The sequence below is a fragment of the Aythya marila genome (assembly GCF_965140915.1).
Source record: "Aythya marila genome assembly, chromosome: 3".
In the NCBI taxonomy this organism is placed as follows: domain Eukaryota; kingdom Metazoa; phylum Chordata; class Aves; order Anseriformes; family Anatidae; genus Aythya; species Aythya marila.
The window spans coordinates 42,921,154-43,025,802 of record NC_139044.1 but is presented as its reverse complement, the minus strand read 5'-3'; the positions used below and the strand labels follow the sequence as shown (position 1 = coordinate 43,025,802).

The 104,649-nt window shown below is 39.2% G+C and overlaps 1 protein-coding gene across 1 annotated transcript; it reads right to left on the bottom strand.

The window, feature by feature from the left end:
* Positions 1–11,536: 11,536 nt before the first annotated feature.
* GALNT2 (polypeptide N-acetylgalactosaminyltransferase 2) lies at positions 11,537–101,594 on the bottom strand. The gene is made up of 16 exons (XM_082757865.1): positions 101,400–101,594; positions 51,467–51,557; positions 46,246–46,399; positions 44,121–44,219; positions 43,498–43,565; positions 42,509–42,574; positions 39,268–39,389; positions 33,297–33,384; positions 29,469–29,556; positions 28,228–28,331; positions 23,987–24,113; positions 20,234–20,326; positions 19,952–20,035; positions 18,055–18,181; positions 14,164–14,283; positions 11,537–12,035 (listed from the first exon to the last, which is right to left on the bottom strand). Exons 1-16 carry the CDS (start codon positions 101,508–101,510, stop codon positions 11,880–11,882), a joined length of 1,698 nt encoding a protein of 565 aa, XP_082613991.1. The 5' UTR covers positions 101,511–101,594; the 3' UTR covers positions 11,537–11,879.
* Between the last annotated feature and the right edge of the window lie 3,055 nt (positions 101,595–104,649).

Genomic DNA, 104,649 nt, shown 5'->3' with positions numbered 1-104,649 from the left:
GCTTTAGCACACTAATTGAATAAAACGAGGAATTTAATTTGTGAAATTATGAAATCCAGGATCTGATTAACACCAAGATGTGTACACATGCATACCCTCAGCATTGTCATTTAAAACAATGGCATCTTTTCAGACTAGGCCAAGGCACGCAGTAAGTCAATCTCCTATCAAATTATTCTCGATAGAATTTGCAATTAATAATTCCAGCACTGTAGTCTTTCTTCATTAAGCCAAACTTAACATTCCATTTTGCTGTGCTTCTAATATCCTAACTTGCCTCTCCATCCCCAGAGAGGAGCAGAGAGAAAAAGGTACCAAGTCACAGATGCTGCAGAGATACCCCCAACCACCACTAAGCCACAGCACAGGCACTTTTAAATCACCTTCATCCAGGGCTCAGGAAAATACTTCATGCACATTTAATGAATTGCAGCTCATCAGACCCCTGCAAAGCAAAATCATCTCAACTCTTCTCACAGACCATCTCCAGTTTCCTTTCAGTTACTGAGCCCGTCAGATCCGCAGCCAGCAACAGGTTTGCTTTTGGCAATGAGGGTTTAATATAGGAAAAAGGTGATGAGAATCGAGGAGCTCAGCACATGGGACCCAGGCTAGAGTCAGCATCAAAAAAAAATAAATCTCTCCAACACACAGGGCCCTTCTGCCAATACCTTAAACAAAAGTTTAGGTATTCCTTCTGCCGGATTTGGACTCCCCAAAAAGAAAAAGGCAAATTTAAGTTCACTGCATTGTCTTATACACTTTGGGGAAACAGCAAAGGAAAATACTAATCTCTTTTGGACAGACACACAAAATTAAAACAAAAAATCTTGACAAGCTTCCAGCAGCCAGACACAATGATGCCAAATAATACTTGATCAAAAAGGAAAGTTGTGAGGGGGAGGAGGGAGACATTTCTTTAATTTGCTGTTAGATTAGGATCTGCAGCCAGCTATGGCAGAATAAATTGCAAATCACTCTTCGAAATTGTAAAGGTGAGTTGCCAACTAGTTCTTCTGTACCTCAAAGCCTTTTAACACTGAGCCTCCAGTCGCACTTTGGCACTTAGAGCCAGGGGTGTCCTTGTGCAAAGAGGGAGGAGCAGCATCCTGTGAGCAAGAGAGATGAGGTGCCTGATGAAACCAGGCTGCAAGGGGTCTTCTGCACTACTGCCCATACCTCTGGGCACTGGAGGTCTTGTCCTGCAAGTTGGGACCCAACCTCATGCCTGGGCATAAGGTTTAACTACCAGGCAAGCCAGACAAACCTCCTCCATGTGCTCACCCTAACTGTTGTCCCCTTCTTTTGCTGCTGTTGTGTTCTGATGTTGCCCAAAAGGGAGAAAACTGGAACAGAAAAAGAAAAAAAAAATTGTTTTTTCTCTTACCATTTCCTAGTAATGAGGGAGTTATTTATAATGTTATTAGGTTCATTGTTGCGAGACAGCAGTGCCCTTTCCCAGCTGAGAGTCTCTCCAGCAATGACAGCCTCGCAGCAGCCTGCAGGATTTTATCACCTGAGGTAGCTTAACCCAGTTTCTCATTTGGATAATGAAAATCAGCAGTGGGTGAGATTTGCTGCCGTCGGTGTTCTTCGGGACCCTACACAAGGGCTGAAGCACCCCAGCACACGCGAGGCTCTTCACTTAAACGGATTCGCTTAAAAATGGTTGCAAAGCCACCATCCCCCACTGAAAACAAAGAACAACATCTTAGCTGAAGCCTAGGGGGTTTACAATCCAGCCAAATGCCCTCCTGGCAGCCCTCTGGGGCTCAAAGGCTTTGTGGCTGAGGCAGAGCACTGCCTAGGACGGCAGCCTGAGCCCTGCCTCGCCCACCATGCTGCAGGGCACCGCGTGGTTCGTGCCGCCTTCTTTCCCCTGGGCCTCATGGCCACGTAATGCCCTCGGCAGGGCCTGCCACGAGGTAGTTTGGGGGCATCACTCCCCGTGGAGCAACACAGAAGCTCTGCAGTCCCAAGTGCTGAGGAAGACCCAGCCCCTCCTCAGAGCACAGCCTTCAGGGGCACTGTCTCACACACGCCAGGCCCTTGTTGGCCCTTTTTATCCCCACACCATGGCTGACAGGCCTGGATCAGCCCTTCTCAGCTCCCCAAGAAGCATTCAGCGAGCGTTTGCTCCTGCGTGCCTTTATACAGGCCTTGAGTTACGTGAGAGGCTCCCAAGATGGAGCTGAGCCACCCGAGCCAGGATCTGGCCAAAGATCTTCACTCTGACTTCTCAGCAGCTGGAGAGGGACGCAGGACGAGTGCTTGGCGTGGCTGCCAAAAGTTAATTAAAACAACAAACACAAACTGAAGAGAGAACTCTGCATGCGACATGGTTCACCAGTCGGGTCAGGTAGGACTTGTCGGATGCGTCAAACCAAGCTCCCCACAGCGAGCTCTCTCTACCTTTCCACCTCCTCAGGGCTAATTTAGGAGCTGCTCTTCGCAGCCCATAATAATCGCGAGAAAAATCAAATTCTTTTCTGCCAAAAGGAGGAAACTGGAGCACGGGAGCCAGCAGGGAACTTGTCCTGCTGCCATCTCCGACTTTCCTGAGAAAACTTGTGCTCCAGGGCACTGAGTCACAGAAAGTGGAGCTGCCGCCACACAGCGCGCCTCGGTCTCTGCCCGTGAGGGAAGCCAGGCCAGCAGAAAGCCGTCTGCTCGGAAGGGAAAGGCCACCTCCAGCAGAGAGCAGCAGTGCATCGGTACCTGTAGATTAGATTTCTGGATGTAGAAATAAGCGTACAGTGTAGAGAACCAGGTGGACAAAGCACTTTCTCCATGTATGCCTCATGCTCAGAAAACCTCTTTTGTATGTACAGTCCCCTCAAACCCATCCTCAGGGGCAAGAAGTGTTTAAGAGGATAAGGAATATCTTTTTTTATCATCATTTATCTTTCCCAGGGTACCCCCATCTTGAACCAAGACCCACTTTGTGCTGGATAAGGATATTCAGAAACTCATATAAGCCTTTCTCTGAGCACTGCAAATAAAGGTCTCAACATAGACGCATAGATTCAGGCTAACAGAGAATTCCATGGTGTGTTTTCAGAAGTGCATAAAAACTTATTTTCTTTAGAAGTCTGTGTGAGCTTTCAAAGACTGTCCTTTGTGACTGTGCAATGAAGAGACACCAGAATGTCAAGGATGCTGTCTTCTATCCAAGATGCTATTGAAAATGCTGGCTTTTATATCTGTAGTCATTTTGGATAGGAAGAATATTCTTGATGTTGCATGAGGCATTGATCCCCAAAGGCATTAAACTTCTATTAACAATTATATATATATAAAAAAATACTTTCCTGACTATTCTATGCACTTTTTTTGTTTCATTTTTCATCTTTCCAGATGAAAGTCTGAAATTTAAATAACTTTCTGCAGCTACACACCACTATAATACCAAAATCCACCAACCCCTTTATCCCCTTATTTTTCAAGATGTTAAACAGATGACTTTGTAGGTAAGTTGTAGCAAAAGAAAGCTAATTTGAAACAACAGCTGGAGACAGGATTCTCTATGGAAGATGTTAAATTATCAGTTTCTCCATACTTGTGGGTGTACCACATTAGCACTGCCACCTTGCACACGCCAGGAGATGCACTGTTGTTTACCTGCCCTCCTGTTCTCCAAGATGCTCTGTGCATCCACATAATTGTCCAGCCTCAGGTATGAGCCACCCAGGGTATTTCAGTTGGAAACCATTTGCCCACATGGACCAAAGGATGATATAATCCAGCATCCAGACTTTGACAACAGCATGTGCTTAAAAAAAAAGAGATCAACATTCATGAGATTAATAAGTTTGATATTAAATAGTATTTCCTCCACTTGCCCTCCAAGCTCTCGACATCTCACTTAGAAACTCAGTTTCCATAGTTTTTGGCATCACATGTGCTACTGGATTTCACAACCATGGGGTAATTTCCAACAACATGAAGTACCTTTGTTTTAAACTCGGTACCTGATATCACCCTGTTTTGCTTTTACATTCAACTGAGAAGAACAACAAAGAGTTACTCCCTATGCACATTCTCCTTTACTGTTCAGGATATAACCTTGTCTTGTACGAGCACCATGCTTTTCCATCTCACATCAGACAGAGCAGGACGATTTCTGCTCCTTGCTGATAAAGGACTTCAAAGTAGCAGGAAAAGAAAGCGGGCCACGGCACCCGCTCTGCGCCAGGCAGCCTGCAGTTCAGCTGTCTGCCTCCCTCATTCTATTTTCCACACACCTTCAAAGGTTTACCAGAATGCTGTGTGAATATATATTTTTTAATCTATTCCAGAACATAATCCTGTTCTGAAAAATAGGAACCGTGGTAGGTCAGGGGTGGACAAACACAACGTGGGGCTGTTCCCTAAGCAAACTGACAGACCCTCAAAAGTATTCAGTGCAGATCAGTGCCTGCAAGCACTGCTCCTGGACATCTGACAGCATTTTATTTATTACATGCACATACACCACAAACCTGCCTTATCACCTACAGGTGGAACGTTGATTTTATCTTGCTGTGCTGGATTTGCTGGAAGTCAGGGAAGATCTACCATCCCTCGGGATCATTGATTCAGAGACTCTCAGAGTGCTGTCTAAAAACTGTCTGTCTTTATTACCAAGCCCAAAGCACACCACAAGTGGTAAGCATCAATGGACATCTTACTCAAGCAATAGCTGTAAGGGCCTAGTTCTATTTTTTCTGGAGTCAGGAGGAGGACCTTGGATCCTCACCATCCCTCCATCTGCCCTGGGAACAGATGGAGCATCTGATGGTCTGGGAAAGCTGCTTCTCAGCTAGACTCATCCTGTAGGGGGAAGAGTTAAGAAATAACAGGATCAGACTCCAGAAGCTCTGACATAATACAGAATATTTCGAGGAATCAAAGTTAATTAGCAGAAAAAATGGCTGGGAGTAGAAGCTAGGCATTCAGCCTGGAGACAATTACTCATTAAAACTACCTTCTGTTGGAGTAGCTGACAAGAAAAGGATTAGATCAGCTGAAGAATAAGACTTCCCAATTCTCAAAATTCATTGATTCCCCATGATATTTATCTGCCTAAAATTTATTTATAAAAAAGCGACTGTCCTCGACAATTCTGAAAATTGTATCCTGTCTTTTATATCTGAGAGCATCCAAACTGTAAGTCACATCCAAACAGAAACTGACGACTCAGCACCGATATCCCTGTTGAAGATGTCAGAGCTTATGCTGTAGCACAGAGGTCAGTTAAAGCTCATTTTACCTTCAACTGCAAACTTACTGACTTTGAAATACATTCTAACAATGCTGTAAATGATGCTAGTCTGGAATAAGGAAATTAAGATTTCTCTCATTTTTTTCTTCATCCCTGATGAAACTTTCCATGTGTTCCCACCTGCAGAGCCTGGATCAGCTTGACCAGGTAACCATTTAGCAAGAATTTTAAGTCCAGACAGAAGGAATTAGGACCCTCAGTTTCTTGAGGGAGGAGACTTCACTCTGCAGGTGCTTCTCCATACCCTCTCACTTTGCACCACTTTCTCTGACCTTTCTACTTCACTCTTCTTTCATTTTTTCTACCTACACATCAAGAGACCAACACAGCATCATTTTCTTTTGTAGCTCTTCCTATGACAGAAGCCCTGACTTCACAAGTGACCGAAATATATCACTCAAGTAACTCATTCAGTAGGAAAAGTCAAATCAAAGCCTTCATACAATTCTGAAACCAGTTGGGAGAGAGCTTTAACAGCAGCACGGTGTGCACCATACCACACAAAACACAAACTGCATGCAGAATGCAGAATTTTCTTTCTGAAGAGCATCTAAAGGAGTGTTAAGTCCATTCAGAGTAGGCAAACCCTTATCAAACATTAACTTGTTGTTGAAACTGAGACTTTGATGCAACTTTAAAACTTCCCCTCCCCATTGCTCTCTCTCTTCTCTTCCCATCTTGCCCCTTTAGGCACAGTTTTCTTAAGACTCTGATACTAGCCGTAAGGCTGTTTTGGCAATAAATAGTGATAACAAAAAGAAGAAAAAGCATCTCAACTGGAAAGCAAAACAGAACATCCCTCAGCTCAGGCTCGCTCGCAAAAACAAGAGATTTGATTTTGTGGTCTAGTTAAGCCAAACTCTAATGACTTGCAGCTACAGAACGTAATAACTCTACTCTTTGCGTTTGGTTTTTGGTGTTTTTTTGTTTGGTTGGTTGGTTGTTTTTTTGGTCAACCTTCCTTACACCCACGCTGGCTCAGCACAAAGCTCCTTTTAATGGTTCTTAGCCCGCTGATCAGCACAGGACAGCAACAAAACAGTACTCAAGGCCTCACTGTGATGCACAGAGAGGGGAAATATCTTAAGCAGATGCTCAGTCCCTCAAGATGGGCAAGAAGCTTTAGCATTTCAGTGTTATTAATGTTCTTGACAGGATGAAAGGAGCATAAAAGTTAAGAGAAGCCCATTTTGCATGAATAGTGCCCACCATGCAGCCAAAGCACAACAGATACTCGGAAGTCACTTTCTAACCCCCAAACCCAAAAGCCTGGATTACCAAAGGCAAGGTTTAAATAATAGGAGCATAGCAGAAAACAGGTATTTGCCCTATCAAGATCCCTTTTAAATTAAGCAAAACCATCACATCCGCTGGGTAGAAATGAAGAAATGAAGACTTGAAATCACGCAGGTCCCTCTTGCTGCAGGCAGATCAGCAACATGCTTCTGCACTGAAAGAAATCAAATCAAACCAAAAGGGTATCTTGCACCCATTTCAGACAGCCTCTTGGAGGGCTGCACAGAGAGAACATCTGTGGACTGACTTTAGTCCCAATTTTTAAGCTTGATTACTAGTGGATCTTAAAAATAGCTACTGGATGTTAAGCTGCAAATAAAATATGCAGTCTAACAAAAGATCCAACTCTGACATTTTTGCTCATTCTGTAATCATGGCCTATTATCCCAGACTGCTTTTTCCAGTGGCTTCTATTCATTTGAAGTCATTCTGTACAGGAAGAAGCCACTTTCTAGAGTATTCTGTAACAAATTATTTCTATGCAATTATTCCTTGTATTTCGGGCTGGATGAGGGCATTGATGCATGCAACCGAGGACCATGCCAATTTAGAGCGTATCTACTTTTAATATAAATACAAGAAATACAGAGTAGAGTCTTTTCTGCATACAAAAATACAATTTTTAAAAATAGCTACGGTTATGGTAGAAGCATTTCAGGCCAGAACTAGGCAATGATCTATAGGACCATACGAGCCACCTCAAACAAGACAACTGTCCTTAGCTCTAGCAGTTTTCAGAGTTATAAACTCCCTCAATATTCAGGTACATACACTCAGGGATCTTCTTGAAAATTACTAAATAACTAAGATGTATTTTAAATTATGAAGAACGATTAAATGCTCCTTCATAAAGACGGTATAAATATCTGATTTTAAGCATGGGGTAGGCAGAAAAAGCCCATGGGTAGGCACAGGCTAAAAAGCATAACCTGAAATTTAAGCTAAGAAGTTGCACTGAATGAGAAACTTGCCTTATATCTGAATATATAAGGAAAGAAAACAACGGAGCTTTAGTTAGAAGGAACGCAAACTTTGCTGGACAGTTCAGATACTCACACCAGCAGTTTACTAAAGAGTACCCACAGAAAATGCACAAGACTCTAAGCAGAGACATGAGATAGATTTCTATGTTTTAACAACAGATTAAATTAAAAGCTACTGCTGCCAGAAGCCTGACATAATTACTTTGTAGTATTACCTACCAGCTCAGAAATGTCAAAGGGTGGTGAAGATTAAGAACCCTCATCTGAGTTCTCAAATACAATCTTTGAATATAAGGTGGTTTCTTCTGTTTACTGAAGTTTGTCGGGGCCATTTTATTTTTCCAGCAATAAATATTAATCAGCAGTCTATCTTCTTGATAGAAGATTTAATTAAGATTTCATTTAGTTTTTGAAAGGTGTCAACTGGTCATCAACCTCTGGCACACGGGGAGACTAAGTTTGCACTGAAGAACTCTCCTTCCCTACAGCTTGAGAGCTAAAATCTTCTTGTCAATACAATTAAAAAGGTACAAAAGCTTAAATCTCTCATGCAAATGCTTCTGCTGGTTATGCTGGCTGATCAGGTCCTTGGGGCTAATTACAAGGCTAGGTTTCTTAGAGCAGGAGCAAACATCCTAGTCCTGTGTGCTACTCAGAGTGGAAAAGGATGTGTCCTAAGAACTGGCAGCTTGAGGAGCCTCAGAAACTGGATGTCTAGATGTATCAAGGGAGGATTTTACTCTCATTCTCATACTTATCCTTCTGGAGAGCATGTTAGATTTGCAGCCTTTCTCAATCAAGGTGATATTGCTGATGTTGCAATCAAGCACCATGCCCCAGCTGCAGCCCCATAGGAGGACAATCTCACATTCACAGCTTTCCATCACCTACGGTGAAGAGTTTGTTCCCTTCCCAATTGGGCCAATATAACACTGCATTTAAAAGCTCTCTGAAGATATACCTGTGAAGTTTTTGTCCTCACAGGGAAAAAAAGTCATCTTTTAGTTTGTTTGAAATATGGATTATTTCATATCTGGTTGCAAGTGCACCACAGACATCTGAATTACTACCCTGCACATGGAAGAGGCAATCTCTGATGGAGCAGAGAAAGACAATGTGAGCAGATGAGGACAGGGACCCCAATCAACTACAAGAGCTGTTGCTGCAATCATCTTCCTTCAGTTCCTCCAGGCTGAAGGAAGCCCATGATGCTTGGAATAGTAGTTTATGGAAGTGAAGACAGGCATTAGTCTTGAGAAGATTAGATTGAACTGGGCCAGGGTGGGCGAAGTGCCTTAATGATGCCTTTTCAGGTGACTACAGTCAGTGTCAACTCACTCAATGGAAAACAGCTTCTAAAAAAAGACAATTTTCTCAAAGCTATCATATTAAATACAAACACATTCTGTCCTTACATACAAATATATAACCACGTATACATACTTTTAGAACAGGAGCTTTATGAAACAACCAAGTGAACTGAAGCATTTGAAAACTGCTACCATTTATAAGTTCCAGGCAGACTTCTTGGTTTTACTCAATTGCATTAGCCACCACACATTTATCTATAAAGCATTCTTCTTTATTTAAGTTAAACAATTTTTCAAGGATGGTTTCCATCTATAAAATGAACAAAGTACAAGCTCTGTACAGCAGACTTTTCAAACCAACTGAAAAAACAGTTTCCAAACTATGTTTTGAAAATCTGCAAAACAAACAATATCACCATTCTTGCTCTGAAGACAATAAGAAAAGTTCTCAGAAGACTCCATCACAATTTGCTTCAAGGGCTCTTAATTTATCTTTCAAATGGGCAATTTTCTTAAACATTAAAAACCCCTAAAATCACAGTACGTAACTTTGGCACACTGTCATGTAAACATAACAAAAGGATACCACTTCTTGTCTGTTCTCTCAAAGAAAAGTAATGCTGTCTTTAGCGTACAGCTCCTATATTAAGACCCCTATGCACAGCATCCAGGGGGAATTAGCGAAAATATTCCTACTTTAATATAACACCAGTTGACACTAAAGACTTAAAAGGTGGAATAAGGATTTTGTACTTTCAGTTCTGCCTCAGAGTTAAAAGGCAGGCCAATATTCAGAGTTGCAACTACCGATTTCAGTTAGCACTGTTTATTATGATCAAAGTTGCAAGTGGAAATACATCCATGGCAGAGGTTGAGTGTTTTTTCTTCTAAATTCTGTTTTTCAAAACCTTCAACAACTGACTTGCTGCTGAGCCCATATATCAGTGTTTATTCTCCAGAATATTAAGAAATCTACTGCTATGTTTATGAATCATGTTCCTCAAGTTCTCACCTAGGTTAAAAGACTACAGATAGGGAGGGACAAAGCTGAAAACTAGTTTATCCACTGCATGGCCTCTAAAACAGGCTAGATCTGGGGAAAGTAGACTGTGAAGCAAAAAAAAAAAAGTATTAATTATCTCTATTAAAGAGTCAGATGATGGATGGGAGAAGCTGTGTTTAATTTCCCCATCCAAAAGGTATGCAGGTACTTGCAGGTCATAACTTCAGAGATGAGACACCAGATATTTGTGGGCATGCTGACTGACAAAGTCATTTTGCCCATAAGAGTACCACTTCTACACCTAGTGCATAGATGCAGCCAAAGGAAACTGAAAAATCAGGAACTATCCTACCTCCAGAAACAAAGAAAGAAGGGAACTGAATCAGCGTTATACAGTACAGCAAATGGTTTTCATCTCCTTATGATCAACCCTTACATTTTCCCCCGCTGAGATCCATATCTTACCAAACCCACTTCCTAGCATGTCTGCACTCTTGTATTTCTTTTTTTTTTTTTGGTTGATGCTCTGTCACTTATTAGTGCTGGAACTAGTTACTCACTTTTTTCATTTTAAAAGCTAAATGAAGCACTTGCTTTTAATAAAAATAGTAAATAGTCTATGCAGATATAAGAAAGGACAGATCAAAGTTGAGGTTAACTTTGACAGTATTATTTTAATATAAAAATGACATGGATTGAAGCTGTAAAAATGCATGGGTTTATGGTTAAAAACACCATAGAGGATCTGCTGGTATCCAGACTGATTTCCAGAACCAAGCCTGAATACATTCAAAAGCCTCGTTTAATGAAAAAACAAGGGGGGGGGGGGAGGGAATACCGCAGTAGTAGGCCTATAAATTAAGCAAGTACAATTCAGAGAGATTACTTAGCTGCTCATCCTTGCAAATTAAAATTCAGACCTTGTGCTGTCAACAATGACATTATTATTCCATCTTAGAATTCAAAAGGGGAGCTTGAGACAGATTTTTTTCTGATTAGGGCCCAGAATAAAATTGTGCTGAACCCACATGGCTGCATCTGTGAAAGATCTGGACTGTTCATACAATTTTGTAACAAAGGAAGTATTTTTAAGAACATAATATTACAGAAATGATGAACACAAATATCAAGTACAAGATTAACAATATCCAGAGCACATGTAATGAATCTCCAAGTAGGAATAAACAATCCGAGCAATCATCTGTGCAGATGCGTGGGCTTATTCTGCTATTTTCTTTCTCCTCCTGAGTTTCATGATCTCCAGTGAGGGCAAAGCATTAAGAAGTAGATCCAGTTTGCAAAGCAAAAGCATCCAGTGTTAGCACGGACATCATACTCAGCTGCACAAAATCCACACCTTGAGTTTTCACTCTCCTAGCATTCCGATCCAATTTCTGGCTATACATACGTCAATGAATTCATTGATAATTATAGGGTGATGAAAATTGATATAAATCATTGGGAGCTGACAATATATATATATTTTTATATATTTATATTTAGAGTCCATCATAGAAAAGTCCATATTCAAATTACCAAGTACACACAGGAAAAAAACCCTTCAAAATGACACTTCTGTTTCTGGAAACAACAAACGATGATTTCTATGCAAATGGAAGTTTCAAATGACCTTCTCCTAGTAATTTTCCCACCCTCCCTCCCACACCCTGTTCCCCACAGGTGGTTGTTTGTTTGTTTTTTTTGAGATCCTTTTTTCTATCATACATCAGTTGTTCCTAGAGTTAATTATCTGCTGTGCAAGTACATAACTGAAGACAGAAAGGAACTGTTAAAGTCTTCACACCAAGAAGGAACTGTGCTGCAGCCATGTTCAGTGAAATCTTTGCAGTGCTCCAAGTCCACCAATTCTCTGGTGTCTGCTTCAGCACTCTCCTGCTTTCAGATAAAGATGGAATACTGAGGTATATAAGTTCCGTGGAAAGTTTTAAGAAATACATCAGTAATTCAATCAAAACTTTGCCCAATGTCTATGAATTGAAACAGCATTTTGCTTGTAAGTTCTTCTACTGCTGCAGATTAAGTGTGAATTTCCACTGTTGCGACAAGGAAGGACTGCAGATCTCAACGGTGAGACCACCATTTTTGGCATTTCGGCTGTCTAGACAGAGGTTGCTGCCAACGTGCCTCAGTTTAGAGTTGCTTTCAATTTGTTCCCATTTCTGCAAGAGAAAATAAAGTTACTGAGCTGTAAATGCAGGAAGAGGATGTGTTCTACATCCTGTCCTTTAGTCTTCACATGTTTCCCTGGCTTGTACTTGGGAGAGCTGTGAATACTGCAATTATAGTACATGGTTTAGACAATCCTTGAATAAGGGTATATAAATTATGGCAAGTCTTGCCAAAGCAACTATTCATTCAGCTAATGCACTGAATTAGATACAGAATACACCGAGTCATTTTCCTTTACTTCAGCACTTCTCAAATATACTGTCACACCAAGGTTTTGCAAAACCTTTGGCTTGACAAAGAAAATAAAGAGTCTCAAATACCACAATATCAGCACTACTACTGTTTTGAATGTAAAAAATTAAGAAGCACAATCACCAAAGGCAACCTTAGAGAAATCTAGAAATCAGTCAGATGCCCTTCAATTAAATAGCAGCACAAACTGTTTGTCTGTCACAAGCTCTGTTGCCCAAGGCAATGCCACGGATAGAGTAAATCCCAACTATTGGATGTTAAAAAAAAGATTTTTCCATTAGAACTTATTGTATTCTGCCTTTAAAGCAGACCTTTATAAACTTATAAAGAAAGTGTTGCTTTCTTAGTTTCTTTATCTGAAAAGCAACAAGAATATTCTTTCTTCATCAAGGAATCAACATTTCAGTGATCCGTTTGCAAATATTGGGATACAGGAGCAAAGAAGTTGGCAGAAGATCAAAACTGATGACTTTGCAGAAACAGATGAAATGTTACATGACAAGATAAAAAAGGATAGTATGTCTTTGCAAATGTGATTTTCCTCAGGCATGGGAAATAAATGAAATAATGCTGCATTAATAACAGTGCACCGAGGGAATCTAGTGATGCTGCAAACAGGTCACTGCTGACAAGAAAGGAAAGCTAAACCACTCTCCTGAGACAGCCTACATTGTCTTCAAACTTCACTCAAGAAGGCCTTTCAAAATTACATCATGAAATAAGTATTTTATTTCAGAAAATGAACATGATAGTTGTAGTGGATTTACATAGCAAGGTTTGGGTGGCAGATGGCCTGCTGCTGGAGTGGCCTTTGTGAGAACTGCGGCCTGTGGAGAGGCCCCTGGAGGAGCAGGCTGTCCCCCTGCAGCCCACGGGCCCCACATGGAGCAGATCTCCACACTGCAGCCCCCCCATGGGTGGAGGAGCCCCCGGTGGAGCAGGTGGATGTGGCCTGGAGGAGGCTGCAGCCCATGGAGAGCCCCCGCAGGAGCAGGCCCCAGGCCAGAGCTGCAGCCTGTGGAGAGGAGCCCACGCAGGAGCAGGGGTCTGGGGGGAGCTGCCGCCCACCCGTGGGGGACCCATGCTGGAGCAGTTTGCTCCTGGGGGATGGACCCCGTGGTACGGAGCCATGTGGGAGCAGTTCTTGAAGAACTGCTGCCTGTGGGCAGCCCACACAGGCTCAGTTCCAGAAGGAAGGCATCCCGTGGGAGGGACAGAGAGTGACCACGAAGGAGCAGCAGAGACGAAGTGTTAGGGACTAACACAGCCCCCATTGCCCATTCTCCTACACTGCTTGGGGGGAGGACATGGAAGAGGGTGGATAGGGGCAAGGTGTTTTTAGTTTGCTTTCAGTTTCTCACTGTTCCAGTCCACTAGTGATAGGAAATAAATTAATCTCCCTATGCTGAGTCTGTTTTGCCTGTGACAATAATTACTGAATGATCTCCCTGTCCTTAGCTCAGCTCAAGCCCTTTCCTTTGTATTTTCCCCTCCTCAAACAAAAAAGGGGAGAAGTGGGAGAGTCGTCATGGTGGATTTCAGCACCTAGTAGGGTAAAACTACCACAATAGTAGAAGACTGTCATACATCAGTGCTGCTGGGTGAAACCTCTCTGTATGGCCAATTGAGATAACAGCTGTATATGACAGTAAGATTGTTACTGGCTTATAAAAAGGAAAGGTCAATATACAAGATTATTCCTGCTGTTCTGCCCCAACGTCACGTTTTACATACAAAAACAACAGTGAGACACAACAAAGAGTGTAACGGTTAGAAGAAAATACAATTACCAGTGCATTTTCTTGTACTCTCATTCACAACCCTTGTTTTCCCACTGTTTGCATAGTGTATCCATGCCATACTAACCTGTCTGCTGTCATTTTCCCTACAGCCCTGAAGTTTTATTAGTGAACCAGGTGCTCTGTCCACAACAGTAAGGCACAAATCCATATGTTTCACTGACTTGTCCTTTGTTAAGGCCCATTCCTAAAAAAAAAAAAAAAGAAAAATTAAAAATCATCATATACAATCACATTACTAACACGTGCACAGGGTGCACCTGCTATTTCTGCAACCACAGCACACATTAAACTTCTATGAATGGCTCAGTATGAACATTAGAACGGTTCTTTGTTTCCCACAGAGCGGGAGATGAAAAAACTGCTTTTCAGACAGTAATTGTTCCAGTATCCCCAGACCAACCCTGGGCTGGGCTAGCTGACTACTCCCTCTACTGGCTTTACAGAAGTACAACAGGAAGTTACACAGGACCTTGAGTTGAAAGAGACGCCTTTTCTTTTAAGGCAAGTTGTCTATCCAGCTGTATTTTCTGTGTATATTCTACATAGATATTTTGTGTGGATAAATACAGAAATTTTACACACAAAAAATAATCACTTGGGCTGCCATATCACTGGTCACTCTATCCATAAACTAAATAATGCATGTGTGTTACTGGGGAAAACATAAGTTCCTAATATGACAGACCACCAGAAAGCAAAAGACAAGACAGTCAAACCAAAGGGTAGCAGGAGATTGACACTTCCTACCCAAAGCATGACATACAAAAGCATTTCTTTAAAATACATTTGAATATGCCATTTCTGATACAAGAAAGAAAAGCCATTCTACATGCACTGGTGCCTCGCCTGTTCGATCTCAGTGTCCTCCTACACAGGTCCTGATCTTACCCTAGCGTTCAGACTCTCCCCATGCATCTCACCCTGAAGTTTGGTCCCCAGGACCCAGATCAGTCTCCATTTGTCTGATTGTCCTTGGAGGAAGAAAGCTGAGTTCTTCTCTCACCGAAGCCACACCAGTTATCCAACCCATGCTCATTGCTACTTAAAAAGGAAAAGTTAACTTTTCTTCAGTGACTAAAGAGGATTCAGAGTTGTGTAATACAAAATCCTAGATAAACAGGGCCAAGTTTGACTACACTTTTGTTATTTTGCAAAGAATGAGTGTTTCAGAAAGAAATTAGATGACTAATCCCAGCCCATTTCTAAGCTTGTTTTCTGATACCATAACTCAATGTTTAGCTTGCATGATCACTTCAACTCGGTAGATTTAACAGTGATTAAATTCCTTTGAGAACAGATGCTCAGGAAACAGAGACTCCTCTCCCATGCAATTGCAAGTAATCGCCACCACAGAGGTAGCAAGTCCAGCAGCAAGTCATTAGATGGGTACCATATAATGCAACTACTGGAATAATAACGATTATGAGAAACAAAAAGGCAGAACTCTGCATAACCCCTTACTTGTCTCAAAGCCATATACTGAAGGCTTTTCCTTCTGCTCTTCATACATATTTTTTCACTATATTGAGACTAGGTGTTAGGAAAGAGTTCTTCACTGATAGGGTGATTGAGCACTGAAACAAGCTTCCCAGGGAATTCAAGAAGCATTTGGATGATGCTCTCATTCATATGGTTTGATTGGTGGTCCTGTGTAGAGCCAAGAGTTGGACTCGATGATCCTTGGGGATCCCTCCCAGCTCGGCATATTCTGTTCTAACCTCACTTGACAGCAAAATTACTTTTCTTCTCAGTTCCAAACAGCTTGTACAATGTCAACAAGTATCATTAATAGCCACTTTTAAGAATTTAAGGAATTAAGCAAGTATTTTTAGGGCTTCTCAAGAATGAATCACAAATGCTACTGAAACAGATGCCACCCTTATAAGATTTATACTCAGTGACATTAAAATACTATCAGGGTAGTGGTAAAAACTTGGAGTTCAAGGACCCTGCAGTCAGTGAAAGTAAGAGCCTTGAAAATAATGATTTTTACATCTTCACCCTTCCATCAGCAGACTGGAAAAGCTTCAGACAAACCAGTAATCACGAGAGAATGTAACACATTTAAAAGCCAAAGCTACAGCTTCATAGAAGTTCCAGGCTCTGCTGCTGGAGACAATGTGATGGCCCTTCATGGTATGAAATTCAGTGTACAGACACTTTCTTCCAGAGATCAGGAACTACGACTTGCTATAGTACAGGTAAGTTTCAGCAAATTCCACTACACCAGAACAGGAAAAAAGAAATGGCAAACAGTGCATGTATGTGCTCAAGGCACAGGCTGGAAACAGGACAACTGTGTAATAACTGGACAATCAGGACATCCAAAAAACCCTGTATCATAAATTAGAAATACAAAGATGGTAGGACAGCAATAACCTTGACCCTTCCCTTTTCAGCTGAGTGCATTTGCCTTTACCTTTAGCTCTTTAACAAATATTTGCATGTAATTGTCAAACAATATACTAGAATTTCTTTGTCCCTTTAGAGGTGCAATTTTTAATCACTGAATTCTAACAGGCTGCTTTAGGAAAAGAATCCCTTTTCAATTAATTTTATTTTTTTTTGTGTGTGTGTATGCGTGTGTCATGTACAAGACAGAGCATACTCTCCACATGCTATAGTAGCTGAGTACTCTCAGTAAGAGTAGTTGCAAAACACATAGGACAGAGTTAAAGACCCTGGTTTGCTCCTCATCCCTATCCCATGCTAAGGTCACTCTGTTCATTCCTCCAATCCAGTATGAATTGTGTGTGGACATAAAAATCCTCTTTTGACCTGTTCTGCTTCCTAATCTGTTTGAATGCCTTGTCACAAGGTTCAGAACAAGCATATATTACTTTTTAAAGGTCATCTTCACTGAAGAAGCTACACAGAATAGAGGGTCAGATTTGGAGGAGGGGAGTTTGAAAGAAGATAACTTCATACATCTATAGAGAATATACAAGATAATGAGAAACTTCCAAGATTTCTGCACCAAGGCAATTCTTGACACATCCACCCTTTCTTCTAAAAAAATAATATTGTGGTGCTTTGAAACGATGAGTGCATTTTCACAAAAACAACAGAAAAAGCCTCCCCAAATATATTCTTTAATGATATGGAAGAGAGGCATATCAAATATATGATGGCAATTCAAAGCAACATGATAAATTGCCTGAAATAATATATTTTAGGTTTCAACTGATTGTAGAGTTTTCCCCTTTTAATTTAAGTCAAAGCAAAATTCTGATACAAACACTCTTTCAATAGCGAATCTTAATTAGTAAGCCTTCTATTCTAATAGATGCTCTTGATTATAAATATGAATGTAAAATTAATAATCAGGTTGGTTCTGAAAAGTTTACTGAAAAAGTAGCACACAAAACTGTGAGCACATATGCACACATTTTGTTAATGGTGATGAAGTCACAACTGTATAATTAGATTCTTCAAAATAGTTAATCTCATTTGGTTCCTGGTTGTTTTCTGGAAGAGCTAAACAGGAATTTGAGAATTTTTCACACACCACTACCATAACGCATCACGGTAATGCATTCTGACCATTTGACTGACCTTAGGTCATATGCTTAACAATACATCTTTTCTTAAGAAATAGCTTCCCCAAATCAAATATACAAATTCATGGATAAAAACTTCCTATGAAAGTATGAAATTTCTTGGAAGGATGTTACTGGCTTCTAGTATAAAAATAAATATTAATGGAGAAAAAGGAAGTGGATAATCTGATGCAGACTGAATCAATCTCTGTGCTGAGATTCTAAACCTGAAGGCACACAAAATTAAATTTGAGAAAGAAATTATTAACAGACTGACTAAATAACAACTCTTCTGTTCATCTGGGTTTAGATACCTATCACACAGTACCTGCTTGAGTTAGTTTCAATTTTACTTTATTTTTTTCCCCTCTTCTGAAGATCACATTTTGGGAAAAAAAAATCAGTAGCATACAGACCTGGTTTCCCCCGGCATTATGACATTCATAAACTCCAACAACACCATCCGCAAAATGGCCCAAAGTATCAAGGCAATTGGTACCCTGCTGCAAAGCCCCAAAAGCTATATCTTGATGATCAGGTACCCTAAAATAAAACCAGAAATATCTGCTTAGATTGTTGGTTTTGGTTTTGTCTTGCTTTTAATCTGTTTTTACTTGAAGTATTTTTAAGGTGAGAGGTTAAAGATGAATGATAATTATGATTTGAAAATTTCAGTTGTCTTTTGAAGATAGAAGGCAATTATTTGATCATATAGATAAAACAAACTTTGAAGCATAGAGCAGAAAATGAAAAGATTTGTATATTCATCCTTGTTTTCTCGTATAAACTCAGTATAAGTAAATTAAAAGGTGACAATATCATCATTTGAGGTCACTCAAGTCTTAATTCTATCAGTTAAGATCAAACCTTGTTTGTTGCGCTGTTTTTTTCAGCCACGCTGAAATCAGAAACATGAGACTCTACGTTTCTCCTAAAGTGTTCTTACTGAAGTGTTAGAAATGGTGTTGAATAAAAGTGTTTTACTGATATCTCTTTAAACAGCTGCATAAACTGGAATTCACGTAGTCTTGAAATACCTAGACAAATGCATTCAGTACACTTGTTTGATATCAACTTATGGTCTGTCTGCCCCACAATAAAGCAAGGGCATATAAACTCCTTTTAAAACTTCACATTATTATTATAATCTTACTTAATAGTTCAACCCAACAGAATGAGCACAAGATAACATAGAATAAGGTAACATTACAGTCCAGTAATGCTTGTTGCAGCACATTTTCCAGCAGAGCTTACAAGACATATTTCTTCTGGCAAATGAAACAAAAATAAATATCCTCTGGCACTTTTAAGAGAAAATAAAGAGTAACTTCCTTCCTCAGCATCATCCTGGTTTATGAGACCCTTTAGTATGTGTGGATCTTCACAAGTTTTACTAGGGCTGTGATAGCTGATAGTCTTGCATTCCCAGCATGTATGCCACGAGTAGTTATCTAACTTTACTGACACAGTGCCCCCAGGAGGAAAAAAAAGAAAACTATTCTTATGAGCCATGTTGCCAGTACTCAACTGACAACAGGCAAACTAGTTTAGAGACTCAGATCTGACAGACATACATAGTAGGATGTTATTGAACAAAAACCTTTTTATTCAAAGTGACAAACGTTTTCTTAGAGGATTTTTCATTAGATAGATGCATTCTAAAGCAGCAACTTTCAATTTATGTCACGTATTGTGTTAATGCTCTAAGTGTTGACTCATTTTGCAGAAAGTATTAGTGATGTTACCACTCATTTCTGTTTATGCACGTGCATAAAGGTTAGCAGTTACCCACTGACAGAGTAAGAGATGATAAAGATGACCTCCCCGCTTCTTAGAACAATGCATTTACCAACACTTGCAAAGTTTACAAGGCTTTGTTATCTAACTTGTGTTATTTGTACCATACTGAGATTCAGTCTTTTCACTCAGATAGGCATGTGCTTAGGTGAAGGCAAAGCTTTAAAAAGAAGAGAAGATGACAGAACATTGTGTCTTCAAGCAAACAGCCTGTGTAGGTGACTAACTCCAGGCTCAGAGAAGTTTAGTTCTTTGGACACTGTTCTCTAGAATACTGCGACTACAGCTGCAGTTGCATTTAAGTAGAAAAAGATTACCTGGGAAAAATGAATTTTGAAGAATAGAACTAACAAAACTGAAAGCAAATAAGCCTACATGATGGATTTTATTTTTTTTTTCCACAAATAAATCAAAAAATGTATCTTTTACATCCAAGGAAGTAGAAAGAGAAACCAATGATTTCTGAGGAAGGCAAATAAAGAAGTCCATGTTATTGCAGTTTCAGCTGAAACTCACCGCAACTCAGGATAAACATTTTCAAGATACCACTTGAAGGGCTTGCAGCTAAGTCTCTTTCTGAGTTCCATTCGGCTTTGAATACTAGAAGAGGAGTAAAAAAGGAACAGTTTTCAAAGTCTGGCTGTTGTATTTATATACAGTAGCGAATATAGAGGAAACTCAAGGTTCTCAGTAGAACTACATCTTAAAGAGATAACAGGAGATCCAGCACTACTTTTAACTCAAGAAGGCAGTATTTTGTGAAGAATAAATGAAGAAAAAGAAGCAGTTGTGACTTACTTGCCATAAGGTACATTTCTGGCTGAAGGCACTGCTGCATAATAAAAGTTTTTGTATTCATCCATCCATACTTCTGCTGCCCTGCGTGTATTTCTAGAGACAAGCATATGAAGTATAGGTTATATTTTTCTCCAGCTGCAATTAAACAGTTTATTCTTGTTTTGATTTTAATCCTCCCTAGTGCTACATAGTCAGCTGCCTCAAGCCAGGCAGACTGATTCCCTATTAAAGACCCACATAACAGAAAACCATTAGAAAGTCACACAACTGAAACCTACGCATTTAGAACAAGACTTGTGCCTTTTCCACACTCTTCACTGCTTCATATTTTCATCTGGAATTTAATACATGTCTTGAAGATCTTTCTGTAAGCTTCAGAGAATTTGTTTGTTTTTGTTTGTTTTAATAAGAATAACTTGACAGAAACCAAATTCCATGAGTGTTTACCTGGATAAGCAAGCTAATTAGAAACAGAAAATCTCAACAATTGGCAGTATTCAATAATGTGTTTTACCTTGCTGAAAACAGATATGCTAACTTTGGCAACACATTCAGTCTGCATCTCACTATTACCAGTATAGCACTCAACATTCCAAGACGACATAAGCTGTTGTGACATTTAAGGCTATGAACCAAGCAAGTCTGCTGCAGCTGAAGTAACAGAGGAGAGACAGCAATTAGAAAATACTTCTAATACTTTAAAAGTCAGAGTAATTATTACCGTAAGTGCAGGGGAAAAAAATAACCAAGATTCTTTACTTCTAATGAAACATCTAAGATTTCTGTCTTTATGTAACTGGTGTCTTTAAATCTCCTTTTGGACAGCAAGATGGTAAGGCTTTTTTCCACCCCCTGGCTTCTATGTCTATGTAAAACTCATTTACTTATTTTGTTCATAATTTTATGCTTAGAAAAAGTCTTACTTGCAACACTGAAGCTTATTTTACATTTGGCAGCAAGTTCATCTTGAGCAACCAAAGTAAACGCTGTCAGCCAACAACTTCAATAGTACTCTTTCCAATTCAGAAGGCAGAAATAGCCAGGAGAAAGTCAGTAAAATTAGTAAGACCCCAAAGAAGCCAAGGTATGGAAAAACAGAGTGTAGGGTGCACTCAGCACTTACATTAGACCACAGATAATGAAACTTAGCATCATGCCATTAGAGACAGTTCTACACGGACCAGACTGGGCTCTGCAAGGTTTATTAGCTCAGATGAAGTTGCATATTAAAGCAGCTGGCCCTACAGAGCAAAGCATATATGTGCAAAGCTAAACTGATCTAGTAAATCCTGCCAGATGCAAGCTGTGTCTGCCCACACCACACAGCCAGGAAGTCATCCCCTCTCTCCTCTCGTAATACAGGACTCCCAGTCTCTCATCCAGAATCATCAATTTGTTTTGGCTGCCCAAAGGCAATGCACACTGACTAGTCAGCTAAAAATAGGAAGCTTATCCAGTGCACTCCAGAACAAGTTACACGCAGTCAAGGGACAGATGATTGTATAAGCTAACAAGTCCCCAGTTGCACAACCAGCACGGATTCTGTGCACCAAGTTTCTTGGCACCAAGGTCCCACACATATCTGATAATATCTGCACCGAGATGGTATCATATTACCCTAGGTTTCTCATTCTATCACTGCTTTGTCTGTTTAAAGGAGCTTTGTTATATTAGACATATGAGACAGCTGACTGAGGAGGAAACATGACCTTTAACTATACAGCAAGTTGTCAACCCTGCTTTTAAGTGATATGCAAGTTTTCTAGGTCAATTCAAAAATAACTCCAGTGAAACAGAGAACTTTAATGGCATTGCAGCATTTCAGACATCTCAGCAGACAAAGGCAATAAACAGCCCACAGAGAAAGATAGATCTGGAAAGGGATGCAAGTTCCCAGGATGCTAGTTCGTAGGCTTTAGTTGTCCTCATCACTCGCATCCAGGTGGGACCTCTTTTTCAAGTAATTTTGAACACAAGTGACCAGAAAGCAAAACGCTACTAAAAAAAACTGTCATAGCAGCTGTCAGGACATTTGAGTGATCAAATTACAATGATTATTCGACTTCACAGCAACAAAATTTAAAAGTTTTAACCACAGTATAAATCAGTATAAATGCAGAATCTTCAGCCACTGCTAATGTGATATATTTCTGATGCATGCTCTATCCTTGCACACATACAGCCAGACCCTTTTCTTGCTTTTCAGACGAGTTATGTTTAAGTACCTATTTAATATCACAAGAAAAGCAGCATCTTGGCAACAGACCAAAGACAGAAAAAGCTGCAGAGCAGGAAAACTGCACAACTTTATTAACCATATTATTTATTAACCTTGATCCTTGTTATGACATCAGCATTTTAAAACCTACTGTAAAACTAAAACAGTTGCTTCCTAATCCTACATAATATGGTTTAATAGGTAGATCCTTCTATCCTCCTGGCACACACTATATATAGGGGAAGTTCAGATTGGATGTTAGGGAAAGGTTCTTTACCAAGAGGGTGGTTGGGCACTGGGACAGGCTCCCCAGGGCAGTGGTCATAGCACCAAGCCTGACAAGAGTTCAAGAAGCATTTGGACAACGCTCTCAGACATATGGTCTGATTTTTTTTGGCACTCCTTTGTGGAGCCAGGAGTCGGACTCCATGAACCTTGTGGGTCCCTTCCTGCTCAGGATATTCTAGGATTCTATACTGGCAGAGATGTAACATATTAAGAGAGGATACTTCATCACTAGCTTTTGCTTTCCCACCAGTACTGTTATTCATTTTCACTGTAGCATGAAATACAGAACTCAAAGAAGAGGGGAGCAGAAAAATCCCTACTATGACTACTGGAAGAAATGAAGACTGTGACTTTATTTTAACAGACTTAAATTCATTAGTGTCACATTGCTGGCACAGCCAACATGGAAAAGAACAATTTATACCTCCAAGGTGATTGCTCAGCCAAAGGTGAAACACTATTCCAAATATATGGGCAGCTTGGAACTTAGTTCCAGACTTAAATACAACAGTGCTCTGTGCTGTTTCTTGTTAAACAGTGTTGGGGTCCCATATTCTTCAAGGATAAATAAATGATTTGCAGCTCTGAACTCATGGAACTTTGAGCTGAGACTTATACTCCTTCAGGCCTCTAAGCATGGAGTTCTATACTCTAGAAGAAAATCTACACAGATGCCTCAGCTAGAACTGACTGAGCCTTGGTCAAAACATGTCATACACTCATGCAGTGCCTTAAACCATGTGACTCAAAACACTGTGAACATGAATCAGGATTACTGTTCTCATTCCACAGAAGAGCAACTGTGGAAATAGTTTGGTATTCCAGCTACTGCCATGCATTAAACCAACAGCAAAATTAACACACGTTAATTTGAGTTCTTAATACTGCAGTTTCTTAGGTCTATACAAAAAAGCATTTTAATCTTGTTACAAGAAGGGGAGATATGATATAGAATGAAGCTTTCAACAGCCTGACATAAATACCAGAATCAGTCTACACAATCATTTATCTCAAAATTGATTGAAAGCAAAGTTAACCATTTCCTTCTCCATATTCTTTGTCTGCCTCTACTACAAATTTCCTCTCTTTTTTTAAACGAACAAGGTTCTTCTCAGTCTGCATAGCTGCCTCAAAATCATCTGCTTCCTTTAAGAAAAAGGTCCTTAAAATGAAGTTACTGCCACCTGCTGATCATTTGAGGAAATCCAAAACATTGCTATTTAAGTGAAGATCAGACTAAGAATTACCTTGCAAATACAGTACCACTCCCACCAGGAAATGTGTAGGGATGCTGTTTGCGGAATACATGACCAACTCTGCTGCAAGGGATGATTTCTAGACTCCCACCACATTGCCAAACTCGGAATGAGATCTCTGCGAAGAAAACATGAAACACCAACATCACAAGAGAATGTAATTTCACATTATATTATTTGCAGGAAACTTGATTGTTGCTGAGATCGGTAAGATTTTTTTGTTTGGAGAAAAACCTACGATAGAACTAAGGCATATCTGAGCATTCTACTTCATTATTCTCAAAGTTCGGAAGAAATAATTGTATTAACTTGGAAAGAAAACTGTGTCTTCTGTTATCTGAGGTTACCCAGTATTCTCCAAATTCACAAACCCTGCTGCACTTTGACAAAGATAGGCCTATGTTCTATTACTGTGTTTTACTTAAAAGTTAAGCAATAGTAGAAAGACATAACATAATTATCTTTTCTAAAATAAATCATCTAAAGATGAAACAGAACATCAGGCGAATTCAAAGCATGATAAAACAATCAATAGTTTTGAGCTGCTGACTTTTATCAGATAAACACTCCCAAATGCTGGCTGTGGCAGAAGTTATAGCAAGTCAATATTGATTTGAGAAAGACTGAATGGGGAGGTGACATATATAAACCGAAGGCTATGGACTACATACTTCTAAGCCAATCTAGCAAGTTTACCTTGCTGGTGAAGACAAGGTCTAGAAATATTGTTGCATGTTTCTCAGCTTAGACAATTGATAGCACAAGTTACCTTCTGCCAACAGAAAACTTGTCCTCATTCATTCCCAGTAAGCACACTGGTGCTTCCAGTAGCACTCCTTCAGTTTTGATTATTGCCCTCTTTAGCCTAACAGCTGCCACTGGTCACCAACTCCTCCCCTTAGTTTCAAGCCTCTTTATCACCACTTGACACCTTGCCACAGATTTAAAACAAACAAAAACCACACACACAAACACTAAGCAGCTCTATTTTGATGTCTACTTTTAAGACAACACTAAGTGCCATTCTTCTTCCAGAAGCCTTCCTCCCACATACACGAATAAAAAAAGTCACAAAACCCAGCATTTCTAAAATTAAAGTAGAAAAAAACTATAGAGAACATGTCTGACCAGAGGAAAAAAAAAATGGTGCTCTCATTTAAAACATTGACAAAGTAAGATGACTGCTTTTCTCCTGAAAAGTCGTTGCTTTTACACGGATTGCCTCGTATTTGCTTTACCTCAAAAATAATTGCTATTGCATCAAGGCCAGCTAGGCATATTCATGAATTCTAAACAATCAACATAGTCCCATCTGTAGACAGATAATCTTCCAAAAATATTAATAGGCAACAACATTGTCTTTGGCAGTAACTTATGACCTTGATTTTCAAGCTGAATTAACATGGAACAATAGGCAAAATGAATTTTAGAAGCAACTGAACATGACATTCTTGTTGTACATTTTTCACAGCACTTGATCTTCTCTTATTTTGAGCTTAGAACAACAAAAATAAAGAATTACAACAAATGATCAATGTTTCTATTAAACAAGTTAATAACAGAAGTGCTTTTATATTTCTACCAGAATAAACTACACAGAGAAGACTTCAGACTTTCCCCTATCCAGCTCAAATTTGATCCCACTGTGCTGAAATTGTGAAAGCAGAGAAGTAATAATTTTCTTATATCACTTTGAAGCATAATTTATGGAGTTTTATAATTCCTGGAGTTTTGCTTGAAAGTTCAGACAGTGATCAGTCTAATGTGAGAGTTTGTTACATGCAGTGAGGCTGGGATGTTGCTTAGTGTAAGATAACAGCAAAATCTGACCAAAGACAAACACTTTTGCATTAGACTAACAAATGCAGGCTAAATGCTCAGAAATCTAGTATTAAGCTTCATTAAGTATTGGGAAGTATATCCCTCTCAAGTGAAGGGAGATTCTGGATAAAAATAAAGGTCAACGCAATATACTTAAAGGCCTTTTTTTTTTTTTTTTTTTTAAATGATTACTTTTGAACATTTAAACCAACACATCACTAACATCTTCATTAATGATCTGATCGTGACCCAGATGTAGGTGCTGAAAAACTATTCCAGATGTAGTTTAGAAATGCCTTGTGTATTAATTTTTTTTCATTATTCATAGCTTCCTCTACTGTGTATGTTAATGCTTTGTCATTTGATTAGTTCTCCTTCCATAAATGCGCAGAACATAGACCTATAACTCAACACAACACTGAACAAACCTTGATCCGTCTTATACAACAAGCATATGTAATCAGTCAAATTTGGAAACAATGTGAAAACACACCATCTCTTCATGATAAAAACAATCATTTGGCTAATTTATGGACTGTAGGCAAAATACTGGAAGCCCATCTTGGAATTGGTAAAGTTGAACCCACACTAACATGAAAAAGAGATCTTAAGTGCTTTGTACATGCCTGAAGGAAAAATGCTAAGTTTTACAAAGTATAAATATGTTTAAACTCATTTTGCAAGTCCACCTAGCAGATCACCTGCATGTAGCATCTAGAGGCTGATCGAGAGATATTCTGGAGAATGAAGAGGCCATACAAGTGGGCATATTAGATACTAAACTGCACATCACAGATTTCCACTATCTGGCGTATGTAATTTCTTGCTAATTAAATAATACACCATGCAATTTTTACACACCTTCTGTTAATCTTGCAGCTATGAACAATTAGCTGTCTCCTGTCTGACTTTGCTTTTTCAAGCAGCAGAGAAAAGGCACCCCAAAGTCTCCATCTCCTTCCTCCCATGGTAGAAGAAGGGGGAACAGAATGCAGCAGAAGCAAACAGCTTTTTGCATGCAGACTTTCCACCTAGAGTAACGAGCTGTTGCTTGTGCCTTTTACTGCTATCATGTCCTCAATTATCAAAGCATACAAGCAGCTGTTAAATTTTCAGGAAAAACTCAGTCACTCAAGTACATGTTTACAGCTAATCAAATATTTAAGTGCTTTAGTGGCAAAAGAGGTTCTCAGAGAATGCAAGTATTGCTGTAGTAAGCTTATCCAATGACTTTCCAGGATGTTTTAAAAAGCAAAGAACAGTTACAATGTTCTAACTCCTACAACTTAGTCACATGCAGCCAAAATGGGGGGTGGGGAATAGAAATAGAAAGTAATTGTTCAGAATGTGCAAATATTTGAGTACTGCCCAGGAAGGTCAGACAGCAGACCATAAGGATGTTATCTTCCAGCCTTCAAGTTCTTTACGCAAGTTCAAGGAATTTTAGGATTTTGTAGATTGCACATGCAATAGAGAAGTTTTAATCCTTAGAACTGGTCCTAAAACACACTTATTTAACTTGTCTGAGATGCATCTCTACCTCGAAAATAGAATGACATACTGCAAGTCTTGAGAAGCTGCAGAGTTTGGCTCCTCGTAAATCACTTTTAATACAAGTATACCAGTCTTAGCTGAAAAAAGTCATTCCACAATACTGCTACGCAAAAAGCCAGAGAACCCTACTAATGCTAAATCTAACCACAATGTCAAAGAAGCAATGCTTGATGTGCAAGTTCTCTTGGCCCCTCCTCCTTCTTCCCCTAAATCCTACTCACTCTAACATGTGAAAACAAGGAATTACAGCAAAAATGCTTTCTCAATCATAATTATTTTGTTGGGCTAAAATACAGGTATAAAACACGAAGGTTAGATGCCAAGCAATATAGTAGGATCAATGATAAATAATAGACCATTCTTCGGTTAGCTAAGTTTCGATTGATTTCTTAAAGTGTATGTAAGTACATTAAACCCATGATCTCCTACATTCTGCTTGTCATTAAGTTTCAGCATCTTAAATATCAAAAAGTTGTCAGCATTTAAATACCATTTTTTAATCTAAAACATTAGAAAATGATATGACTTTCAAAACAAGGTATCATTTTTGGAATTAATTTCCTATCTACATCCTGAAGGTTGTTTTTTGCATGCCAACTTTCATTCTTTTTTTTTTTTTTATTGTGCAGTGAGCCAATACTTGCATTTCCTCATACGTAATTTACAATTTCTACCTGTTTTAAGTCTTTTGCTGATGTAAACCTTTTGGGTTTTGCCAGTAATGCACTTGAAGTTTTAACTCTGTTTCTTAATCCTCTCCACACAAAACCACAAAGACCATGAATCCATGACAGTAAAGACAAAAGTTGAAAGGTGCTTTCTTTCAAAAGTGATCCACTGGTAAGTGATATACTTACCTAAGTTTTCTCCACCCCAAACATCCATCATCATGTCATACTTTCCTAGTTCTTCAAAATAGGATTTATCCATCACAAACAACCCACCAGCTATCATGGGTGTCCTAAACAGACAAGAAAAATTAAATACTTATAGAACCATGAACTGGGAGGTACCTATTTGCATCTCAAGTTTAATACATCCTTGAAAAAAACTATAATGTTTTCAAAGGCAACTATGTTTACATCTATCACTTCAAAGTTTGTCTGCATACCATCATACAACATTTCTACAACAGGTACAGAACTACGACCACCATTCAGCTTCTGAGTCAATTTCCAAATTTCCATTTGGCTCCCAAGATGTCTATTTAAAGACTGGGAATATGTGCCAACAATAAAGTATTGAAACTGATGCTATATTTCAAGCTGTCAAAACGTATACAATTTAAACACAAAATGATATGTTTGATATCTGGTTTTTGTTAAAGTAAAATAATCTAACAGTCGGTGGTCTTTTTTGTTTGTTGGTATTGTTTTTTTAATAATCAATTTATTTGAGAGTCTCAGAAGGCTACACAAATATGAATGACGTTTCCATATTCCTGAAAGCTATGGAAAAGATTCCTTTTTAGACTGAGAAAATGAGTTCTAGCTTTGTTTAATCACCAACTACTTGGTCCTGAATCCATTTCTATTTTTAAATCTATGTCAAGTCTAATTGTAAATATATGGTTGCTATATCTCATTGCACATCATTTAAAGTAAAATGAAACAGACGAGGAAGTTGACTTAATATTTTTTTCTTTCTTATGGGAAAACAAAGGATGCAAATTCTACACTACAGACAGTGTCTGTTTTTCAGTATTAGAGTTTATAATTAGCAACGTAGTGTTTCCATTTGAACCTCCCAAACTGGAAATATTAGCTTTAATCTGTTTTGAAAACACAACATACACAAAAGTAATAGCTACATGAACATATATAGCTACATGAATAGCTACATGAACATAAATAGCTACATGAAGTATTAGAGGTACACTCTGCTTCAAGCTATGTTCTTCTAATGTCCTGAAGCAATGGTACACTCTACATGATTTATTGTGTATTTAAATCATCAGATAAACTAACCAACACTAATCCATTTGCAATGAAGAGCTCTGACAGGAACAGAGTCCCATGAAGATGGATCAGTACGTTTCTTTTACTCAAAAAAATGAAAACATTATCTATCAAAGGGAGAAAAAGTGGGACAGACGCACTTTATGGGAGCAACTGGGTTTCCTTGCCGTGCTCTTCTTTGTTCTGGTGTCATGTAATCCCATTTGAACACCAGGTTCCAGTCAAAACCTTTAAGAAGAAAATGATAGAGATTAAGTAGGATATTAAAAAGACGGTGGTCATCATTCAAGTTGTAGTAACATAATATTGACCCAAACCACTTGGAACTGAAATTTACGTTAAAAATTTTAATTTGTACAGCCTTATGGGTAGAAAACAAATGAGGAGAAGACTGGATAAAAGGTAAAGAAGTTGGACAATAAAAAATCAAACCTGAAATATAAAAAATGATTTCTCTTGTTGCCATCTATTACACAAAGTAAGGAACCCACTCGACAAATGAGAAAGTATAAGCCTTAAATATGAGATACTGGATTCATGCATAAGTCATATTGAATATCATACGAGAATCTTCATCCCATTACAATTGCTCTCAACAGTTCTTACTGTACAATTACATTTCAAGTCTACGCTCACATTTATGCTTACACAAACTTCTCAGTACTCCTCTCTATCAGCAGCAGTTCTCCATCACAAAGGTTGCAACAGATTACGTAGCTCCCACTTCTCTTACTAACATTCTTTTAAGTTCATCTTTTTCTACTGCATGCTCCTAAATACAGCATGTTTAAACCCAGGATAAGTGCTGGAGAGCCAGAAATCTTACTCTTCTTATGCAGGTACATGTGTCTGCATGCACAGCAGGAGAAGGTCTGGACCTTTTATGGGTTAAGAACAGAAAAAAAGATCACCAGTACAAACAAGACCAATAGGTCACCTCCAGCAGCTTTCTACCTGCCAACAGTTTAAAACACCTTCCTTTAGGCAACGATACAAGAAACACAACAAGTATAAGATGACCCTACTACAGGAAACACTAACTATTTTTGATCTGGGCTAGACCATTAAGTATGAACCTCTACCAAAAAACTACAAAGGCTACACAGCACTCTCCCAATATGCCTAGCAAATCAGCCTTATACAGACTGCCTGCTGCCAAAAGCATTTAGATCCTATGAGGTAATGTAATGAATGATTTCCAGATTTCTGTTGCACAGATGTCAATAGTTTTCTTTCTCTAGCATAAAGATAAAGCAATTACTTTCTGGGGAAGTGGGAAAAAATTAGCTAAACAGACAAAAATTATAGTCCTACAGGCTGTTTGTCTGCACCAATAAATGCACATGGTAAAGACTGAGGTGGAGAGTTTGAAATGAAAGTTTAGTTCTCAACTCCCACAATACTTATGTCTCATGCACACAATACAGAAGTTATCCTAAACAGTCTTTACAACATGTATGCCGAGTCTTCCTCTACAAGTTTGAGCGCTTCATAATATGTTGCGCTGTAAAAATGAAAGACCATCTAAATACTCCAAAACTCCAAGTAGCAAAACAGTAAAATGGCTACAATTGATAGCAATGCAAAGCCTTCAGCTTGAAAACAAAAATGAACTCCAATCTTTCCATGCAGTTAAAAAGTCTCATTTCATCATACATACCCAGCAAAATTACTTGCATCTGGGAAAACCTGAAAAAACCCTACTGTTCTCCGGCACAAGTGGTAGAGATAGTGTTACGTACACCCTAGTGAACACAAGGGGTCTCTTTTGGAACACAGCACTGTGTTGCTAACTCTGAACAAGTGTATAAATTGTCTACCCATGAAAATGTTTTTTCCGTCTCCATTTTCACTGAGTCTGGGAAAAAACTGCACTCAATGAGATAGTATCAGTAACTTTGTAAAAGGAGTATTTTTAAACACAATTTAAACACAAGTGCATATCCAGTATGAAATTCTATCATGGGTAAATTGCATGATAGGCACAACCTAAATTATTAGATCTCAGTTAACTACAGTTTATTTCAGTAATTAAAGTGCTTCTCAGGGTGTAAACAGTTTTACAAGCCTTCTCCCCTCCAAAACAAATTTGTAATACAAAGTGCATGGATCTAGAAGCGGCCAGACTTCAGAATTATTTCAGCTCTGTCCTCTGTAGAATTTGCTGGATGGCTTGTCTTGGGTGATTAAGTCTTTTGCAAAACAGACCAGGCACAAATGCTGTCCCAGCTGTCTCAGCTCTCCATGCTTCAGCCACACAGATACTCTAAGGTTGAAAGCATGGTTTGATTTCCATGTTTAGATTTGGCCCCAGTGAAAGTGTCCTGTGATGCCAAAAATGCTATAGCACCCCTTACGCGCTCATCTGTCCTTTGGGAACTGAAAGGGAATATATTATTCACACTTCAACATACCCCAAATAGTATTTAGATATTGCTATGTGAAAAATGTGTTGTTAAAAGGCAGCTTCTCACTCCCCAGTACGGTAGTACAGAGGCTCAATGCACTTTAAAGAATCTATTTCTATTGTGTATGACGGGAGAAAACGAGCACTAAGGAAAAAAATGGGAAACAGATCCATAGATGAAGCATGAAAAGCAGTAAGAAGTAAAATGATCTCTCAATTCTCTCCCACTTCAGTTGGGAAGAATTAAAGAGCATGAACCCCACAGGAACCAATCAAAGGTTTCAATGAAAACTCCTCCTCCCACTGCAGACAACAATAAGAGCCACATAATGGTATAGAGATTTCCATACTTGCTGTATAATGAGTAGATTGGGTAAAAGCCTTAAGGTTTTAATAAAGCTGGCACACAGATAATAGCATAGTATTATATATTAGCATATTGTGAATATATCCACTGTAGGCAGTCTTTCAGAACATTAATTAAAAGGATATAGAAACTCCCACCTCCAGGTCATGACTGGAACTTGAAGCATATGCAACATTATGCAAATATTACTTTCATTTGGGTTTACTGGAACGAACACTTGGTGGCCAGATCTGGACTTGGATGTCACAGGCAGAACGGGCCTGAAATTGATTTTGCCTTCCCCACTCTAGAGAGCCCATTCAGAAAAAGCTGAAACAACGTGGGAACAGCACCATGCAATTTCTATATTGTGGCTCATCTTATATCTGTTATGCAGACAATACTTTCCAGGGTTGCAGGAACAATTGGGGGGAGGAGGTGGAGACAGCTATTTTCGATGTTAGATTCCTGCTAACAGTGAAAAAAACTTTAAAAGAACTTGTAATGAATAAGGATTTTAGCATGTGGTTGCCCTCCCTCCTTCAGAAAAGGAGAGGAAGAATTCATTTTTACAGGGCTTCACAAAGCTTTTTGTTTCCTGTCAACAGTTTACACTAACCAGACAGTGAAACTGTAACATTTCTAAAATGAATTTACCAGGAAGTTTTGTAACAGTAAAGGTATAAACACTACAAAATTTAAGGTCACATTTTACGCTCCTCACAATTACAGATCATCACTAACAAAAACGTTTATTTTTTTTAAGCACATTCCAAAGCTTTCTGCTTTTTCAGAAGCATTTAATTAAGCAAACCAGCATCTTGAAAAAACTCATAGGCACTGCATTGCTGATGGACTTCTAAACTACAGAGCAATTAAGGCCTGTCTTATCTAAAAACAGAATCATAAGCTCTGGCCATAAGCTGCTTCTGACACATGCACAGCGCTACAAACATTGGAGTGACTCTTGCACATTAGTAAAAGGCAGCATAAACTTAGAAGAATTCGTGTAACAAAAATGAACTGTTTTAAAGTAGAAGACAATAAGGCCAATTAAAACCCAAGCCTAGAGAAATAACTGACATCTAGAAATTAAGCTAGAAACGTAAAAGGGAAGAGCAGTATGTTAACAGCCCATTCCACAACTGCAGTGATTATGAGTTTTGATTCTTGATGCTTTTTATTTTGTATTTGTATTCCAGTACAGGTACATACCGCCTTTTAAATCAGCTGACGCCCCCACGTACTGGAAGTTGTCCATATTAATTACATCAATAATAGGAGACACAACTCTGGTCTTGTCCTAAAATAAATATTAGAAAGTGATATTGAAATAATGAAATCAATATACAAAGATTCATTCAGGATGAAATCCTACAGAACTGTGCAACATCTCATCAGCACTTCTCCCCCAGCCTTTCCCCTATTTCAGCTTCTGACTCTGAGTAGTACTGCTCACCCTTGCTTCAGAGAAAATGAACCAGACTATATAGATGAGAATCCGCTCTGCATTCTAGGCTAACTTATGGGCAAGTAAACCCCCCTCTTCTGGCTTGCTCTTGAAGCAAACTCATACTTCAAAAGGCAAGAGAGCAAAGAGCACTTCCATTCCTATTTTTCAAACTGGCTCAAAGAGAAGAACTATCCAGGTAATACTTTCACAGCAAATATCTGGCCACACAGAGTACTGCAGTCTTATTACTTCAACCTTTAAGGAACATTTAGGCCTTTCTACAATCAGATAAGTCTTAGGTTAATGATAACCCGTTTCACACTAGAAAAAGAATCACACTTCACAGTCGGACACCTCTTAAAAAAAAGAAAAAGCAAAAAGCACCTCTTAAACTAATGAATGCTATTAATCTCTGGCAGCCAAGATTCCAGTGGCACGGATGCCGCATTCCTCTGTCTGAGCATGGTCTCACACACTATTCCGAGCAATGTTAATTACCTTAGCTCATGTGTTTGTCAAAATAGTTTTTAAGGGAAAAACATCTTTCCAGCAATTCCACATGCATCATCCATCAGGACAATAAGATATCTGTACTCTAGAAGGGACTCGTCTAATATTAGAAACACAGTATCATAGTTAAACCAATTCCTCTCCATGAAGTACCTCTTAAAAAAAAAAAAAGGATTTACATTTAGACACTGAAGCATAGCTGCTTTTGATCAAACACATAGTTTGGGATCAAAATAGAACTTTGAGCGCCAAGATTTAGCACAATTCAGAGAGTACAGGCACCTTCTGAACAGTATTATCACCAACTCTGTGAATATAAAAATGCTTTAAATAAACATGGGGTATTTTGGTAACTCTGTTACAGAGAATCTGTTCTCATTGTTAAAAAATACCAACCTCAACGTCTCCATTTTATGTATGTACGCAGAAGTGTCTTCAAACAATACATGTATTCTGAGCAGTGGTTCAACAATACTTCCCTCTTATTCATCCAGTATTATACACAATAGGTCAGTACTAGAAGCTAGTAGAACAGTCTGAGCTCATAACAAGAGCTAACTAAAAAGCAACTCCTTTAGTCAAACTCTTAGGTTAGTCCAATAAGATCATTAAAAACACATTTTCATTTATTGATTCTTAACTACCAAATCTGTACTAATTTTAGCAATCCAAAACTTCATAGCTGGCATATACCAGGTCATTCTGTATGCAAAAAATCATTTACTTTCTGTATTAGCCAAAAGGAGAATCTGAGTTAGGCTTTTGGCTGACAACACAACCAACAGCTGATGGCTTGTTATTGATTCCACATTTCTTTTAAGGATCAATTCAGCTATACCATATGGACCAAGAGTACATCTTTGCGAGGAATGTAACACAAATTGTAAACAGGCCTTCCACTAAGTATTAATTAGCTAGGTCTAAAACAAACTTGTAACACAGACAAAGATGACCAGCCTCTCCCATTCTGCTGCTGATCACATCTTCAGCTCACATTTCTGTTAGCTGTAGCCCCAAGTCTATGTGTTTAAGATGACAAGCATATGGGTTTACTAACAGTGTTCTACCTGGGAGGCAACTATGATTTATTGCACCTGGACTACAAAACCCTGTGTCCTCCTACACCAATAAAGCACTTCAGGTGTACCCGTGATCTTATTTTAGATATTCTACACACAGCAATAAAGCTAAAAAATCTTCTTTCTTTAAAGACCAACGATATCTTCTAAAGAAGTTACCCAGCCTATCCTGTATTCGCAATACACCCACCAGCATGAAAGAGAAAGGGTCATTTCACATTTGTATCTTTCTTGTTCTTTCCTTAGCTGAAACTGATGTGGTTTATACATTTGTGTCCATCTCTAACAATCATTTCTCGCAAAAAAATCTGTATTTTCTCAAATGGTTCACAGAGCTGAACCTGGTAGTAAGAACTGCCTAAGCTATCATCTGTCACATTAGGCAGATCTTAAGTTAGGATTCAGGTTTATCTCCACTATGCCTCCATAAGGCTGAATAAGCAGGTAGCACATTGTCTCTACACATTCAGGATTTCCTCAGGCCATTACTGTTTATCTGATTAATTCTATCAATATCAGCACAAGAGCACCACTTGCGGCACTGTAAGCTTAAGTAACATATTAAGTTATTTCCCTGACACACAAACACCCAGGTTGCAACCATTCAGTTTGATGTACAACCACCACTTTCTGGGCCTGGGAACATGCTGTTCCTTCCACAATTTGAAGTGATAGATTTGTTCAGCAGCAAAGTGGACAAAATACTTGCACATCCTTAAGGTGACATTTTGCAGGGCACTGCAAAGTTGTTAATGCAGAAACTGCTAAAAAGACCTTGCAAGTCTCCAAAGTACATGGAGTTCAAAACCATCCACTTAAAATACTAGAAAGCAACTGCTCCTGTTAAATTGATAATGGAACACAATTGGAAAATCTTGTGCTTCTATGTGAGGATAATGGAAAGAAATAGCCTGTGAACACTGCAAATCTCTAGTGACTGGAAATTTGTAGCAGACTGTTTCATTTTAATATTTCATAAGAAGGTTATGTATGCTCTAGAGAGTTAGGCTACTATTAGATATTATTCTCATAAACCTTGGGAAATTATCCTCACAATTCTGCATGTATTGCTTCCCCCTCCCCCCAACTCAGTACCCAAAAAATCTTAAAACACTTCAAAGATTAAATTTCACAACAGTCTTAAGAGAAAAATCTAAATATTTTCCTTTCAGCAATACGCCAGTTAAAAGTAACTCATTCAAGGTCACAGAATCTGAGACAGATATGAGAAAGGAATACATGTCTTATTTTTAATTCTAGTTCCTTAATCATTTTAAGATCTTTTGTTTAAAAATATTGTCAAAAGTGATGCAGGATCAGTTGTGCTATGAAAACAGATTAGTTTAGTTCTGCTCCAGAAACTCCCTTTTTCCTGTAACTGATATTATAAGACTAGAACAAAGAGCTTAATAATAGAAAAAGGAAAAAGCGAAGTAGTAAAACATCCATGAAATAACCTAGTAATTACCAACGTTTTCAAGATAATGGGTACTCTTGATTATTATTGATATTTGGGGATAAATCTGTTGGTTAAGCTCCACTGATTCCTTGTTTAAGCTCCCCTAATCAACACACACACTGCCCTGGAAGACAAAATGCATTTAGACAGAAAACCTCTCTGCAGTAGGGAGCAAGGTGGGAGAAAGCATACCAGCTCCGGTTTACAAGGGTATCTGTACATTCTGACTGCTAAAATATTCAGTTTGTGTGTACAATTTTATTGCCTTAAGCCTTTGCTCAAATTGCTGAAGGAAATCCCTAGCACTGTCAAATCCCTCCAGGAACAGTAGGCAAGCATGGCCAACAAACAAGGACATTCTACCTAGGAAGCCACCTCAAAGAAGAACACTCTGGGATGGATCATCCTTCAATAGAAGAGAGGATCTCAAGGCCTCACATCCTCCTTACACACATAAGAGGTCAAACACACAGCTTTCAAAGGGAGTTACAGCATGTTAGATAGTATATTGTAGAACTGATTCCATTTAAACTGTTTCTGGATGCTATAATTTTTATATTTTAAAACACCCAATTAGGCCCCTAAAGCTCCCACAGAATTAAATATCAAGTGGGCAATTCTGAAACTGAAGGAAAAAGCAACCCTCCCACCACACACAGAATAGATGTAGCAGAGCATCAGAAAATGCTGCATTGATGTTTAGTAACTCTAACCCAAAAAAGCTACCTTTGAGGCTAGAAAGGAAAGGAAGTTCGAATCTATTCAGCTTCTTGTCACCAAGACCATTACGAAAATGCTATTAACATCAAGTAACACCATCTGCACTGTGAGCAAAAATCAACCCATTTAAAATAACTATACTATGTGCAAGCCCTATACATGTGTGCCCTAATTATTTGAACCAGCAGAGCACTTAAAGGCACCTTTAACAAACTCCATACCTGCTGCTTGGGAATCCTCCCAGATAAAAGTAAAATAAATGATGTGGAATTCCAGTTATTTAACAACACATCAAGCTTTTAAGAATGGAAAACTCTATTCATACAGCTGAAAGCTATTCTGAGGCACACAACTAGTATGCATCAGGGTGACAATTATAAGGAGCAAGTTTTGAAGGATCTAATCATTCATGTACTTCTAGAAGTAACTGCAGCACAAAGCAAAATATGCAGCTATTTCTCCCATCAATTACACTGCATGTAATGCCAGATTTTCTTTAACCTGTCAGCCACTTAATGGGAGGTTTTACATTCAGTTATGACAAAAAGGTAACACTTTTTCATATCCCATATCAGTTTCAGAAGCCTAAATTGAGTATACCCTGAAAAAAATACCAGAGAAGAACGAGGGTAAATGGCAAAATATTTGTCTTGCTAAAAGCAGGGCTTTATTGACCAAAACTACCTTTCTTTTCAAATTTCTCAAACAGGTAGATGATTCAAACAAATTATACAAACCGGCTTGAGAACAGTTCCCACATCTTAGAATCAAGCTAGTGCTTTAGCAACAAGCATTCTTCGCTTCCTTCTGAGATGTATTTAATGCCTTGAAGTTCACTTTCCTGGTTAATAATTACACAGAAACTACCCTTCCAGGGCTGTAACATTCTACATAGTCACAAAAATAGAGCAAAGTGTTATGTTGCTCATGCTCAAGGGCTCTGTGGGCTGCAGGTACTTTAGCATCCAGGTTTGAGCTGATTAGTTATTTCTCCTCCAAAACAGGATTTTAAATGCTGATAAGTCTTAGGCAATTTACAGTATTTCTTGAATACACTGTAAAGCTTTGCAGAAAAACAGAATAAGAGAAGTTATCAGTTGATGATGACTGGTTTCCCCATTGGCATATTGAGGACACGGCTTCTTCCTCCCCCTCTCTTTTGGAGGAAATGCAAAGGAGAGCATATGGAGAATAAGCAAGGAACTTGGCATTAACAAGACAGAGTAGCTAAGTAAAACCATTTTGACCAGGATCACTTTGAAGGAAAGCCTTTCCAGACTAAAATATGTTAAATTAAAAGAAAATGCAATTATGGAAAAAGCTTTTTTTTTTTTTTTTTTTCTCATTTGAGCATCCCCCAACATTTCCTGGAATCACACATGATTCGCTTTCTACTTCAGTAGAGTTCCTCCGGAGTAAGTTAACATGGGTAACCAATCCCTGGAGAAAACAGCGTACTTTCACTCTCAGTTCTGTCAATAGCTTTTCTGGGACACCGGCAAAGCATCGTTTTCACAAAAGCTGAGAGCCCATGGTCCCTGTTAATTTCCATGAGAATTTTTGTTTCACAGTTCAACCTCTTTCCCATTATCACACTGAATCTTAATGAGGCATAAATATTCAGGTAAACTGAATTACATTGAGATGATATTGGTTGAGGAGAACTATGCTTTGCTCTAAAGATTTTCAACACTTACTGAGAAGGTCCCTAAAGAACAAAAGAAGCATATATTTGAATTGCTTTTAAAGGTAATAATAAATATTCACATTTTATGTTCCTATGTTCACAGATTAAATGAACAAAAAGTGGGTTTTAATCACAGAACCTCCGATCATCTCCATCATCTTACTTCAGAGAAAAAGCCTCCTTACAAAAATGCATAAAATTAATGTAGTATAAACCAGATGGCTTTAAAATTTAAAAGCTACTCCTTCAGGAAATTACTTTAGAAGAACTTTACTAACCTCAGCTACTCTTTCCAAAAGTGGTTCCAGCCAGTGCTCATTGCATTCACAGTGACTATCCAGGAAGGTCAGTACTTTTGCTTGGGCTGCATCTGCTCCTCTGACACGAGAGCGCATCAAGCCTGCAAAGTAAAGAAAAAAAAAGTCTGTAGATTCTGGAGGAAAACAATCAACAGCAGAAAGACAAACAATTGCATTTCAAGATGATCATGAATTAAATTACTATAACTCAGGACATAAACACACAAGTTCCACTATAAAAACAAGATGCTGGTTAACATTTCAGTGAAAAGATCTCAGAATAAAAAGCCTGCAACTTTAACTATTGCACTCTAGTCTACAGGTTCTAATCTTATTTAAACAAAAGAATTTGAGTGCCTTTTCAAAAATAAAAGTAATATACAAGTGCAACTGGATCTACATTACAGTAAACGGCATTAATGCTGATTCATTTACTCAACATCAGTACCGAAAACAAATCTGCCCTCCCCCAAATCCACAACAGGATATAGTACCACTTTGATTTTATTTATTTATTTATTGAAGGATTACTACTGGGTGAATTAAAAGTACTCCTGCCTTTATGAAAGCATAATAGAACTGCAAAAAATATCAACTTATCCTAACCGCCTTTTTGCGCTCCCCCCACCTCCCCATTTTAAAAGTTCTCAGAAACAGTCTGTCCATCCTTCTGTCAACTTCTTCCAGAAATAGCCACACTTGTTTAATTCATGTTTAGGAGCCTTTTACCCAGCCCCTTTCTGTCTGTCCTGTGTTTCTTGCAACTCACTTGTTCGTCTGTTTTGGATTTTTTGTTGTGGTTTTAAAATCTTAACCCTGAGAAGATTTAAGAGAAAGCATCTGATGAAATCAAAAGATTCTTCTCTTCTCTACGTCTCATTTATACAGACCTCCCTCACTGATTCGCCCTGTTCCTTTTTCTCCTTTCCCTCTTATTTCCTCACTGGACCATTCCTTCATGTCCTTTTGTATTTACACATCTACCCTAGGACATCCCACCATGTTTTTCAATACATGAAAGAATGAACTTACACTCATTCCTTTGCAAGTTTCCTGCCTATTTTTCTGTATTACTGTTCAAAACTCATCAATTTCACTGCCACTCAAGATCAAAGCAATTACTTTTTTAATTTTCCCATTGATTCTCACCAAGTCTGTTTTCTTAACTGAAAAAGGTCTAAAACAGATATGCAAAAAAAACACAACTACTTCTTTCCATCCTCCTTACAAAATCAACCTGCAAAATATGGGTCTGACAAACAGAACACAAGTAGCTTAAGAGGAATAAGCTACGGACTTGTTTGCTCTGTCCAACATTCAGCAACTAAATAGCCTCATGAAGATCTTTGTGCTCTCTTATCACAAAGATGAGCACTTCACTAGTATAGATACACTCCATAATGATGCTTTATCAGTACTTTCTACCTCACCTGTTGTGCACTTAAAGCTAATCGTACCTTATGCCATCTCCCCGGTCCCAACCTTTGCATGTTTCTGTGCACCTTTTCCATGCTGTTTGTTTTAATTCTACAGTTCCTCATTCCAGAGCTTTGTATTTCTAAGTTTCATTCTTACAGAACCTTCATCTACTTCCACAGAAAATGGAAGTGACCATTATGCCATCAAGTCCTCTGAAATCACACTGAACCATACAATAGGAAGAGTTCAGAAGGTTCCTCTCAACATGTAGTCTGTAGATTCCCCCACCCTCCGGAACACATCTGTTCCCAGAACTGTGGTCCTAGAGATAAAGCCCAAAGCTACCATATGTATTTCTGAAAGCAGAGCAGTCAGTACCATCCCTGCCTGAGATATCAGGCATCAGGCTACACTTGAAAATAAAAAGCAAAGTTAGTATTAAACTCTAGCATAAACACCCAGCAATCAAATGAAATCTTAAAATATTTTAATTAAAGAAAAATCTGATTGCATAAATGAATATCCAGGCAAAGCCTCCTAAACAGTACAGTAGCTCCCATTGGTAATAATTTCATCCTAATCTCACGATAACACCAAGTAAACTAGTATTGCACCTTGAATTTGAAAGTAAAAAATCTGTCAAATCATATTATGCATCAGTATATCTGAAATTGAAATTTGAAGTATGAAGGAAAATTCAGTTCATGTTTGTATGTACAGTACAGAATTAGTATTTATAGTACAGAATAAAAATAAAAAACTGTTGCTTCAGTCAAATTTTCCATTACTGTTATCTCAATATTTAAGCACTGCACTACTCAGAAAATCAACTCACTGAAAATCCTACAACCATGGCAAGTCACAAAAGGTCTGATTTCCTAATAAGCCTTTGTTCGCAAGTATATTCCAAACAAATACTTAAATAGTAAGAACGCAACCGTATGTAATAGTTTTAATTATGGGACAACACAGGTTTTGTGCTGTCACTTCCAGCTTCTGACAGTCTAATGATTCTAGCTGCTCCCCAGACCAGGCTGGCAGACAAGATGCAGTGCCTATAAAAACAAACAAGCACATATCTGCTAACTCAGTCAGCTATTTCAACTGTCAGCTCTCGGTTATTATTTCAAACAGCTGTAGAATAACAGTTGCCTCTATCTAATTCTTTAAGCTCCACAGACAGGAAGCTGCTGACTGAAGGGCTCAGTGATACTAGGCCATAATTTACAAGGCAACAAAGAAGAAAAAACGCAATACAAGTGTTTTTTTTATGACACAGAGGCTTCAACAAAACTGGCAGACATGGTCCCTGCCCTCCTGGATGCTCGAACTCCCTCAGTTTTGCCAAATAAACTGTCTGACAGGCTGTCCATCAACTGGATCCTTCAAGCAATCTCTAGTAAGGGAAGCAGTGAAAAAGGATACTTTTAAACAGGATCTTTGCAAACACTCTTACAGTTTACAGTGAGGCCTTGCATACAATTGGAGCAGCTTAACAGAGGATTGAAATACAGTGAGAGAAAGGAGGGGCTGAGGGTGAAAGGCAATTTCTCAAGTTGGCTTCTGCTGTGAAAGCCAGCAACGTGCAACTGCGTACAACAATACTGAATTAATTAGAACTACTATTTTTACTTGCACAAATACATTGGTTTTTATTCCTTTCACTTGCAGGTTGATTTATAAAGTGAAAATCCTCCCCTCCAAGACAGAACGTTCCTTTAAAACACTTGATCAAGATTAGCAAATGCAGGCAATCCAACACACCAGAATTTATATCTTCCTTTCCCCAGGTGAAGCCTACCTTCTCGGCGATCATTTCGAAGAACCCGCACTTTTTCAATTTTTCCCAAAAGAGCACCATCATCAGCTTAAAAAATACAAATAAAGTGATGAGAAACAGTTTGATATACCATAAAAGTACATTTTCCTTCACCAAAAAAAAACAAAAACTTCATAGTGGAAAATGTTTGTGGTTGCAAATAATTAAGCTAAGATACACTTTAAAAATGCCTCACCAGAGATAAAGAAAAATTATCAGGCTAAGAAATTACTACCTTTATTATGTTATTTAAAGCTAATTTGATTTTACACTCAAATATTTTCATTCAATAATATTTTTTGCTTAATTTAGGTAGTTTCTACATGTTATAAAAAGCTAAAGCATTAAAATATGCTTTCTTTGCATATCGGAAGGCTCACACTTTAACCAACATTATACTTATTGTGGAAAACATTTAGGCCTTGAACTAGCAAATTCCTTTTAAGAAGTGTTACTCAGAAGTCCACTGTTCAAGTTCGCATTATGATACCCTAGTACTTTTAAAATCTTGACTTATTCTATATTCAGTATGAAATTTCCAGAAGGCTGATGGAGACAACCATTCTTTTAAAGCAGTGCTACGAAAGTATTTGGTACAAGCACCATAGATTTAATTTTTATATCATATAACGTGCTACGGAAAGGCTGTTCTCAAGTCTACATTTTGCTTCTTCAGCTAGCAGAAAGTAACAAAATATAGCTGAAGTATTCTAATCAGAAGTGGGTGATACTGGTGGTAGGGGGGTGGTTGCACCAGATGATTTTAGAGGTCTTTTCCAACCTTCGTGATTCTATACATGCAGAACTCTTCACTTTTCCATAATGACAAACATGAAAGATTTAAGATTTGGTTTTGGATCAGTCTTTTCAAACTCCTACCCATATAATCAATTCTCCACTAAACCACCCACTTTCATCTACAGAAAGTCTCAGCAAAATAAGTGAAATTTGGACACTAAAAAATTACTTACGATCATTACTGTAGTCATCTACCAGTATGATTTCCTTAATTAGATGTGACGGGCTTTTTTTAAGGACACTGAAACCATGAAAAAAAGCATTCAATACAAAGTAGCTTTCATTTCCCATGATAACGTCACAAAAACCACTGCTTTGTTATAAGCCATACTTCAGTCTGGCCCAGGATCCTATCTTCAACAACAGCCATCAGCTTATTAACTAAAGAGCTTTTGAGAAAAAAAGGCACATGTAGAATTGTTCTCACCCCCAATAGGAATTCCAGCTTCCAGAAATCAGTGAATTAGACAACTTGGAAAATGGAAGCTTTACAGGTATCTTTAGATCAAATAGCCCCTGCGAATTTCTTAATTTTTTCTTGAAACTATCTATACAGCCAATCCCCAAACATCATCTTGTAATTAGTTCCACGCTTTCATGTATTTGTTGTTAAGGGGAACATTTCTTGTTTAATTTCAGAATGTAAGAAATGGAGTCATCAACAAAATTAAGTCTCAGCTTTCCCCTCTGTAAATAGTACAGAAAAGTATATTGGATTGTTATATTCCTTCTTTATCATAAAGTAGTATCTGACACAAACTTATTTTAGGGAAAATCAGTGTCTCTTAGGTAATACCTGACGACAGTTCGAAGCAAAGCAGATCTTGCTTCATTATGAAAGGTGATCACCACACTAGTAGCTGGCAAATCTATCCGCCATTGTTTCCGTTGACACCTGAAAGACACAATACCCTGTCATTTGAATGTAGCATTTACGTTCCAGCCTTAGCAGACAGCTGCTTCATCATGAAGGATATCTACTAAACTAGTGTATGCTCTCCATCTACCTAGGAAGTATCTTGTTTTCAGATCAACTCCTCCTCTGCCACTTTTAGTAGTTGTCTTTGTATACAACAGACCCAGTGAGTGCCAGATCTGGGTACATTGACAAAAAAAGTCACTGTACTATAATTGCTGCTGTACGCTGAGTACCTTTCATACAACTGAGTATGAAACTGGAACACTGTTTCACATTATGACCATTTAATGAATCTAAGTAAACAAGCACATTAATGAACACACGAGGGTTACTAAGCTACCGTACACATCTCCTTTAGAACAGCACTCAGCCACTTCACCCTTTATATTCAAAGCTATTGTAGCATCCTTGTCTTGCTTGTAGAAGTAACTTCTCATTAGCATAGAAAAACGTTTAAGATTCCAACGTTCAAAATTTGAAGAATAAAGCTAACAGTGACGATATTCAGCCAACTAAATGCAGAACAAAAACCTTACAAACCCTGAAGGTGACATAGTCCATCTATGTCAAGTCATTTTTCAAGACCTCTATTAGCTCTTCACAGAAAATCGTACAATTCTGATAAACTGCTTCTAAACAGCCTAGACAGTCTCAGCAATTAAGTACTACTATATGACTATTTTCAAGTAAAATAGGCTTTTAGACACATCAATACAATTAATAAAAGTTGCTTAAATAGAAACATTCCCTCATTTTTCTTCAATAAAACTCTGCAGCAGCTCCAAAGGAAATACTCATTTTAACAGAGTTGCCTTCAATTTTATTGAAAATAACGTGCCACCAAGTGTCACATGCACTTAGATCTGGAATATATTCTTTCCATGGCTATTATTCTTGCTCTTCCCATTAGAGTTTCCACATAAGCATTTCATACAAGTTCTTCAGCTTCTGCAGTGATTATCCTTGCCAAAATAGCTATCAGCCACCCTCTCCCAGTTTTGTGTCACCTGAAAACTTGCTGAGATTGTACTTTGCCCCCTCATCTAGGTCGTTAATGGAGATATTAAGCAGTAGTGGACCTAGTATTGACTCCTGCTCCCTATGTTGCTCACTCTCAGAAGTAGTTTCTATACTGCTTAGTCCACACTGCATGTTCATTGACGCTACAGAACCACAGCAACATGCAGCAGGATTCTATGTTCTCCCAGAACCAGGTAAGATAAACAGTGTGGCTGGGAAAAGAGAAGAAACTATCCTTTTGTTTACATAAATGTAGTCTATTAAACGCAATGCCATATTTAATAACTATCTGCCTTGTTCCTACAGCAAGAGGTGAAACCTGAAACTCAAGTAGAGGAATGTGCGTCATCACTGAGCAGTTGATCCAGCATCTTTCCAAAACCACACAACAATTCGATCCCCAGTATGAATTTTGATGCCATTAACTCAGGCCAATTTATATACTTGAAAAAACATCACAGCCACATGACCTTAAAGTAATCATTTTGGTGTTGATCACATGTTATTACTCTGTCCATGTCTCCCTTAAAAATGGGAAAAGGGCTCAGCAATCAGCCCAGCTTACTAGGAAAGACCTGCAAGTCAACTTCATGTAAAGAACTACACAACATGTCTCTAGAGATTAGCAAGTACAGAAATAATGTCAGAGCTGTGCTGATTGAGGTGTCAATCACCAGAGTGAAGTTAAGATAAAACCTGCTACAACTGTAGAAGCCACAAAAAGCCATCAGGTAAACAAGAATAAAGAGACCAAAATGCAACACCAGCTTTGATACAGAATACACACTGACCGAAGTCATGGAAACAGAAAAACTTGAACAAGATTTGTTGTTCTTACCCTGCTGTTTAAGGATCACATCATAGTTTGCTGTTCCTGTCATTCTGAAAGCTAGAGAAGTCCTGCTTTAGGAAAGTCACCTGATGCTCAAAAGCCATAAACAAAAACTAATCCAAGACAAACATGGCTCAGTTTGACACTTACTGATCATGCCTTGTGTCAGGAATGTTTCTGTCCATTCGAAGTTTGTCACTTTCTACCTGATTGAACTTGTTGCGGGCATACGGATCCTGACCAGATCGCACCATAGTAGCGCTAACATAATCATCTTGATCAAAATCTTGCCACCGAACTTTTCCTACAATAGAAAAACAGGAAAAAAAACAAATCAATCTTTGCAATTTAAAAGGAGAATTCAGCAATTTTTTTTTTGTTTTACAACAAAATAATTAAGTCCCAATAGTATTTAACAGCATAGCATCACACTCACTTTTGCATATTAGATTTCTATAATACCGTACAAATTAATGCAATTGAACCACTTTACAGCTTAGTTTACCCTAGTCACCACACCATGCTTTATCTTATTTACTGGTTGCTGTTTTTTGCAACAACTACCACAATTTCCATTAAAAAATGTTCCACATATCCACATGCTTTAAGATGGTAGATCTCTTTAAAGATCTAAATTTCAAAGACATGACAATTCAGTTTACTACTGTTGCATTTCATAAAAAATACAGCCAGACATAACCAAACTATTTGAGGACCAAACCTTTTAGAAGTACAAGATTGCATTTTTCTTAAAAGCTAGCATTTTGTGTAGGCAGAACACTAGATTGCTCTCCAGTACGTGTTACATGCCACAACTGCAACTTTCTTTATACTCAAAGGATTCGCAGATTAATTCTTCTTTAACAAAGAGTGTGTTATTATATAACTGGTTGTGGCACTTGGATTTGTATACCTAAAAATTGAAAGGCAGATTTAACATCAATCCCCTAGAAACAAAGTTTCAGATTATTTACCATCTTCTTCAGCTGTAAAATAGTTGGATACCAAATGTATTTAAACTATTATTTCTTACCTCCAATTAAACATTTACTTTTTTTGTATATCAACAGCCAAACTAATGTTACCTGCTGCAAATTTATACCAATTAACTCAAAGAAAACCAACAACAGAGCTTAAATTCTAATATAATGTAAACACTTCTTACATGGATGCATACAAGAATCTTCTGTGAGCACGTTATAGTGAACACAGCATGCTGGTGGCATAAAAATAGATACATAGGAAAAGTTGCCTTTTGGGGTTACTATCTATTACAGATGAATGGGGTCATTGTTTTCACAGGTAACACACAAAGTTTTCGAAGTACTTCAAGTTCAGTAGGTGGCAGATTGCAGATGTCACTCCTTTCAAGCTCAGCTTTTAAACAAGTACAGTTCACGCATATCCTGAAGTATGCTGATAATGCATAGACGGAATACCATTGCAACAGCTGTGACAGTCAGAGGTTGCTCAGGTGTTTCAAGGTTTGCCTTTGTTCTTTCTCTCAACTTGTGAATAATGGAAACTAGGGCAGTTAAGGCAGACCTCATTCAAAGCTTTCCACCATAAACTGTGCCCTACCTATTGTATCTTAACTTCTGCTAGAAAGTTCTGATATTGAAAGAACCCTTTCCTTCACTTCATATGGTAATCATCTGTTGTTTGCTTAGACAAATACCACCAAGCTGATTAAAAATGCTCTATACATGTAGTTTCAGGACCACCTGATGAGCTAATTGACAATAGCAACCTGAACAAGGTGTGATTTGGTTATCACGTAGCAGCAGAAGGTTGCAACACATGGAAGTCACTGTTTTTCTGGTCTACAAAAAAAGATTCAACGCATCACTGTATTTTACAATATATTTATTATAATCTATACTTGAAGTGCTTTTATATACATTTACATAAGAGCTTTCAAACAACACTCCAAGCATTCAAAGACTTGAATGCTTCTCTGGGGTACACTCATAGGATCCTATTCAATTTCTTCTGGGGAGTTAGCTGGCTCTGTAGTCTCCTGAAATTCAGCAAGTTTGCCATGTGAAATGAGTATGCAAAAATGTAAATATGTTATTTGAAACCTAAATTAAGCAGGTTGGTAACTTCAAACTCAAGCATGTGTTTTTTGTTTGTTTGTTTGTTTGTTTTTAATGTTTGTTTTTGTTTGGTTTGGTTTTTGTTTTTTTTTTTTTTAAGGATATCAATACTGACACCTAACATGACAATAAATCAAGAGCAAGTGAACTGCAGGGCTTGCCACCAGTGTCAAACAGAACCAAAAACGACTGCACTAGCTAAAAAACAGGAACCAGGGGATGCTACAGCACTAAACTTGTTTTTGACAAGTGTTTATTTTACAGATGTTCTTCAGTGTTTGTTGTTGTTGTTAATTAGGTTAGATTGTTCTGAGGTGGATAAGCTGAGCTGAGCAGAGCCAAGATAAAAAAAAAAAGTGAAATCCGGCAAAGTTGCTTCTTTTTGTCCACAGACAGAAGCAGGTATTTCTCAAATCTGAAGTTTTGGAGAAGGTAATCAATGAAAATAATGCAATTCTCTGCAATTATTTTTAATGAGCTGGTTGGTTTTAAACATGAAGCACTTTTTTTTCCTCCACTCTAACTGTAATTAGCTGCATTTAAAAGAAAATAGTACTAGTTTTGTGGATTTTATTGCATTATTTCCATCCAAGGAGAGCTTGATAAAAATCATTAGAGATATATCACCTATTATTCCCTAGGACTTTAAAGTCAGCAAATGCAAAGCTAGTGCAGAAAACATAACAAATTTGAGGAAAAATAAAGGAGACTGTGTCATAGCGCTAGATTTACTGAAAAGTGGTGCCAGCCCATAGAATATAAAAACAAATGAAATTGGCTTCAGAAGGCAGGAAGGATGCAAAGCTTGGCCGTGGCTCCAGCAGAGGTCCTGTCAACTGTGTGGAATATGAATCAGATCTATTAGGGAAAAGCCAGATAACAGTAAAAGCAGGTTGAAGTCAGAAGAGAAAAAAGTACAACAGAAATCTGCATGAAACCAAGCAGCAGGCACCAAGGAGTAGGACTAGATAGATACAAAATTCCACAAATAGCTTGCACTCCTTCTTACTGACTCAGAGGAGCTTAAAAGCAGTAGGATACTCAGTATAAATATGATTATTTTGACTTTCAGACATTCAGAGATTCCAGATCTTTGTTAACTAAACAGAAGGAGCTGGTTGAATAACTGCTGAAACTCCTATTATTACTTGTTCAAGGTTGAAAAACATCTATCTAAAAAGCACTGGCTATACAGTTCTGCTTTAGTTATCCACAGAGACAGTTCAGGGTCAGTCTTTCTTACTACAAAAGCTGACAATACCATTTTTACAAATCAAGAAATAGAATTTTGCAACATATAAAAAAGTCATCAAATGACAAAGGATAGATACATTCTGATGTACAGAAGGTAGAACAGCAGTTAAATCCTTATAGTAAGCCATTTCAAAGACAAAGATAACAAATAATTCTTTACTTTCTAGAAATCCTGAAAGATACCTGACAGTGAAACCTAAACCACAGGTCTCCTAACCTCAATGGAAAAGTAAGAAAGAATTGAACCAAGCCTTTCCAAAAGTTTGGTCATTTTGCCTTAAAACACCCCACAAAATATCTGCAGAAGTATGAATTCCAAGTTCCATTGCCATGTGAATTCAAAAGCTTGCCTACACAAATTGGAAATAATCAAAACAGTGGTTTAAGAGTGCAAAGTTCTGTGTAGCGTTTGATATTTGCCTAGAGACTCTCATGCTACTTTGCAGTAACGATTCTCTTGCCTGTTAAATCAAGTCATAAGAGACTACTAATCAATGGATTAAATGAGAGGAGTCCTGACCTGTTCTACTTTACACTTAATTTTACTTCTAACCTTCTAGCTTCTGATCTCTCTCCCTTTTGACCTATAACACTTCCCACCTCTTAATACTCACGGCTACTTTGGGCAACATAGAAAGTCTTTGAAGACACATGTAAGGGTTTGGTTCTGCATACATAAATATTGAAGTAGAAATAAAGATAATTCCTTCCAGAAATAACTTTCCTTCTCAGCTGGAAGGTGTGAGATGGACCAACCTGTAAACCCAGTATTAGGGAAAATATTCAATAAATTTGAAGAGTTCTGTTAGATCATCCCAAGTATTTTTTTTTTCCCCTATATGAAACCAAGTTACATTAGTCAGGTTTTTTTTGTTTGTTTGTTTAAAAAAAAAAAAAAAAAAGGATTTATTTCTCAGTTCATACAAAGATTTTTTGCTTGTTTGTTTGTTTTACAAAAAGCATACATACATAGCCAGAATCTCATTTCCCTCTCCAGAAAGCATCTGAGACAAGGTAAGCAAAATGCTACAGGAAAAAAAAAGCCGTGAAATTTAAACAGCTTATACTGTATCAGAACTTTAAGACTGTAAAACAAAAACCACTCATGTTTTGGGGGATGGAAATTTCACCTCCTTAAAGTAGAACTTAATCTAGTTCTTTCCTCAAAATCTCATAAAATTTCAAATGTTTGGCTTAACATTTGTTTTCTAGCCCAACATAAGGATTAACTGCAGAACAGTAAAGTGTTGTAAAGCCATCTGATCATAAGTTGCCCTCTCTGTACGGTAACCTTTTTGAAAGCAGTGTAAAATTTTCAAATCCATTTCAATATTTCTGCACTCCTTCATACGTCAATTCTGGCCACCCATTAAATCTCACTGATGTGAAGCAGTTAAGCTGCAAACTAAGTTTTATGGGAGCAGTCACACAAAATGAAGATTCCCTAACATTTAACCTTCCCAGCTCATCTCCAAGGAGAGACTCCATTTCATTCAAATAACACAAAAATCATGTTCTTCTGTTTATTTGCCAACATTCAACAAACACTGAGCAAGTGTGAGAAAAAATAAGGTACACCATCAGCACACTTAAAAAAAAAAAAAATCAACCTGCCACAAAACGTAGATGAAGCTACAAAAAAGTCTGAAACTTGTCTGAACCTTCAGTCAGAAGTGTAGTTTCAAGGTGACTGTCTGTTACCTGCCAGCATTCTCCACAGAGAAATGGGCTACCTTTGTACCAGAGGCTTTTACAGCAGCTCAAACCTATTGCAAGGCAATATAAGCGTACTAGAAAAGAGTAAATTTCTTTCTATGACTTAAAGCCCAAAGGAGTAGTGAAGCAGGCAAGATAAGGAAGCTGAAGCTTTAAGAACAGAGATACATACTGCTGAAGTAATCCTATCACTTCCAAACTACAAAGAATGATTAAAATCAAAAGAACTGCTTAGCTACTTGAAAGCCATAAAGCAATGATCTGTGCCCACGGATCTTTCATTACAAACTTTACTGCGATACCTGGAGGTAACGTCTCCACACTTTGTGCCTTGTCCTCCCCATCGCTGACACGCACATCTTTCCTTTTGGGGTCAACGTCATTTGGATCCTCCTGAAAAAAAGTACATACTCTTTAAAATAATATCCTTAACATAATTGTGTTTTCAATGCAAACAGCAATAACAGCCTCTGGATTTTAACTTTATGATGTGGTTCAACAGAGCTAACGATGCAGTTTGGAAGAGAAAAGTTATTTCCTACTTTAAAAATGGCAGAAATGGGTAAGAAGTTTAAGATAGGATTTTGCATTTAATTTATGCAACAATTCTTACTTGAAGAAGAAAAAGTAATATGTAAGAAGACAATGTACCACAAAAAATAGAATAAAAAAAAGTTTGATCAGTAATACTCAAATGAGCAAGACAGTCAAAAATTAAATAAAACCTGAAGAAAGCCTTCTTCCAGTAAGGAATAACCCAAATATGGAAGTTACCTGAAAAAAAAGTCAGTTCACCTAGCAGTTATAACTAGAGCGCCGGTTTTCTGACTGAATAAAAACCTTCCAAAATATTTGCAAGTTGCTGTTTTCATGTGTTTGTTTCGGTGTAGCTTATTCAAGGCAACTCTGATCGATTTGTTATTCCAGTAATATTGGTAATACCCATTTAGAGATGGTAGAAAAAAAAAAAAGCATTAATAAGTTTCTTCTCTCCTACCCGCTCTCTGACCTCCAACGTTTATTCTCAATCTGTAAGTCTCATTTTCCTTTCAACAGGGAAAAAACCCACACTCTTGTATTCTCATTACCACAAAAATACAAGATGTCAAAGAAATTTGGATTCATATCATATTATGCATTTGGATGAAGTTGAGAAGAGGGTAACTTTTTTTAAAAAAGATAATTAGCAATGGTATGCTGATTTGCACACTACGCTTCGCCAACTGTTTTTCAGTGCCAGCAGCTTTTGCTGCTCTTGGACATGTGTCAAAGGAAATTCTGTTGCCCTTTCTACATCCGCCTTGAAGTAGTCCCGGTTCTAAGACAGTTCCATTTGCACAACCCCTCTCAAGGCAACATCTTCACTATGAATAGTGTCGTGCAAAAAGATACAAGGCTGTGCCTGTGGTAATCAATTAAGTGCACCTAGAAACAGCAGAACAGTTTTTAGCCATCTGCCCGAGCCTCCAGAACAAGGTGATGGTACAGAAGTTGCCCGTTGCAAATGGTCTTGGCCACCGCAACTCCTAAACCATATCCAACAATTCTTTAGAATAACAAGTAGTTGGAACTGGCCAAATTCATGCTGGAGAACATTTAGGCCATAAATTATAGCATTTCCACAGGCACATCTGAATTTTTCCAATGTAAATTCAGCCAAAGTTACTACTTACATTAAGTAGGCACCACTGGTTATTTGTGTTTCAGTATTTTAGAAATACGATGCCTTATATTCAAAACTCAATGCTGATGTTTTGTTATTGGTAATCATTTATAGAAAGGCAGCCATATAAACACTAAATCAGTTTAAAATGAAATGTTACCAATGCACATTTTTCAGAGAATCAAGCATTCAGGGTATCAGAGAGGGAATATGCCCAGGTGCTTATACTATATCCCATCACGTAGTCCATGTTTCAGGCTATTGGGCCTTGTGGAGGTCAATACATTTGCTTTTCTTTTTATAATTAAGACAATAAGAGAACACATTTCAAGAGAGCTATCACAGCATGCTGATGAGGGAAATTATCCTTCACTATCCTCTAAGCCCCACCAACACACTGAAACAAAAGCTTTCTGTGGTTCTGGAAAGCTGTATTTTACTTGCTATTTGGCTCGGTACACCGTTTTAAAGATAGCAGTGCTATGGAAACTTAATTCATTAACTGCAAGTATCAACTGCACTTAAAACGCTTCTCAATACAATAAAGTCAAATTTTGCCAATTTCTACCAAGCTCTTCACTGTCCCAAATTATTGGGAAGCATCCAAAACTATGTAAATCAAAAAATAAATGCAAAACATCCATTAAGCAACCATAAAAATGGAGGCATTTTTCCTGAAATTAAAGAAAAGGCACTGAGTGCTTCCTCATTCTCTTTTCTCCCACCCCCACCCACTAAGTCTTTAGGGGAAACCTCTGCCTTCCTTGTATATGTATGCTTAGCATGCCATTAAGCACAATTAGTTATCAAGTTCTTTCACCTTGTTTGGTGTTTCCTCCCCCCCGAGTTAAACACAAACTACAAAAGGCAAATGTTAAATTTAGAAAAGCTGAATGCAGTTTTGAATTCTTTTAAGTCTGAGGCTTCTACGCAACTATTCAGCTACAGTCTGCAGAATTTCTTAGGCGAGCCCCATTGCCAAGAGAAGTTCCTAACACAGACAGCTGGATCTTCAGCCTCCCTATCAAACGGAATAGGTCCAAGAGAGTATGGGATATTAATCTCTAATCTCTGTGCCCTGGATTAGAGTTTTGTGGTATTTTTCTTCTCCAAAAGAAATCTATTTTAATGATGCCTTATTACTTTCACCCAGTAAAGCATTTGGAAAGTATATGTAGACATCCAATGCCTTTTAGGGGAAAAGATACCTATATCCTTTAGAGAACTCAAAATGCACAAAAGGAAAAGAAAGCAGACATTAAAGCCATAGATATAAATACACCAGACCAACCAATTTCTTTGCTTCTAACTGTAAATTGCTTCAGCATGTTAATTTGGTGCAGCACACAACTAAAACATATGGTCAAATGACATTCCTATGTTGTCATCGTCACAGGAGTTGCTTTTTCAGCTTGCTTAGAGTGAAACAAAATACCAATTTCTAATGTAATCTTCAAAAGTCACTTGCATTTGATGAGTAATCTTCTTGATAGAAGAAAACAATGCTTGCACTGACAGCATTCATTCATACAAAAAACTAAGCTTAAGGCAAGATTAAAAGCCACTGAAACTGCTCAATGGGAGGCACAGTTCTAATCAGGAGTGTGAGAAAGGGATTTAACGAGAAAAACTAGAAAAAGGCTAATGCTAAAATATTGTTAATGCTGTTAGTATTTAATACTTTAAAATACTATTTTCCTGACATACTAAGAAAAAAAAGCTGACAACATCAGGCTCTAATCTAAAGCCATTTTTGTTTGCTGGAAATACATTTGGACAAGAATTTTGAGCTTATTGAAAAAAATAAAAAGGTAGCTACCCAAACAGCGAAGATGCTAACCAAACGTTAGACGCATGTGGAGCACCACTACAGCAATATCTTTGTGGTCCTCGTTTGTGATGTTACTTTCTCAGGCCAGGAGTCACACCGCAACATCAAGATGGGTGCACTCCATTGATACTGCAGGTGTCAGGGATTTGGCACACGTTGCTTTTATACATCATGTCACAGTTTCCCATTATTCTTGATTCAGGACCAGATGGGCTATGAAAAGAAAAAATTGCAAGCTTTCAACTCCGTTCAGTGGGAGTTCTTACCCCAGTATCGTAGCAATATTTTAGATGTACCAAATAAACCTAACTGAAATGCAATTAAATTTTTAAATACAATTACCAACATACCTTTATTTCAAAAGCCCAGGAGTTAACATGATGTACATTTACCTTTGCCACATTTTTTAAAACCTAAAAATCATAACAACATTTCATTTTTTTCCCCCACAGAAAATTAAGGTAAATGGACATCTACATTAGCTACCCAAGTTTAATTGTTGTTTGTTTTTAAATTAATAACGTTTCAGAAAAAAGGACAAGGAAAGTGCTTACTACTCGACATATTGAACAGAATAGCTCAGTAGCTTTAACTACAGGAGAAGGTAGATAAAAACTGAATAAATTTGAGAGTGGTTTTTTTTTTTTTCAACTCAGTCATTAAAACGCAGCAACTGTTTGTTTCAGAAGCTATTGTGGACCTTTTCTGGCATACAGAGAGTACATTAGTTTATAAGCCTTGCTATTACCACTTTTCTTTTCTTGCTCAACTCATCCACTCCAATAAGACAACCTGGCAGATTCAATTTGAGATTTCAAACAGGTGAAGTAGAAAATTCCACAGCCTCAAGAATCAGAGTCTCAGCTATTTTAAAGACACAAGAAAACGCTTCATCAAATGATGAGTTGCACATTTAAGGCTGCATTGAGGGGAAAGGGAGAATGAGGTAACTTATACAAACACTAGGCAAGATTCAAACTCACTTTTTACAGCATTTCTACACAGCTACAGCAAGACATGATCATATTCAACACAAAATTTAAGAGGAGTCATTTTAGTTTAGAAAGCTGTAATTATACACAGACATACATTAGTGGATAATTTCACTACCATTACTTAGGCCTTCCAGACTGCTTACCCTTCTGGTTTTGGTATATTTATTTGCATCTAATGCCATATTCCTTAAAACTGTTTTCCTTAAAACTGTTTCAAAGCAATTAGTGTTTTGTCAATTGTTATTTCGCTTGGCACCAAAAAAAAAAAACAACAAAACATTCAACTCGTCCAAGTCTCCAGGTATTACTCCACTGTAAAAGTGCTTTTCCTACTTATGCCTACCTTTCTTAAAAAAATGAGGTTTCACATATCACGGATTTGACATTTAACTGTGAGGAATTAGACCTCATTACAGGAGAGATCCTGCACTGGTTTTCTGGGTGACAGAAAGTCATGTACCAAGGTGTAACGTCGCTAGATATATTAAGATATCACACGCTTTACAAGTGCCAGGTCAACGCACTTCTCAGCAAAGCTCTTGTGGTTGAAACATCTCAACTGCGAGCCAGGCTGACCCCAGTACCAGCCTTTTCTACCGAGGCCCCACCACACAACACCCCAGTGCAGGAGATGGCTGGGGGCTGACTGCACCAAGCTGCTCACCACCTCCTCCATGAGGATGGCAGCAAGCCAGATGAGAACATCTCATGGGCCAACACACAGTGCTACCCCACAGGATAACACCACCCAGCCCTCTGAAACAGGTCAGACACGGAAGACACCTGCTCCTTTGCTCATCACCATGTAGCAGCACATTGCAACGCTGTTCATGCAGAATACAAAGCAGGGAATTAAGCAAAAATAAAATAAAAAGTTCTACTTGCTTTGGTAGCATATGCTCAGATTTTGAGCAGAGTGGCATCATGGGATAAAATACATGCGAGGGCTTAATATCTGTTTTCGTACTTGCTTTTAAGATGTTGGCCAAGGGCCAACTGCAGACAGATTTTCTTCTACTGATAATTTTCTAAAAGGAAGCTGAATACTGGCAGCATCTTCAAAGTATCATCTGATCCAGCTGGCCTAATATAAGGCTTCTCTGCATCATGCAGTGCACATCAGTCAAATCGGTTGATTTTGGAAGAGATGCTCTTGCTGCAGCAGGCGCTCCTCACAGCACTTCATATACTTGTGCTCTGATCATGCACTTGGGGCCAGATACACAGCAGCACTTGGATGTTTCGTAGCAGGCCACTTGGCATAGCAGCAGTTGGGTGCCTGCTCGGATTCAGATGCCCAGCCCAAGCACAAAGGCTCCTCACAGAAGCTAGTACCTACGGAAAGGATTCAAAGCCAGCTATGCTATGGATGCAGCCAAAGCCTGATCTTGTTTGCTGCTGGTGGTGTTTAATATCTGCCTCGCTTTTTCGTAATCCATTTTAGAAGCTTACAAATAGGCATCACATTAGATACTTATAGAACAGCTAAGCAGGCTCTGAAGTACCACTTACTCCCAGTCCTGGAAAAACTTAAGCAAGGAGAGTCGAACTCGTCTGCTGGTTACTGACTTGCTGCCTTCCAAGGGGATGTCTCAAGAAATATGACTCCACGTCTCTCTTTCTGGAGAGCTTTTCTACATGCCAGACAAGCACTCTAGTAATTTAATGTAATTACATTAAGGGGCATCCATGCCTTCCCCTGTCAGCAAAAAGCGTTTTGCATGAAACGACAGAGCAGGCTCAGAAAACGCCCAGAATGCTGCTTCTTACAGGCAAGACTGGCAAGAAATATCTTGTAAGCAAATGCTGAGTTGGTGGTTGCCAAGTTGCTTAGCATTAGTAAAACAGACATGTCCAAGTACATCAAGAAGCAAAACATAAGTAACCAGAAAAAACACTTTGCAAAAATTTGATTAGAAGTAATATATTTGTTGGAAGTAACGTCTGAAATTAATACAGCACAGAATTTAATTTTCCTTCTAATTCCCTTACACAGTTTAAGTAAATTACTGCCAAAGGTACATTTCTTTCACACGTTTGAATATTCAAAGGAAAAATAGAAGCTTCCAGTAAGGGAAAACAAAAAACACAAACACAAGCACCACACATGCATACAAGAAGGCAATTTTAAATTCTCCAGAAATGTGGAAAAGTAATCAAAATTATAATTTGATAGCTCCTCATATGTTTGATATAGACTCAGGGAATATACTCAAAACATTTTGAAAGTGCCTGTTACCATAACCTGTCATCTCCAGACAAAATTAAATGCCTTTGGGCCTTACTTATCTGTAAAGTTTACCTTCAGTTAGGACAAAGCACATATTTTAGTGCTTACGGGCAATATTTGAAGTACCAGAACAACTATAAAACCTGACATGACATTTTATAAACTGAGATTGGATTAGACAAAAACAATGCTTTCCCCGAAGTTTCTGGCATACATGGATACATATTCTCTGAGGGAAAGCCTGATCCAACTTTGCGGCAGCAGGCTTATTTGTACAGCGAACGAGATAAACTGCGAGTTCTCATTTCAGCTTCGTTTTAAGATCTCTGGGCATTATAAACTTATTCCATTGACAAGAGCCAATAGCAACAGAAACCCCCCAGGTTAGGGCAGGTAGGGCTATTCAGGCAGTAGGCTTTTAAATGTAGTTATGTTGGAATGCAGATCTTTGTATTTCACGCTGTATTTTAAAGAAAAAATCCAAATGGATTTGAAGATAGCTTAGAAGTAACAACACATTTTATCCTTCAGATCCCTATGTTGGTTTAATGTGTTACATTAATTGAAGAGCAGGCAAACGCCACACGGTTTTTGATTGCAATACAGTGTTTTAAATAATAAGTGGTGAACTCTTCTGTAAGCATCTGACATTGGATAATGTTGATCCTAAAGGTATAAAAAGAACACAATACTCCTACAGCTTTGACAATTCATTTATCCAGTGCTAACAAACCATACTCTTATGCCTAGAGACTTTGACTCCAGTAATGTGTGTCTAAACTAAGTGGTTAATTTTAACACCTGTCAGTAGAGTAGAAGAAAGTAAGCACTGCCTGCCTTCCAAAATTGGCAAGATAAGTATGACAAAAAAAAAAAACAAAACACAGAAGAACACAAAAAAAAAAAAAAAAAAAAAACACATCACATCCTTTGTTTTCTTTAGCTTCAACAGCCTTTTTCACCTAGAGCTGAAGAGATCCTCCAGAGGACAGTCAGAGAAAGGCAACAGTATCTGCTCACTGAAACATCTAACCATTTAAACTAAGGCTGAATAAGAGCACATCTTTGTGGCAGAGGCAACTTCTAATAAAACCAGCTAACCCACATCTCCCCTGCATAAAGCAGCCCTACCAACCAAGCAAAAAATACTCAGCACAGCCTACCACAGACAGAAGCAAGAATGGCGTTTGATGTAAAGTGCTCAAGGACCAGAAAGCAAACCAGAGTCTCCCTCCGACTTGTGGAAGAGATTGTCATCTGGATCCAGAAATAGCCGAGGAATAGCATGAAAGCCTCATGCACCAGAAAAAGATGTTATTGCAATGGGAACACTGCAGAGGAACCATTAAAAGGTTTTGCTGCTTTTACAAAGCCTATTCATCGATCCCCATAATTTAGAAGGCTGCAAAATGTGTAATGGGATGGCAGGGAAGGAAGGAAAGAAAAAAGAGGAGAAACATTTAAAAGTACTGGGATCAATGGTAGGGTGAGTTGTCAAATGCACCAGTAACTTTGAAAGCAAGGAAGAACCATCTCTGGCAGAGATGGAGGTCAGAAGCAGAAAACAAAAAGGTCTGTCTAGTCAGTATTTCCTGATAAATTTTTCACATCTGGAATAAAAATATCACTGGTCTTTACTAGCAGCTACAGACTACAAAAATAATACATCACAAAACATCTGCAATAATTATTTAAATTCAAGATAAATATTTAAGTCTTATCACTCAGTTTTAGTTCCCAAAAGGAGAGTGGAAAGAAAAAGTAACCAAAAAAAATGTCATTTTAAATAACATTTACAACAGCCTTCTATTCTGAACTGATTGTGTCAGTGCAAACACGTCATTCCACGATTTACATGGTAAGTACACACAAAGCAGCAAGAGCATTTACACTGCTCTTTTAGCTGCACTAGATTGGGAAAAAATCCAAGAATAAATTAATCATAAATCATCATCACTCAAAACATGTACATCGGATACCACATCACTCAGCATATGTCATAAAAAGAAGCTGACAAAAAAAAGAAGAGTCAAAGAGACATCAGAAAACTTCCCCAACTTGTTGAAAGCATCTTGTTGGTACAGCCACCTCCAGGGAGGTTTCTGTCACCACTGCCCCTCTTGTATTGATTAAGAAGTGTTTTTAGGTATACACTCTAGCAGCAGCACTGATTTTAGTATTCCTGTCTCACACCTACTGTTTTCCATGCACTTTGTGACATTTGTAAATCATTTATTTTCTTGTTTTAAAAACTGACCAGCTTCTGGAAAGGGGCAATGTAGGAAACGCAGCCACACAGGTCCCGAAAAGGTAGGGCACGGCTTGATGCGGATACAGTTTCTGCTCGCTGCGCTGCTCTCAAAGCCCACTGGGCTCGTTTGAGAATTACTGTGCATTCAGCTTCATGCTTGACAGCTCTGCGAGATGTGAAGTCTGGACATTCAGGTAGCTTAATGCAAGGATACATACCCTGATTCAGATCCAAGAAACACAGTGGGCATTAGAGCCATTCTAAAAAAAATTAACCAGATAAGCCTAAATCCCTGGCTAACAATCCCACAGACCCAACGGACTTGGCAGTGAGCTTTTTGGCCAGAATGGGGCCAGGGGTACAGATGCATTTTGTTGGTTGGGTTTTATTTAAACCATCAGTTCAACCACTAAATTATCTGATTTGATGGATGGGAAGCAGCTGAAGGTGTGTACAGCCAAGGTAGCAGGGAAAAGTGTAATGGGAATACCACTTTCAGCACAAGTAAAGGATTAAAAGTTTAGTTACAACATGAAGCCACACATTACTCAAAACATTGCCTTCTTTCAAGCAGAAAAATCTGCAATTACTCCAACAAATGTTCAGGCACGATTTAATGCCAGCTCTTGTTAATTCTACAATATCAGAAGTGCCCAATGAATTACCCTGCATTTCAAAGTCCTGTCTCTAATCCTCTTTCAATTCAAATCGTCACTGCTTGTTCTTACCTCCGAGACAGGCTCTTAGAAGAACAGAGTGGGGGGGAAGGAAGAAAAAGCGGCTTTTTCAGAGGGGAAGAAAAGCACAGAAAGCAATGGATGTGCTGTTCTGCTTTAGTATTTCTGCACACGAGAAAGTCTCTTATTTTCTGGAAGTTTAGGAAACTTAAGTTGTTGTTAATTGAAAGAAAGGTGAAGGACTGAATAAATCGGGAGAACTCGTTTTACAGTGTGTGAATCCAATAACAATTATTTCAATAACCCAGGTATTTCCAATTCTCCTCCTATACATTTCTGAAGGAAGCAGTAAGCAATCCCTCAGCTGCAATACAGAAAACAGCTGGGGCGGAAAAGAGGAATGGAAGAAAATTCTCATGCCTTTCACACACATCTTGAAGTAAAGACTGCAGAGAAGGAAAGCAATTAGAACTAAACGCTTTTCAGCTTAATTTTGTTTTATAAATATTTAAACCTGCAAACATAACAGAGATCAAAAGGATATACATGTATTTATCAGAAATGCAAGTACATCTAAAGGCAAAACCACTCTTGCAGTCACACAGTTTTGTAGTAAAGGAAACAAGGTGACTTAAGACAAAACAAAGCAGAAACAAGATCCAAGAGAGCTATTCCAGCAGGGGGAGGTGAAGGGGGAAGATGCACTTGACAGGCTGAGTGCTTTGCTGGATCAGATCTGCAGGATTATAATGCAATGAAGCAACAAAACGTTACACTGTATTTCCCTCAGCCCTAGCAGAAGGTTATCACAGGCATAAAAACCAACTCTAGACAGGCTGAGATTAGCAAATTAAAGTTGCTGTCTCAGATCTTTTGTATAGCACGCAAAAGCACTGTGGTTTTACTTTCCTTTTGTTTTCTTAGGCTGTAAATGAGATTGATTTAAAATCTGAACCCTTTTAAAAAGGAGAAAAGATCCATCTTTAGGTTCAGGAACTGAGCCACTGCAGAACAAGGGAACCATTTCCTTCAACCTCTTTCAAGATAGACACCTTTTGAACACAAACAGATGGGAAAAATCCCTGAAGTCTGAAAAATTACTTAACTCCTCTAATAAGGTAACTTTATGACAAGCTTGCATTTGACAGGTGACTTCCTTCAATAACTTTGCATTTTCCCCTTTCATCCCAACATTAGGATTTACAGACAAGTCTCTGCAACTCCAGGCACATGACATAGCACATTTAGCATCACAATTAAACATCTACATAGTTAAACACTGATGCTAATTTAAACAAAACAAAAACCACGAGTCTAATATGCTACCCACAGGAAGTGTAGCTTTAGCGTAGTCCAAAATTCTGACAGGAATTCCACCCAATAAGTGATATCCAATCATGCATTTAATCATTAGATGTTCCGTAATACGAAATTCACACAGATGCCAATAGCATCTTTCAGTTTTGCCTGATCTAGACAAAACCATTCATCCTGAACACTCAGGACAACTAAATGAAAGCTCAGTTCCACTATGGGACAAGCGCCTATTACAAGACAGCCAACAAGTGTGAAAGGTAGAGTCCTGCTTCAGGAGGAAGAAACACAAATCACAGCAATTAAGGATATCTACCCTTCTTTCAAATCATTCCTGCCAATCTTTAGTACTAACATTTGTATCTGGAGTAGGTAATGTAAAGCTTTACATCTCTGCTCAACACAGAGCAAAACCATACCACGTTACACGTTGGTGAAAACGTTCTGCAATGAGGTATGAGTTTGAAAAAAAAGCCTTTTTTCTTCTTCCTGCTACTAAGCATTAGATCAGTTTTGGTGTGAACCTGTTACAAGAAACAGACAAAGCACTATTAATAACATTTAAGCCATGTACAGACTCACAGCTTTAAGGCATAGATGAGGGCCCTTCAGACGCAGTTTGGGCTTTGCGTGCAAACCTTCACAATTCCCACTGCATATCTAACCTTTATGGGGCCTGGGAGAACATAACCTTCAAGTGTCACGCAGAGCTGGCAGTGCACAAACCTGTTGAGAGGAAAACAAGTTTTGCAGGGCTGGTGGGAAGGTGTTTAGGAACAGCCGGGCTCTTTGCTGAAGTATCCCAAGAATCCTGTGCGCTTGAAAGCAGCGAGCTGGAAGCCAGCTTCAGCTGTACGCACACCCTGAAGTTAATCTCGCTCTAAAAGCGGCAGAAAAGCTCACCCTGGATGTTGAGGCCTAGCCAGAAGCCAGGAGCTCAAGTTAAGGCCTATTCATCCCAAATCCCTCAGAGGAGAGGTCACCAACTGCGCGCTCTCCGCTGAAATCTCACACCAACTCCACAAAAGAAGCCTTATAATAGAAACTGACCTAAGAGGGGAAAAAAACAGAACTAAAGACTGATCCAAGCATGACGGATAAACCAGGTGCAACGCAGAAAAGCTTTTATGCTGCTCTCAAAACCCTCAATAAGAAATGCTGTGGAATTTAACAACTCAAAAGACTTCAACAGGAAACATAGATTCCACACGAAGGCTGATGAAGAATTGTTCATAAACTATTAGAAATTTTTCAAAGTTTAAATCCTTCTTGGAGAATGTTATGAGCTACCCTTTTCTAAGGCTCATTACCTCAAACAACTTTTTTTTTTTTTTTACTACCTATTTCGAAATAGAGTATTAACGTTGGCAAATGCCACAAGATGAAGTAAAAGCCATAATCTGTTTTGAAAGTCATGAATGGTATATAAAAGATAACAGCAAAATGTCACTCCCATCTTCTGTTTCCACAATATGTAGTACCCCATTATTTTCAATAGTGAGCTCTACCTCCCTCTCATTTGGTATACACACCTTCTGAAATTTGTCAGAAGTCAGAGAAAGAAAAGGATTTGAGGAGTCCTTACCTTCATACATGTGCATCTGTATACACACAGACCAAATGCACTTTCAAAATTGCAGCAGAAGTCCTACAGAATAATTTCAGCTACTATCAGAAGACAAAAAAACCCTAAGTGTTAAAGCTTAAGTGTTCTCTGGAAAGTGAAAGAGTTGAAATTCTACTTATAGGAGAACAGGACTAACAAAATTAAGAGATACACGAACTCAGAGAAAAAACATCAGGGGAAAACAAAGTTTCACAAAAACTGAAGTAAATTTCAATATGGCGATATCAACTGTCTAGAAGCAAGCAATAACAGCATTTTTGAGTTTAGCCCATAGAACAGGAGTGTCTTCAGCTTCCTGAAAAGCACATTGTTATGTGGATTAGAAAAGTGCTTAAAAATCAGGGAGTAAGGTCTACATCATACTCAGGAAAGAAAACATGTTTTTATAATAAGACGGCTCCAAATAACAAATTAGTTTCAGTAAGCATAAGTTCATCAGTTAGCTGCTTGTAGCAACCATCAGGCTTCATATTCTAGGAAGACCACTGTGGTGCCATAGCTATACTGCCATCAATGTGTGAGTTCCCCAGTGTAAGCACACTAACTCATTCATACACTGGTGGTCAACTAAGTACAGATACAATAAAATAATACAATAAGTAGCTAACAATGTAATTTTTTTCTTTAATAAAAGCCAACACAGCTCATGGCCATAAGGAATTCATGTTTATTAATAGGATATTACTTACTTCTCATCATTATTCACTAATGTTCTGTATGTCAAAACAGAAGGGCAACTGGCAGAATGAAATAGCTGATGTGTTGGAAAAGTATCAGGGATTTTGGTATTGACTATTCCACAGAATACTCAGTAAAATATGATTTGAGAAAGATGTTTTCTTTCCTTGCATCAGTCTGAAACAGATTTTATTTATGCTCTCACACACCACAGATGCAGTCCTCAGTTTTGCACAGTAGTAACTGCACTCACTCCCAAAATCTTACTCATCAATTCATTTCCAACCACTATCCAACTATATTATCATCTCTATGGGATAGCAACCTTCTTTCTGGCTAAAATGGTGGTTGTTGTCTTCATAACAGAGTGAGAGACTGCTCTAAATTTAGCCAACACAGCAGCACTTTATCAAAGGCAATTCATCACCAAAAAAAAAAGCCATCAAATAATTCTAAACACTGCTCTGTGCAGTTGGATTGTTATGACTGTATTTTCCATTTTAATGGGTCATAGAAACTGTTTATTCTGTTTTATATGGAATCTCGTTTTATGTAGATTTTTAAGCAGGCTCATCCTTTACGAACACTTAAAACAGCTGCTCATCCCCGACGGTTCAGACAACGGGAGATGAAGAGAACAAGTGTTAGATACCGCATGTAGACATCAGAACAGTTGCATGGTTTGCTCTTTCATCTCCTTTTTTTCCCCCCCAATAATCTGTAACTCCTCACCACATGGAGGCACTTGAAGCATCAACTTCCATCAGACAGTCCTTTCACTTCAAGGCTGAGTGACAACATTCCTGAGAGCAACAGGTTATCTGTAGACACCCTGTATCTCAAGCCTGAAAGCTAGATAGTCCAGGGCAAAGCAAATATCCAGCTTTTCTAGATATTTCTCCAGTCCTAGAACAGTTTGTTTTACTTGAATGATGCAGATGATTGAATAATAAACAAGCTATTCAAACTCAGAGGGAGTAAACTACATGAGTCAGAAGTTCTCAAATATTGCCCCATCTTCCTAATGGCTTGTTTTGAATAGTGCAAGGTAGAGTTGGCTCTGGCTTCAAATTTTAGGCCAGCCTTGACATCCAAAGTTAAGAGACACCTGATTTTAATAACCCCACAACACATACTGGTCTGATTTTTCACTCCGTTTTGTTTATATTGGAAAAAAGCACCAACACAGAGCCGCAGCACAGAGTAAAATTGAGCATCAGACGGGTAGCACTGAGCACAGCCATGCTTCTCGTTTACTCAGACTAATAATTCAAAAGCTATTTCTAGACTCCTGGAGTGACTCTGACCTGTCAAAATCCTTTAAATTTTGACTCACGTAGCTAGATTAATAGTTCAGATACAGTCTAAAATGCAGCTTTACTATTTTTAATACTTCAGTTAGACTAGAGCAGATAACAGACCTATGCAAGCAGCAGCATTTTACAAGCTAAGGACAGGAGAAATCAGGCTTTGTAATCTTAGCCCACAAGGAGTTACATATATTTCAATTCACAATGCAGGTATTCCTTTGGGCAAGCCATAATCTGATTTGCCATTATCTACTACCTTGTCTGGTTTCAAAGGACTTGACAAAGATGGAATATTGAGGTCTATTTTGAATTGAACAACAGATTCAAAAGCGGTTGGAGAAAGAAGAATAGGGAAGGAAAGAAAAGGAACAGTCCATCAAAAGAGTTTTCTTGAGGGAGGGGGAAGAGGCTAAAAAACTACTACTCAAATACACACGGATGCAGAAGGATCCTAAAGAAAATGAAGAAAAACTTCAAAACCACCAAGCAACAATTCAAAGCCAGTATTTCTTTGACATTTAATTCCCACTACTGGATACGTACCTTTCAGATAACAGCAACTTTAAAAGGTTTATTATTAAAAACCATAGACCACTTGAAAACTCATTTATTTTGCACTTGCAGGAAAACACAGATAAGGGATAGAGACATAGATTAGGTCACCTGCTCTTAAAGTGTGTGCTGTTTTGCTGATGGATATTATTCACATGTTGAGATTAAAGTTGAAAAAAATGAACTGCTAAAGAAAATTATAAAAGATAAAATTCCCTATATCTATCTTCCACAAGCACCAAAACCAACATTCACAAATTTAAAAGATTGAGATGGCAGGGTGGGAGATGGATGGACATCAGACCCACGTTAGTTTCTCTGGCTACTGAATGCTACTTTCCAAAAGCCAAGTATCTGGTACTTTTTGCCAGCCCCAAGCACTATTGCTTGGTGACTTCAGCCTTTCCTCTTGCCCCTTTCCCATTCTTTTCGCTCATACATTTACACTTCCTTCCTCTAAGAGGATGAACCAGTCTTTAAGGTTGAATTCTCTGGTGCTGAGAGCGATGATGTGCTGCTGAACCAAGCTGCAACACAAGCAGGAGTAGGTTACGGTGGTGATTTCTTACATTGCTTTTGAAAGCTGCCTGCTCTACTCCCCCAACCTAACATCAAAAACTGTTCTGATCCTGTATTTCACAATGCTGTTCCTTTCTTTTCTCCAAACTTTTTGACTGCTTGTGTTATAAAAACAAAGAACTTGCTTACTGTCAGCAATAGCTGCACCTGAAAATCCTATATACAATAGTTTGGGATGGCCATGGTTCTAAAACAGTGCTAAGGACCATACATTTATTTTCCATTTACTGCTTCAAAGCCATGAACCTAGCAGCCACCAATTTTAAGATTTCCTGTGCTTGTGACACCTTTACCATCAACACTAAAGGCAAAGCACTCAGAAACTTGCCATCAGCGACATGCCCAATGTTAACCATTTGTTACAATGGCACAAACTTAGAAACAGTGCTGAGATTGTAGAAGTAGTCTCTAAATCTTCTCGTACAAGGAGAAGTGGCCCTGATTAAAGGTACACATCTTGGACAACAGTTTCCCTTCATAAGTACAAGAATTGAAGGGTTTTAGAATACCTGTTGCACAACATTATTATTGTGTTTATGCCTGTATCAGCTGCCTTCAATACTACCAAAGGAATTCTTTTTTACCTGGAGTTACTGAAAAGAGCAGCCAACCCATTCCTACAGATGAACAGTCAGACATAAGCAAGAACTTTCAGAGTTTTGAAATCGTATTTGAGTAGGTAAAGCAATATTTAATTTGTTGAAATTCATGACTTACAATGGGAGCAATCGGTTTTCTGTTATTGAATATCTTTCAAAGGAAATTACTTTTTAAATCAGGCTATTAGTTTAAGTGTGTTTCAGCTACAATAATAAGAACAATAAGTGACAACTGAGAATAGCCTTCGTTCGTTGGTGGGTTACAATCAGCCTGAGACAGTACACACAGGTTTCTTTTTTTATTATTAATTTTGGACATGGGAAAGTCTTGTATTTACATTATCAACTTAAAACAAAGATAAACTTACACACTGCAGTTTACACTTCACTTTGAGATGGTACTGACTCTGTCTTATGTTTCATTTTACTCCTGTGACTATGACCTGCCAGCATTACTGAATGCAAACAAGGCAATTTCGGTTTTAGATTTTCAAATATTCCTTTGCACTGTTTTTCAGAAATGTTTTAATGAACAGTAAAACTATATTTATGTGCTAATGAGATACCCTTGACAACACTGCAAATAAGAAGCAGAATAGATTTTTTGAGCCTAGGATACAAAGTCTTATAGCAATTACTCTAGCCTTGTCTAGTGAATTTAGCATTCAGAAATAATTCTCTGGCAACCCCACTTTAAGCCTTATGAATAACAAAGAGCACCTTGTATGTCTTAATGTCCTTTTATATAGGGATGCACCTATACCTATATCTTCCCACATTAAGCTCTTCCGAGTTGATAAAGTAGCAAGTTTTTTCATTCCTGTGTAATTTAGACTTCTTAGCCTAGTTCTTCTACATGCTAATGGATTTTTATTACCGTCTTGCACTCCACTAGGTTTCTGGATTAAAATGTTTTCTTTGATTTATTTTAAATCTAAGGTCAATCACTATACTCAGAAGAGTGGATAAAAGACACTACCTCCAAAGAAGTTTTCATTTTAGGTGCTTAATCTTGCTTGCCCTCCTCCCCAGCATAAAAAATTCACGGTACCTCTCAGTTTACAGACCTGGTGGTAACTCTAGGGAATAATTTTGAGCAACATCCACTAAGAAAAACCACCCACCTGATACTGAAGGTCTCAGCCAGAACAAGGAGGGTGGGCAGGCAGAAATGATCCGTGTAAGAGCTGCCCCGCATGATTTATCAGCCCTCGTGTGATACCAAGAGCGCTCTCTTCTGAGAGAAAGATGATGCTTCAAACTTCTTAAACCAGATTAGTCCTTTGTGTCTACTTTAACCTGCCCAGGTTATGTTCCAGAAATGTCTGTAGTGACAGTGGAAATAAAGGAATTTGTGAGGAAAAATGCAGAACTGATAGAAAGAGAGTCAAGAGATTTTCCTGGAATAAAAGGGTTCATATGGAACACTGCAGAGGGAAGAAAACTGTGGCAAAAAGGTGAATATAAAATCCTGTTTACACAAAGCACAAATATATAAATTTAAGAATAAATAAGCTTTATATAGAGGTTCAATTATGGAAGAGAAATGGATCTTGGGGTTATTTTTACTCTTGGAAAGCATCATAAGGAATAATTTCACCCAAATGAAAAGAAATCCAGAGCTCTATACCAGCAGAAACAAGCTATCAAGAAAAAAAATGCTCTGAAGTCCAAAATGTATCTTAATGAAGAGTATCTATAAACTAGACGGTACGTTGGTATGAATAATATATATTCCAGATTACAGAAAATATTTGTTCTCTTAACAAACCCATTCCTTTGGAGCTGAAATAAAATATTGATTGCTGTATCACATAACTGAGTTCCCACAGTTTTGTCTCCTCAAAAGATGGACAACTACATCCCTAACAACAACAGATTTTCTTAGAGAGCACCAGTACATGCTGTAGAGCTCTGAACTCTCTAGGAACTATACTGAAATCTTGTAACCTTTTGAGGGAAATAATGTCATTATTGCCAAACACTAAAAGACTAGATTTCTGTAGTCAGGGGCAGGGGGAAAACAGTATAGGAAGAAGGATGTACACAAAGTGTCAGTGAACCCACAGGAGAGCACCCATGGAAGACCAATACCACTATCACACTATTGATAAACTAAGGATGTTTGGCTTTCAGTTAGAGGCTAACTTAAAAAATAAAGGAAACGTTTTATTAGACAAATACTATTTCCTGCTCTTGCCCCAGACTTTTTGCAGTTTGCATTTATATGGTTTCTGCATTGGTTAAGCACACAGAACGTGTTACAAGCATACATTGGCAATACCTATAGTTATAGCTGAAAAAAATAGTTCAAAAAACTTAAAGCTTATTGCTAAAGGTATCCAGTTGCAAATATGTAGAAAAGCAAAGCTATTTTTGTCATACGCACAATGCCACAAAAGACTACCTACTGTAAAAAAAAAGTAGTGATTTCAATATTCTGGTAGTAAATTTAGTTGCATTTTAACTCAAAGAATACACTTAAGAGAACATTATCCTTTGCATAAAGTTTGCCCTAAATTTACAATAAAAAAAGTTTTCATGCACACAAGAAAAAAGAAACTAAAGGGTAGGCAAAATTAAGTCATAATACATTTTAACACCTTTAGCAGGTACAAAGCTCTAAGATATGACATTTGTTTTGTTCATTCTCCATGTGTCTACTACCTACAGGTAAAGTTTCAGACGGGTTTTTCTTCCTTATAAGAACAGTAAGCAAGCAGTGAACCCTTGTAACACAGCAAAAATCTGCTGGAAACAAAACCAGATTTATTTCCATCATAAGATTCCCACTTTAATAGTAAGAAATCGGTTCCTTCTCAGAAGGCTTCCTTTCCAAATGCTAACACAGACCACGAGAAATCATTCTTAATGCACCTTACACTGCAGCACTGACTAATAAAACAAAAAAGATGTTCCACCTTTCCTGTTGGCCCCTCACGTTATTATGATAAAGCCAAACACCACAGCAGATTCATAAAAGTTCCCATACAACAAAAAAATATTAGATGAACAGCTTTTTTGTTCACAACCAGCAAACTCCATGGAAACTTATTCCTTTCATAAGAAAAAATAGTTACAGGAGAGAACAAAGTAAAATAGCTGTCCTGGCAATCAATACTTCTTTTATCCTAGAAGAGACGTACTGCATGTCATCCATTATGAGAAATGCATTAATAAAGGAATGTAAAGTCTAATAGTCTCGGGCTGCCAAGCTTCACTGCAGCACAAAAAAAATAGTTTGGCTTCCTCTTACTCCTACTCATGATCTTATCAAGTTCTCATATTAGCCTTCCTATGACTCACTCGCAAATAAACAAATTTTCACCTTTTAAATGCCTTTTTAATTACATTACTACTGATAAAATTTATATAGATGTAAACAAGAAAGAAGTACTTTATCAAAATAAGATAGGCAAAAATGTAAGCAACACCTATGCCTAAAGTTTGTGTATACATACCTGTGGGTTGACAAGATGCCCATTCTGAACAATACTCTATTTAAACCAAGATTTATTAGAAGTTCACTAGCTGTACCTCTTGGTCTAGCAATTAAGACACTGCCTGCTAAGACTATTCTCTTTCATGGGCGATTAAATAGCTCCAACAAGTCTGCTAGAATTGTCTAATTTACACATAAAAAAGATTACCTAGTAACACTTCTTTCCATCTCAAGAAGGTGACTAAAGAAAAGGATTTCCAACTTTTTTTTTAAACCTTTGGAAGAAGGCGTGCTGTAGACAGTACACAAGTATTTGTGAGATAAAGCTCACAGAGTACTACAAAACTGTCAAACACACAGCAACAGCTAGCTTTTTAATGCAGCTAATACAGGTTACCTGAACTACCCCCTCAACATCATGTCAAGGATTTAAGCATATCTTTATAAGAAGTTCCCAACACTGAAATTCCTATATACTTTAATATTATGTTTAGGGTTCCCCTCCCCTTCTTTTTTTTTTTTTTTTTTTTTTTTGTTTTGTTTTAAAAGAAGAATAGATACTCCTGGCATTTATTTTTTGCAAAACAACTTTAAGGCTTCAGAATGAATACACCACAGCAAGGTACTGCAACATGATTCGTATCTTTCCCAGGGACTACCTGAAGAGCAAGAGCTGAATTAAATTTAAGCCAGTCTGCCAGCATAAATGGGGACATGAGTAAGTGGTAGTTTTCCTCTTAATTCCAGAGACTGTGTTTTGGGCAAAATTCATGGCACTGCGACCCAGTGAGCTGGGGAAGAACCATCCCCAGAATTTGCATCTTACCTCCTGGCCACGGGCTGTCCTCTGCACGAGACACCGGTTGGCAAGAGGCGCCTGCCCCGAGCTGCCAGCACGCTGTCTCTGCCAAGAAGCCATTACGCGGCGCGCTCAGGCTGCCACAAGTCACACCAGCGGCAATACATTTTCTGAAGACCAACAGTTACTGGGCAAACTTCACCAGAAAACACACAGTAATCAACTGGTATTAGTTATTCTGACAGCAAAGACCTGGATAGGAGTTTGACGATGGAAACCAAGGGTGGGGGGGGTGGGGAAAAAGGATGGCAGAACTGAAGAGTTGACAGAACCGAAAGGTTTCTCACAGGAAGAAAGCAACTTATAACTGATTATTCCTTAAAAATACCTTTAAAAGTAGCAAGTACTACAGAGCATGGTGCTCTTCTGCAGCCATATTTACTGCAGTCTTGAGAAGCATCAGCGCTTCCTCCACTGCTGCACTTTGCCTACTCGGACAAAATGCATCTGTGTTTTGATGACATTTAATTGCTACAAAACAGAAGTGCCCAGACAAGACTTCCCCGTGTGCATTTGCTGAGCACTCAGTCCCCTTTTTTTTTTAGGCTGGTCATGACAAATACAGCTTTAGCCTCACCCCTTATCAGTTAATCTTATCAACAATGATTTGTTAGAAAAATACACTCCTTAGTTGCAAGCAGTGCAAAATCCCTCAAAACCAGACAAGCCTTCGGCTATGTATCACGGCCTACTGACATAGATGTTGGCAAACAAAATTAAAGATATCTAATTGAATAGCATAAAAGCAGAAAGCAGACTAAGAGCCAGCTTTTTCCATTCATCTTGCACTGCACAGTAGAGGGCTATGGTGTTCTTACCAAAAATAAGCAGTAGGTATCACCGCCAGAGAAGTAATAGGAGATTTTTCTTAAGTCTGAGGCATGTCTAAGGTCATAATTGGGATGTAGCTCCTCTGAATCCTTAAATACAAAACAACGATGCTCGTTTTCCAGTTAGGCTCGTAGGCAGCCGTATTCTCATTTTTAATGGGGAAAACTATCCCAGAATGAGTGTTGGAGTATGTGATAACAACGGCAAGCACACTTGTCAAACATCCAAAACGATTATTTTGGAAACAAATAGACATGTGCAATCTAATTTCACTTAGCAAGTGCTAAAAGCCAAACAATGTGGTACTAAATTAGTTCATGCTGACAACGAAAGGAAATTCCCAATTACTCTAAGGATTACTTTCTTGAAGCCAACCTTCCCTAATAAAGGCAAAACTCCTATACTTGCATAAAAACACTTGATAAAAAGATTAAAAGTCTATGGAATTGAGTTTCTGAACTTTAGAGAAAGTTACTACAGAGATAAGCCTTGCATTACAGCACTTTTAGTATTGTAAAAAAGCTAGAGAGCCATTAGAAAAATATTGTTTCATGCAACTTGACAATTAGTGCTTCACAATAATTAATGATTTGGAGGGGAAGCAGGGAGGACAGCCTCATTTCCAGCTGCCTTGGTTACCCAGAGTGCTGCAGAATTAAGAGGTAGGGTGCTGTGCTACAAATATACACGCAGTCATATCAAGGAAAGGAAGAATTCACGTAACAGTCAAGACTGGAAGGTCCAAAATAATGAAAAGGAAAAAAATAAAAAGTCTACAAGAACCTCTTCAGCATTACATATGCTGAGACAAAAAAAAAAAAATAACCAGAAGCCAATTAAGACAGCTCCTCCCCATCTTTAATAGGCAGACATCACCAAAACCCCACCTTCCTTCTCCTCCCCAGACTGTTTACCTGCACAAAGCTAGGAGCCCTTATCAAGCTTTGGCTGTTTGAGAAACATTCAGTAAGTCTGGAGTCTGAAAAGACTATATTTTTTTTTTTTATAATGCAATAAACCAAATTTGATGTTAAATGAAATTTAAGAAAAAGAAGGCTAAGGAATAAAGCCTATAGAGATTTGCTACAGCTGGGCTCTTGATGAAGTCCTCCAAGAAGGAGGCAGAGATAAAGGCAGATTGATAATTATTATACTTAAAAGCTAATACTGAGAATTGGAGGGGGAGGGGGGAGGGAGGATGAATCAAAATCAAAGCAACTGTAGTACATGCTTACACACCAAAAAATATTAAATGATCCTTATTAGTGCCAACACAGTTAAGATACTTTAAGCCTGATAATTAAAGAAAGGGGGGAAAATGCATATATTTCAAGTAGTCTGTATATTAGGCCTACTTGGTATGAGCTTATCCTCAACTTTATATAAAGCCATTCCAAAACCTACTCTGCAAACAGATTGGAAGTAATTTATCATGTAAAAAGTAGGTCCTCAGTATAAAATTCCTTTCAGAGATGCACGTTGTTAGAAGTCTGTCCTCATTAACCGGTAAAGGGATTTTGAGCACTTAAGATCCATCTAATTGCCAAAGCAATCCTAAAGATTAGTACTATGGTATTTCTAATAACTTTCAGTCTGCAGAGTTGCTTTGGGGAAAGCCTGATCTCTGTCATATCTGCAGAGTAATTCAAAATCATCGTAATTAAGGGGGATAGAAGAAAACCAGGCAGTACCATGGATTCTTAGAAGGCACAGACTCAATACAAATATTTTGCAAGTTAACCCTAGCAATTTTTGAGCATGCATATCAAGTCAGACATTCATTTCCAGTCCAAAATGCTGAACAACATTTTAATAAACCATTTAACTCCAGGAAAACATTTTAAACAGTAAGTATTTACAAAAGTAGAAAATATCTTAAATATATAATGAGTATCCTTCTACAAAGGAGCTCTGGAGTATTACAATCCTTGCCACAAGGCCTCAGTACAGATCAGAAATCAACTCCCCAGATGCAACTTCTGTTCTCCTGCAGGCACAAACGAACATGGCTGCAGGTGAGAAGGTATTTCCTTCTCTATATAGACTTCTATAAACATCTTTGCAAGAAGCTAGAGCTCCCAGCGAGACATCTCACACCAGCTAACCTCGCCACCAAGTCTTCTAAAGTAACAGCAGCCTTTTCCTGTTTAAGCTGAGGGAGGAAGTTTTGTCTCAAATTATCAGCCATGCTCTGAACAAATGTTTTTATAGCCAGGAATCCAAACCACTGTAGGTTTCTCAGCTTAAAAAATTATCATTGAAATTTGTATCTTTTGAACATTATTCCTAACTATTTCCAATAAAAGAACAGCAAGAGGTGAGATACAGTAGTTTTTCCAAGCGAACTCTTGCTCAATGAAAATATCTAAGCATATTTCAATTGATGTTAGTCTCATGTTCAGCTAGGGCTACTAGGTCATACTACAGTATTTCCTCTAAGCTTCTTTCTAAAATCGCAGCAGGCTGCAAGAACAGGAGTATCACCGAAAACAGACAGGGTCTAAGGACAGGGTCTCAGGGTACCTCTCGGCTTCCTTTCTGAAGGTCAGACATTAGAAAGTTGTCATCTCCTACAGATAATCTTTCGGGAGTTAATTGAATGCAAATTTACAGCAAAGCATCCCTGTTTAAACCCCAGTATTCTTGCTCACAACTTCCCCAGAGCACTAGAGGAATACAAGTTTACTTACTTGAAAGATTTTGCTATTAGTCATCTGGGAAACTATGCAACCTACAAAAAAATCTGGCCGCTAACTGGCTGCAAAGCAGTCACAAAAACAAATGACGGAGTTTTAGATTAGAGACCTTTTTGCAGTACCCTTGAAGAAAACCCTTGTGGTCCTCTGTCCGGATCGAGCGGATGTTCAGAGGGATGCTACACCTGCTCCCAGAGCCTGGAGGAAGTGCAGTATCTGAGCAACCCTCCCAAAAGCCAGCGGGCAGGAAACGAGAGCAGAACCCATTTCTTCCCAGCATAAAGAACCATTAACCCTTTCCTTTAGGGGGCTGATTACTAATGGGGGTCTTCAAAATCATTCCACTCTGTTAGAGATGCACTGGAGTTGGGGGGCAGTACCAAGAAGTTTGCAGAACACGGGGACTGTTACACCCGATGCAGAGAGCAATGAGGGCACCTGTCAACAGTGGGAAGAGCAAACTCTGCATGTGCTCCATGTACAGCTGCCAGGCTTCTTTCTGCAGGAGGAGGACAGAAAGAAAGGGATGAAGCAACTAAGGAGGAGAGCTAAAACACTGTAGAAAATAAAGTACAAGTAAACAGGCAGGAAAGAGAGGGATTAATGCAACAGCGAGTTGCAGTACACAGCACCAGCTGCAACCTCGCAGTTAAAAGTCACCGACCTCACAGCACCCAGCCAAAACAAACCAAAAAAGCTGCTCGGCTCTATTTCCACCCAGGCTACCCAGGCCTAACTCTTGTTTTAACCCACAGGAAAGTTTTCAAAGCTTATCACTCAGAAGATATTAGCACCGAACGGGAAGCACAGCATCTGACTTTGGAGACGGAGATCGAAACGTAATTGTCAAAACAATTTTGAGAAAAGGGCAGATCTGTGCCCGGCTGTCTCTGCTGTTTATTAGTTGAAGACAAAGTGCAGTTCTGAAACGGCAGAAACAAGCTAAGTTATGCAAAACTCATCTGGCCAGCATAGCATTAGACAAAGAAAATGTTGATACAAATTTACCAGCAGATTGTTAGGGAATAGGAGGCATTTATGCTCGCAGCAAGATGCTTTCAGTGTCCAACACGGAAGCATTAAAAGTGACTTTGAAAATTGTCACTCGCAAGCAGGGGGGTGTTGTGCCAGCGCTTCACATGGCACGCAGCACTGCCCATCTCCTGGGCAAGATGCAAACAGCAATGCCATTAGCACAATCAGGAATCTGTCTGTAACACAAATGCTAAAAAACATTTGGAACAGACCCACAGATTTTTATATAGTCATGAGAGGCACACAGCGAGCTGCATCTCTAAATCAATGTCAGGAACAATCAATACTCCTCTAACACAACAGAGGGGCTAGATAAATAAAAAAAAAAAAAAAGAACAAAACTTTAGTTATTTTTACAATTTGTGAGCAAAACAATGAAAAAGACAACCCAAAATCTGATTCAGTACGAAGAATAATTTTTCTGTGGTTATTCTGCCTTGAAATCACTGCAATCTCTCTATTTTCTGAGTCACCTAAAGCAGCATTATCGCAAGCAGTGCCAAGAGTATTTTCCCTTATCTAAAATTATAACCCTATATACTCACAATAAGCAAAGAGGCATTTTGAAATCTATAAGACTATATATGATACTTTTTTAGAAGTCATTACAGAAATACTATGAGATACTGAGTTTGTACTTAAAGAAAAACATTTTTATAGGGTAAGCCACTACACTGTGCATAAGATAGCGATGACTGAATTCTCAGAAAACAGTCTTTTAGTTTTGGAGAACTGAAGACGTGTCTTACCTCTTGAAAGCACACACCGAATTAGCAGCAGAACATCACAGAGTGTATTGACAAGAGCAGTAGGAACTTTTAACCTCTACTCCAGTAGAAATTCACTGCAGGTGTACAAGTTACTGAAAACCAAGTTACTCAAAGGCAGCTGGCATACCAAAAATGAAGCCTTACTCTTTAAAATGCCGAAGAGTATCACAAGAACTTCATTGTCTTATGATTGGGAAAGATGTCCTCAAACACTAACCAGTTTACTGCAGTCCCAGTAGGTAGCAGCATGCACAATGAAGCGCCATGCTTCCTTGCTACCTCACAACTACACATTTACAGCTGCTCTGCAGCAAATTCACACTTGTGCTGTGAAACCTAACTGAGCTTTCCCTCACTTGAATTCAGTTACTAAGCACCCTGTAGAAAATATTTATCTATAGCAGTCAAAATTCACAATAATCAGGATATCTAGAACTTCAAGTGGCACTAGGAGATGGAGAAAAAGGCTGTCTAGGATTTGGGGATAGCAGGGCACAGAGAATAACAATGTGTGGCTTCTGGAAATAGGAATACCACTGCCATGTGCCCACCCCACGCTCCACATTCCACTGCTGGAAATTAAAACCCACTTAATCTGGACTGTCCCTTTGATATCCTGGACCACCAATTCAGGGCAGCCAGTTCTACAGCTCACTGTGGTTCAGGACAGCCGGTTGCACTGCAATTCAGGTTGCCCACATGCATGAAAGATTTGTTGCTTTCATTTCAGCTTTGATATCAAGTCAGCAAGTAATATTTTTTTTTTATTATTATTTTTATTATTAAAATAGGCTGGAAGATGACTAGGAATTTGCATTTTCTAGAATAAAATCTAACTTTAGGAGAAAAAAATAAAATCTAATTTCACTATAGTCGGTCAACATTTGATTACCCCTGTGCCATGCAAGTACCAAAGACATAATCAAAAATGATTAGAAAAATTGCAACTTCAAGTTGCATAGCTTAATATTAGCAGAATCTTGCAGAAATCTCAGAGTTCTGTTTTCACAGAAATTAACACAATTTAGCATTAGGAGTTCCTGAAGGTGAAACCAGTCATCAAATCAAGGTGATACTTGTTTCTTCATGTAAATTTGTAAGGTTTATTTTTATGTATATGCAGATAACTAATGAAAGAACATGCACAGAACTCGACAGCAGATCTCAGATATCTGGATCCCACAAACTTTGAAAGGAGGCATGCCACATCTGACCCCATCAAGTATGACTTAGTGTCACAACAGCTTCCAATATTCTGAAGCATCTCATCCTCCCACTTCACTTTTCTGGGACAAATAAGTATTCGGCAGGCAGATTACAGCTGGCTGGAAACGCTGACACTCGAGTGACAGACATGGCTCACACCAGCTGCAGCTACAGCAGTGCCCTAGCATGCCGGAGGGGCAATGCTGGATCACTCCCTGGGGAAAGTCCGCATCCTTTCAGTTTTTGGAAATATGCAGCCTCTACCAAGAGAAAACCCAAGCATGCTTGGGCCACTACGGGCCACTGTCTGTACATCCTTACTTTTACCAAAGATGCCAGATCCTCCAACAGCTTGTTCTCCATGCATGTGCTGTGCACTCGTAGGACTGACAGCTAGTGAAAACTTTGCTGAGAAGCAAAATGCAAAGCAGACACGAAATCCTAGAACCATGGTAAAACACAAAAATCTACAAGAGATGCACCCACCCCGCTTACTACATCAGTACCGCACGCGTGCCGATACCTAGCTTGGTTAACTGGCTCTTAAAGCTAAATATAATTCCTAAATTTGTCCTGTGGCATAGTAAGTTGTCAGGGTTGGAGGGGGAGGACTGCATTCAAAGAAACCTCCAGTTTTTCCTCAATATTCCCCATCTGTGTATGAAGCAAACATACGAGCAAATATTCTATAAGTACACTGATGTGAAATTTTAGTAGTGAATTAACATTTAGGCTTATTTACATTTTCTAAAAAGTGATGATAAAGAACAGGTGGTTGGTCTGCCCACTGCCACTTTAGAGGCACAAGATCAAAAATAACATGCTTCAATTCCTTCTATGTTCTACCCGCTTTTCACTAAAACCCATCTGCTCCTTCAGCTCTGCAGGGCCCACTCCCTGCGCTCTGCCAACTCCTCTCCTAAAGCAGAGCAGCTATTCTGGCTGTGCTGTGTCGGTGATACCCTTTGGTACATGGCCTTTCTTAGTTTTCCTTCTGCCCTTCTGCAACCCTGCCATCTTTTCTAAGCATCTTTTCCACCTCCTCCTCCACACTAACTTCCCTTTCTCTCTGCCTTAAGGGATGCAGAACAGCTGGGTCTAGTAAAGTTTGACTAGCCTATTAGGACTGCCCACTTAATTACCTATTCTTGCTAAGTAGGTATTGGTACACAATAACTGAGATCACAGAAACCTATTAACATTAATAAGGTGATAAAAGAAGGTTCTGCAGAAGTCCAGAGCAGTCAGCTCACACCTGAGCAAGACTGCTTTTACAGATAGGCTGAACATCAAGGTAAAAAGAAAATTGTTTCCTTATCACCATTACTTCACTTCCAAACTATGCATTACCTTCCCAAAATTTACAGACAAAGATCAAGGGCACAGGCTCAAAACTCTTGAAAATCCACTTGTTAGTGACACGGGCTTTAAGGCAGCAAAACTTTTGCAGTACAGCAAGGTAAAAAGGACACTGCTACTTGTTATATTCTCTTGCAATTGTCTAATAAATAATCCCATTTCTAGGTACTAGGCCACACATGCTTACTGGACCCCTAACAAAACTGGTCACTATTTTCAATCAATGGTGACCTTCTGTCCACTTTTATTTCCTGAAAATGTAGGAGCAACCGCTCTGATTATCACTGTCTTGTTTAGCATTTATTAACGCACTTTCAACAACAATGTACAAAGTTGTCACAGACCCATGGTCACACCATTAAGGCTAGCGAAGTCTCTTATCTCTAGTAACAGTTTCTATTTGAACACTTTATGACACTGTAAATGTGCATGTGAACTATGCACTTGAATTTGTTCACTGCTCTTTCCCCACCACCTTTCCATGTTTTACATTCCTTATGTCACAAGTTGCTACTCACCTAAGAGTTGAGGAAAAGAACATAAAAAGATGGCCGAGCTTTACAGAATTGTTGTACGACAAGATGTGGTCACTTTACCAAAGTTACTACAATAGTCTAAAAAGCAAGCAGTAGTTATGAAGTTTACACAGAACATCTGCAGATATTCTCCTACCTTACTGAGCACAGTTGAATGACCAGCTATATTCACTTGCTTGATATTGAAAGGAATAGCCTTCAAACATCCTTGTTGCTTCCTGAATCTCCTTTCTACTCTGTGCATTTTTTTTCCTACAGTACTCATTCCTTTTGTCATGAACTAGATAGCCAAATCTTCCTGACCTTGCAAGCCATGTCCTAAAAACCTAATCCTAATCCATCTTAATGTGGTGAAGAAAAATATATCCCACTCACCTCAGCGAGCCAAGGCTGACGGTACTCAGTCATTCATAAGCAGGAAGACGTCTAATCTCTGCTGCAAGACGGACCTGTTGCTGGGTTTCCAAGGTCCTAGCCATCCTGCTGCAGCGGTCCTGCAGGTTTGTACTCTGCTGCAGCCATGAATTTAGTCCTTTTATCAATAAAATCTCCCAGGAAGTGCAGCCAGACTTGCAAGCAGCAGCAGTGACTGACTTATTTCCAACTACAACAGCCTTTTCCATACTATGTATGTTGGGGTGTGGATAGACTGAGCCTCGTATCTTCAACTGACCTAGTGAGTGCCAAGGGAAAACTGTCACATTACTAGAAAAAGGAACTAAAAAAACAACAATACGCTCCATAGGCTATCTAAATTACAGTACAATACAGCACAATCAAAGAAAAAGGGTAGTTGCATACCTAGTTATGAGGCTTTCTTCTTCACCACTGCCATTTAGATTCCGAGCAAAAGAGCTTCCAACATAATACAAAAATCAGAGGATTTATGAAATTGCTTATCGGCTTGCTCTTTGGAATCTGACCAGCCTAAAGAACTGGTTCAAGATGCTACTGATCACATTGTATACCCCCAAAAAAGGGAATGAAAATCTAAATCACCCAGGAGTACAGCCTTAATACTTTTAAGGGTGCCAAAATGCCATCAGTATTAGATAACAGATTTCACTCTTGAATTTTGGAAATTACTCCATTGATTTAAATATATACACACGTGCTACACGGAGTATCTGCAACCATGTAGCCTCTCCCCAGCAGCCCCTGCCACCCCCAAATAAAAACAACTTCAGAGTTGCTTCTAAAAATGTATTATGCATTATGCACAGTTGTCTGAGCAAGACACACCAGGAAAATAATTTAAGTCTAACATGAGACTTCCCCTTGAACTCAGTAACACCCCTCCTCAGATTCCTTGTTCTCTTGATATTCTCCATCCTCCACCGGAAAATAAATACACAAAGATTTTTTAGATATAAATCTGTTTAGGAGTGATCAATTTAATCTACCTCAAATAAAAGAGGAAGGAGTTGTGGGGGAAGAACAATGCTGGGGGCTGAATACGGGTACTCAAAAGAAAGAACTTCATTCAGACACTTCCTGTAGTGATGAATTTTACTCCCTTTACCTCCTTTTAAAAGAGGATGTAACGAGAAGTTTAAATATAGCGAAAATTCCCAGTCTTGTAACAATTATGAAAGGCTATCCAGCTGTTCCAAGGGCATTCTTCAGAAACATAGCTGCAGTTCAAACTACCAAAAATGCTGGTTCAATAAACACAGGAACACCGATATCGTGTTTGGCTTAAGAAACCCACTTCCCCCAGCACGTGTTCCCTGAGAAATTACATGTACATGCTGAACCCAGGCAAGGATAAGCTTTCTTTATAAAAACATACATGAAAGTTTGTGCAGTTTGAGAAAGCTCTGGGTTTAGAAACTTTTTTTTTCCACAGTGATGGCCTTTAAAGTCTGTGGCTGCCTGACAAGTGGCGTCACATTTCCTAAAACTTCAAGAGGAGGAACGTTCCCCAGCAGGCTACGGCCACCCGCTGCCCATCCTGGAGAGGTGGCAAGTCGGCAAGCTAGTCAGTAACCACAGTGAGCTAGGCACAATTTAAGCTATTTAAGTCTGGCTATTAACAAAATCATCGTCAGTCACTTGCTTGCTGTACAAACTGAGACCATTTATCCACCTACGTGATTAGGTACGTCGCCAAGCAAGTATTGACTTGCTTTCTGATCAGAAAAAAGAGTTACTCAGGGTATGGCCCAGCAGAGGGTACTACCGTCGTGGCAAAGGGAAAGAATGGCTGCTTTAAAGATTTGACCTTTCCACAGGAAAACCGCAGACTGTCACAAACCTTCAGAGCAGTTGCATGGATAGAGAGGAAATAATGGAAGCAAGAATTCCTGTGCCTTTAAAAAAAACACCAAATGGATTGCTTTTTGCTCATCTCAGACAAACGCTTATCCTGGCTTTGCTGACCAGACATCTAACAAAGGTTTAGCTTGAAGTCAAAGATGGAAAACTAAGATTTTTAAAACGTGGAAGCTTCTCAAGTGCTTGTGAACACCAGGCGACGTTTCAGCTCCTCTATCTGGCTGCTGATGTACAGCTTCAGTGCCAGAGGCTGAATTAGAGGGGGGGTTTCTGCATTGTGATAATTTCTATTGGTACATCTACTCTGTTGATAATCCGCACTAACAGAGCATAGTACTCTGTGGTTCACATACTATACTCTTGTTGTCAGTACCTCCTGCGGAGGAATCTCGGACGTGAGAAGCAGAAATGTTCAGTTTTATACTCCTCTCAGTAAATATAGACTCCTGGGTTTGAAAACCAGCTCTTCCTTTCAAGTGAAGCAACTGAAAATGTCATAAAAGCAAGGGAGGCTTCAAGGAAGAATACTGAGGGTTATATCTATTTTATGGGATGAATATATTCGAATGAGCAGAACAAAGATGGTTGATTTTGTATGCGAGTAGAATAAAGAAAAAGCAACATCACCACTCTTCAAAAATGAATTCCCAAGCCTTTGGAGTTATGCCACACCACACAAACACAGACTCCAAGAATGCTACTAGAGCAGATTTCTTTGGAAAAAGAAAGCCCACAATGACTACAAATCCAGATTTGGCAGAAATCTGGAAGACGTTTTTAAGTTAACCCTCACTCCCCTCATTCAAAAAAAAAAAAAAACAAAACCCTCCTTGATAAATTCATATTTAAGTTCAGTTTGAATCTTCAGCTTGCCTGATATCATAAGCTGAAGATTCGTCATCTCCCTCCTGCTACTCAGTCTGAAGAGTTACTGTTTTGTAAAACCAGTATATTCTTTGGGATCTGATTTACCATCAGTGTCGTGCTTTCCCTCCAGCAGGAAAACAAGAAATAACCATGCTATTTCTTCTTTGTTTCTGAACTTCCCCTTTTCACACTAATTTGAGAAGTCTCTAAGCAAGGAGAGGGGATTATTCCTATCTGATGACAAGAATATTTATTACATTACTCCACATACACACAGACTAAAGGTTAGCAGTCTGCACCAGTGGCCAAAATAACTCAACAGGAGGCAAGAACTCTACTGTGAAGTCTGAGCCTACAAGTATGGCTTGCATCAGAAAAAGCACTCTTGTAAAATGAATAATCCAGTATAACTCCACTGGCAGCCAAATACTTTGAAAACCTGGTACAACAGAACAGCACAGCTCCCTATAAAGACAGGAAAAGGGAAACAGTACCCTTGAGGTCAGGAAATACATGGCTACTAACCTGCTGCAGAGAAATGTCAGCTGGAAGGGAGAAAACCAAACTCAGGGACAACAGTTACTGGATGCAAGGAGAGCCTGTCAGCACAGAATCAGCTCCTCAGTGATCTTTATAAACCCAACTGAAGCCAGGAAAGCCAGCTCCAGGACGGCGGCTATGTTCCTGTGAAGAGCAATGACCTTCTGAACAGAGGACTGATTTAAGTAACGGCTTGAAAATAAACATCAATTTCAGCTTGTAAGCTTGGTAGCCTTTACGCTACTTCTCTCATTCAAAGAAAAGCTACTAAACCTTACTTGAATTTCAGGCACTGGCTAGGCACCAAGATTATTTTTATTAGCTGATGATGACTGGATGCAGAAGATGCTGTTCAGGCCCTGCAGAAGGACTTAGTTGCGAAGAACGAAGTGCTTGTTTGAGTACTCACAAAAGCTACTTGGTCTCCCAAAGGCCACCACTTTTTGCAACTCCCAAAGAAGAGGAAGTGTATATTAAGACTGTTGCTATTCATTTCTATTAGCTAGCACTACACAACTCAAAGCAAGAAGAACGAAAACACCATCAATTTTTTTTTAATTAAGTATACTTATGACCATATGATCATGGTATCACACCGTGAGATAGTTCAGTAAAAGTGTATTTTCCTCCTACGTACAAAGATAAAGTTCAAGTGACTTGTTCTTGCAGATTTTATTCCACTCTATCAGTCCTTCAGGGAAGAAATTATTACAACGTCCGTATCTCCAAGACACTTCAGGTCAACACTTCCCAGGTTTGGAAAAGGTGTTCAGCTACAACCATCTAGTAATCTGAGATCTAGATGATAGGGCGGTAATTCAAGTGTAGAAGAGTGAAAGCTCTGACACTCCCGGTGATTCAAACTGTGGCAGAATAAAGTGCTCTGAAAGAAGGGATTGGAGACATTTCACCGTCCTCAAAAAGAAACAAGTTCCAATGTAGTTAGGAAATCCTCAGGCCTGTGAACAGCACAATTGCAAAAAACTAACAAGCAGATTAGCTTTTATTTATAAGACCTAATACTTCCCACTTTCACTCAAATCTGACAGTTTACGAGTACAATAATCTGCTTGCATCAAGTAGTAAAAAATATTTTTGGAAGAAATGGTGCTTGTTATTTCTTGTGATAGTAGAAATCTCTGTTCTTTCTTTCACAGCCGTGACAACCAGTGACAGGACAAATTTCAGTAACAGAGGTGGAGATGGCAAGGGATGCTGAACATGCAACACTTTCAGAATTACTGCATTGCTGGGAAAGCAGCAGCAAAATGAGTCTTGACAGATACAGAGAGCTGTGAAAGATACAACTTAACTCCATGAACAACCCAAGCCTACTTTTTAAGTAAAGCTTGGAAAACACATTTTAAAATAGTAAACGCGTTAAGATTTGTAGATACCTAACCATAGGAGAGGACTAAGTTAGCAATTTAATCTGCAATTATGAAGGGAAGATCTCCTCTCAAAACATCAGCATATTTCAAAATTGATGAAGAGAAGCCATGCAACATTAAGATAGGTTGATCATTAAGGTAGACGTACACATTTCCAGCACCACACCACTTACTTGCAGCAGCAATGGCACAAGAACCAAGGGGAAGTCAAATCCAAGTTCTCCTCTCTCTAGTTAGAAAGACAACCTAAATCCACTGTTTCAATGACTGGAGTCCCAGCGATGGTTACAGAACAAACTGACCCTTCTCTTCAATGGCTTTCACTACCTTGCGTTTTTGCCACAGTTCAAGCTGCAACTTCACTTCTCCCACCTCACTGAATCCTTTTTAGCAATTTTGAAGCACAATTGGTGGTTACACAAAACTCAGACTTTCAGAGAACTGTGACTCAAAAGCATTTTGAGATCTGAGCCTCAAAATTGGGTACACGCAGAGCACGCGGCATCCTAGATGAAGCAACCTGACTGGACCATCCTTTTTCTCAATTTTGTATATTCCTGCACCACATATTTAACCTCTGTATATACCATACCTCAGAGCTGCCAAGAGACTCTGCTATAGATGAGCACTCTCATCTATATAGACTCTCACTATAGATGTGGTTTGTTTCTAAAAGCTAATGCAAATCTGAAGACAGTTGAAAGATTCCATTTATTTTATATTCAAAGTCTACAAAAAAGAAAATCTAATTGTCACCACTTAAATCCAAACATGACTGAAAAAGAAATAAATCAGTCAAGCTGTCAAGAAGGGACCAAATGGGTAAGCAAAGGGATACAACAGCATAAACAAAATATGAACATGGAGAGAACAGCTTTCCACTTGTATTTGTTCTTAATGGGAAATACTTGCATTTGTCTAGAAGTCAACTCCGTAAATGGGCATACCGAACAGCTCAGGCTACAACTGCATTGTCATTCTTCACAGACACATTATAGATTGGTTTGTAAGCCTCAAAGCTAAATTAATTTAATAGGACAACTACAATTACACATTGTTGCCATTAGTACAAGCAAACAAAAACCACAATCAGATCTGCAGTGCTGTGTTCTCCCCAGATTTCCTTCAGTTAAACTGGACTCGGCTTTCATGCAGAAACCAGGTAATACGGGCAGCTCACAACACTAATGGTAAGATTAGAATGAAGCACATTTACTCTCCTAGGGCTTGGGATAATTTTCAGAGATAGAGAAAAGGGAAGCAAAAGGCTAAGCTTCTTTAGGATATCCTTCTTTCCTATTTGACCTAGAGCTTATCTTCCCCCATTCCTTCCTTTTCTTACACAGGATGCATTGTTAGTAGCTGATGAAATAATTACGTACGACAGATACTATGCCTTTTAAAACAAAGGAGCAGCCTATATCATCTTCTTTTCCTTTTCTGTTGCAGAACACAAATAAGATGTGTGTTGGTGCATGCCAGATACTATTGAAATGATTAGATTCTTGCAGCCCTCCTTCCTCCAAGGAAACTCCATCTGGTTTTGGGCATCAGAAACGGAAGCAGGCAGTTCCTAGTTTAAACGATTTGCTGCGACAGAAAGCCCCAGTGAATGGAGCAAACACTTCCATTGAATGTTAACACAAAAGGTGCATTTTATTTCCATTCAGCTATCGACATCCACCTTCCAGATCTCTGCAAGCCACGCCTTTAATGAGTGGACACATCACAGACTCAAATTTGCAGAGGACACGAACACCTACATGCCAGAAGTGAAACAAAACAGGAGGATGAAGTTTCAGACCAGCAAAGAGCTGGAACAGCTACAGCACAGCTAAATACATTTACACAGAGCCAGCAATATTAAATGGTTTGAGGGTGGTGACCATTTATTTTCCAAATGGAAGAGGAAGGAGCAAGTGAGAAGGATCTAAGAAACAAGCTGCCTTCTCCTTGATTTTAATGGTTGGGAAGCACGAACCAAGCTAACCACTCAGTCCAAGCCCATGCTTCTGTCTTCATGACATGAACAGTCCCCAGTCTCATGCATGACAGTATGTCGGGACAGCTCGTAGTGATGTAAAGGGCAGCAGATACCTATCTCCACTTCTCCTTGCCCTTACTTCCCAAATTCTGCCTAATCCAAAGGCTGAAGAGACAGCAGCAAAACCAAGGATGCTACCAGCTATGCCAAGGAAGTGACTGTCAGCAACCTAAAGCCCTGGGAGAGCTGTTTTGATTTGTTATCATCTTCCCTAAAGTAAAATTAAGGGAAAATAGTCTCATAACAGAACACCTTATCAAAATTTGAATTATTTCAGTGAGGTATAAAATACAAGTGATGCACACAAGAGGCTTCCAAGTTGGAACATGCTTTGAAAGACAAAAATCCTGAACTGAAGCATTCTTAAGCACTCAGGTCCTTGACAAAACTAAACGGGGGCTGCGACAGAGCCAGTTTGAACTTTTAATCTCATTTAAGTCCCATGGAAATGAGGAACTTAGTCAGCTTTGGGAAACAGAAGTGGAAAAAAAATGGGGGGGGGGGGGGGGGGAAATGGAAAGCCCAGTTCTGCAGCCTTTTAAGAATTTACTAGAACTCCTGATCTCCAACAACCACAAAGGTTCCTCCTCTCTTGACCAACAGCACTCTTTCTTTAGGATTGATACAGACTGCAAGACTATAAAGACAGGAAACAAGGATCACCTACTCTAAACACACCCAGAGCATTTCCCCAGAACTCAATTTGTCAGGGAAGTTTTACCATTTAAGATAACCCTTGATAAACTGTTCTCATCCTGACAAAAAAAAAAAAAAAAAACTCAAACCACTGAGCTCTCTTTTAGTATTCCAGTGGAGGCAATTATTTAATCCTTAAGTGTAAGATTACAACATTTCCAGTCAATGGAAACAAAATAATCAAGGAACAATCTAACTTGCTTTTTGTACGCTCCTGGTTACACGGATTTCCACAGAAGTATTTGCCATACCTTCTTTCTTTCATTGCTAGAATAGAGTCACATCAATACCAGCAGCTTTTTGTACATGCAAGGAAAGAGAACACGCAATTTATTTATACACTAACGTTTCCCACCAAAAATATAAAGCTTAAAGCCAGTAGAGATTTAAATACAAACCCACAGGAAGTGGTCAAACGAAACCAATGCAGCTTGTGCTGAGCACCTCCAGCCCTCAAGGGAGTAAGACAGCAGCATGCATTGCAAGTCACCTCTGCTGTTTCAAGTGGGCACAAAAACAAGAACCATGCTTCCAGGAAGAGACAGAATCAAGTTTTGATAGTTGAAAAACTGCATGGTGCTACACAAGATGTTTTGTTGTCACGGTACTATCTAAAAACTGACTGCTAATATCACAGTAGGTATTGATTACTCAAACTGTAAGATGCTGCAAGGCATCTGCATTGTTACAAGCAACAAGCCCATAATTGCCATTTTCTCCAACAGGAAACAAAAACCCAACAAAACTGTTGGCTAAAATATAGAGAGGAGTCAAGTTAACACAGAGAAGCTAAGACCACATACTTATGCACTGTATACTACTCAAAGGAAGCACAGAAACACAGCCCGTACCATGCATTCAAACAGCCCAGCTGGGACAATTCCAGTCCAGCAGCAGCCTGACCCATACTGGCACCAGTGCATTAACCAGCAAGCACTGCCATTTACTGACAGAGCTGGGAAAAAGCAGATTTTGTTTTTCTAGCAAAATCCAGCACTCAGGAGGAGAAGGAGGAAGAGAATTGACAGCTTGATCACCGAACTAAAGGCAAAAAATAGCAAACAGGAGCGCAAGAACCACCGTAGCTGATGAACCAGAAAGGAAGCCGTAGCACGAGCACTTCCTGCCATGCCATGGCCATTTGCTTTGCTATTTGTGCCGTGGCAAAAGGCCATTCAAATACAGGAAAAACAAGGGCTATAAAAATTGTCTTAAACTGCTAAGTCTGAAAAAGAAGAATAAAGCATGCCACAAGAAAGCAAACATGCTGACATCCCAGCTGCTGCAGTCTACTGCCAGTAAGAGCACGAGAACAGCCGAAATGAAAACACAGCACAGATGCCAGAAGAGCAGTTACACTGATATACTTCCAGACACTCTCCCACTGGAGACTCCTCTTTTTCAACTGGCAAAACAGCCAGCTAAACAAATTCAGGGCTAGAAAACTGATACCCACGAGCACTAGCTGATCACATAAAAACCATAAAGGAATCCTAACTAAATGACCAAAAGAATTATTCTGATGTATTTCTACATCAGCATCTATTTTCCAGGCTGATTACTTAAGAATCCTTCAGCAACCTCCTTCCACAAGGAAGAACACAACGTAACCTATAGAAAAGGACAAAAAGAAGAAAATCACACTTGTTCAAATAATGTATGAGACAAAGGAACAAATATCAGTGCTTACAGAGGCCATTGTCTTCATTAAAAACATAAAATGTCAAAACCAGTTTTACATCTACCTTTACTTGTGCAATAAAATATAAACACTACCTAAAATCTGCCTTAACCAAGGTACGTTTTAGAAAAAATCCACCCTGTGCCATGATGTTCTGACGAAGTATCACAACAGTACAAGATGAAAGTGACACAGTCATCTAGCTAAGGGGAATTAGCAACACACAACAACATGGTGTGACACTCAAACAGAAAAGTATTAATAATTGAAGCTAAACTGCAGACTTTTTAGCTGTTTTGCATCCATAAATGAGTGCTAAGAGTCTTTTTTCCTGAGGTTTTGCCATAATTTCTGTACTTCTATGGGTTATCCTAAACCACAGAGATTGCCTTTTTAAATACAGAGTATTTCCTTTAGTCATACTAGTCACACCTGTTTAAAAAACAAAGATAACATCTTGGAAGATTATCAAGCACATACTCCCACTAACATCCAACACCGTGCTTATTCATCAGTGTGAACTGGCTTTCATCACAAACCATGTACAAAAACCAACGTTTCTTTACATAGTTTCAGCAGTCTTCACAAGACTTAACCAAGTCACTCATGCAGCAGTTCCACTGTAAATTGCTTTGAAGATTTATTTTCTTGTGAAGAGCAATCGGTTCAGGCATTGTAAAGCACTCAAAAGAAGTAACTTCCAAAGTACTCCCATACCCCAAGAGTCATCTAACAGCATCCCTGAATTGCCTCCTGCTTTTTTTCTATTAAAAAAATAATAATAATAATAACAGAAGTGTCCTTCGTGTTCCAAAAGTTTTTTTTTTGTTTTTGTTTTTTTTTTTAAAGTGTTTTTTTTTTTTTAAAAAAAAAAAAAAAACAACTTTTGGAACACGAAGGACACTTCTGTTATTTTTGGGAGAAAAATAATCACAAGATAAATCTACTTCAGAGATTAGAATAAAAAAATTATAGCAGTTTTGTGTACTTATCCAGATCTGTCACCGGAAACCTTTTGAAGTAACAGGGATAACAGCATTGTGAGATGACAACCGCAATCACAGTTAATCTGAACAAATGCCATGATATTTCCAAACCATTGCTTGCATCTGAGCTGTTGCTGCTCTTTGAAATAAACATTAGAATATCACAATCCTAAACACGAATGAACATGCATGAACCGGGGCACATCAACCACATAGGATTAGGCACAAGCCACGGTTCTCTGCACAGCCAGCCTACCTCATCATATCCAGATCCACAACACATCCAGTCCTGTTCTCCTCAAACCTCAGCAGCACTGGGTCACATCACTCTGCGATACCACAGCCTGAGAAGCTTGAGCTCTCTTTTCTATTTGAGTATAAATTGGGATGTTATCATTTGTTAAAGTCCACTGCATTACTAAGCTTTAACCCGTACAAACCTATTCCCTAATACACCTCAATGAGATATGCATAGACAAAAAGGGTTGTTTGGAACAAGAAGCCACACCAAAAACTGACTATGTAAGTATTTCCACTGTGAGACCACAGCTAACATTCACACACGGATATCTAAGTGCTCCTAGGAAGAAGCCCTTTTCTAAATTCAGGGTGTAGAAATAACCTGCCAAGACGGCTCAACAGAACTGGGACCCCATACAGTGCTCTAAGGCAAACAACAGTCAAAAATCCTCCTGAAACAGTTTGGGGTATCTTTTCACCAGACTTTCCAATACTGACAGGCAGTGTTTACAGCAGTCAAGTTTTTCAAGAAATCATTACTTATGCACAGACAACTTAGCAAACGTACTTCTTGAAGTTGTCAAAAATATTTTCGACATGCTTAATTTCAAAAACACAACTACTCTAGCGTATCACTAAACAAAGACACAATCATGGCCACATTTGAAACATGTACAGCCATTAAGGAATAATAATTAAAAAAATAAAAATCACACTCCAAGAGCATGCGTGTGCATAAAAACAGTTTTTGACTGAGTTTCTTGCTCTTGAAATGGCAAGCACTTACTTAGAGAACACTAAGTGAGCACAGACTGATGTTATCTTGATTTTCTAGCTATTGTTCCCACGATGCAAGCAGTGTTTTCCTAGAACACCGCTATGATCTGCATTACTTATCTCAGTAGGTAACCAAAATGGATTTTTAAGCAAACAGCTTTTGCTGAGCGTAAAGCCAGGTACTTCAGGCCTAGGCTAAAGTGGACATCAGGATCAATCTTTTGCCTATTTTTACTAGAGAACATTCAGTAAATGTGGGGAATAATTGAACAATTGCACCTCAGCAAAAGGTACTGCATCATTGCTACATCTCTCACAAACCTGACAGTCACTGCAGACAGCTCTTTGCAATTTTTTTTCCTCCCTCGATCGGCACAAGTTTATTTGTCCTGATGTATTTCTGACTCGTGATTGTGCAGTGTTGGCAGCGATGCTCTTCCACTCAGCACCCTCTCCCCTCCCTTTTGCACATCAGCTTCAGTATGAAACCTGAAGAGGCAAAGCAGAGCTACTGTTTGCTAGGCTGCTACTGACTACTTGTATTGAAATGCTTCCTTCAGACTGCAAATGCCTTTTTATTTAACTACCAAGGCCTACAAGCTTCAGATGCACTTATTACCATAAGTCAGACAGCTTAACAAATGGAGAGGAGTTGTTTTTGGTAGGCATCTATTTATTTAAAAGGTATTGAGAATGGCTCCTGTGAGAGTGTCAAGTAGGAGAAGCAAGCTCCAGCTCTCTCAAGGGGACCCCGGTTGGACTTGCCACAATTATCGCTCCCCATCATCACCTACAAAGAACATGGGAAGAGAAACAGACACTTCATCAGTGGAACTAAGAACATCCCTAAATTAAAACTTTTGGTTGATAATTTTCTATCTGGGTAATAACTATTCCCCATGCTAGAACATCAGTTACCAATTTGTTAGGAGTAAATGACACAGCTCATCATCGCGTCAATGGTGTTTTCTCAGCAAAGCAACAGGGCAAGGACCCAAATCCACACTGTGTTGCAAGAGCACTAGTCAGAGGAGTAAAGCACACACCCTGTTTTCTACAAATAGGTAATGCAGGATGAAAGGAGCAAGTTTGCTGGTAAGGGATGGTCTGGTACAGCCTGAAGTATTCCGCTGTAACAGGAGACTGACTGCCCATAACAAGGATTTAATGCACTGTCTGGACAACATATGCACTCCTAATTTCGTGGAACACCCCAGTAGAAAATACTGTAATTCAATAGCCCCCACATTTTTGCTAGGTCTGCCTACCACAGCAGTGGTTTTGTGAGAGGGACATTTCCCAACGTTTGAGCAGAGACCAGTAATTATATGGGCCAACCCACCATTAGCTGATAGCAGCTTGCTACCAAATGAAATAAGGAAATTGTCTCTCTCCTCACTAAGGGCTTGTGAACCTACGTGTACTTGAGAGAACAGACTTTTCCATTTAAGTTAAAAGCAGGAAAAATAAAAGCCTAGCTGTATAAAAACCTTACTGCTTCAACTCACTAAAATATGTCCATACACACACGCTGACCGTCCTTAAACCAACAGGCCAGCTAAAGCAAATTTACTTTAGTAACCACAACTAATTTCAGCTGTGCTGATTATTTTCAGGGTGGTTAAACATTTGGAACTTCGTACAACAAGAAAACATTTTCTTCTCATCAGGTCACGGCTCTTTGAGGATTTGTTCACAATAGCATTAGCTCAGTGCCAACTCTTTGTTGAATCTTTCCTTGGCTAAATTCTTTTTGTTTCAAGCAGCTCTGTTACAGCCCAGACAACCTACTGCATTTTGCTAATGCCTGAACTCAGCAGAATCTCGTTACTCTGTTTTCCTTAAAAAGAGTGCCCAAATTATATAACAAATAACTTTCTGAAGCTATAAAATCAGTAGTTGTACTTGCAAAGTTTTCAGTAGGCTCTTTTATTCCATAAGAGAACATAGTTTTAAAGATGACAAATACAAATTATTGCCTTTGATGCACACTACATAGTAGTTTCTGTGGATATGTCAAATGCTCTAAAATTCAGCCTGCTTTTAATATCTCATTCCTTTTCCATTTGAATTTTATAAACAGAGCTCAGAGGTACTATCTGCCTGGGTAGTCCCTTTATGTAGATGTTGTTCTGTCAGGTGGCGTAGGTATTTAACTAGAATATTTTTATTGTCATTTAAGTGAGTTAAAGTACTCTGGGAAATTAACAAAGCCAGCATTTAAAAAGAAAGAATGGTGGGGAAAATAAACAGATTAGACAGATGAAAATGCAACTGGAAAAATAAAGCGTTGACAGCCTTCAAACATAGCCTGTGTAAATTGCTCTCATATGAACAAGTTACTAAATAGCTTCAGCATGCAAGCTGATGCACAAAAAAGACAACGCCCCCTGAAAAGCCTACCTTTAAGCCACAAAAGAAAATAGGCTATATTCCAACAGGGTAAATACAAGTTACTGTTTTTAAAAGGAGAACAGATACTGAATGTTAAACATTTTTGCTAATTAACAACTGCCACAGGACACAGTAGAAATTCCAGGACTACTTCATTCACAGCAATATCATCAGGCAAATGGACACTTACAGGATAACAGGTAAGCATCTGCGTGGTCTGCATCAGTAACATACAGATTTCATAAAATAGTCCGTTGTTCAAAACAAAAATGAAATAAAGTAAGCTGTTTAAAAACCCTTCACTTCCAGTTAAGCCTACGATATAAAGATTTATATGAAAGAACATCATGGGCCCATAGGAAACATTAGAAAGTGAATCATTTCATGTTATCTAGAATACCTTGTGCTACGCCTCTGAATTCCCAACACAAAAGATGAACATTTTGATGTTGACATTTAACTTTTTTTTTTTTTTTTTTAAATCTTCCCTCCTCAATTCCTCCCTTCTTCCTTTGAAAGCTTACACAATACAGAAAAGCAGAAGATGAGCACATAGTCATTTCACAACAAACACGATAACAGAATGTATGCAGATTTTAAAATTCATATAGCTTAAGATACCAGCGCTTTGAATTACATTATGGCAATAAAACAACTTGCTTAGTGTTTCCTTCTACAACGCCCACACTGATATACTGTTTCTGCACTAACCCAATATATGCAGGCAGTGACATTCAACCCCTTATTCCTGAAAAAAAAAAAAAAAAAAGAAAAAAAGAAAAAAGATGCATGTGTCACACTGCTTCCTGCAGATTCATTACAAGAATTCAAGTGCATTGCCAGCACATGGCATAGCCAACATACCAGCAATACATCGCTTCTCCACTAACTCCTAAAACATCACATTGATGCCTTGCTACTAAATGTCCAGTCAATTGAAAAATACACTTGTACACCACCCAGCTGCACATCAATAGCTAAACTACTATCTGAGCAAACTATTTATGAAAAAACTTGGGTGAACCAGATCATCTTGAACAAAAATACAAGTTTACATTCATCGTTTGCACTGACTCCTTTGACCAGCTTAGGCTCATCACCTGTGTTGGACAGGATCAACTGCATCCTAACACTTTGTTTTCAGACCAATTTAAACTTAAGGTCCTGTATATTAAGTTCATTACAAAATTTATGTAGTTACCTAAAATCCAAGCAAAAAAATCTTCCAGGCTGTCTACCGGTGCTGTTTTTAAACATTTTCTAGTCATGCAACAAGGGTTATTCTCTCATGACACTCAGTGCAGATACAAAGGCATCTCTTCTCTGCAGCAGAGCATGGTTGCGAGCAGGCTTTCTGGCAGACAACACCACACCTCAGATCCTATCTGTCATCTTGATAGAACAAGATCAGTTATACACAAGCACTTGGATAATACATAGCACACATAACTTGATAAAACAAAGAAGATTAAAAGAATAGATATGAAAAGCGGGGAAAAAAAATCAGCATTTCTAAGGAAAAAACATGGAACTATCATGTTGGTTTTTTTTGGAAATATGGGAAGTTACATGGAATTATCATGCCATTTTGAAGACAGAGATTTAAGTTCTCCAGCATATTTAAACGTTTTATGTCTGGTTGGGTTTTGTGTTTTGTTTTGTTTTTTCCTAGATTGGTCTACAAGCCAAATGATGGCTATTTCATTTTGATGTCCACCACTGACATATCTTTAATAATACTTTTACTTAATACGTAGCAATATCATGCCTTTTCTAAGCAAGGAAAAAAAAACCAACATACTTTTCAAGTTGTATTTTTGGAAGGAGCTGGAATACATTGACAGAACGACTGGCATTTACAACACTTCTCCAAATGCATGACTGACAAGACAAAAACAGGTAGGGTACATGGCCCACTGTTTGCATACTACTTCATTTCCTAACCTACATCTCTCAAAGGACATCATTACAATTTACAAGTCATTCTTGTTTCCTCAACCCCTTCTGCGAATCCAAACGGCCCTGCTTCACTTCTCTGTTTATGAAACAGAAATAGGTACCAGTGATGCAAGAGCAACAGCATCCAAACCAAAGCCAGAGTCATCAGTTTCTAAACTGATGGGTGTGTTGCGGGGACGACACAGCAGCCTCTGACTAAGAATTAATTTCTCACTACCCTGCCATATCAGAGAAATGCCGCATTGAATCATCTCAAATTGCAGGGGAGACGAGAGGAAGAGCCTCGTGCAACCACAGACCTAAGCAAACAGCACAGAATTTGCAGGTGACTGCCTTTTCATCATAAACTGTAAGTTCAGGTGTGAGAGAAATAATCCACCCAGATGAGTTGTTTTGCCAACTGACATTTTATATTAAGAAAATACACACATTTGTCAAACTTCAGACTCTTTACATTCCAGCAAGAGTTTTATTATCAAAGTGCCTGGACCTTTAATTTGTTTCTCATTGTCATAGAATTACATCAAAGAAAACTATCTGCTGGACAAGAAATTGTTCCCCGTTAAGCAGAGGAACGAGCTTTTCTATCTTGTACTTTGTAGGAAGTGAATGCCAAGTGTTAATTTCTCTTTTTCAATCTTTAGTATCTTCACTTGTCTAAAGATCAAGATACCTGAAATTGCATCCAATGGGGCGTTGCACAAGGCACTGAAGTTACCTTTCAAAATGATGTAATAAACTAAACTCTCAGTATTTAGCCACTGAAACTGTCAATGCCTGCCTTAGGCAAATGAGGACAACAGAATTGAGGTGGTTATTTTTAACAACTTCCTCCCAAAAAGCAGCTCTCCTGCCTCCACACACCTTGAGAGTCAAACAATTTACACTCCGCAGTTTCACCCTCTGACAAAAACAGGCTGGTGTACCTAAAGTTAAAACACACTTCCTCCTTCTTCCCACTTAAACCTTCAAAAAGAAGCTCGTGTACACTAAGTCTGGAAGATATGTAGCTCTCTTGCTGTCCTTCGACTGTCATTATACATATATATGTCATGCTTAAGAGCCTCATTTAACACTAACGGAAATAGTTCAGAGGTTAAAAAAAAAAAAAGAAAAGAAAGAGGGAAAAAAAGCCTTTTGTATGCTGAAAGGAGTTATTCTAAAATGTTATCCTTGTAAAACTTAGAAGAGAGCAGCTGGCTTCTTTTCCCCCTCCTCTCCCCAAAATGCTTGAGTTACTTTTAGTCAGTCCAGTACTCAAGGCATCATTTACCTTTGAATTTATTCCATCTCAGCTAGCTTCATAGTACAGACACTAACAAAAGCCTGCTCAAAAAAAAAGTAAAAAATCACCAACACATTGCCCTCCCCAAGCCCAAAAATACACAAAGCCAGGAAACAGAAAAAAAAAAAAAAATACCAACCTCACAAAACAGTACTGTATGCAGGGCAGTAACCAGTTCCACAGGAGAAGCCTGCCTCCTTGTGGCTCGACTAACTGTAAATTAGTTTGCTTTTTTTTGTTTTTGCAATTCATTCCATTGCACCCAGAAAATCTGGCAAGGCAAGAGCTTAACAGGCTTCTAGTTCAAAGCATTCAGGGGCTGAGGGCGTTTTGTTTTGTTGGGGGGGAGGGGGATATGATGAAAAAGAAATGTTTCTAATTTTAAGAGGTACTGGCAACAGTTATCCATCTCCGATTACTGAATAACTGTTTTTACCCTCTTTCTCTAAATAGCACCGAGGGGAAGAGAGGAAGCACAGCACAGAGTGGAGGGGCAGCTTGAGGGGACGTTCGACTTGAAAAGGAAACGAAAACCACGTTCTTCATGTGGCAGCAAAAGCTTGTCAGTACTCTGGCACCTAAAACCAGAAGACTCCAAACCTTGGCTCAGCTGTGGCTTAGCCTAGCAGGCATCTCCTCTTGATGCCTCAGCTTTCAACAGTAAATCCCCTTTCAGCCTACAGGTCTCCTTCAGGGTACGCCTATGAGGAGTTCCCTCTTGGCAGCAGGGAGGTGTTTGGTGCTGTCAGTAAGATGCAGACATTCCTCTGTCCTGCCTGAAGGGCTCCATTCAACAGGCCTACTTCCTTAATGCTTACAAGAGTAAGTTCTTTAGAAGCCAGCTGGATTTTTCGCTTTGTTTTAGAACCCAGTCACTCAGTTGTGCAAGAGCTTAGCAGTTAGAGTACTCAAAAAAATAATCTGAAACTAGTTAAACAACTTGTTTAAAAGACCAATTCAAACTCACAGCACCCTTAGAAGGGGGTCATAGCATCAGGACGACCTTGGCTTGGAGGGCACATGTAGCTTTCTAACCATGTTGAAGAAGCTGCTCCATTTCGTGCAAGTCAGACACGGAACATGAACCACTTTTGCTATGGGCTAGGAAATTATCCACAAGCTTCGTTCCAGTCTCCACTCCAAAGGCTGTTTAATATAAAGCACATTAAGCGAACACAAAAGTAAGCCACATTTCTCTCAGTCTCGCAACTGTTGGGCTTGCAACTTGCTTTCTTCTGTGTCACAGCCTCTGTTTTAGGAACTGTTTCTCTAACCACTAAGCAAGTGAATCAGACTCACTCTTTCCAATCTACAGCCCAGCGATCTGGCTGGTAAAAGGAGTGAACTGAATCCCTGGCTTTCACGGTTACAATCATCTTAATTGGAGATTCACCAGAGGAAAAAGAAAACAAAAAGCCACCTCTAAGTACATTCTGAATGAAAGGCTTAGGCTCTGCCCTTCTCTTCTTTTAAGAAGAAAAGAAGAAAGCCTGTCATACCCTAAATTCCAGAATCGGAAGAAGCGATTTCATTCTACTGCACTTCTGTGCCTAGGTCCGGAAGCATTGCTCCTTCATGTTCGTTTTTAGTCATTACTATTTACATTTTTACTAATGAGACAGCTCCTACTTTGTGTGCTTTAGCTCCGTTTATGTGTGCTCAGCTCCCGCAGCCCCACGACCTGCCTAGCCAGAGCACCACACACACAGCTGCGGCTTCCACCACTGCTGCCAGAGGCCAAAAACTTAGGCAAGGCTGTCCTGCACGCTGCAGCATCCAAATAGCTCAAAAGGTTATAAATAGAGAACCAAAATAAGTAGGAGCTTACATTAACTCTGGCGCTCCTCTAATAGGAGAAAGGAAAAAAAAAAATAAACCACTCTTCTCTCTTATTCAGGTGCAATCCTGGAAAAGGGCAAATACCCTCACCTCTTCTAAAGGTAATGGGAATTGATGGCGTTCATCACAGGACTGGATGTCATACTGAGCAAGTCCAGTACGTCTGAAAAACACCCTAGGTCTGTATACAAAAAAAATCACCCTCATGGAAAAACCATTCTGTTTCCATAACTAGATCTGTAATTAACATGCGAATTACTTATTCGCATAAATGAAGAACTATCCCCTTCTGGCTTCTGTAATTTTATAGACTGAACACGGCAGAGACTCCAATTTATAAAAAGTGATGTTCTTCTGTAAGCAACTCTGTTTTCATTATACTGAAATAGTGGGAAAGTAATAAGGACTACATGAAGTCATACCAACCAAGAAATTTACTACAGCAGGGTTTCTGTTCGTAAGTTTAAGGCGGTTTGTGTTTTTGCTTTATACCAGGGTCTGACACTAAGTTAATAAGCCTTTTATTGAGATTCAAAAGCTATTACATTACACACATCTTCCTCTACTTACAATTGCTAACCTACTCTGAGGCCCAGGATTAAATTTTACGCTTCGCTGACAGAAAATAGAATCCTAAATCAGCAATCCACACGTAATTGTTAATTTCCCCACTTGTTTCTTACGGTCACAGTACCTGTTTTCTTCCTTACCGTGGCCTTACTTCAAACTTACACGTTTTTAGACCTAGCACTGATCTTCAGTTCAGGCTTATGAAGTAACTCATTTTCTTTAAAGTTAATCTTTGCTAAACTCTCCCAGTTACCCACATCAGTAAGGTTTATTAAATTTCAAACAGAATGACGGCAAATAATCCCAAGGAAAGTATCACAGGATCACAGATCCCTTAAATCCATAAAAAAAGTTGTACTAATAGCAGCAAGAAACAGCAGCAGGTTCTAGGAGACAAAGTACCAGACTTGTAGCCAGAATAACTGGTTTCCTTTCTATTTTGTTCTCACCTGGTCTTCTGGGTGACCTTGTGCAAATCACTATCCCCACAGCACAGTTTTCCCATCAGTAAAAGTGAATTGAACTCATTTGCAAAGCTGACTGGAAGCTCCAAGTGAAACACACTAGGAGTTAAACATATATTCCCCTATCTGCAGATGTATTTGCCTTAGATAGCATTCCTTTATCCCATTATGCATCACCAGCAGCACAAGATTGCTTTTACTTTCTAAACACACTCGCGTTGTTCTTCAAGAAAGGCTTTAGGCTACTGCCTTACTTTTCATCACGCGCTTGATCCATTTCCACCGCTGCTGTATCTACTCTGATGGACCACGCTTAACACTTGCGTTAATAAATTGTGTCAGAAGTTGCTGCTGAGAATGAAAGGGGGAAAATCAGAGCACCGAGCCAGTTATGAATGAACAGAGACTCCTTCTGCAGACCCTTGCGGGAGTGACTTTGTACATACTGGTGCAAACACTTCCTCCCATGACTGGCTGCGGGAACCGGTCATCACCAAAACCCAGCGGGCTTTTACCTGGAATATAAGCACTGATGCACTGAAGTAACCGTGCAAAGCCCTGGTGTGCTACATACACGTCAGCGGAGCGGAGAAAGGCCGCGCTGGCTGCGAGGGGCACGGCACTCCTCAGCCCGCACCGAGCCTAGGTGCACTTTGCCCACTCGCCCTCTGCCATGGCGGGGTTCAGCCGGGCAACTCTGAAGATGCAATTTAGCAGCGAGAGGCTTCGCTGCTGTTCCTGGCACACCACAGACGGCGGAACAAGCCTGGTCCGGGGGAGAGGCATGCACACACACAGACACAGACACCAATTACTCCCCGGCAGCGGGCAGGGCGCCGTGCCCCAGCAGCAGCAGGCTGGCGGGCACGGGCAGGGAGCACCGGGTGCGAGTCCCCCCGCCCCTGCTGGCAGCCCCAGCCCCCGGGGATGTGTACTCAGAGCTCTTCCCGCACGGCCGGGGCGTCACTGACCGAAACACGACGGGGGAGGGAAAAATAAATAAAAAAAAAAAAAAAAGGGGGGGAAAGAGGAAAACATAAGGGGGTGGGGGACACGGCACGACCCAGCCCTGCCGCGCACCGGCGTAATGAGGGCAGAAGCGTTAAAAAAGACAATAATTAAAAAAAAAATAAGGGCAGGAGGGTGCGAGGAGGGGCAGGGGGCACGCTACCGGCTGCCGCTCACCTTCCTGCCGCCGCCGGCCAGCGCGGCGCTGCCGCCCGAGTACATGTAGTAGGCGATGCCCAGCACCCAGAGGAAGGCGAAGCACAGCAGCAGCCGGGACCTGCGCCGCATCCTCCTCCCTCTTCTTCTTCTTCCTCCTCCTCTTCCTCCCCGCCCCGGGCCACCAGCAACCGGGCAGCAGCCGCCCGCCGCTCCCGCCGCCGCCGCCGCCGCGCAGGGTCAGGGGGCAGAGGGCGAGCGCCCGCCCCCCGGCCAATCCCGCGCCGCCCGGCCCCGCGGGGGGCGGCGCGGGGCGGGGCGGGGCGGGGCGGAGGCAGCGGCGTCGCCATGGTTGCAGCACGCCGGGAAGCCGCCGCCTCCTCGCCCCCCTCTCCCCTCCTCTCCCCTCAGTTTTTGGGGTCCCTGGGGTGTTTGAGAGGTCCCGGCCGTAGGGACAGGCGAGCAGCAGTGCCCCGTCCCCGTTGTCGTCCCCCCCCCCCCCAAAAGGTGGCTCCGCTGGGTGTTGCCTGGTGGGGCTGCGCGGCTGCTGCGGGGTGGGCTGGGTGGCGGTGTCAAAGAGCAGGGCGCAAAACTCAAAAGGGAAGAGGGTAATGGTTAAAAAGCACCGCATGATTAACACCACGTCGTTAACCCTAATGGTTAAGAAACATCACGACTGTATCTGCGGTACCCACTCAAAGCAGAACATCACAGAATCACAGAATCACAGAATTTCTAGGTTGGAAGAGACCTCAAGATCATCGAGCCCAACCTCTGACCTAACGCTAACCGTCCCCACTAAACCACATCCCTAAGCTCTACATCTAAACGCCTGAGTTTAAAGCTGTTCTCCACCATCTCACCGTGTGTTTCTCAACAGGCTGTTTGATCGCTGCCCGTTTTGACCAAATCCCACCCTTTCTGTGCCCCATCTGTCCATGCCAACGCCAGGCCTCCCCCAGTCCATCTGCACCGATGGCCTCTCTACAGGTCTGGACTCCGGACCATGCCAGGATGGTGTCAGCATGGGCCTGGTGCTGGACCTGGTGGCAATTCCGCTGTGTTAGCAGGAAAAAGATCCAGCAGCCCAAAGAAATGGCATCAGGAGCTCACCTGCTCACCAGCACGGTTGCTCTGCTGACAATCCCCCCAGGGAGGTGAGCTGTCAGAGGGTTGGCACAGCCTCGGGAGATGTTGTCTGGTATGCAAAGATTTTGGTGAATAACCACATGCCTTCCTACCTGCCAGGGCCCCGACAGAAAGAAGAGGTGGACAAAAAGATCAAGGAAGAAATCCGAGAGAAGTACTCCTTCAGGAAGTGCAAAAATAGAGAGATCTTTCTTCAGCACAAATGACTCTTCCAATAAACTCATCTTTGTGATTCTTGGTTCTGGAGGGAGCTAGGGAGAGACACCCAATTTGTGCAAAACACAAGTTTTGGAATCAAACCACGGGCATCTATTGAAGTGAGGTACACTGGAGAGTAAGGGCTGCCAGGAGACACGCAGATGTTCTGGATGAGATTTTTTGATTCATCCAAAGCATGTTTGATGCAAGGGAGCAACAGTAACTGCAAAAGCCTTTGTCTAAAAAGGCACACGCACACACACACCACCCCAAAGGCTAAATTTTCATTAGCAACATTTTCTATGTAATTTGGAGCAGGCTCAGCAGCCCAAGACTGTCAACAAGCTGATAAACTCCAGCCTGTTAAACTCTGCCATCAGCTTTTAGAAGCGGCTTCCTGCTGCTGGGGGACTCCTTCATCAGGCAGATCTGCTGGGGAAGAGGGTGCCCTTCCTCCCATGGCTGCACACAGAAAACATCACACACCCAGCTGTGTACAGTGCTCATTCTGGAGCCATAATCCCATTTAACCTTACAAATTCTGCAGGCCACTTACTCTTTAAATGCCTCGCAAAGCCTACAGAATCTTTTCTTGCCCTTTACACAGCCTAAAAGATCTTGAGACGGCCTTCAAAGGTCTTCCTGAAGCCTCAGGTATTTTCACTGATTTTAGCAATGTGCTTAGATAGATTTTTCCCTTTCCAGCAAAATTAACCAGCCATGCATGTACAGAAAATCCTTCTGTAGCTGCACACTTCACAAGCTTACCGAAATAATCCACTGCACATGCTCAATCACAGTTTTCAAAGGTTTATAACTCAGCCAAATCAAAACTAATTTCCTCTTGAGCAAGCAAAGGCACATCTACTTTAAAGGAAGGCTACTTCCGTGTCAGAGTTCACTTGTCAGCCGTCTGCTGATAAAGTTGCAGAAATGCTCAAGAAAGGCTGTAAGGATCTATTTAGCTGAAAGAACACTTTTTAATTGTTGTTGTCTTTGACTCTTCTGATATTCTGAACTGGCTGAACCAGTTTTGTTCAGATCCTTCCAAAATATTCACATTTGGACAAAGTCCAAAGCCAGAAGATTTCATCCTGAAGTATTTTTATTTCAGAGACCACAGGAAGCACAGAAGTTTAGAATGGAAAATGTTATATAGCTTTAACTCTAGGAAAAGCTGCCTGTTCTGTTACGCCACATTCGCATGCACATACTTCTTTGCCTCAAAAGTCTTAACATGTTTAGTCAGCAAAGCAAAACTGAAAAAAAAAAAAAAATCAACCCAACCATTTCAATTAAAGCAAGGAAGTCAAGAAAAAAAAAAAAAAGACTTTTTTTTTTAATTTTTTTTTTTTCCAGTGCATTTCAGAAGAAAATATTAGCGTATTTTAAGAGCAGCATTGCTAGAATGAATCACAGATTATAAATGTTTCTGTATCAACCACTGCACGTTAAACAAAAGGGAGATCAATCATGTGAGAGTGCAAATAGGGGTGACATTTGCAGAAGGAATCATCAAAACTTTTCCTTTGATCTGTAGTGCAGACAACTAGATTCAATAGACTAAATTCTGATCCAGTTAGCTAGGGAGCAAACCTGAGGTTAACTCACTGTATTCGTTTGAGAGCAGGCATAAAAACAGGTACAGCCCAGATCAGAGTCTAGTTCAGGGTGTTAGTGTTCATTTTCTTGTAAGTAAAGAGCACAAAAATTGCTCATCCTTTTCTGGAGTTAAAGGACCTACTCAGAGGTAAATGAATCCTCCAGCAGTGGGAATGGAAAGTAGTCCTCACCTTTAGGAATAAGTGAGTCAGTTCCTTACTCAGGCAAGCAATCTTGCACTTGGAAAGACAGGAATGAGGATTTTCAGATCAGGACTAAAACTCAGAAAATAGGTTTGAAAGACTTTAAAAGGCCCCAATTC

What these genes read in the sequence shown, in the direction of transcription:
- GALNT2 (XM_082757865.1), bottom strand. Translation starts at nt 101,510, where the DNA reads ATGCGGCGCAGGTCCCGGCTGCTGCTGTGCTTCGCCTTCCTCTGGGTG. An exon ending in CCTGACACAAGGCATGATCA is followed by an intron (nt 44,220 to 46,245) that starts GTAAGTGTCAAA and finishes TGTGTCTTTCAG; the next exon opens with GTGTCAACGGAAACAATGGC. An exon ending in ATAATGCCGGGGGAAACCAG is followed by an intron (nt 14,284 to 18,054) that starts GTCTGTATGCTA and finishes TTTTTTTTTTAG; the next exon opens with GAATGGGCCTTAACAAAGGA.